The sequence below is a fragment of the Barbatula barbatula genome (assembly GCF_947034865.1).
Source record: "Barbatula barbatula genome assembly, chromosome: 7".
Classification (NCBI taxonomy): Eukaryota; Metazoa; Chordata; class Actinopteri; order Cypriniformes; family Nemacheilidae; genus Barbatula; species Barbatula barbatula.
This window is the reverse complement of record NC_136770.1, coordinates 8,157,091-8,290,237: the sequence shown is the minus strand read 5'-3', so window position 1 is coordinate 8,290,237 and position 133,147 is coordinate 8,157,091. Positions and strand designations below refer to the sequence as shown.

Genomic DNA, 133,147 nt, shown 5'->3' with positions numbered 1-133,147 from the left:
CCATGCCACCGTGTGGTATAATGCAGAAAGGACGATCCAGATGTAGTTCATCCGCACTAGTAGTTCAGTTCTGGATGGTTTGACGACAGGTATCGTCCTGGGATGCCCCTTGTTAAATCTACACCAATATTGAATGGAGTTCTTGTTAGATTCTACAATTGAGTGAAACGTGTCTGACTTGATGCTTTCCCCGTGACCAGCCCAAAGATGTTCGCTCCTTACCAGTCCCACTAAGCTCAACCTTGATTGAAAATCCAGTGTTCTGAAGAAATTCCAAAGCAGTATGGGGCATTCCAGTATTTCCAGTCTTTTCAAGTTAATTCGACCATCAATCTTCAACCATTTCTGTTCCCTCCAAAAAACGTGGTGCGGGGGTTGACCCGCCTCCACCTCCTATCAACGAGTCCCAACAAATATACTGGGTGGAAGCTATTCTGGACTCCAGGAGGCGAGGCGGTCGCTTGGAGTATCTCATAGACTGGGAGGGGAATGGACCGGAAGAATAGTCATGGTTGATCCAAGATGATATTCTAGATCCTGACCTTCTCAGGCCGCTCCCTGTCCTCGTGGCCATCCATGCTGTCCAGTAAGGCCCGCTGGAGCGGGAGGAGGGGGTACTTTAACATCAGATCTACCTTCGCCGACCACCCACCCCCACCCCGCACCAGAGCCACCTCCTTGTCATATAAACTCATATTCACCGGACTTTTAATCCAAGGACTAAATTTCCCACCAGACACTGCACTCTTCCGACCATAGTGATTGTTCCCACACCTGACTATAGTTACCTGACCCTTTATATGTTTGTACCTTCCAATTGTTCAATGTCCAGTCTAGTTCACCGGATGACACTCAAAGACATCCGGTGATTCTCACGTGACCCTGAGACCCCGGCCTGGCTACATGCCCAAGGTTCCCACTACTCCCTTCCGGGACCAGGTGGTGACCTTGCAGGCGTCAGAGGCTCTTAGCAGGTCTTCGTTTGTTTCGGAGGTCAGCAGAAGGGCAGAGCTGTCTTCAAACAGAGACTGGCGCACTGGATCGTGGACGCCGTCACGGCGGCATACCGATCTCCGGACTGCCCGTGCCCGCTGGCAGGTGTTGCCTCCTCGTGGGCACTGGCTCGGGGCGCCTCTCTGGCAGACGCTACGCCCAACACCTTCGCAAGGTTCTACAACCTCCTCGTGGAACCGGTGTCAGCTCAAGTCTTACAGGGCAACACCAGGTGAGACCGGCTGCCGGCAGGGCGTACGCCTTTGAAGGGCGCCATCCCCTCGTTAGGTGGGTCAGGGCAGGATCTTCTTTCCCCTCGGGCGAAGAATAGGCATTCCATCCATCACTAAGCACTCAAGGCAGTGGGCTGGACGGAGTAGCCTGCCACCTTTGGCAGGCCCAAGCTGAGTTAGCCACGTGTAGCTCTAACCGACCTCAGTGCTCCAGACGTAGTAACCCCCCAGCAGGGTGGTTCCGTCTGAGATTTCGTCATGACTTGGTTCCCCTCCTGGAACCCATGACCTCCCCCAGGTGGACATCCACCTTGCGGCATCCCGCACATACCTCCCATGAGTTCTCCCCTATTTGGTGAGACCATGTTGGTGTCTCCACTTTATTCCCCCCTATGGTGGGAAATGGTCTCCGGAGCGCACCTCCCCCTTGAGGGAATAGCACTTACCCAGTGGTCCTACGGTACCGGATGGCTCTCGCCAATGGAGCCGTCTGAGATGGCCGAGGGCAGGGGCTACCCATCTTTGCTAAAGCTCTGGGACCCCCTGTCTACCTACTGGAAGGTTACAATTTCGCGATAGCTCTTACGTCTGACTCGCCTAGGCTGGTCAGCGTCGCTTCGCTGGAGATTGTGACGCGGCTAGTGCCGTGGCGTTTTCAATAGGAACCCCATCTGTCGGCTTCGACACAACGTCGAGAGACCGACAGAAAGGGAACGTCTCGGTTACGTATGTAACCTCTGTTCCCTGATGGAGGGAACGAGACGTTGTGTCCTTCATGCCACTACAATAGCCGTCCGCTGCAGCAGTCACGAGATGCTCTCAGGCTCCTCTGCACAAAAGGTGAATGAATGAGCACGCCGGCTCCCCTTATATACCCGGATATCCGGGGGCGGAGCCCGGCATGAAAATTTCATTCGCCAATTTCATTGGCCTTTTCAAAACAGTCAGAGATGATAGGTTCTCAAGGGCGAACCCCATCTGTCGGCTTCGACACAACGTCTCGTTCCCTCCATCAGGGAACAGAGGTTACATACGTAACCGAGACGTTTTGCCTCACAGAGCCTCATGACGTTGATTGCAATGGTGTGGGGAGCTGTGGGTGTTTTGCTGACAAATATGCACACGCCATAGAATGGGTTAAGAGGGATGACGTGCAATATTCAAATGTGTTGTACGCCCATCGTGAGAGTCATGCTTGTCTGTCAGCAACAAGGGGACTTGAAGTGTTTTCACACACAGGAAGATTAATGATGAGTATTGACATACCAGAAATTTTGGGAAGGTGCCCGTATAATGTTGGGTTGATTAGAAACTGTGAGCCTGTTGTGATAACGCCCAAGGGTAATTTTCGTCCATGCAAACAGCAATACCCCCTCAAATCAGAAGCCTCAAATCAGAAGCCCTTAACGGTATAAGGCCAATATTTAACGAGTTTCTCAAAATAAAGGCATAGTTGTGCCATGCCCAAATTCACCGGTGCACGCCTTTGTTTCCAGTTAAAAAGATTAGAGATAAGAACAGAAAGTAAATGTCTCCAAAGTCCAGCTGGCAAAACGATTTGTTCATTTTTTTGGTCACGAAATTACTGACCGCGGCAGACAGCTGTCCGCAAAGCGTGTCTGCGATTTCAGACATCGCACGTCCAAAAGCAAAGAAGCAATTTATATCATTTTAGGGACTATTTCTCTGCTCAGACAGCAGAGCTCATTGCACTCACACGCGCATGCGAATAAGCAAAGGGTAAAAAATGTAGACATTCACACAGATAGTAGATATGCATTTGGTGTAACTCATAATTTTGGCACACTGTGGAAACACAGAAACTTTGTAAAAGCTGATGGGTAAAAAATATTCTTAATCACACACAGGTTGTCGATATGCGATTCTTCTCCCATCAGCCATTGTTGTGTGTGACTATGCCACACACACTTTGTATCAGAAACAATTTCTACAGGAAGCCAACGAGCTGACCTTGCAGCAAAGCAAGCAACATCAGAGCCACAGACAGATTTTCTCCAGAAATCACTAACAAAACTCTTTCTCTCGCAGAAATGCAAACATTTTGCAGAACCAGCTGAGCGTGCACTCTGGAAGAAGTGCTCATGTAAATACACATACAATGTTAGGGGGGGCCCAAATGGCCTCACCTGTTTGCCAAGACTTTTTTTCCCTGCTTTTGCGATTTTGACGTATGGCCTAGACGGATGTTACAGGCAATGTGATTTTGTGTTTTTGCTCTCAAAATATTTGTGCAGGTCAAAAGAGCAGTAGCAAACGGAGCTGACCATCATTACACAGCTTCCAGCCAGGAGACTTCGTGGTAGTCAAAGATTTCAGGAGGAAGTCGTGGGAAAGACATGCCTCCCACTGCAAAAAGGGGTATCCAAGGAGTGGCAACTCCAACCGTATGGCTCTTCGCAATGGCATCCACATCGAGGTACGTGTACCTCAGGTGATGTTGTGGATAAGGCAAAAATATTTGAAAATGTGGGCCATTATGTCCCCTGGGACGGCCAAATAAAGAGGCAAAAGAAACACAGTTTGCCTGTGTAGAGCGAAAGGGGGGCCACTCATAGGAACATCAGAATGCAAAAACATGGTGAAAACCAATGATAACAAACCAAATTGTTCATTTAATAATTGGAATTTCACCTGCCCGTTCTCAGAGGATGAGGTAGGCCTAAGTGGCGTAGTAGGGGTCTGTGGGGAAAAAGCATTCCACAGACTGCCCGTGAAATGGACAGGCTGCTGATTATCCAGCACTCCTGTCCGTAGGAACAGCTGCCTACGCACCTAGAAAGATTTGAGAAAAAAGAGATTTGCTCGACATAAACAGCATGCCCAGTACCTATGAAGGGGCATGGCTGATGGACCCCTGGACGTCCCCACTGGGCATTGTCCTGTGGAATATTTTTGGAGGTCTTGGTGGAGCCATAAGCATGACAAAATTGAACGGATTGGCTTGGCAGGTGTTGGCATTGGCAAACTCGACTGAAAAAGCTTTGGTTCTATTGAGCGAGGAAATGGCACAGATGAGGGAAGTAGTATTACAGAGTAGATTAGTTTTAGATATGCTTACGCCAGAGAAAAGCGGTGGGTGTGTAAAATGCTCAGGGTCAGTTGTTGTTTCTACATTCCGGATTATGCTGATAATGTAACAGACATTTTAAAGCACATGAAGAATGCCATCAGGAAGCTGACTAAACAGCCTGTTGAAGTGGTGGAATTGCTAAGGTTGGGGAGTGGGGCTCAAGCAGGTGGTATTACCCATTCTAGTGGGATTGTTGTTGCTTATGATTATGTTACCATGTTTAATTTACCAAAGTTGGCCCGCTGCAACCTTTATTTTGGCCCGCAATGCCATATATGGTAAGAGAGGTAAAAAAAATGGCAATCATGCAGATTTTAATATCTGATTTGACATAATATTTTAACATTTTACATGACATGTTTTCAGTGACAATGATGTACAATGATGTAAAATTAAAGGATTAATTATTTATGATTAAGCAAATTTGACTCTTATTTGAGCATGCCTACTGTGATTCGCAGAAACGGCGCGATTTGCGACAAGGAACGCTAACATTAATAATGGAGAGAGGGTGGCAGTGGCACACAGACAAGAGACATTTTAAAACAAATTGGCAAATTGATTTTCTTTTTACTGAGGTTAATTCAAAGGCAGTGTGTCTAGTTTGCAAACAGTCAGTCGCTGTGTTGAAAGAGTACAATATTCGTCGTCATTATGAAACAAAACATTCTTCGGCTTTCTCAAAGTACAGCGGGGAGGCACGAAAGCAAGAGGCTAATAAGCTGCTTGCTAAACTTCGATCGGAGCTTCGATACACTGCTACGTCCTTCTTCGGCTTAAGAAAATGCCAGCAGACTTTTAGTCTGATGAATTTGAACAGGTGTAAACTGAGAATGTTGTGGAACTGAAGGAGAACCCAATTGCAGGCAGCGAAACGGGGATGAAGGGGTTAACAAATAGACTTTAATAAATACAGAAAACAAAAACCCACGGGGGGGTAAAAAGACAGTACACAAAACTAACACGATAAACTGATAAACTGAAAACTAAACACTCAATTATAAAACACTAAGACTAAACAAACACTCACAAAGACTAGAATAAACTCAAGTACTATACACGACAATGCTTCTAGGAAAGCCAACAAGGCTACTAGTACGGGGTAACAAATGCAACGAACCAGCACAAGACAATGAACACGAGGATGTTTTAAAGGGAGACAGACAAAGGATAATTAACAAGGGTCAGGTGCGGGTACTGAAACACTCAGGGAAGGTTAACGAGGAAACGAGATGGCGGGAAACACTGACGAGACACGAGAAAGCACATGGCATGTCAGAATCAAAACAAAGCCATGTCTTTCTCACACAAAACCTAAGGCTATGCCATGACTCCGCTGCAAGACCAAGAATAAACATGACATGATAGCGGAATCATGACAGAGAAGCTCACTAACTGACTCTCACCTACATAATGTACTGACTTTGTCAGTAAGTCAGCTGCAGCCCAATATAGAAAAACTTTTGAAAAATAAGGACCAGCTTCATGTATCTCATTAGAGGAGACTGGCTGCACTGCTATTGTAGTGAAGCGCTGGTAAGCGTGCAGCTCTATTTTATGTGGAATTGGACGGACAACAATTTATACGCACGCTCAATTCAGTTTATTATTTCCGACTACGCCACTTGGGGAATTTCGCCCCAAGAATTTAACACAACCTCTAAACTAAAGGCAGACACAGTTCCTAATCACAGTTGGAGTCAGAGACATAGGTAATGGGAAAATATATATATATTTTATTAATAATTAAGCAAGCATTTATAATATAAAAAGCGTTGACCAGCAATCACTCTCTTCAATTTGCTGAATACCAATGTTGGCTGCAGCAGAAACCCGGGAGTACCCAAGGGGGTCAAGAATTCACCTTTAGGGGAATTACTCTATCCAGTGCACACACACGCTAGCACCGCACACACACTCAACCACTCAGGTCAGAAAAGGCCACGACAAACAAGATGCTACCACCTAATTGGTCACTCGTCTGCCCCCGGGTGCCCAGGCCCTGCCAGCAAACAAAAGAAAAGAAACATTAAAGAGCAGTTTTATGCAAATCAAAAATAATAATATAAGGAATTATGGTACAGTTCTGGGAAGGAACCAACTCCTTGGTCCCGACCTCGCCGTCTCAACCCAAAACCAGAAATGACACAAATCACATAGATCCAACCATAATAAATAAACATAAATTCAACAATACGATAAGTAAATTCAAAATAAAAATACAAATTCGAAAATACTCGTCATGGGAATTAAAGAAGGAAATTAATTTAAAGAAATAAACAAGGAAATTAAATAAACAAGGAAATTGAAGAAATAAACAAGGAAAAGTAAACAGGGAAAACTCAAGGCATATCACTGAACGGAGTCACCGCTCGCTGGGAACAGCTCACTTGAACGGTTCGAACAGTTTACTCGGAGCGGTTAATTCCAAGTGATGCACTCCAAACACAGACAAAACAGAACAGAACAGCAGCTGATGAGGCACAGCACAACCAGGGCTTTACTATGACGCACAGCGCAGATAATCCTCGTTCAAAACGTTGGTACTGTTGTTAACGCATACAACAAAGCATGCTGCCCCGGGATTACTACCCCCGAACTATGCGGTGGGTGGAGTCAAATGTCTCAGACAAAGCTCATTGGCAGGAAGCGCAGATAGATCTTTCACTACTGTCTCAATTCTTTCTGATTCTTCCTGATCTTCTACTCCAACCCCAGGTTGGCCATTCGGCAGGACCTCTTTCCGGCCACAAGCCTTCAATAACAAGCGATGGACACGTCGGACCTTACTCAGGTCCTCCACTGGTGCAATAGCATACACCACACCTCCCACCTCAGGAGGACGAACCACTTGGAACAACACCGGGCTCCACAAGTCTGCAATCTTATGCCGGCCCTTAAACGAGTGATCTCGTAAGTAAACGAGGTAGCCTTCCGACAAAGGTAGGTCACGAACATGTAAATCATGTCGTTCCTTTCGACGATCCGCAGCTGCACTCAGGCGTTCCCTTGCCCCCTGAAAGGCAACCTGTAACCACTTTTGGTGTTCTGCACCCCAACTCTGCACACTACCTGCTATTGGCTCTGACACATTACCCAGCAGCAATCCAAATCCACCGGCAATCTAGGTTCTTGACCGAACATTAAGTAAAAAGGAGACTCTCCTGTCCCCTAATGAGGGGTGGTGTTATAACAGAAGAGTACCTGCGATAAACACGAGGCCCAATCCCTCTTCCTATTGCCAGGCAGGGTTCGCAACAGGGTATACAAGGTGCGATTGAAATGCTCACATTGGCCATTTCCGGCCGGATGGTACGGTGTCGTACGGGACTTCTTAACGTGATAAAGCTCACAGAGCTGCCGAATCAGGGAGGATTCAAAATTTCGACCTTGGTCGGAATGGATCCGGCCCGGGACCCCAAACTTAAAGAACCACTCCTCAACCAGAACCTGCGCCACAGTCTCGGCTCGCTGGTCACGGGTAGGAATCGCCATAGAGAACTTACTAAATACATCGGTCATGACCAAAATGTTCTCATGGCCTGATTGAGAAGGTTCCAGTACCGTGAAATCAATGGCCAGGACCTTGTTAGGTCTGGAAGCCAACAAATGGCCCATGTAGCCCCGTGCCATTGGTTGGCTCCCCTTGGCAAGCTGGCACCGTTCGCACTCCCTACACCAGTGAGTAGTGCCATGCTGGCCAAGGAGCTCCTGGTAGCACCGGCTAAGTATATTCATCCCCAACACTCCGGGGATGCCTACACCCAGCCAACCAGGAGGATCCCTAACCACCAGGACACCACACTTCGTAACCAACCTGCCACACATTTCCACATCCAACTCCAAATAACCGTTAGCCGCTCGAAGCTGCCACCACTGGCAGTCCTGCAACCGGTCTCGCCCCCAAGGCTCAGAATGTTGATGAAAACAACTTTCTACAATATTCGACACCATTGACCCGGTGTCGACTAAACAGGGTATTAACACTCCTCCTATAGAGACGGTCAAATGTGGACATGAAGCGACCTGGCGTGAGCTAGTTTTCCGACGGTCGAGAAGGGCGCGATTGCCCATGTGTAATAGTAGAGGGACCGGCTACCGGCTGGGGAGGACGTGGGGGAGCCCGGCCCCCATCGCACTCCCGAGCATAATGACCCGGACGCTGACACCGTCTACATATAACTGGACCCGGCCGCGGAGATCGATTATATACATATGGGGCTTGAATACTAGCAATGGTCTGTGTGAGATGATTTAATTGTTGTTTTGCTGTCGGAACATTTCTCTCAGTTCGCTCATCTCAGACTGTTGGGGAGGGTTTTGCCTATCAGCAGAGGTGGCCCCACGTACCCCATACTGAAGACCGTAGGCTACAGGGACGGACTGGCTACGCGCCCGTACACCCCCGGGCATCCCATCGCATTCCCACCTAATTGCTTCTCCACGAACTTCTAATAGCGAAACAGTTGGCTGGCGACAAACCAATTGTTTAAGCTCATGCCGCAGAGTATTATCGGAAACATGCTCCACAAATTGATCCCGCAATACAACCTCAGAATTCGCAACAGCATTGGGTGCTTGGTTCTTAACCCTCTCTAAAAGAGCCATAAGCGCAAGGGAGAATTCTAACAGTGTCTCACCTTCCTGTTGCTTCCTTGAAAAGAAAGCCTCTTGCAACGCAATGTACGACTTTGAACACCCATAAAGCTCTTGACATGCTTTAATTATTTTATTAGGATATCCGCGCTCTGCCTCAGGACGATACCGAATCTCCTCTCGTGCCTCTCCCTCCAGGTGGTCAAATACAAAGAAAGCTTGTTCAGCAGTCCCCATATACCTCATGCAGGCCCGTGCCTCTTCGACCCATTCGTCGACACTTATACCAGATTTACAGCTAAATTTTGGACACTGACGCTTGCGAGGCACAAAAACTAATCGTTCCGGTGCACTAGCACCAGAAGATTGGGGCACTACAGGTGGAGCAGTAGAAGCACCGGGCAAGACTTCACCATCCCCAGAAACACCAGCCACAGGCGCCTATAGATGTTGCATCCTGGCATTATCAGCCCTTAGCTGAGCAACCAACTCCCGCAATTCCTGTAATTCTTCCTCCATTTCAAATGACATTAAGTAACCTTACCACCTATGAGAAGGAGCCACCTTTCCTTACACCAAGCTGCTGTTCTGTTTCAAAAAAAGAAATTCAAAACCATGAAGACAAAAACAAAACAAAAAAACACACCAAAAACCTATTGTCTCTGACCCAATCCAATGCGATAAGAACCCTGCCGACTACGCCAAGATGTATCGAAGCGCCGGTAAGCGGGCAGCTCTATTTTATGTGGAATTGGACGGACAACAATTTATACGCACGCTCAATTCAGTTTATTATGCTACCACCTAATTGGTCACTCGTCTGCCCCCGGGTGCCCAGGCCCTGCCAGCAAACAAAAGAAAAGAAACATTAAAGAGCAGTTTTATGCAAATCAAAAATAATAATATAAGGAATTATTGTACAGTTCTGGGAAGGAACCAACTCCTTGGTCCCGACCTCGCCGTCTCAACCCAAAACCAGAAATGACACAAATCACATAGATCCAACCATAATAAATAAACATAAATTCAACAATACGATAAGTAAATTCAAAATAAAACAAAAATTCGAAAATACTCGTCATGGGAATTAAAGAAGGAAATGAATTAAAGAAATAAACAAGGAAATTAAAGAAATAAGGAAATGAATTAAAGAAATAAACAAGGAAAAGTAAACAGGGAAAACTCAAGGCATATCACTGAACGGAGTCACCGCTCACTTGAACGGTTCGCGTTAGAACAGTTTACTCGGAGCGGTTAATTCCAAGTGATGCACTCCAAACACAGACAAAACAGAACAGAACAGCAGCTGATGAGGCACAGCACAACCAGGGCTTTACTATGACGCACAGCGCAGATAATCCTCGTTCAAAACGTTGGTACTGGCGTTAACGCATACAACAAAGCATGCTGCCCCGGGATTACTACCCCCGAACTATGCGGTGGGTGGAGTCAAATGTCTCCGACAAAGCTCATTGGCAGGAAGCGCAGATAGATCTTTCACTACTGTCTCAAATGTCCACATTCACCTCTAGAAAGCGCACAGACCAGCAGCCAGCACCGCTGGTAGATAAATCGCTTCAGCAAACTTTTACCGTAACACCTCCCGGCGCACTCCAGCAAAAAGCAGCAGGGCGCGTGTATGACGTCATGGCCCCGGATAATGACGCACACTAAGGAAGTGGTAGCCCATGCTCTTATACGCACCGGACGCCAGGCCATTGGCCGAACACTAAACGATGACAAGTACAAGTAGGAGGGGTAATAACCCTTCCTGCTACAATCATAAGGAATTGGTTTCATGTGCACTCAATTGCACCGTTTCTCAATATGAATTGTTATTTGTATATGTGACTGTTTCTGTGTTTTAATTGTACACAACTTTGTACATGGCACTGTTTCTATGTTCTGAATGTACTTTATATAGTTTACAATGTAAGTTATTGAATATTGAATTGTAATTGTAATTTCATTGAATTGTAAATTTCTAGTTTCATTGAACTATAAACCTTGGAATATAAACGGCATTCGTTATACAAATCACAGAGTAATGTATTTACTTTCTCAAATGCTAAATATGTCATAAATAAATGGGATAAAACTTTAATTTAAATATTATACAGTTTGGTATAATTTCTCAGATATTTCGGCCCACAGCCCTCAGTCAAATCATTTTTTTTGCCCTTCATAGGAAAAAGTTTGGGCACCTCTGGTTTAGATAGAAGAATGAAACCTTTAGGAGAAAGGGCATTGCTCATCTTACATGGTCAGAGTATAAAGATTTTGGTTATCATATATGATAAAAGGGGGGAATGTAACGGAAATGTTCTAATCTTGCTTCATGATATGTCTATGTTCTATGTTTTCGGAATGTTATCCTGTTGTTCTCAATACGCGTCATGCCTTTGCCCTCGAGCAGGGGCCAAGATGTTCTGTTTGGAATAACGGACATCACTTCTCGTAAACCAGTTCGGGATTCTTGCTGGGGGGCAAAGTAAGGGGGTGTCACGTTTTAATCATATCCTCCTGCACTCTGTGTGCAGGAGGAAAGAGCGCCTTCTCTCTGCACCATTCTCATTGCTTGTGATGCAGACTGAATGTCAATAAAATACCTTGCAAGGTACTTCCATTTTTCTCTGTGTATTGCGTTTGTCAAAAGTTGACTCACCTGGATTAAGGAATAAGAAAATTCAACAACATTGCCAAAGGGGTTGGGACAAGTCTTAGTGGGTATCGGGGTGGCGCTCGGTAGTGCAAGGGGACATCCTGAGGGGAACTGCCGATTGCATAGTGGGTCTGACAAGACGGGGGACCAGCTGAGTCACCGGCTGGAAAGCCGGCTGAGTCACCGGCTGGAAGACCGGCTGGCCAGGACAGGACTCCTGCGGCTGGGCAGGACTGGCGAGAACTGGCGAGGTCTGATGAGGACCCCCAGGACTCTCGCCTCCCCTGCTTGCCACGGATGCCGCCAGGCGGAACAGGAGCCGAAGGCACCAAGTCACCCAGGGCGGCGACTGCCAGGACGCAATCCTCCGGGATGATAGCCAAAGGGACGGGAGCCCCGCCTGGGACCACGGCATTATCCCGGTTGATCACGGACCTGACCATGTCGTCATGGAAGACAGAATCATGACAGGTTCTGTCCTAATTCAGGACAACAAACTATTTCATTAGAAAACGTGCATATCTATTTTTTAATTTTTTTTATGTTTTAACTCACACATTTTCATTGGAATTTCCATCCAATCCTTTTCCAAATCACCATTTAGTTAGTTAGCTTGCAGTATTAGTATTAAATTCCCAGTGGTGGAAATTAGGAAAGGTATTATCTGATTGACCTTGTTTTGAATTTTGAACTACTGTACATTTTAAAATGTTATAATATTCTATTGGGTATTGGTTATTTTTTGTTGTTGCTACTAAAAATGGTCAATTATACTATTCCATATTTGTTGAGAATAAAGAAAAAAGGAATTCTAAAATTCTAAAAACTTGTAGAGCAGGAAAAGAGCCCACTCTACAGCTTTTGTACGCACCAGCAGCATTTTATGATAACAATTGCTGTTTTTCTATTGTTTGTCTCTAAGTAACTTAGGTATAAAGGTAGTGCTGTGTTTTACTTGTGCTTTATTTTACCAGAAATGACACCAACATGCCAAGTCTAATAGCTGTATTTAACAGTGTTCTGTCTGCTTATCCACACCTACCAAGACATCATGAAAATGCTCAGTTTATCCCAATTGTGGCACTGCATGTCCTTTTTATATGTTCTTTACCCGTCTTAGTGTCATATAGATCTGGTAATTGATTTGTGTTATCTCGTTACTAGCTCATGGCTAATCTAAGGTCTTATCTCCACTTTCATTTGCTGATGGAAAGTTAGTGTGCACATCTCCTGTCATGAATGGATTAGCACTGCTGAACTTGCAGAACTGAAGAAGGTTACACAGCCAGTTGGGCCTGAAGCTGTATGGTTGTATGCATTGTGTGTACTATGAGATGTCACTCATTTTTATTTGTACATGATTTTAAATGATACATTTTTTTTGCTCATGAGATATTGAGAAAGCAAGTCAGACAAATCGTCAGATGTGAAACTGCATGCATGTATGAGTATGGGTACATTTATTTTATTTTGATATCCGATATTAATTTATTTAGATTAACTTTAATTGGCCATCGGTGAGTAGTTCATGTGTACTGACTCACATTTTTACAATGACTATACACCTCTATTAGGGTGAGACCATACTTATGTTCTTGTCTGATACCACAAGTTTGACAAAACTCTGCCCCCAAGTGTAACAATAAAATGGAATCCTTTTATAGTGGTGTGAGCATGAGAACTGTGTATGGAACATATGGTACTGTGTGTGTGTGTGTGTGTGTGTGTGTGTGTGTGTGTGTGTGTGTGTGTGTGTGTGTGTGTGTGTGTGTGTGTGTGTGTGTGTGTGTGCGTGCGTGCGTGCGTGTGTGCAAATATGCTTCATGTCTCTCTCCTGGCTTTATGGAAAGTTAATATCAGATTAGCCATCTGCCCAAGACATCAGTCTAATCAGGACAGGTCACAAGAAGGAGCTTTCACATCAGGCTGTAATCACTGCCCGCACAATGACTGCTATTTGTCAGCTCTGATAATCTATACTGCTAACCATGAAATAAAAAGCACAACATTTTGGATTACGTTCACTATAACATGCTTCTGTTTTACCAAGAACATGATCCAAAGCATAGACGTATAGCCTCTGGCTCAATTTTACAGTAATGCTTTATATTACAGCACCATGCAAAACATGACTTTCTTACTTAGATATTTGTTCTGGAAAACAAGACAAAAACACTAAGATGATGAGCAAAATTACCTAAGAAAATAAGTGTAGTTTTAAGTGTAATATGTTTTTAGACCCAAAATATGAAATGCTTAAAACAAGCAAAACAAATCTGCAAATGAGGTTCAACAAGGTCAACATTGATTTTACACATTAAAACTAATCAAAGCTAATAACTCATAATTCAAAGGTATTACTAGTGACCAGAAATAAGACCAGTATGAAACATGTGGCCTTTCCTACACACTAAGATGGTGTTTTGAGTGTGTTGAGCTTTTTGAAAACGCACTCAAACGTGGATACATTTGAAAATGCTGTTTTCATGTTGCAGTGTGGATGTGGAAAACAGAGCGTGATCTTGGTGGAGAAGAACCCAAGTACAGGCAGCGATAAAGGGGTTAACAAAAAGTATTTAATAATACACAAAACAGAGACCCACGATGGGGAGACGCGAAAACCAACAAGAATTCAAAATAAACACTTCCCACAAGGGGGCTAAAAAAACTAAATGCAAACAACGACACAACGTCTTAAGAGGCAGGGTGAGGAAAGGGTAGAGGCAAGGCAAGACTACACGCATGGCACAATGAACAGAGTGCGAAGCATAACTACAAGGTACATAGTACAACAAACGAGCACAAGACAAACACAGGTGGAAAGCTAGACTAGGAACTAGTGGTGCGGGTCAAAGACGAGACTGGAGAGAACGCATTTTATGTCCTGATCAACAATAATAAGTTTCTCTCCACACAAAACGTGTGGCTCGGTCATGATTCTGCCACTAGACTAGAACATCAAGACAAGAGAGGGCATAACCATGACAGCAATCACTGCAATCTAACTTTTTTTGTTGCTCTCAATGAGACTTTTGCACCTGTTAACAAGTAGTTTGGCCCTGAGCAAACTGTTACAGCTGTCTCAGGTTTGATGGGTGCCTTCTTCAGACTGTAGGTTTATCTCTTTCCATAGATGTTCGTTAGGATTCAGATCAGGACTCATAGAAGGCCACATCAGAATAATCCAATGTTTTGTTCTTATAAATTCTTGGGTGATTTTAGCTGTGTGTTTTGGGTCACTATCCTGTTGGAGGACCCATGACCTGCAACTGAGACAGAGCTTTCTGACACTGGGCAGTACCTTGCCTTGATAGTCTTGAGATTTAATTGTGCCCTACACAGATTCGAGGCACCCTGTGCCAGATGCAGCAAAGCAGCCCCAAAACATAACTGAGCCTCCTCCATGTCTCACTGTAGGCATGGTGTTCACTTCTTTGAAAGCTTGATTTTTTGTATTTCAGCCTTTTTATGTTTTTCTTTCAAAGGTAGAGTCCTCCTGGGTCTTATTCCAGGGAGCCCACTTTTGCTCAAAGCGACATATGGTGCGATCAGAAACTGACATACCTTCACCTTGGAGTTTCAGCTTGTATCTGTTTGGTAGTTATCCTTGGTTCTTTTTCTACTATTCGCACTATCCTTCTGTTCAATCTGGGGTTGAGTTTCCTCTTGCGGCCACACCCAGGAAGGTTGGCTACAATTCCATGGACCTTAAACTTCTTAATAATATTTGCAACTGTTGTCACAGGAACATCAAGCTGCTTGGATATGGTCTTGTAGCCTTTACCATGGTTATTTTTTTAAAGTCTATCCTTTGCTTTCTCTGGTCCATGTTCAGTGGGGGGCACACAATGAATGATTAGAATAATCACAATGAGGGATTAGAATACACTAAAGAAAGACAAAAATTGTATGAGTATTTGGGGTGCTGTCAAGGGAGAGGGCACTAAGGTCGGTATTCTTTCACGAACCCAGTGCACTCCTCCTTGTCTGGGGAGAGGGCTTTGATATCCGTGTTTGCCTGAGCCCAATGGGATTTATTTTGATGTTGGTGACATTTGGGTGATGCAGTGTGGATAACGCAGACAAAAGAATGTCGAGTAATGCGTTCAAAATTATTGTTTGTTAAAGAGCAGATGTGACTCTCCCGTTTCTTCTGACATTATTTCTGTTTTACAGGGAGCAGTAAACTGGCTGCGGGATCTCTGAAATCGGGACCTGCAACAGATTCTTGGGGGCACGTTCAGGATCGGCTTCACATGACACAGGGAGGCTGATCCTGTCATCTCAGAACCGTCGGGACCAGGTGGCGTTTGTCTCTTGATTTTAACCCTTATTTAATGCCCCTGTGATTTCTGTCTTGTGCTGATTCATTGCGATTCCTTGGTTCCATGTTCTTCCATGTGGTTTTGTGCCAGAGTCTAGTTAGTTGTTTCTTTTGTCTGGTGTTATCTGTAGTTGAGTCTTGAGACATGTAGATAGTTTATGTTCCTGTTTACTCGTCATGTTTTACCTCTGTCCTCAATGTTTCATCCCCATGTGTTTTTGTTTTGCCTTAATAAAGTTGTGTGTTAACCCCTTACACGCTGTCTGCATCTTGCTCCATCCTCGTGTGCAAATCGTGACAGGACATACTGATACATTTGACTGCTTCTGTAATTTAGGTGTAACGACTGCGTGAGTTGTTTTGAGTGAGACGTGAGTGGGAACAACTTAGCACACTGAATACATAGTAGAGGTCTTCACGGGTCCACTTAGATAACGAAAACCCGAGGTCCGGCCCGAGACCCGAGCGGGTTCGGGTCTAAAAGATTCACGGGAGCTTCGGACACGGGTCGGGTATATTATTAGTGTCTTCGGGTCTCGGGTAATATAAAGTAAAAAATTTTTGCTTAATTGACCCGAGGAAGACCCGAACTATCCTGTACAATAACAGCACGTCGCTTGTGTGTGTGCGTGTAGTTACCAACTCTCCTTCAACCCTCAGCCGATCGGTTGAAAGCCACGCAAATCTTCCGAAAGTCGCGGTGATCCGAAATCACCTTAGAATTGAAATCCCGAAGTTTCCAACGCTGCAGGGGTTTGCACTCGATGTAGTTACCATCGTATTCAGGAAAAACATACTTCCACCAGGCGACCAGAAGTAGATATTAAAAGACGCGCACATTTCAGTACTACGCGGTTTGGAACACATTGTTGAGACAGAATGTTCGCGCGAGTTGTTGCCATGTCGTCACGTATTTAGATTTGATTCAGCTAAAACTGGCACAACCCATTTAGCCTCAGTTTGCGCAATTTGCCAGAGCAAAACAAGAGGATCAACGTGTTTATTGCCATATCAATTTCATTAATAAACGTTGGTTTACATTCAGGTCTAGTCCGGTTTAAAAAATATATACGATGGGTCGGACTCGGGTCTAACGTTATCGGGTCTGTCTCGGGTCGGGGCTTTAAAAAAAAAATGTTATCGGGTCTGTCTCGGGTTCGGGTAAAAAGTGATTCGGGTCATTTCGGGTAGGGTAAAGATCTTTGGACCCGAGAAGACCTCTAATACATAGTAGAGACAGGTTGTAGTTAACCGGTTGTAGTTACTCTTGGAAGCGCCGTTTATGTTTACTAGTCTCCAGTAAACCTATTGTAACAAAAATCCATAAAAGGGAAGGAAGAAGACGGGAACCGGCGAACATAAAATAGACTTTTAATTAATAAAATAAAACGTAAATAGGCAGCCCTCTCACCGGCGACTGCCAGCGACACAGACCCCCCTCGGGGTGGGGGGTCACCCAGCCTCGGTGGACTGTCCCTTGGAGGTATGCACCGCCTACACAACAGAACGGGGACGGGAGCACTCAGCGCGACCGGTATGAGAGATGGGAGAGAGGAAAAAAGAAAAATTCTAGTCCGGGTCCCCGACATGCTGCCGCTCCGTCCTCAACCAGCCGGGGTACTCACCTTCGCGTTGCCTTGCAGTGGCCCTGAGCGCTAGCTCCTCTAGTAGGGAGACAGTAGCGGCCCCCTGTCCCCTGGTCCTCCCCCTTGGGCAGACGGACGCAGGCTCCGGCCTCTGGCAGGCGTTGGCCACTTCCGGCTCTTCCGCCCCCTGCTCCTCCCCTTCGGGCGGACAGACTCAGGCTCCGGCCTCTGGCAGGCAGCGGCCACTCTCGGCTCTTCCGCTCCTCCCCTGTTGAGCCGACGAGACAGGCGGAGAGCTCTCCTCTGCTCCAGAACCGCCTCTCGTCCGCGCTGCCCGAACTCTCCGGCACTGCAAGGCCACTCGGCGGCAAGGACTCCCTGACAGCATGTCTCTCCTTCCTCCCTCCACGTCTCTCCTTCCTCCTTCCATCACATCACGGCTCTGGTCCCGCCTACCTCACTACACCTATGTTTTGCTCACTGCTCAAACGCAGAGAAAGTGCGACCGTGCTGGAAAGCCACAGCTCATGCTCCAGCAGGGCAGTGGCGTAACGGAGTGGACAGAGGATAGGCTAAAGATATTTTCCAAACATAGCGAGATTGTCCTGCTTCCACGACTAGCAGAGGCAGCCTCACGCTGGTGTCGGCTCCTGGAACTAAGGCCGAGGGAAAGGAAGAGAGGAGATAGGGAATGAAAGGTGGCTGGGCCTGCACGACTAGCAGAGGTAGCCTCACGCTAGTGTTGGCTCCTGGAGCAATGGCGTAAGGAAAGGAATGAAGGAGAGGAAATGAAAGGCGGAGGCAGCCTCGCGCTAGCGTTTGGAAGTGGGGCTGCAGGTCAGCGACCAGGGAAGGATTGATAGAGGGATAGGCAGAAGATTGTGTGAATGTGGTTGCTGCTGGGAAGCATGTGCCCATGCTTGGACGGATAGGTGTGGGACTTGGATGAGCCATGAGAAGGTTGGAGGGTGTCGTCAGCATGTTGTGGGGTGAGGACAAGGCTATAAGAAGTCTGCAATTTCGGTTTGAGGACCGGTGCCTCTTCCTAGCGGTGGCTAGAGTAATAGTTTTCTTGGGCCGTGGGAGCGATACGCTGCGGACCCCCTTGGTCTTGTCGCCGCCTTTCGATGGCAGAGTGGATTTGGGAGAAGGTGTCTACTGCAAAAACTTTGAGTAAAAGGAGGTAAGGCGATTTATAGAGCTTGGTCTTAATTTGATAGGACAGGTGACGTAATAGATAATAGTAACGTCATGATGGGCACCTGCATAATTATTTGCATGTGCTCCTTCTGAACTTTGTTAATAAAACATAATAAATTTTCACTTTAACAGAAAATTTTGATTACTGTATGACTCACTAAAATTATTCTTGTGGTTCCTGTTTTGGTTTTACATTAACTTACTTTGACGTGAGCCCTGAATTAGTTCCAGATTTTCATGCTGTCGAAAAAGCTTTTGAAATGGTTTCCAATTATGTGTTGTCTGATCCACATTTCTGTTTGTTTATTCAAAAGCACAGCTTTTCATAATTTTTTTTTCAGATTTATAGCTGAAAAGGCTAAATGGATTTATTTTTGACCCTGTAGTGACATGCATTAACATTACAAAAACATCTGCACTCCTGCCTTGTGTGTCAGCTCCTGCCTTTGATGTCATTGTTCTCCAGCCTCAGTGTGTCAGCAACAGCCAGACACGTTACATTTTAGCAAAAACATTTAAATAGTGGCCAATCAATTTAAAATAACACCCATTACAACGAGATGGAAGTGACATCTGAAGCTGTTGTGTCAACAGGATGTCAACTTAATCACATATGAATGGTCAAATGTGAGAGAGCCAATAAAGATATTGTGCAGTTTCTTTATCTTGTTTTACATCCTATTTATTGTTTAGTGCAATGCTATGCAAGTTCTTTAGTAAGATCATTGTTAATTTCACCACAAATTATGTTTGATTCCATCAGTCTGAGATTACAAGAGATAATATTAAAGAGGTGTGTAAAAAGTGTGTATACACACTGTCGTCACTAAAAGTTGTCTAAATGGGTGTTTGCAGAATAATAGAAGATTTATAAATATATTTATTTATTATTTCTTGGGGCAGACCCAACCTGTTGAAAGACATCCTTCTATGTCACGCAGCCTTAATTCTAAAATTCACTTTGGCTTAGTTCAGGGAGTAGACGGAATGGCTTAACAAACCATCGACTGGCCATCACGTTACAGAAAACACATAACTCATAGAGAATATCATTTATTTTAATAAATGTTATTTTAATTTATTTTAACATTTATTTTAATAAATATTTAACAACCAAACGCATAATGTGGATAAACTCTTGATATGGCTCAGTTTCATAGATCTCTCTCAAATAAAGCACTTTAGCTGAAATTTCTACTGGTTGCTGTGTACACGCCACCAGGGCATCACAGATTTTTTTATAACAATTGTGACTTTATATCTAAATTCGTATAGACCCCACATGTACAAGTAATGATTGTTGGTGATTTTAACATCCATGTAAAAATTATAAATATTCTTTGGGACTGGCTTTCAAAGGTATTATATACAGTACACTTTTGGAGTTAGACAACATGTGTCAGGACCTTGTAATATAGGCTGCACTTTAGATCTAATAGTTTCATATGGTTTCAAAAGTGGATGATATTAAAAGCTTGCAGCAGAGCGAAGACATCATTAAATAGTGTCTTGTATCCTACACTTACTTTGGCTGCTGAGTCAACTCCTTGTTATAAATAACTTCTGAAAGATTGAAAGATTGCTTCCAGACAATCTCCCTTGCTGGTGATCTGGATGACCAAGAGGACCAGGAGACAAATGTAGATAAGTGTTAACACAGAGTTATTGTTATGCTATTATCTTTAAACTGCGGGACAACTATGAAGTATTACTACATCCCTAATACCTCATGTTTGTTTAGTAGCTCTTGATCCTGTTACTAAAATGTATTTAAAAAATAACATCCCAGTTCCCTTAGCCGAACCCTTACCTGAATGATTGGAAAAATCTAAAGAATAGAAATCTGAAGGGTCTGGAGTGATTCTGTATAATAGTTTCTGATATCAATCAAATGTTCAAATGTTCTCCGAACTCAGGTGAAGACTGCGAAGAGCTACTATCTTGGCAAAAATGTATGATAAATTATGAGCAAATGTAGAGAAAAACATTTAGTTCATGAGATTCGCCCCATTTTAAATTCTTATTGTCTAATGAAAGTTTAGATTTTTTAATGAAAAGGCTTAATGATGCAAATTTATTTTCACTGCCTTTATATACATTATATACTTTATATTTATATAGAGCCGAACCAAAAATTATTTAGACACCATATATCATTTTTTATATTTTTGTACTAGTGGGACAGCAAAGTAAAGTAAGCTGTGAAATATTATACCCAAAGATTCCTCATACAGTGGACTACCAGTAAAAATGATAAAGAATTATTCAGACACTTTTACCTGTCAATTGTTTTGCTTAAGTGTTTTTTTTAACTGCTAATGCAAACTTTTTACACCATTGAACTGAACAAAATTAAGCATTGCTTTGTATTATCTGGTATTAATTGGTATATCTAACTGTGTACTTAAACTTAACAGCTGAGGTCAGAGCCTGTGGCTGTGTGGACAGTGCTCATGTAGCACATCGGATTCTGACTTGTGTTCCTTTCCCAATCATCCTGCTCTCTCTCCTCCCCATTGCTTCCACTCTGTCTCAACTGTCCTATCCCAAAATGGAAAAGCCTCACAAAAAAGGTTAACAGCTGAGTGTATATACATTTTCACAACAGTGCCATCCATTACTCTGAATGACAGTATCACTGTATCAATAATTTCAACATCTGATTTATATTTAAGGTAAATGATGGAATAGCACTGGTAAAGGGGTTATATGACACGGCTAAAACAAATATTATCTTTGTTTTAGATGTAATGCTATGTGTTTACACGATTTCATGTTCAAAAACACTGTATTTTCCACATTCCGTGCATGTTTGTATCTCCTCTTTGTCCCGCCTCTCTGAAACACACAGATTTTTTATAAAGCTTATCGCTCTGAAAAGCGAGATGTGATTGGCCAGTTAGCCAGTGCATTAGTCGAATACTGCTAGAGTGTGATGGAACTGTAACGCCTCTTGCCATATTTGGAAAGCAATTATACTGACAGGTACACCCACCTTACGCATATATTTGGGCAGTCTTAGTCAAATAATAAAGACTGACGTAGATTTGTGGGGGTGTGTGGTTACACGAGGCATTTCAGGAACGTCTTGGTTAGCATTCACTTTTAGACAGAATGCATCTTTTGTTCCAACACTTTATTTTTTGAAATGTCTAATACATGCATGGCAACTTATAACACACCAAAGTCACAGAAAAACACGTATTCGCGCCATATGACCTCTTTAAATTTGAGTTTTAATACATTTTTATATTATTATTCTAGAAACACAAACGAAGAGAGGATTGCTAGGCACCGCCAAAAAGTAAATGAAGACCCAGTACAGTAGCTATTTCTGGATTTAAACTTTCATTTGGCACCATACAGTAAAACAAATAGTATGGAAAATGTCATTTAAATACACACATACATTTCACATATTACATTCAAAATTGCAATATACAACCCATGTGCTTCGTTAGCAGTAATGTAAATGATTTTTTTAATGCTATACAACATAAGACTTTCCATTTTTTGTAGCTGAAGTTGTCAAAGGACTCCTTTTCCATATTTAATGTATCAGCTTTGATTAAACATAACTGCATTTGTGTATTAAAAGAAAATACGAAGCCCCCATTAAATTTATATTTATTAAATACAAATGTCACTTTATGATCAGTTAACCAAAATGACCACTGCTGCTTCTTGTAAACACAAGAGAAATTCAACTGAAATGGTCTAAAGAGTGAAAGAAGCAATCCTTTTTTAAATAGATTATTTATTTACTTATAAAATGTACAAATAAACAATGTCTTGTTTCAAGACTGTGGAGGCATAGGTGGTAGGTTTCTACAGGTAAAGGAAAATGGAGACCAGACCTTAACATCTCAGAGATTACCCAACATAAATTTGGGGGATTAATTGTTTTTCAACAAAAACTCGGAAGAAACCATAATCTACATATAATTGCTAGGTTGTGTATGACAAACCAAACTGCCTTTGAGATTATAAATTAGTTAAATTATTAAATTACTCACGTTGGCACTTACAGACATACCAGCCAATACTTTGTGCTGTCATACGGCTTTGTTCATAAGAGAATACAGTAAAAAAAGGGTTCAGTTGATGCTATTTTAATGCTTACACATTTAAAGCAGCCACAACACAATAGACACACAATCTAGCTTGAATTAGAACTATTTACAGAAAAGGCCCTACCTTATCTTTCCCGTTTCCGATCTCAAAAATGAAATAAAAATGAAAAGGAGTTCAAAAATGAAATAAAAAAAACTACAAAAATTTGAATATATTGTACCATACATAATTATTGGTGGTAAAAGTAATATATCAGTTAAACTGTCTCGTAAGATATACAAAAAGTTGACAATTATGAATTTAGTTCAAGTTGTGGGGTGAGACACCTTTATGTTCCAAAGTTCCTCAATGCCTCATCTTTTTCGGACAATTTTTTTTACAATTCTGAACATTTTAGGGCCTACATAGGTGGACAAACACGTAGCAAAACACCACAAGCTATGTAAACAAAAAGCTGCTTCAACACAACCATTGATTCACTTCTTAGTCTTTTGGGGGCCCCTCCCCTACTACACAAAAAAGTGAATCCATTAACAGCCACTGTTACGGCGTATAAATGCATGTCCCTGCACAGGATAATACAGATCAATGAAGCTGAGTTGCCCTACAGTGATCTCAGACGGACCCTGTACTTTAAAGCCAGATTTCTGGTAAAAAGGCACAAGGAAGTCCTCACACATGAGCATTGCACGGCGGATATATGGTAGACAGAGTAGATACTGTAAGTAACGCCACATCAGGATGGATCCCTTGCCCTGCTGCCGAAAGGTCCGATGGACTGCCAGCACATGGATGTGGACAGTAGTCCCATGAGGCTTATGCAGAGTCAATGCATCCTATGACGAAAGACAACTTACATGAGTCATGTCATTTACACATACACCAATGACAAATGCAAAAGTAACTTAAGTTCTACATAAAAAAAGATGATGATAATAAGCATTACACAGAATGCATAATTCTGGAGTGTCCAAACTTTTTGTACAGGGGGCCAGATTCGGTGTAACGGACATATGTATACTGTATATTTAGGCCTACTGTATGTATATATATTTTATAAAAAAATGTAACTGCGGTAAGCTTTACAATTGAATATAATGTCTGTGAATATATTTTGAAATGTAATTTATTCCTGGGATCAAAGCTTGTTATTTTTACTCCAATCAAATAACAATATGGAATATTTACAGTGGTAAGACGGTCCTGGTCCCAGCGTGACCCAATGATAAAAGCGACCAGCCTTCCCTGTTCAAACCAGCCCAAAGAAAGCTCAGGACAGAGGGTTAGGAAGTGTCGGACCTCATCCAGATGAAGAGGACATTCCCCAGACACAGATATAAAAGCTAAATAAAAAATCGTCAAAAATTGAGTTATTCACATATTCTTATTCTGTGCCAACTGCTTTACATTATGTGACGTTTTTTACGTAAAGTTGTTTTGGGGACTTTTTAAGTCTAACTTGGTTCTATAAGGTTAATCTGCACTTTAAATGCACACAAGAGGACCAATCAGGATCAGCTTTCTTTCATTCATAGAACTTACATGTTATTATATTAAGCTTCAAAAGTCAACCAGTCAACAATTTAAATGATAACATTTACATTTTACATTTAGTCATTTAGCAGACGCTTTTATCCAAAGCGACTTACAAAGAATTCATAGTTATCTCGAGAGAATGACATTTTATGTGGAATAAAGTCCATGTTCCTACCTAAAATTAACATCAGCACTTCTCACATATTTTTTACAGAACGTTTCCCTCCTAAAATTTGTTATAAATATCATAGAAAGCATTACATTTAATTTATTATTAAACAAATTATAAGTAAACTGTTTATTGACAAACTGTGTTTCTTGGAAAGTATTGCTTCAATTAATGTTTTGGAAGATCGAACCTTATAATTCTATGCAGAAGTTTTTTTAAATAAAAATGTTCTAAAGATCCCTATTTACAAATTGAAGACGGGTTTTGATATTATACAGTATCTTTATATTTAGAGTCTCTTTGTTATGTTTTGAAGAGACTCTCAAAACTGCCAAGAATGAAGACAGAATGTATTTGATAATTGTGACTTACCTTCTCTCTCTATCTCGAACACACTGATGGCGTCCTCCGTGTTGAGGGAACGAAACTCGCTGGCAGGAAGAGTGTGCCGGCGCTGGCGACCGGGGGAGATGGGAACCATGTGACTGTGGAGGGGCTTTAGGAAAGGCAGTGCGCTCTGTACTGCCATGTCTTTGCTCCGTTGTTATTTGTGTTGTTTTATATGTATAATATTCAGATGTCCTACAGGTCGTCAGACTTTAGGGACTGTGTGAAAACTGAACACTGAGAGACGTGCCCTGAGAATTTATACCCACCCCTCCACCTTCTTAAAACCCATTAGGCGCATAAGCTTTAAACCAGCCCCATTAACAATGAGTCATATACATTTACCGAAACCCTAGAGTGTGAGGGGCATATCGATTGTTAATGTGACCAGGAACCTTTATTATAGAAGTTAACGTAAAATTAAAAAAGATCTAAATGACATGCATCATTTTCTGGCTTTGGTATAAGCACTTTTCCGTGAAATCTCCAAACTGGAGAATTCAAATGATTTACGTACCAGCACTCTGTAACGCCATCTGACCAGATTATATCTGCAAACATAAATTTGGGGCCTAAAAAGAATATTAAAATGTTTTAGTTCAAATGTCACGACCTGTTTGGCCATTTTAAAACTATACCCAAACTAAGTAATAAAACATTCGGCGTTATACTGACACCATGCGGCTGATTTCCAGTCTGTTCCTGCTGGGGTGGAGCAGCAGCTGAATTGTCATAGACAAGCATGACCAGGCTATTAAATAAACCGGCCAATACAAATAGATATTAGATGAGGAAATCAATTAAGCAAGTAATAAACAAAATTACAATCGTGTATGGTATGGCAGAGTGGTCTTTATGTGATCCGATAATATTTGCCTTAAAAGCACTTGCATTTTGTTTAGTTCTGTAAAATGAATGTAGATCTTCGAAACACTGATGTAATATGAGGACAGTGGTAACAGGTGGCCCCGTCCTCCGAGCGGCGCTCTACGTACAGACGTAAACACGTGCTGCTTCTGCTCACAGGTTCCGTTCATTTCTCTATCCCTGTCTCCTCCCGCATCACTCAGCAGCAGCAGAGATGGCGGACCCCCCCACAGCAACGCACTCTTCGGCCGTAAGCCCAAGCTCAGAGCCGCCGTCCCGGGCACTGTCTCCCACGGCAGGCGGAACGCAACGACTCTTGTTTACGCATGACCTGGTCTCCGGTAAACACCGCGGAGCGATGCGCTTTGGGCTCGTACGGATGATTTACGGCGAAGAGGAGTTTGAGGATTCTGACTCGGAGACTGGCGGTGATGGCGGAAAGAGAGGAGGTGGTGTTGGTGGTGGAGGCACTAACGTTAACGGTAACTCGGACAACGAGAGCGGGGCACCGGGCACACGTTCATGGCCTCTCAGTAGAGGATTCGTTCGAGTTCAGTGGTATCCCGAGGGGACGAAGCAGGATGTTCGGGAAACGAAGGTAACGAAAAATGTAGCCGCTAATCGTGCTTTGGGATTTATTGTTCTATTTAGCCAGACCTATAGTATGATCGGACATTTCGATTCCATGCTTTCTAACGCCAAATTTAGTCATTTAAACGAGGCCGAGATACTTTGATGACGTTTCTACCTTACCAAGGCTTCTTTTTTATCCTCGGAGCATAAATCAGACAAATTGATAATGGTTATCATCGCCAAGATACAGTGCTTGTTATGCCTGCGTTTCAATATCTTTTTGCCATATCTTTTTGCATCACAAATTAGATTTGTCCACAGGGTGTATTTACTTTTAAAAAACGTATACATAGATAAACCAATATCTTCGATTAAGCATTCAATGAAGTAGTCAAAATCTGATAAGCTGTGAGATCTCAAGCGCGTTACAAGGAGATCATCTCAAACATATAATTTATTTAATGGCGGACAGCATATACAGTACAATCACTTGTCAATATTCTTTTTGTAACTCGGCGAATGGTAAACAATGTCTCTGCACAATAGCCCTGGATATAGAGGCCTTCTGACTGATGCTTCTGGAGGTTTTTTATTTTGTAGGATGGTTTGCTGATGTGCTCCTTTGTGTCAAAGCATAATGGACTAGCTCTCACCAGAACTCACCCTTTTAGGTCTCAGCTGTAGTTTTATAAAATGTGAAATGAAACAGAAGTAAGTGTTATCCCTATCAAAAACATACCATCGTCACTACCAACAACCACCACCCCACCCTTCAATGCTTTGGGAAGGCCTCCCATGAGAAATAAATCAAATCTGAATTTTAAAACAAAAAATTCAATAGCTTGATGTATAATTATCATACTGCAGAACTATGCCTTGTTTTTAATCCACACAAAGAAAATATAGAGCGTAAACTGGACATTTACTGCTTTAGATGTATCATGACCTTATTTGTTGCAGCATGACTGGGCTGTGTGGATGCTTTATGATGCCTTTAGATAAGTTTTCGTAGTCTTAAGGATGGTATTTTTAGTCATTACGTTTGAGCGTTAATCTTAACATTATAATGATGTATTTTAGTATGTCTTGGAGTCTTTCAATTTCTACTCTCGTCGTACATAACCACTCTTTATTCACCTGTCTTTACTTTTAGCAATGTCAGAGACAGTATGGAGGGTAGTTAAATGTATACCTTTTATTTTGACTGTTGATTAAAGCCACTGCATGTGGTGTGCTGGCAATAAAGGCACAGGTCAGTTGTCAATACTTAAAAGGACAAAATCATCGTAAGCCTAAGACTTCTAAGTTAGCAAATCCTTTTTTTAGGCAAAGCTGTCTTCCTAACTTTGCAACCATTTTAAAACCGTACTGAAGTGTCCTGGGGTCAGACTGTCCATGCTCTGTGGACACAACGCCTGATACACAGATCAGTGTCTTGCTTTTTTAGAGGACTCCTGTTCCCCATCTCATATGTTCAACAGGATTCAACATCCTTAACCGCACAATGTTTGAATAAACAGTTTTCATGTCTGGCATCTCTTATAACAGACTGATATACTGTAATGTACAAATGTCTTTTTAAAGCTAAATACATCTGTATTCTATTTCATTACTTTTGTCCTTCTAGTTGTATTAGAATACACATAAAGCATATGCTGATATATATTGTGGCTTGAATACATATTTGGATAAACACAAATAATAGTAAATTGATGTAGTTGTAAAGGCAATCTCACCTCAATTTTTACAACATATTTTAGGTCTTGGCTTCTGTCATGATGATGTCATGAATGATGATGTCTTTGTGACATAATGCAAATAAGTCTCCTATCATTTAAAGACTAAGGGACACCAAAGACCGTAATAATTGAATATTCAAGTTTTCTATTTTGCGGAGTACTCTATAGTTTAGCTGCAGAGAGATTATGCCGGGTTTTCTGGGGTCTTTAATTAACTATACTGTAGCCTGAAACCTAGACTGTCACCCACATTTATTCCTTTAATCCTTTCAGAGTGCAGTGAACACACAAGTTTTTAACTCTGGTTGTCAGTGTCAATCTGTTGGTTTGTGGAAATAAATGGTATCAGATGATGTTAGTATGTGTCTAGGTTAAATTAATGCTTTGCAGTTACGTCTTCATGTAATGAAAATGGTAAATCTGTGGTAGATTGTGGTGTAGATAGCATCAACATGGAGGAACACCATGCAGATGATGATCCGATGTATGTTTTAAATGCCTTTGTCATGCTTCGTTCAGGCAAGATTAATCTCAGTGCTGCTGCATATAATCATAAAATAACACAATGTGTTCTCCTTTTTTTAAATGATCAGGATTAGCTGTGTAATATAAATGAAAACCCTTTTTAATGTCTTGGAACTAAGTCATAATGTTGACATCATCGCCAGTGATGCATGTCCTGTACCAATGAGGTCAGGCAGTTTATTTCGGCCCTTAAAGCCCTCCATTTAGATGTTAGAAGCATTATTGAATATTGAATTATACATTTAATTTTGAATAGCATAGGTTTTTTATGGCTAACATGAATTGCACATCATATATAATGTATATTTGTAATCCATAATGTTAAAATACATTGACGGATTGTCTTGGAAGGTTTTGCATCATAATACAGTCTTGTTCCGTGGATGTTTCTATTTTTGGAACGGTCCCAGTGTCTGTAGATTGAATCAGTGTTGGTGCATATGTAATGTGATGTACGACATCTGCTAATCACAGTGAGATAAAACCTTTTATGTATGACTAGGATTAGGTAAGGTGTTTTAAAACATAGATAACAGGGGTGGGCCTGTTTTTAAGGCGTGGCTCCTGTTGTGCTGCAGTGTGATGCTGCAGTCTCTTCTTTCCTCGTACACACTCATACAAGCGTTTTGTTCATTAGTGTGTAAAGTTATAAGAAACATGAAGTGAGCAAGTTCTTATTGATCTTTGTAATCAAGCCTTATTTTGGGCTCAGGCAGGGAAGGTTACTGATGAACAAAATACATGCATCTTCCAATCAATTACCAAAGTTTAACTTTTTTGTATTAACAATGGCTGATTATGTGATGCTAATTGTCTGGATTTTGCCAAAAAAAGATGTTGACAATAAGTATTAGTGGTGCCGATTCTGGGTTGTATCGTAGGCTAACCTTGATTAACTGCTAGTAGCCAAAGTTTTACTATCAAATGACCGAACACATACAGAAGACTCTTGGCAGTTGTCTAGTGTTGCGTTATTAATCTTGAGTTTGACTCTCTAATGTTGACTGGCAGAGTAAAATCGTATATAGAATGCTATTTTAATCTACTCACATTATAGTATTGTGTTTTAACATTGTGGGAAAATTCAGTAGGTGAAATCAAAGCAATATACCAAGTAAATAAGATATGGAAAATAGTGGGGAAATTTATAACAATTTATGGTTTGTTTCACATAAATATAACTACCTTTTCTCTCAATGTTTTGTATTTATGTTTATTTTAAAGTTATTCAACAGTAAGCTATTGAAAGACCGACGCACACACCTGGGAGGAAGACGTGCGATATTCCACCAGAATAGTGTTTATTTTGTCAGCTATTTTCTATTTAAGTCTTAGTTTTAGTCCCACAACGAATATAATTTTTTTTCTTATTTTGTCATCCATGTCCAGTTTTGTTTAGTTTGTTTGTGGTCTCTCACCGTTTAAAACTCTTATAAGATTTAAGAAATATTTTGGTGTGGCCCTAGCATTTGTCAATACAAACTTAGTCACATTTTCGTCATGCTGTATAATGTTTAAAATGGTAAAAATAGTTATTTTGCAAAAAATTATAATCACAGTGATTGTTGTTGTTTTTATTTCATGATAAGTATCCCTTTGACTAATAAGCATGTGCATGTTCAACTTAATCTTGCTTCATCCAATATGCATTTCCACAGAGGTTTGATAAGTGCATAGGCCTTTTCATAGACATCCAATTTCTCCCTTAAGTTCTCCCGCAAATTACTAGCGTCTTCCTGATGGCTGCAAAATATTGACAATGCCTCGGAAACAACGCGACTGACCGTAAGGAGAACACTCGGAACGTAGTTGCGAATGGACTGGTACCCACTGGAACCCCAATCTGAAACAGACAATGTAGTCAAGATCAATGCGGAAAACAGACTTTATTATTTTATTTCTTTTTCTTTCAACAAAGCTTTTCAACAAAAATTATAATTTTTCGTCAACAATATTGCCTGCTGATTTATTCTTAGTTGTTGTTTATTGGCCTTACTTTTTTTCTTGTCATCGTCTCGCATTCGTCCTGGGAAAATATTTTTTAGGGTTCGAGCCCGTAGGGCTAGAAACCTATTGTATTTGTAGGTTTTATTAGGGTTTCGAGCACGAAGTGCTGAAAACCTATTGTTTTTGTAAGGATTTTTATTCTTCTTCTTCTTATTATTATTATTCCGCCATAAAACGCGTCGCCCAGCCCAAACCGTAAGTCGTAGAAACTCGACACTTTGTCAATTGGTTGTATCTGTGCAGGCTACTCAGATACAGTGAACCAGCCAAATCGCCCCATAGGTGGCGCTATAGCGATGGCCAATGCGTTTGGGCTCAATACTTGTAAACCGGATGTCGCACAACAAAGTGTTTGGTGTCATTGGAATCCTTGGCTCCAAACTTAAAAAATAGCTATCTCCGATTTCATTTCCGGTATGCAAATTTTTCCGCTAATTTGCATTTTATGAAAAAAAAAAAAAATGAACTAGTCCCTGGATTTTTGCCCGATCGGAACCAAACCAACGCTGATGAATTCTGTGGAGTGTGAATATAAATAATCATAAAAGAAAGTTGAAATTTCGATTCAGGGTCGCTAGGGGGCATCAAAACGTCTGAACCGGAAGTAGCCTATTTCACTCAAATGACCATAACTCGTGAACCGTTTGAGCTATCTTCACGGGGCTTAGACCGTATATGTAGACCCTTAGTCCGGGGTCACAATAAAAAAGACTCGGTGTTTGGCCACTAGGTGGCGCTATAATAGCAAAGAACTCGAAAAGGGCTATAACTATGCAACCGTTTGCCCGATCGACTTATTATTTGGTATGGTGTGTCTTTGTGTCATGCTCCGTGACTGTATAAAAGGACTTTGGCGTTTCTCAAAAAACATGGCCGCCTTCGGCCAATGAATTTTGAGCACTCATTAGACAGGGTTAACGGAGGCCGATCGAAACGACACTCGCTGGGCTTGTTCGACTCATGGTCCTGAAGGTCTGTAAGAAATATGAACTCATTCGGCCACCGGGGGGCGAAGTAACGGTTTTAGAGTGCATAAACAATTGTATGTCACGTGACATTTGACATATACTCAAACTATTTACATCATGTGATAGGTCTTCTCATTCTGAACAACTTTGCCTCTGGACACGCTTCTGTCGATCAAACGGTTCGTGAGTTATCGCTGACGATGTCAAAAATCTACTTTCGCGAACTAGTCCTTGGTTTTTCAACCGATCGGAACCAAACCAATGCAGATGACTTCTGTGGAGTGTGAATGTAAATAATCATTGAAAAAAAGTTGAAATTTATATTCATACACGGTAGGGGGGGGCAAAAACTTAACTGGGCGGAGCCTATCACATTAAAATGGCCATAAATCCAGAACGGATTAACACATCATCATGGGGCTTGGAACAAATGTGTAGACTATCACTCTGCGGTCACCTTCAAAAGAAGGTGGCGTTTGGACACTAGGTGGCGCTAAAACAGTAAAAATGGCAAAATTGACGCGTATTTCATTACTTAAACAATTGTGTATCACGTGACATTTGACAAACACACAAACTATTGATATCATATGATAGCTCTTCTCATTCTGAACAAATTTGCCTCTTGATCTATTGATGTCAATCAAACGGTTCAGGAGTTATTGCTGATGATGTTAAAATCGTACTTTTGCAAACTAGTTCTTTGATTTTCAAGCAATTTCAAAATTTCCACCATAGTACAATTCTCTGGACTCTCTAGGTCAATAATGATTAAAAACATGTTGAGTTTTTTTTGTTGTGTGACCATTACAGGGTCCTTTTTATATTAACGTGAATAATGTACGTTAAAGGTTGCTACTCCTTAATAAATAATCCAACTGACTTGCAATTAAGTAGTATTATACATATTATGACTCAAAACAAGCATGCTCATCAGAAGAGGCATGCCTTCATAAAAGTCCAAAAGGCGAAATATTCATTCAAATGGGCTTTTCATACATGTCTTTGTAAGCATGCGTAGTCTGCATAGACCGTTACTGATCACCTAAGTCAATATTCTGGGTCTAAAGGCCTATCATTCATTGAGGATGTGTGTTAGGGCAATTTCTGAAATGGATTTGACTAATTTATCCTGATAACGTGAGTCTCGCTACTGAATTGTCAGAATTACTTGATATGAGAAAATGTAATCTATGTCCTATATGTGCATGTGTGTGTGAGCATGCCTGGGTCTGTATGAGCCAATGCTGACCCTTTGACTCATTTTGCTGGGTGTGGGGTTGTATTGTCGATTGTGGACATGTTAGTTTGCCATCCCTGAGACTGGTCGACGTTTACTTACCTAAACTTCTCGAAACCCGATAATTGCTGCTTGCAGCTATATTATTCTTCCTATTATTCTTCCCTAAAACTGATCGTGCAGCCAAAACCGTAAGGCCGACAAGGCTGAGACTCGGTCAGATGGTAGTAGTCTTGCTCGCTACTCAGATACACGGAGCCAGCCATATCGGTCCATAGGGGGCGCTACAGCGATGAAAAGTGCGTTTTCGCTCGTTACTCCTAAACCGTGTGATATAAATCAATTGAATGTGCGTCATAGTAATCTCTGGCTCAAAACTTAAAAAACGTATATCTCCGATTTCATTTCCGGTATGCTAATTTTTTCGCTAATTTGCATATTATGCAAAAAAGAAAAAAATGAACTAGTCGCTGGATTTTTGACCTATCGGTACCAAACCAACGCTGATGAATTCTGTGGAGTCTGACTGTAAATAATTATCGAAAAAAAGTTGAAATTTCGATTTGCGGTGGCCGGGGGGCGCCAAAACGTCGGAACCAGAAGGAGCAAATTTTAATAAAATGGTTATAACTCGTGAACCGTTTGAGATATCTTCACGGGGGTTGGACCATATGTTTATACTCTCAGTCCGAGGTCACAGTATAAAAAAGTCGGCGTTTGGCCTCTAGGTGGCGCTATAATATACATTTTCTCGAAAAGGGCAATAACTACCCAACAGTTTGCCCGATCGACTAATTTCTTGGTATGGTGTGTCTTTGTGTCATGTACCATGATTCTAGAAAAGGACATTGGCGTATCTAAAAAAACATGGCCGCCATCGGCCAATGAAGTTTGAGCACTCCTTAGACCGACTTAACGGAGGCCGATCGAAACGACACTCGCTGGGCTTGTTCGACTCATGGTCAAGAAGGTCTGTAAGAAATATGAAGTCATTCGGCCACTGGGGGCGAAATAACGTTTTTGGAGTCCTTTAACAATTGTGTATCACGTGACATTTGACATATACTCAAACTATTTACATTATTTGATAGGACTCCTCATTCTGAACAACTTTGCCTCTTGAACCAGTTCTGTCGATCAAACGGTTCGTGAGTTATCGCTGATGATGTCAAAAACCTACTTTCGCGACCTCGTCCTAGGTTTTTCGACCAATCGGATCCAAACCGATGCAGATGACTTCTATGGAGTGTGAATGTCAATAATTATCGAAAAAAAGTTGAAATTTCCTTTCAAGGTCGCTTAGGGGCACCAAAATAAAAATATGGGCGGGGCCTATTACATTAAAATGGCCATAACTCAATAACTATTAGAGATATCATCATGGGGCTTGAAACATTTGTGAAGACCATCATTCAGAGGTCACATACGTAAGGGCGCGGCGTTTGGACACTAGATGGCGCTATAACAGTAAAAATGGCTAAATTGACTTGTTTTTGGTTGCAAAAACAATTTTGTATCACGTGACATTTGACATATACTCAAACTATTTACATCATATGATAGCTCTCCTCATTCTGAACAACTTTGCCTCTGGAACCACTTCTGTCAAACAAACGGTTCGTGAGTTATCTCCGATGATGTCAAAAACCTACTTTCGCGAACTAGTCCTTGGTTTTTCGACCGATCGGAACCAAACCAATGCAGATGACTTCTGTGGAGTGTGAATGTCAATAACTATCGAAAAAAAGTTGAAATTTCCTTTCAAGGTCGATAAGGGACGCACGCCAAAAGTTCTTAATATGCGGAGCCTTTTACATTAAAATGGCCATAACTCAAGAACTAGCTCCAAGGTCACCTACTAAAGGCAGCGCCTTTTGGCCGCTAGTTCTCTTCGTTCTGAACAATCTTGACGCTTTAGACTGCTCGAACCCGGGAATCGCTGCTTGCAGCTATATTTATTCTTCTTCTTCTTATTATTATTTTTCCGCGCTAAAACGCATCGCCCAGCCCAAACCGTAAGTCGTAGAAACTCGAGACTTTGTCAATTGGTTGTATATGTGCAGGTTACTCAGATAGAGTGACCCAGCCAAATCGGCCCATAGGGGGCGCTATAGCGATGGCCAATGCGTTTGGGCTCATTGCTCGTAAACCGGATGTCGCACAACAAAGTTTTTGGTGTCATTGGAATCCTTGGCTCCAAACTTAAAAAATGGCTATCTCCGATTTCATTTCCGGTATGCAAATTTTTCCGCTAATTTGCATTTTATAAAAAAAAAAAAAAATGAACTAGTCCCTGGATTTTTGCCCAATCTGAACCAAACCAACGCTGATGAATTCTGTGGAGTGTGAATGTAAATATTCATTGAAAAAAAGTTGAAATTTCGATTCATGGTCGCTAGGGGGCATCAAAACGTCCGAACCGGAAGTAGAAAATGTAACTAAAATGGCCATAACTCGTGAAATGTTTGAGCTATCTTCACGAGGCTTGGACCCTATGTGTAGACTCTCAGTCCAGGGTCACAGTAAGAAGGAGTTGGCGTTTGGCCACTAGGTGGCGCTATAATATACATGAACTCTAAAAGGGCTATAACTACCCAACCGTTTGCCCGATCGACTTATTATTTGGTATGGTGTGTCTTTGTATCATGCACCATCACTGTATAAAAGGACTTTGGGGTTTCTCAAAAAACATGGCCGCCATCGGCCAATGAAGTTTGAGCACTCATTAGACAGGGTTAACGTAGGCCGATCGAAACGACACTCGCTGGGCTTGTTCGACTCATGGTCCTGAAGGTCTGTAAGAAATATGAACTCATTCGGCCACTGGGGGCGAAATAACGTTTTTGGAGTTCATAAACAATTGTGTATCACGTGACATTTGACATATACTCAAACTATGGTTATCATATGATAGCTCTTCTCATTCTGAATAACTTTGCCTCTGGACACGCTTCTGTCGATCAAACGGATCATGAGTTATCGCTGATAATGTCAAAAACCTACTTTCGCGAACTAGTCCTTGGTTTTTCAACCGATAGGAACCAAACCAATGCAGATGACTTCTGTGGAGTATGAATGTAAATAATCATTGAAAAAAAGTTGAAATTTCGATTCATACACGGTAGGGGGGGCCAAAAACTGAACTGGGCGGAGCCTATCACATTAAAATGGCCATAAATATAGAACGGATTAACACATCATCATGGGGCTTGGGACATATGTGTAGACCATCACTCTGAGGTCACCTACAAAAGAAAGTGGTGTTTGGACACTAGGTGGCGCTAAACCAGTTAAAATGGCAAAATTTAGACGCTTTTCAATTCTTAAACAATTGTGTATCACGTTACATTTGACTTATACCCAAAATATTTACATCAAATCATAGTTCTCTTCATTCTGAACAACTTTGCCTCTTGAAGCATTGCTGTCAATAAAACGGTCCATTAGATATCGATGATAACGTTAAATACCTACTATTGCTAACTACTTCGCGGTTTTACGCCCTATTGGAACCAAACAAACGCAGAGTGCTTCTGTGGCGTGTGAACATCAAAAGTACTTGAAAAAAAGTTGAAATTTAAATTCATACACGGTAAGGGGGCCCAAAAACTGAACTGGGCGAAGCCTATAACACTTAAACAAACGTTGTTAGAGAAGGGTTTGAGATAGCTTCACGGGGCTTTAAACATATGTGTAGACCATCGCTCTGAGCTCACGGTAAAAATAACACGGTGATTGGACACTAGGTGGCGCTTTAACGGGAACAATGGCACTAAATACTGTAATTATGCAACTGTTATACATCTACAGGTTCTGATACGCTTTGAAAATAAACCTCTCGGCCCAGGAACTTCAGAATTCTTGAGTTTGAAAGCACCTTCGCTTCAATTTAAAAGCCAACAACAATGAAAATCGGATACTCATTAACGAATTGTCCAAATGATTTGACAGTCAGGAAAATAACATTATTGTAGTATATGTGCATGTTTCTGTAAGCATGCATAGTTTCTATGAGTTCATACCTGTCATTTTTCTGTGTCTGTGTGTGTTGGACTTTGAACCTTCATGCGTTTGTTGTGGTGTGACCCCTAAACTGTTCATGAATGCACGACTGCTTTTGACTGCCTTAAAACTCGAAACCCGATAAATGCTGCTTGCAGCTTTAATTAGGGTTTCGAGCACGAAGTGCTGAAAACCTATTGTTTTTGTAAGGATTTTTATTCTTATTATTATTTTTCCGCGCTAAAACGCATCGCCCAGCCCAAACCGTAAGTCGTAGAAACTCGAGACTTTGTCAGTTGGTTGTATCTGTGCAGGTTACTCAGATACAGTGACCCAGCCAAATCGGCCCATAGGTGGCGCTACAGCGAGGAAAAGCGCTTTTTTGCTCCTAACTCCTAAACCGTTTGTCGCACACCCAAGTGTTTTATATCATTGTAATCATTGTCTCAAAACTTAAAACCCTAATGGCTCCGATTTCATTTCCGGTATGCAAATTTTTTCGCTAATTTGCATTTTATAAAAAAAAAAAAAAATGAACTAGTCCCTGGATTTTTGCCCGAACGGAACCAAACCAACGCTGATGAATTCTGTGGAGTGTGAATATAAATAATCATAAAAGAAAGTTGAAAATTCGATTCAGGGTCGCTAGGGGGCATCAAAACATCCGAACCGAAAGTTGCCTATTTCGCTAAAATGGCTATACCTAGAGAACGGTTTGAGCTATCTTCACGGGGCTTAGACCATATGTGAGGACCCTCAGTCCGGGGTCACAATAAAAAAGACTCGGTGTTTGGCCACTAGGTGGCGCTATAATAGCAAATATCTCAAAATCGGCAATAACTACCCAACCGTTGGCCCGATTGACTTATTATTTGGTATGGTGTGTCTTTGTGTCATGCACCGTGACTGTATAAAAGGACTTTGGGGTTTCTCAAAAAACATGGCCGCCATCGGCCAATGAAATTTGAGCACTCATTACACAGGGTTAACGGAGGCCGATCAAAACAACACTCGCTGGGCTTGTTCGACTCGTGGCCCTGAAGGTCTGTAAGAAATATGAACTCATTCGGCCACTAGGGGGCGAAGTAACGCTTTTGGAGTGCATAAACAATTGTGTATCACGTGACATTTGACACATACTCAAACTATTTACATCATATGATAGCTCTTCTCATTCTGAACAACTTTGCCTCTGGAAATGCTTCTGTCGATCAAACGGTTCGTGAGTTATTGCTGATGATGTCAAAAACCTACTTTCGCGAACTAGTCCTTGGTTTTTCAACTGATCGGAACCAAACCAATGCAGATGACTTCTGTGGAGTGTGAATGTAAATAATCATTGAAAAAATTGGGAAATTTGTATTCATACACGGTAGGGGGAGCCAAAAACTGAACTGGGCGGAGCCTATCGCATTAAAATGGCCATAAATCCAGAACGGATTAAAACATCATCATGGGGCTTGGAACATATGTGTAGACCATCACTCCGAGGTCACCTATAAAAGAAGGTGGCGTTTGGACACTAGGTGGCGCTAGACCAGTAGAAATTGCTAAATTGACGCGTATTTCATTACTTAAACAATTGTGTATCACGTGACATTTGACAAACACACAAACTATTGATATCATATGATAGCTCTTCTCATTCTGAACAAATTTGCCTCTTGATCCATTGATGTCAATCAAACGGTTCAGGAGTTATTGCTGATGATGTTAAAAACGTACTTTTGCAAACTAGTTCTTTGATTTCCAAGCAATTTCAAAATTTCCACCATAGTACAATTCTCTGGACTCTCTAGGTCAATAATGATTAAAAACATGTTGAGTTTTTTTTGTTGTGTGACCATTACAGGGTCCTTTATTATATTAACGTGAAAAATGTACGTTAAAGGTTGCTACTCCTTAATAAATAATCCAACTGACTTGCAATGAAGTAGTATTATACATATTATGACTCAAAACAAGCATGCTCATCAGAAGAGGCATGCCTTCATAAAAGTCCAAAAGGTGAAATATTCATTCAAATGGACTTTTCATACATGTCTTTGTAAGCATATGTAGTCTGCATAGACCGTTACTGATCACCTAAGTCAAAATTCTGGATCTAAAGGCCTATCATTCATTGAGGATGTGTGTTAGGGCCATTTCTGAAATGGATTTGACTAATTTATCCTGATAATGTGAGTCTCGCTACTGAATTGTCCGAATGACTTGATATGAGAAATGTAATCTATGTCCATGTGTGTTTGAGCATGCCTGGGTGTGTATGAGCCAATGCTGACCGTCTGACACATTATTCTGGGTGTGGGGTTATATTGTCGATTGTTGACATGTTAGTTTGCCGTCCTTGAGGCTGGTCGACATTTACTTGCCTAAACTTCTCGTTAGGGTTTCGAGCCCGAAGGGCTGAAAACCTATTGTTTTTGTAAGGATTTTTATTCTTTATTATTATTCCGCCATAAAACGCGTAGCCCAGCCCAAACCGTAAGTCGTAGAAACTCGAGACTTTGTCGGATGGTAGTAGTCTTGCACGCTACTCAGATACTCGGAGCCAGCCAAATCAGCCCATAGGTGGCGCTATAGCGATAGCCAATGCGTTTGAGCTCAATGCTCATAAACCGGATGTCGCACAACAAAATGTTTGGTGTCATTGGAATCCTTGGCTCCAAACTTAAAAAATGGCTATCTCCGATTTCATTTCCGGTATGCAAATTTTTCCGCTAATTTGCATTTTATGAAAAAAAAAAAAAATGAACTAGTCCCTGGATTTTTGCCCGATCGGAACCAAACCGACGCTGATGAATTCTGTGGAGTGTGAATATGAATATTCATTGAAAAAAAGTTGAAATTTCGATTCAGGGTCGCTGGGGGGCATCAAAACGTTCGAACCGGAAGTAGCCTATTTCACTAAAATGACCATAACTCGTGAACCGTTTGAGCTATCTTCACGGGGCTTGGACCGTATGTGTAGACCCTCAGTCCGGGGTCACAATAAAAAAGACGCGGTGTTTGGCCACTAGGTGGCGCTATAATAGCAAAGAACTCGAAAAGGGCTATAACTACGCAACCGTTTGCCCGATCGACTTATTATTTGGTATGGTGTGTCTTTGTGTCATGCACCGTGACTGTATAAAAGGACTTTGGCGTTTCTCAAAAAACATGGCCGCCATCGCCCAATGAATTTTGAGCCCTCATTAGACAGGGTTAACGGGGGCCGATCGAAACGACACTCGCTGGGCTTGCTCGACTCGTGGTCCTGAAGGTCTGTAAGAAATATGAATTGATTCGGCCACTGGGGGCGAAATAACGTTTTTGGAGTGCATAAACAATTGTGTATCACGTGACATTTGACATATACTCAAACTATTTACATCATATGATAGCTCTTCTCATTCTGAACAACTTTGCCTCTTGACACGCTTCTGTCGATCAAACGGTTCGTGAGTTATCGCTGACGATGTCAAAAACCTACTTTCGCGAACTAGTCCCTGGTTTTTCAACCGATCGGGACCAAACCAATGCAGATGACTTCTGTGGAGTGTGAATGTAAATAATCATTGAAAAAAAGTTGAAATTTGTATTCATACACGGTAGGGGGGGGCAAAAACTGAACTGGGCGGAGCCTATCACATTAAAATGGCCATAAATCCAGAACGGATTAACACATCATCATGGGGCTTGGAACATATGTGTAGACCATCACTCCGAGGTCACCTACAAAAGAAGGTGCCGTTTTGACACTAGGTGGCGCTAGACCAGTAGAAATGGTTAAATTGACGCGTATTTCATTACTTAAACAATTGTGTATCATGTGACATTTGACATATACCCAAACTATTTACATCATATGATATCTCTTCTCATTCTGAACAACTTTGCCTCTAGAACCATTTATGTCGATCAAACGGTTCGTGAGTTATCGCTGATAATGTCAAAAACCTACTTTCACAAACTAGTCCCTGGTTTTTCAACCGATTGTAACCAAACCAATGCAGATGACTTCTGTGGAGTGTGAATGTATATAATCATTGAAAAGAAATTAAAATTTGTATTCGTACACTGTAGGGGGGGCCAAAACTGAACTGGGCGGAGCCTAAGACACTTAAACATACGTTGTTAGAGAAGGGTTTGAGATAGCTTCACGGGGCTTAAAACATATGTGTAAACCTTCGCTCTGAGCTCACATCAAAAGAAATCGCGGTGATTGGACACTAGGGGGCGCTATAACGGGAACAATGGCACTAAATACTGTAATTATGCAACGGTTATACATCTACAGGTTCTGATACGCTTTGAAAATAAACGTCTCGGCCCAGGAACTTCAGACTTCTTGAGTTAGAAAGCACCTTCGCCTCAATTTAAAAGCCAACAACAATGAAAATCGGATACTCATTAACGTATTGTCCAAATTATTTGACATGCTTGTAATAGAGGTGCATGTTTGTGTAAGCATGCATAGTTTCTATGAGTTGATACCTGTGATTTTTCTGTGCGTGTGTGTGTGTGTGTTGGACTTTGATCCTTCACGCGTGTGTTGAGGTGTGACCCCCTAACCTGTTCATGAATGCATGACTGCTTTTGACTGCCTTAAACCTCGAAACCCGCTTAAAGGCTGCTTGCAGCTTTAATTCTTCTTCTTATTCTTCTTCTTTGTTATTATTCTTCCCTAAAACTAATTGGGCAGCCTAAACCGTAAGGCCGACAGAGCTGAGACTTGGTCAGATGGTAGTAGTCCTTGTCGCTACTCAGATACATGGACCCAGTAAAATCGGCCCATAGGTGGCGCTACAGCGATGAAAAGCGCGTTTGCACTCTTTACTCCTAAACCGTTTGTCGCACACCCAAGTGTTTTATATCATTGTAATCATTGGCCCAAAACTTAAAAAATGTATATCTCCGATTTCATTTCCGGTATGCAAATTAGTCCGCTAATTTGCATTTTATGCAAAAAAATTAAAATGAACTAGTCCCTGGATTTTTGCCCGATCGGAACCAAACCAACGCTGATGAATTCTGTGGAGTGTGAATGTGAATAATTATCAAAAAAACGTTGAAATTTCGATTCACCATTGCTAGGGGGCGCCAAAACGTCTGAACCGGAAGTGCCATGGTTGACTAAAATGGCCATAACTTGTGAACCGTTTGAGCAATCTTCATGGGGCTTGTACCCTATGTGTAGACTCTCAGTCCGGGGTCACGGTAAAAAGGAGTTGGCGCTTGGCCACTAGGTGGCGCTATAATATACATGAACTCGAAAAGGGCTATAACTACCCAACCGTTTGCCCGATCGACTTATTATTTGGTATGGTGTGTCTTTGTGTCATGCACGATGATTGTATAAAAGGACAGTGGCGTATCTAATGAAACATGGCGGTCATCGGCCAATGAAGTTTGAGCACTCATTAGACCGGGTTAACGGAGGCCGATCGAAACGACACTCGCTGGGCTTGTTCGACTCGCGGTCCAGAAGGTCTGTGAGAAATATGAACTCATTCGGCCACCGGGGGGCGAAGTAACACTTTTGGAGTGCATAAACAATTGTATATCACGTGACATTTGACACATACTCAAACTATTGTTATCATATGATAGCTCTTCTCATTCTGAACAACTTTGCCTCTGGACACGCTTCTGTCGATCAAACGGTTCGTGAGTTATCGTTGACGATGTCAAAAACCTACTTTCGCGAACTAGTCCTAGGTTTTTCGACCGATCGGATCCAAACCAATGCAGATAAAATCTCTGGAGTGTGAATGTAAATAATTATCAAAAAAAAGTTTAAATTTCCTTTCACAGTTGCTTAGGGGCGTAAACATTTTAAATAGGCGGAGCCAATTACATTAAAATGCCTATAACTCGAGCACTATTAGAGATATCATCATGGGGCTTGGAACATATGTGTAGACCATCACTCCGCGATGACTTACAAAATACCGCTGCGTTTGGACACTAGGTGGCGCTATAACAGTAAAAATGGCAAAATTGACCCATCTTTGGTTGCCTTAACAATTGTGTATCACGTGACATTCGACATTTACACAAACTATCGATATCTTATGAAAGCTCTCATAATTCCAAACAAATTTGGCTTTTGAACCATTGATGTTGATCAAACAGTTTGTGAGTTATCTGTGATGATGTTAAGAAGCTGCTTTTGCGAACTTGTCCTAGGTTTTTCAAGCGATTTCAAAATTTCCACCACAGTACAATTCTCTGGACTCTCTAGATCAATAACTATCAAAAACATGTTAAACTTTTTCATTTCTGTGACCCTTACAGGGTCCTTTATTATTTTCAAGTGAACGGTGTACCTGAAAGCTCGCTACTCCTTAACAAATAATCCAATTGACTTGCCATTAAGTACAATCATACATCTTATTACACTAAACACGTGTGCAAAATATGATGGTGATCGGACAAGAGATACGTTTCCTGTCTCACAGGAACAAGGTGTTAGACATATAAAGCACTACACATTAAACGTTGCTCCATATTCAAACATCTATAAATATAGAACATGTCTGGCTGCTTGTAAGATGCTGTTTTGCTAAACTTAACACACACCTTTATTATGTACACCAGTTTAATTGCATGTAAACCCAAATTGTTACTCAGCCAGTCACATTGCAGCAACTCAATGCATTTATCTCGATGCAAGATCATTTCTTAAATGGATGTGACCAAATGAACCTGAAAAGATGATTCCCCTCAAGTGTACTATATGTGCATATGTGTGTAATCATGCGTAGTGTCTATGCACCGTTGCTGACTGTATCTATAATTTTTCAGGCGTTGGGAGTATCGTCCACTTGGGTGTTTTACTATGAGAGTCCTTGGCCTACTTGATGTAGGCAAAGATGCTTTAGATGCCTTAAAAGTGCTCGAACCCGCTAAATGCTGCTTGTTATTAGGGTTCGAGCCCGTAGGGCTAGAAACCTATTGTATTTGTGGGTTTTATTCTTCTTCTTATTCTTCTTCTTTGTTATTATTCTTCCCTAAAACTAATTGGGCAGCCTAAACCGTAAGGCCGACAGAGCTGAGACTTGGTCAGATGGTAGTAGTCCTTGTCGCTACTCAGATACATGGACCCAGCCAAATCGGCCCATAGGTGGCGCTACAGCCATGAAAAGCGCGTTTGCACTCTTTACTCCTAAACCGTTTGTCGCACACCCAAGTGTTTTATATCATTGTAATCATTGGCTCAAAACTTAAAAAACGTATATCTCCGATTTCATTTCCGGTATGCAAATTTTTCTGCTAATTTGCATTTTATGCAAAAAAAATAAAATGAACTAGTCCCTGGATTTTTGCCCGATCGGAACCAAACCAACGCTGATGAATTCTGTGGAGAGTGAATGTGAATAATTATCAAAAAAACGTTGAAATTTCGATTCACCATTGCTAGGGGGCGCCAAAACGTCTGAACCGGAAGTGCCATGGTTGACTAAAATGGCCATAACTTATGAACCGTTTGAGCAATCTTCATGGGGCTTGTACCCTATGTGTAGACTATCAGTCCGGGGTCACAGTAAAAAGGAGTTGGCGCTTGGCCACTAGGTGGCGCTATAATATACATGAACTCGAAAAGGGCTATAACTACCCAACCGTTTGCCCGATCGACTTATTATTTGGTATGGTGTGTCTTTGTGTCATGCACGGTGATTGTATAAAAGGACAGTGGCGTATCAAATGAAACATGGCGGTCATCGGCCAATGAAGTTTGAGCACTCATTAGACCGGGTTAACGGAGGCCGATCGAAACGACACTCGCTGGGCTTGTTCGACTCATGGTCCAGAAGGTCTGTAAGAAATATGAACTCATTCGGCCACCGGGGGGCGAAGTAACGTTTTTGGAGTGCATAAACAATTGTGTATCACGTGACATTTGACATATACTCAAACTATTTACATCATATGATAGCTCTTCTCATTCTGAACAACTTTGCCTCTGGACACGCTTCTGTCGATCAAACGGTTCGTGAGTTATCGCTGATTATGTCAAAAACCTACTTTCGCGAACTTGTCCTAGGTTTTTCGACCGATCGAATCCAAACCAATGCAAATGACTTCTCTGGAGTGTGAAGGTAAATAATTATCAAAAAAAAGTTGAAATTTCCTTTCACGGTTGCTAAGGGGCGTAAACATTTTAAATAGGCGGAGCCAATTACATTAAAATGCCCATAACTCGAGCACTATTAGAAATATCATCATGGGGCTTGGAACATATGTGTAGACCATCACTCCGAGATGACCTACAAAATACCGCGGCGTTTGGACACTAGGTGGCGCTATAACAGTAAAAATGGCAAAATTGACACATCTTTGGTTGCCTTAACAATTGTGTATCACGTGACATTCGACATTTACACAAACTATCGATGTCTTATGAAAGCTCTCATAATTCCAAACAAATTTGGCTGTTGATCAAACAGTTTGTGAGTTATCTGTGATGATGTTAAGAAGCTGCTTTTGCGAACTTGTCCTTGGTTTTTCAAGCGATATCAAAATTTCCACCACAGTACAATTCTCTGGACTGTCTAGATCAATAACTATCAAAAACATGTTCAACTTTTTCATTTGCATGACCACTACAGGGTCCTTTATTATATTCAAGTCAACGGTGTACCTGAAAGCTCGCTACTCCTTAACAAATAATCCGATTGACTTGCCATTAAGTACAATCATACATCTTATTACACTAAACACACGTGCAAAATATGATGGTGATCAGACAAGAGATACGTTTCCTGTCTCACAGGCACAAGGTGTTAGACATATAAAGCACTACACATTAAACGTTGCTCCATATTCAAACATCTATAAATATAGAACATGTCTGGCTGGTTGTAAGATGCTGTTTTGCTTAACATAACACACACCTTTATTATGTACACCAGTTTAATTGCATGTAAACCCAAATTGTTACTCAGCCAGTCACATTGCAGCAACTCAATGCATTTATCTCAATGCAAGATCATTTCTTAAATGGATGTGACCAAATTAACCTGAAAAGATGATTCCCCTCAAGTGTACTATATGTGCATATGTGTGTAATCATGTGTAGTGTCTATGCACCGTTGCTGACTGTATCTATAATTTTTCAGGCGTTGGGAGTATCGTCCACTTGGGTGTTTTACTATGAGAGTCCTCGGCCTACTTGATGAAGGCAAAGATGCTTTAGATGCCTTAAAAGTGCTCGAACCCGCTAAATGCTGCTTGCAGCTTTAATTGTTTTTATTTTCATTAACGAAATGAACCCTACACCAGACTGTTTGTATCACTCTGCCACAAAGCTAACTGCTGTCCTCACAACTGTGTCACTCTAAAGATGCTAGACAGCAAGCTAACACACACACAAAAAATGAATCATTCCCTAACGGAATGTTTACTTCTATGATCCCTTCTCAGATTTTCTTTTCATAAAACTTTAATACAATAAACAAGATATGAAGTTACAAATTGCACAGAAATATGTTTGGTATACATATAAACGCCAGCACTACAACCTGCAGATTGGTGTTCATGTGATAGAACTTTCTTGCATTTTATCGTTCACAGCATAATATTGATTCTTGTATGTGAAGTTAACACATAATAAGAATGCTTACAGATGTGTTCACATGTGCCATGTTTGGTTCGATTAAAACGAACTCTGGTGCGATTGCTCTGTAAATGCGGATTATTGTGTGAATGCTTGACTCGAACTCGACCTACTCTGGACTCGGTCTTGACTCGGACTCGAACGAGCTGGTCTCGAGTGCAACAGATTCGCACTTAGAGAGTCAGAGCGCTATTATTGAACTGAGTTTTCTTTCATGTCTTCTTACTCTGAAACCGATAAATATACACAAAATTACTTAAAATTTCCCAGATTATCAAGGGTCCATGTAAAAGTAATTTGTTTCTTAAACCTTTATGAAGGTTAAGAGCTGGGAAACAAAACTGACGCGTCACAGTATATTATATCCGTATATCTGTATAAATTGCTCCTAAAGGGGCAGCAGCATAATAAAGATCTCGCATGGGCCCAAAATACTCACTCGTATTAAAGGAATTGTGTTCTCCTTTTATGAGTTGTTAATATAAAGAAAAAAGTAGCATGCAATAATTTAGTTGTTTAAAGATGTGCTTTAAATACGGTACATTTTTACACTCTGTTGAAAGAGAGTTTATGTATATAAGCAATAAGTTCAATATCATTATAACTTTTCTAGATAGAACAATAATGCCCTGGCAGTGGCAGATAGCTTTGCTTTTATATTTAATTTGATTCCTTTTAGAGGAGATTTGCAAGAAATATTTTACGTTAAAATTGTTAATGCTACTATGTAAAGGAAATAGTGTTGTAAAAAGTAGGGATGCACCGATATCGGTATCGGGCCCGATACCAAGCTCATGTACTCGTACTCTTAAAAATTCCCCGATACCAAAGACCGATACCTCACGTGACGTAATTGACAGAACATTCCAGTTCACACAGAGACACCTGCCGTAGCGGACACAATGTCATAGAGTGTCCACACCTAAATTGCGCTATTCGTTTGTAGTTGGACGCTTGAACATTTTGAGTTTACTCGCTTCATTCGCGCGTGGAATTCGCACCATGGGAGGGGCTTCTGGCAGGCAGCTCCAGTCTTGTTGCGAAATTGCGGACATGGATTTTGTTGAACAGGTAGCTGCGCATTATGTGCTATGGAAGGCTGAAGATAGACGTAGACTCGTTCGGCGTGTCTGGGTCCGTCAGATCCTTCAGAGGCGCAGTCCTTCATTGTTGTTTCAGATTTCTGCCTCCGCTCGCTATGTCATAATCACGTCACTACTACAGCAGGCTCCTTTTTGGTTAACGCGGAGAAAATTTCCGCCAAAGTTCAGATTTTTCTACTCGCGCCTCATTCGCGTGAATCGCACCATAAGTAGGTCTATCGCGTCTTTACATTGACTTAACATGTAAATCACTCTCTCTTAACGCTTCGTTCGCGCCTAGCAGTGTGGAAATATTTCAAAATCAATGATGACGACCCACGCATGACAATCTGCATGCTTATGTCCTCGGTTTTGCCCTTTGGAGGTTTTTGGACACTGTGGATTTTGGCTTTGAACATTTTTGATAAGCACGTAAGATTGATTTATTTTTTCATAATATGAGTTGAAGTTGTTAAAAAAAAGATTCTGATATGTTCATTAGTCTTATTGTGTTGTTCTTAGAAAATTGCCACAAACAAAAAAAATCTAGCATCGGTATCGGCGAGTACCAGGGGAAAAAGTATCGGTATCGTACTCGATCCTTAAAAAGTGTTATCGGTGCATCCCTAGTAAAAAGGTGTCCAATGACGTTTCGATTTAACACACATGCTGTTAGGTTCTGTAACTCTAGGTCACTGTTAAAATGCCAGTTTGAACGCCACGTGAACCAGTACTACATTTATTTTATAATTTCTTTGGTCAGGATCAAAAGAAGCGAATTACAAATATCAACGCACCTTTACAGGCATATCTTTCTTCGAGGCAAAGATTGTATGTCTGCTGATCTCAAACGGATGCTGCAAGTTGACTGTTGAGATCTAAATAAACACAGTGCATGTATGGAATAACAAACAATAGCAAATATTGTGACTTTATTGTTCACTGCGTTGTCATCCTTGTTGAATAAAGCCTCTCCCTCCGAAATACGTAATGGACTCAGATTGGTTAGCTAGCCCAGTGTGTTGTGAGTGGTTAATCGCCTAGTGCGTGACTGCGCGTTGTCCAGAAAAGTCGCATCCCTTACCATAACGGGTAGTGGCATGTGCTACAGTATATTCTAAAGCTATACACAGTATCAGCAATAAACGGTAACAATGGCATCAGTGTTGTCTCTCTGTGTTGCAACAACGCATATCCAGCAGTTACTCAACTTTTCTGAAATAAAGGGAATCACCTTGTTTAATTTAATTCTAAGGTGTGGTAAAGTTAAATCTTTGTATAGAACATTTAATTACACCAATTTAATTAGTTAAACCAGATAGATTTTACTAGACTTAATATAATGTAGATTTCGTCGACTAAAACTAAATGATGGGGATGACTAAAATATGACTAAAACTAAATAAACATGTTCTGTCAAAATTGACACTAATTAGCAATTTAGCATGAAAGTAGAATTAAGACCAGTGACAAACCTGCAGAACAGAAGGTTCAGTTAAGTCATAAATATACAAATTCTTTAACAAGTTGTATGTGCAACAAAAAATTGACTGGCATTGGAAATTTTATTTGAATTTCAGTTCAAAAAAATTCTCCTGCAGTACACACCGATCGGTCTGAGCACCGCTGCTTGATGTTTGACAAACCAAATATATTGATAATTTTGGGACCCGGTAAACAGGGCAGCATGTAATCATGTGGTCCCCGTATATTTATTTTCTTACGGCAACAGCCGAAGCTAAAGGAGGAATTTTAGCAGACCCTGCCCATTTTGCATTCAAATCATTACGGTGGGCAATCAAACTGTGCCTGAGAAACAAAGAAAAATAAGCAAAATATTTTTCTAAACTAACCTAATAAATATAATAATTATATGGAAATATAATTTACCATTAAAACGAATCTAAACTATTTTAATAATTTTACTATTTATTCAGTCTTAACAATTTTAAAATATTTTTATCAGGTTGTCTGAATAACATTGTTTATTGATTTTGTACAGAATAATAGCACATAAAAGTAGTACACTGTACTTGTTTACTTATCTCCTGTCTCTTTTTCCACCCAAAACCCTTTCTAGCTGAAACTTGAAGATCGATCTATTGTGCCTAGAGACTTCGTCCGGCATTTGAATTTGAATGTAAGTTGTATTATCACTCACGACTAGCATTTAAAAGGCTGTTTATTAAACAATTTGGCTATATTGCTATACATTTAACTAATCATGTTGCAATGGATTTTAGAAGTTATCAAAATGTTGGACACATTGTAAGTTTGAGCACTGGTTTTTAAAGCTGTTATCTGTGTGTTGTCTGCATCTTGCAGAATAAACAGTGTGGTATTGTGACCAACATAACCACTGAATGTGCAGTGAAGCTTGTAGGGACCAACTGCGTCCTTTATCCTGTCAACAGCAGAGATCTGCAGCATGTCTGGGTGAGTTTGTTCTCTTCTGTCAATTTTACAGGTATGTTTTATTCTAAATGGGAGAAAGCGCTAATTACGAATGTAACTGTGGTTCTGTGAATTCCGGATGACCGCCAGAGGCAGTGTAGCACTAGTGGATTATCACAGCACCAGCCAGATAGGTAGAGAAAATATACCAACAAAGTCATCAGGTGACGCATCAGGACTCCAGACTGGGACTAAATGTTTTTTACAAGAACTTGCTAATGTCCGACCTGCCAAAATGGATTGTTTTCTAGTTGTTATATCACATGTGAAAAGATGAGTAGATCACAAACCCACCAGTGTAGGCCTATGTGTGTGAGAAGGGGAGAGTCCGGAGCTGCGCGCCTTGCACGGTTGGGTGGCTGATGTTTGCGTCCGTCAGTCACAGCTCCGCTTATCATTGACAAGTTGACAGACACAACGTGAGCGCATTACTACGATTCGCTTTTGCTGTGAAGCGTTTTTGAGCCTGAGGACGAGTACTTTATATTTGAGATGTTTAAAAAGAAACTAACCGCGGAGGAGTTCAGAATATGCCATTTATCTGTTGAATATCTGAGACCAGGGCCATTATCCACAGGGCAATATGGGCACAGGCCCATGGGGAACATTTCATAACATTCATAACAATGATTTCGCTATAGTCATTCTGCCGTGTGCCTCTCTGGCCCGCACACACGCAAGTGCGTACACAAAACAGTGTTTCTAATGTAGGTAAGTCTGTCTCTTGATTAAGTAACTTTTACGAGCCCTTTAGCAGCTTTTGTTCAGGAGAAGCACAAAACGACAAATCTAGCAACTTTCCAATAAACCTTTGCTTGCATTACGTTGGAAAATGTCACCAGTTATGTCCCGCGAGCGTAAGGTCTAGTTTTAAAAACTGTGGGAGGAGAACTTAAGGGGGAAAAGATGATTTGGGTCGCAAGACCACCCCCTGTCCCATCAGGCAGCCAATGTTAAAAAATCTCACTGACAGATAGTGCATGTAATTAATCAACTCGTTTCACAGTAGCAACCGCCAAACAAAAAGGCAGTCTTTACATGAACAAAGGAAGGGGATTACAAGATGTAAATCCCGAACGGGAAAATTTGTATGCCTTAAACGACACACACCTTTCAGAAAACTGCACACCAGACTATGAGATCAGAGAGAAGCAACCTCAACCGGAACATGATATGCAGAAATCATCGCTTCATACACCTTCCATGTGGAAGCTGCTTTTCCGTCATCCAATAAATGCTGAAGGAAGTTTAAAACTCTTGAAACACCCCAAGTCATGGGCATAACATTACGCACTCTGCACCATGATGAGAATAGTCTTGGAGGAGCTCCAGCACTGGAAATAGCTGCCGGGTCACAATGCTGCAACAAGGGGTTTAAAGGAAGGGGCCAAACCCACAACTGCAGGCGAGACAGGTCCGGATGCCAAAGTCTGCTCTCTAACTGTGCGTAGTTTCTTCTCTGGGGAAGCTGCCAGGGGCTGCCGGACCGCGTCAATAATAGAGGCGACTTGCAGCCAGATCTCCTGAACTACATCTGGGTGAAGCCTCTATAGTTGTGTAGGATGACGGGTAGTCTCTGACCGCTTCACTCGCTTCTCTAACAGCTCTGGAACAATGGGTCCAAAGAGATACCCCTGAACAAAAGGAAGGTCTCTGAGTTTTTTTACAGTCCTTTGATAGCTGTGCCTGCACACGCCATACCTGTCTGAAGGCTGCCAAAAGCGTTGCTGTAAGGGCACCCAGTTCACAAGTCACGTGCCCCATGGCCAGGAGAGCCGTCTGCAGAAACTGAGAAACGGAGGAATCTACATTCCCTGACTCCAACATACTGGTAGAGGCAAGAAGCAACTGACAGATTGTGTTCTCTGTCCGAGTTATGTAAGCAGTGGACTCGTAAGCCTTTTTAGTAGAGAATCTGTGTGACCACACTGTGAACTAGGGCATCGAACATTACCTTGTATGGCCTCATCAGTGGACACCACTAAGGCTGCGACAGGGTCCATCCAGGTGCAAGCAATTTAAGAGTGTCGTTTAGGTACACCCGAACCCATAAGTGCATTAGAAGACTCTGCCACAAAATCGTTGCATAGTGGCATGGTAAAGGAATTCTCAGCCTGAAAAACCCATTAGGCTGCTTTAAGGAGTACAGCTAAGGTATCATCAGAGGCGGACTGAGTATGCTCTATCGATCGAACTGATCCCCCACTTGAAACCTCAGCTGCTAATATCTCAGTAAAGACATCTTGGGGGAGGTAGAACAATAACGTCTACAGGTTTCCCATGATGATGAAACGGAATCCGAAATGCTTGTAGATCTAATTCAACATCTAATTCAGCATGACGCGAGAGATACAGTGATTCAGAATAATCATTGCTAATTTTCTGACTTGGACCGGTGCCGGCCCCATCATCCTAAACACGCTGCCATTTCCGAAGATAGCACCACAACAGTCTTTGAAAGTGAGGCGTCCTTCTTAAACGGAGGGGCGCTCGTTGCCGCGGACGTGCTACTCTTCTTTATCCACCGGACAGCAGGATCCATCTGCCCGACATGCACTGGTGAGTTGGGGTCCAACTTGGCAAGACGGAGCCGTTCGTCCGACATAGGTAAGATGCTGCAGTGCACACATGGATCCGTCAGCACATCCTTCAGATGAGACATGATCTCTCGAAGATAACACCCTCGGATTGCACCATAAGGTCAAAAAATTATGAACAGATCAAATAGAATGAATTATATGAAAATGTTATATGACTGCTGGTTGGACCGAAAATGCTCAAAAAACAAACAAGGGAAAGTATCACTGGATAATGTGGGTAATCAATGTTAGTGGAGCTTACAAATAAGCACGGACAATACTAGCCACCAGGAAGCACCGAGAGGCACAGAGTGTAACCAGTGCTAGAAACAAACATTTAGCATAAAAACTCACCAGACGAAGAAAATATTCAAAATCATGAGCGCTGCAGTAGTGTGCCGACACCGCTTATCAGGACGAGGCTTCGCTGCTCTGATAAGCTGCAGTTGCCAGCACGAATATCGATCTATCACAACGACCTATCTCTAAAAGGCAAGGAAGCGAAAGAGACAGAATGCTGACCGTCACAGGCTTATTACACCTGAGCGTATGTCACCATGTGACTTTGTTGGTATATTTTCTGGACCTGGCTGGTGCTGTGATACTCCACTAGTGTTACACTGCCTCTGGCTGTCAGTAGGAATGAAACGACTAATTGTTCTGCATCAGAATTTTAACATTCATTACTTTAATTAATTGGAATATTCTTTAATTGATTTCTTAAAGCTATTTAGTCCTTATTTGGTAAATATGTAGGCTAGTAACCTGAGGGTTACTAAGTATGGTTTGAACCAAGTAGGTCTAAATTCATTTGTTAGCATTACCTATTTAATATCATTAAAATAAATGGCAGTGTATTGACAAAGGCAAAAAAAATGAACCACTATAATTTACCTTTGGTAATTGTTGTAAACAATTCCTTAATTAATTACTTTTTATTTGTCATTCAGAATCGTAAGAGAATAGTGATCTCTATTTGAAACAAAATATTTGATCTCAATTTATCCAGAATCGAGCAGCTCTAGCGTGGGATCTGAATAAATTACTCTGTATTTAACAAATCAAGCTGCAAAAGTGACTGTTCTTTACTTGCCGCTATAGAGTGTATGGATGTGTCATCACTTTACCGAGTGAACACCACGTGAGCATGCAGTCCCCCATGGGTGGCAAAACAATCAGCAAAATTACTGCTTACAATATTAGGAAATGCAATTCTGCACAACATTTTAGTGTCCAGGAACATCTGATTCCTTTATAACTTGTAGGGAAGCTGTTAGGATTGCCGTCAAGTCCAGCTGCTTGTAATTACAGCAAATATTTGCGTGTTTTAGTCCCGTTTTCTTTGTTTATTCTCCTCAGCCATTTTGCTGCGTGTTTTACCACTTATATTAACGTGTCCTGGTGCTCAAGTGTTCCAGTGTGGACGGTGCTGACAGCGTACACAACAAGCTGCTGCTTCTTTGGCTCTTGTCTTGGTTACACAAGCGACACACACACACGACAATGACACACAACTATAAAGGAAAACCAGCTTTATTCCTACTTTGTAGGGCCGATTCAGAAGTAGAAATGAACCTTTATGAAGTTCTGTTGTGTCAACTTCTTGGAAACGTGATCATGTGTATCATGCCGAACTTGCCATTTTCTGTAATTTATAAATTTGTTATTGTTAGTGCGGGGCGGTATGACGGAAAATGCAGTTGCCGTTGAATGAAATGTCAACTGTAAGAGATTTTTCTATTCCGTGTATTCCGCGGAATGTAACTAAGTAGGTGTGGTTAACTCTGCGCTCTTAAAGTTGGGCATTATGATGTAAAACAAGTGAATTAATCCACCCAGAAAAAATCTAATATACTTTTGACCTTCTTTCAAACTGTAGTTCTGTGCAATCCTACGCTCATTCTCGTTTATTTCCGAAGTCAGATCGCTTTGTACAGCTATTAATACAAAGTTACAAATTCAGACCCAGACTCAACGTAATCTTATGACCAAACTTACATTGTGGCGACCTAAATTCGTGGTCTCGATATTACCTTGTGACGCAAACGCAATCTACTGGTCGTGGTCACATCATGTAATGGATTAAACTGTTTTGTGTTTTTAACCAGTTAGTAATTTAAATATTTTATGTAATATTATATGGGCGGACATGCAGTACAACCTGCCTATAACCATTTTAGAAACTTTAAATAACATATGAATGACTCAGAGTTGCAATACTTTTCATTTCTAAAGAGAAAACCAACATATTTACAGCAACATATCTAATACAAACATGTTTAACTGCACTAATCTGCTGTTGGTGGACAAATTTGGGCGCTTTGTAATCCCATTTTAATACATTTAAATTCTTTAGTTTTATGCATTTATTTATTTAGTAATTTGTCTACCTAAATTACTTAATTGTATTTTAATGTAAAATAAGCAGTTTCTATGTTTTTTACCCCAAATTTCGCACAAAAAATAATTCTCATTAAAAGCTTAATTCCATGAATTAAAACACAGTATAAAAAACTTAACATAAATGACGCTTCTGTTTTTTGTAATATCTGATGGAGTTAAGGTAGTAATTACATGAATTATCAATGTAAATATATATATTTATAATATATAAATATTTCCTAATATTCAGTTAAAAAGATTTTCATAAAAATCTTCATTCCACTAATTAAAACACAATTAAAACATTCCACAAAATATGTTCCACTTTTTTTGTGACATTTGATGTAATCAAAATAGCAATTACATGTCATTTCAATGGCTGTACTCTATATCTATAAACCAATGTTGTAACAAACTTAACGTCTTAAGTTCTAGATTTTCATAAATTAAAATTGTTAAATTAAAACAAATTGTTGGGTACGAGTGTGCAAAGATGCCATAATATGCTTACAGTCTAACCGTGTAATAAGGAAAATGCAAAGTAGGAGAAAGTTATCGTATTTGCAGCAACCAACATCACATATCAGTAAACCTATTTTCCATTGTGCTTCTACAAAATTACGTGAAAACTTAACTTTAGCTATGTTTTATGTGGAGCCATCATCAAATCTTGTAGTGGGACTTTGAAAAGTGTGTGTGTATATGTGTGTGTTCTGCGCAGTAGCTGATTGGCTTTTTTGTATTGCTAATTTATTGTCTAATTTCTTTGTTTATGTATGTGTGAATAGCTGTTTTTATTTGACAAAATAAAAATAATAATAAAAAAAGCACTCTGTTATAGGCTCTTTCTGAACTATGTTTGTGTGAATGTTGGTCACATTCAGGATGTTGTGTAGGCTCATCTATTCATTTATACCTGTATGTATGTATGTATGATCTGCATTGTGTAGAAAGAACTTATGATTGTCGAATGCAGTCCAACTTTTTAGGATATGCTTAGGTGGCAATCTTAGGAAAACTAGTACTGCGTAGCAGTACGCTATGGGAAAACAATTTTTTCTCATATGACTGAAGCTTTTAATAACGCAGTGAATGACAATTGGTGAGTGAAAAGTAAAACTTTGAGCCAATGGCAGCGAAGCTGCATGGACCTATGGCGATGGCGCCCGCCAAAAGAGCGGGGCTTATGGCTATATATCAGAGCCGGCCTTTTCCCTGCTGCCATCCGGCGTTGTTTCAAATGCCGCGCCATACCTGTCACATGTGCAGGGGTTCCTGCAATGTGCTGACAGCCACGGTGAGTGTGTGTCGTCCCAGGGGTTTCCCATGCCGAAGACGCACCCAAAGAGATTGAATGCTCTCATTGCAAGAGCTTTAGTCTCTCATCTCTCCGCTTGCGGATTGCTTTCTTTTCAGAGAGCTCCTCGTGCCCTTCTGCTTTTCTTGCTACTGGTTGTGAGAAAAAAAGCAGCAAGGTAGAGGATCTAAGTGCTCAGATAAGAGCGGGCTTGCCGGTTCACTTCTCCCAGCCTGACCAACGTCCCTTGGCCGCCGCCAGTTAAATGGTCCCGTTTAGTAGATGCAAGTTCAGGGAAAACGACAACATGTCGTTAGTGGCTTCAGACAGGGGAGTTTTCGGGCTCATCATTTGATCCTGCCCCTCTGCTGTCTAAAGAGCACAGTGAGGCCAAGCCAGGTGTAGACGGCGAGCTCTTTCAGGTACTCACCAAGTCTGTGTCACCAGAGTGCAAATTCACACGTCATTCTGGGCATGGAGTTGAAGATTTTACTGGACAAAGGAGCCATAGAACCGGTTCCACCAGACCAAACCGAGTCAGGCTCCTACAGTCGCTACTTCCTTTTACCCAAAAAGGATGGAGGTCTCTTCCCCATCCTAGATCTCAGACATCTGAATCGGGCCATTATGAAACAGCTTTTCAGAATGATTACACTGAAATAGATCCTCTCGCAAATATGACCAGAGGACTGGTTCTTCTCCCTGGATCTGAAGGACGCGTACTTCCACATCCAGATTCTTGAGATTCGCCTACAAAGGGGTTGCATATCGATACTTGGTCCTTCCATTCGCACTTTCTCTGGCTCCCCGCACTTTCACAAAGTGCATGGACGCGGCTCTTTCCCCTCTCAGGCAGACGTGAATCCGCATTCTGAACTACCTCGACAACTGGCTTGTTCTTGCACAGTCAGAGGACGGGCTAAGGTCCCACAAGTTCCTCCTCCTCAGCAATCTGGAATGCCTGGGGCTCAAGATCAACCATGCCAAGAGCGCTCTGTCCCCTAACCAACATATCTCTATACTGGGGACGGTTTTCGATTCGACCCGTATGACTGCAAAATCGTGCCGGATCTTGCTCTGGTTATTCTGCAGCTCGCGGATTCTTTCAAACCACCCGCTTCGCATCCCCTCAAGGTATTTCAAAAAATGCTGGCTGTTCTTCGGGCACCACATGCAGGTGGAAGGTGGTCACGACAGACGCCTCCAACACAGGTTGAGGGGGCTCTGTGTGACGGCAAACCGACCTTCCGCCACTGGTCAAATAAAAGCCTGCACATCAACTGCCTGGAGATGCAGGCGGTATGGCTGGCCCTTCGCTACCTACTGCCAGTCTTAAGGGACTGCCACGTCTTAGTCCGATCGGACAGCATGACGGTGGAATCCTAAATAAATACCAGGGAGCCCTCTCCTCAAGATGCCTTTTTTTCCTGGTACTTCGCCCCTTGGAATCGGCCGAGTGCAATCTGTGCTTACTGAGGGCATGGGATCTGCCCACGGTCTTGTGAGCTCTGAAGAGTTCTTCCTTCGAGCCTCTGCAATCTGTGGACCTCTGCTCCTTAACGCTTAAAACTGCTCTGCTTCTAGCATCAGTTAAACGTGTGGGCGATCTACAACTGCTCTAGTGAAGTATTGATAGGGAACGCACTCTGTTACTAAAGTTACCTCGGTTCCCTGAGATACGGGAATGAGTACTGTGTTCCTGGCTTATAAGCTGCCTATGGTCGTCGCTTCAGTCGAGGTAACCTGAGGACCCCACGGCGATGTGTCAGTTTATATAGCCATAAGCCCCACCCTTTTTGGCAGGTCATCGCCATAGGTCCGCGCAGCTTCGCTGCCGTTGGCTCAGTTTTACTTTGCACTCACCAATGGCTGTCACGGTGTTAATAAAAGCTTCAGTCATCGAATAAATTTGTTTTCCCCATAGCGTTCTGCTACGCAGTACTCGTTCCTGTATCTCAGGTAACCGTGGTTATGTTAGTAACCGAGTACGTTTTGTACCGATCAGATTAAGAGAAAAAAGTTATTTAAGAAAACAAAATCATTATGCCCACATTTTACCAAAGATCACTTAAGGGTTGAGAACGTTCAAATAAACAACTAAAGTGTTTGTTCAGATACTTTACTTTATATAACAGTTTAAAACTGTATGAATCACGACAAATACGAAATTATAACCGAAGCTTAAAGCACTTCAAATATAAGATATTGTTACTTGATTGATTGTTGGCGACGTCATGATTTGGACATTTAATGGTAATGAAATTATGTACCTAGGACGTGCCAGCTACGTTGCCAACTGGTAAGTCATGAAATGACCAATACCGGCACGTCATGTGTTAGCTGGGTTACTTATAATGGCTTACAAGCCAAAACCTTGCTCAGCTGCATCATCATTTTGTCCATGATATAGGCACTTGGGTTACTGAATCTGCAATTGATGTACTGTTAATCATTTTGCTTATAAGCATCTGGTGAAATGATGTGTAAAAATGGGTGACTAATATTTGCTCTATCTTCCGTACCCATCTTCAGACATTTATGTATGGTGACTACATCGTTTATGACTTCTGGCTGGGAAAGGTGTATGATCTCGGCATCCAAATCATTGTTCAGCTCTCCAATGGAGCACGGTAATATGACAACTTTATTCTCATTGTTTTAGTATTAGTCATAGTTGGGTTGCACAATTTGGAGATAATCTACTTCTAAGCAACCGCCGTTTTTAAGGAAAAATAAAGGTTTCAAAAATAACAGGCAGCTTATAACTGGTGTGTTTTATGTCAAAGATTAAAATGTTGAAATATTTAGACTTTTTGTTAGCCACAGATCTTATTTCAGGCTATTTACCAAAAACCCATTAAAAAACCCATACTCTTTGGGGCGATGGCACCAACACCTTGTCTCCCGCCTTAAAAAGTTGTTCCGCTGCCTTATAATACTGAGTTATCATTAGGGAACCTGGGCTTCCCTAATGTTCATCTGAGCCACGTGACAAGCTGTTGCTAAGTGGTCTCTAAAGGTTGCTATATATTGCATACAGGCTCCTGGTCAGACCCTTTTGCAAGCCTCCCCTTTATGAATTTCAGTCCGAACACCAATTAAAACGGGGTAAACCCTGTCGCCTCGCAGCACAAACGGAAGAAGGGAAGGGCTACATCCCAATTGCCTGGAAACTGAACTGAGTAGGTCTTGATAACAGTCTTGAGGGTCTGATGATAACGCTCAATAGCTCCCTGAGACTGAGGACGGTATGCTGAAGATGTAACCTGCTCTATCCCGAGTTCACACATGACCTCCTGAAATACAGCAGAAACAAAGTTTGAGCCACGGTCAGCCTGTAGTTTCCTCGGTATGCCAAACGGACCAAAGAAACTAATCGGTGCATCCAGCACAACCTTAGTTTTAATATTCCTAAGGGAACAGCCTCAGGAAACCTTGTGGCAACAAGGCCGCTTCAAATCTTCTCTCTTTCTCTCAGCGAATTTCTGCTGTACTCTCATCATTTAATCCAAACTGTATGGCTAAGGCAGGAATAAGCTTTATTTTTTTCATATTTTTACATACATAAATCACCTGGCTTCAAAGCAGAAGTCTCACCCCAAAGTCACCACGCAAACAGGGATACCAGAAACGCTAGCCTAGCCATTCTTACCAGATAAATAATCAGTCTAGGGATCCTAGTCTAGAAGCTAGCGAAACAGACAACACGTGTGTGTAAATTAGGTGAACTTGATCCTATACAAGTTGTACGTGTAGTGAGTTATGTCCACTGGGAGGCCACCAGAGAAACGTGCTTAGTTGGCTCCTGTAATTGATCGACTTTCGGGGCGAGCGCAGTCCTTGCTATCTTCGGAGTGGGTAGTCTCTCCCATTTCCTCCTTTTTAGTCAAAGTTGTATTGAGATGGTACATGGCACAATGCAAATTCCAAAGGAAAACAAAACATAATATGTGGGGGAAAAAAGTACTTCCTTCATTGGGAGAATTATATCCAGGTGCAAGTCAGTGGAGTCAGTAACACACGCCCCAGCCATGCCTGCCACCCAGCTGGTTCTCTTACGTCGTCCCACATCAGTATGTATTTTCCCTAACCCCCCGATCTCGTAACATGTCATCCAAATGTTGCAATATGATTAATACATATGTTTACATATACAAGCAGATCAACCAGAAGCACAATTGCAAGCGGGACTTTAAAAGACATTTCATAGAACTTTCATAATTATAATTAAATAAATAAAAGATTCATTATAGTACGAGGTAGTGCTGTCACAATATCTGATTTTCACTACACTGTTATCATGGGCGACAAAATTGATTGTAACAATATAATTTCCAACGATCCAATTCACTTTTTAGGCAGAAAAGTACTTCCAACAAACTTTCTTCAAAACAAACTTTCATTAGTACTGTGTTCGTAATTAGTGTATATTTAACTTCTTGCTCTGTGTGAGTTTAAATGTTTTTCTTTTGTACTTCTCATTTAATATGATGTTTTTCCTCTAGATGTTCCATGAGTGAGGAGGATGGTGCCAAACTCTACGATATTTACCCTCATGTCAGTGATGTGGTATGTAAATAGAATATTTGTGTTCATGTCTATCTCTATATATTTCTCATATAACTCGTATGAAGCATATGTTCCAGTTTGTTGAATGTGATCTGTGATTTGAATTGTTCTTTTGCCTATTTCTCCAGGGTTTATTCTTTGATGATGCATATGGGTTCTACCCAGGCCAAGTTTTGATTGGACCCTCAAAGGTTTTTACAAATGTGCAATGGCTATATGGTGTAAAACCAGTTCTCAGTAAAAAAAGCAAGTTCAGGGTTGTTGTGGAGGAGGTAAGACAAGTTTAGTCAAAATGTCTGTTATATAAAATATTGGAAAATAATACCTCTTCAGTAAGCTATAGCTCTTTATTTGTGTATAATTGCAGGTTCAGGTGGTGGAGCTAAAGGTGACATGGATTACAAAAAGTTACTCTCCAAAAGGGCCGGACGGTGTCTTCCCACCACCCTCAACCATCACACAGGAGAACCTTTGCAGGTATCTTTTGATCCAGCATTTTCTTTGCCAATATCAGACCTGTTCCAATACCAAATATAAGATCAGTGCATCCCTATGTGTACTTTCTTTAAAAGAGGGGGTCATGACGTTAGGAATATAAAACAGGCTGAAAAAATGTTCATAATTAGACCTCAAGTAGGGCCCTTTGATTTCCGCAATGCAGAAAACACAGACGGAATAGCGGAATCCAGACATAAAAACGGAATTTACTATATAACACGGATTGTTACATAATTTGACAAATTTTGGATTAAATCATTTTCAAAACCCATTGTTACCCATTTACAAATACCTGTTCTTTGCCATGGTTTCATTCAACAGGGAATATGCATTTCTGTCATTTTATGCGGTGCCGTATAGCCTATGTGTGATGACGTTACGTTAGTATGGCGCAGGATTACGCCATATTTATAAACATTTATTCAAAGATGAGATGTTCATGTCGTAGAGACCATCCGAGACTGTCAAGTCTTCCAAAAAACTGAAAAAGTTTTCTCCTAAAGTACTGCAAGCAGAAAAAATGAAAGCATCCTTCGTCAAACCCACTTTGTCTTTGAGCAACACACACATGGAAGCCGTACTGAACAAGATCAGTCAGAAGAAAATGTGTCTTGTGGTTGATGAAACGACTGACATTCGAGATCGCTGCGTTTTTAACATTGTTATAGGCAAGTCAGTAATAATTGTGGATCATAATAAGTATAATAACAAAAGTAATCATCTAAAATTAATATTTTGTTCTAATTTCCCGTCTGGTATTTAAAATTCAATACATAGAGGCAGATTGTTGCTGTTGCGAGGAAAAAAATAGAAAACGTAATACTAGGTATAACCATTAGATGTAGTATAGACCCATATAAACAGCAACTTGTGACTAAACTGTCCTGTGTAGGAGAAATTAAAAGGGAAAAAATAAAACTGATTTCATAGGGCCCTACTCAAGGAACAGAGTTGAATAAAAATTCCTTCTGTTCCTCTGGATGCACTCATATGTTATAAGACAATTTTTCTGTCATTATTCTCTAATAATCAGGGTGAAGAGACTTGGCTTCTTTGATCATACTCAGAGGCAGCTGGGAGAAAGATCCCTGTATGTGTTTCCCACCAAGAGTGAGACAACGCGAATAACTTGCGAGGGTCCTGAGGGGGCACCTGCTCATCCCGAGGACCCTGTTGTTCGAAAGGTATAGTATAACTGCCTTGTGTTTTTAAAAGCAGTTTCTTGGCTTTTATTGGTATTGCAAAGTATAGTTGGACAAGGCTGTTGAAAGTCAAATTTAATTATTTGACTAAATTAAATGTTTTGCAGTTAAAAAGAATGTTTAGAAAGGAATCTGGGAAAAGGGTGACAGAAAATTCAGACACAGAGACTAACAACTCACATTCAACAGAGAAGGTGGAAAGCATGGAAGGTATTGATGTTCTTTTCATTTTCAGTCCTACAAACTGAAGTAAATAATATGTATGTATAATTTGGTGCTGAATGCAAAGTTTGAATATGTGATGGATTTTTTTGTGGCTGTCTTTAAATCTAATTTTCCTTTCGTTTTAGCTGTAAAACACTAATGTTATGGTTGTTCAAGTCATTCATTTGATTTCTGACAAGGGCAAAGAGAGCACTTTGACGCATGCATATTAGGTTTTTTGCATATTTAGATTTTGCGTCATTTTTTGCAACTGTTTCAGATCATTCTTAAGTGGTTTAAAAACCTTTACATGAGCCTGATTATATAACGTAAAAAAGGATGGCAAAACAAAGGGATGCTTCGATAACTGTGTTAAATATTTTTTACTGGTTAACCTGAACAAAATGTCCGCATCCAGTGTATACACGGTGTAATTACTCACAGTAAAAATAACATTTATATTGAGATAATGTTTTTTGTCAGGTGAGGAGACATCAATGCACGAAAAGGACTGTCCTGATGATGTTCCATGTGACCCCAACAACGGTCCTGTTTCATGTCCAGAAGCTGTGGATGAGGAAGAGAAGCCACCATCAGATGCTTCTCAGAAACCGTGTGCCCATCTGGGGGAGCAGGAGTCAGATGAGGAGCTTGGGGACGACACCGATGACACCAGCTCAGTCACTTCCTCTGCCAGCTCCACGGCATCACTGCAATGTGGCCCATCCCGAAAGAAGAGCATCCCTTTGTCCATCCGTAACTTGAAGAAAAAGCACAAAAAGAAGAGGACAAAGTTTTCGCGAGAGTTTAAACCGGGAGACAGGTAGAACACGACTTCCAAAACAATTGCAAATGTACTAAACATATTTCAGTGTAACGTGCAAGTCATGTTAAAACTTAATTTCATCCAATATTCCCAATACTTACTAAATTATTATGAAGTAATAATTGTTTTGTTAGATAATTGTTTTGTTGTCTGTTACTGGAGTTAGTTTCTATTTAAACACGTATATGCATTTTTGAACAGTGTTGCATGTCTAATTAAACGAATTAAAAGCATCAGACATTGTGTTTATTCTGAAACTTGATAGCGTCTTGTTAGAGTATGTAACAATATGCTATGGAATGAGTTATCATTTAGTATAGCACTTGAATGAATGGTGTGGCTGTGTTTAATTCTGTGTTTTGTGTAGGGTGGCAGTTGAGGTTGTTTCCACCGTGACCACGGCAGAGGTGTTGTGGAAGGATGGTCGTTTAGAGTCGGGTATCCGCTCCAATGATCTAATCCCTATCCAACACCTGGACAACCACGAGTTCTGTCCTGGAGACTACATTGTAGACAAACGACGTATGTACTTTTTAGCATAAAACCAATTTTACAGTTTTCTTTTCAGAATGCTTCTTTGATGTTATTTGTGCTCTGATATGCATATTTTGTTTCGCAATAGAACTTGTACTGGGAGGGCTTTGTCCTGGAAAGGGTTAAAGATCCAATTGCTAAGTCTATTGTAGATATAACTAGTGGTTTATTTTTGCTTGATTTGTTCCTTGATGTACACTATTTTATTGTGCTTCCTGCAGCTCAGACTGTTCAGGATTCAGGCGTCTATGGAGTGATTCAGTCAGGCGATCATAAGGCCAGAACCTGCGTGGTAAAGTGGGTTAAACTTAATTCTGCGGGTGATGATGTTGAGGTACTTTATTTTATTTTCTATTCCAGTGTGTTTTAGTGATTAACACACGGTTACTGAATTATATAATAAGTTAATGTTTTGTATGCAGGTTAATGGAGTGGAAGAGGATGTTAGTGTTTACGACATTTCTGATCATCCTGACTTCCATTTCCGCACAACAGATATTGTTATAAGGATCGGAAACTCGAGTACAGAGGACTGTGAAAATGAGGTACGTAAAATAATTTTGAGTTTTTTTTTTTACACTTGCACGTTTAAAATGTTACCTCTGAACTTTGACTGCTCTTTGAATTTGACTGGCTGATTTGACAATCACGATTATTTTGTTTAAAAGAGGGATTGCGATTCTTTTACGATTCTGAATGACGACTAAAAGTAATGCATAATTTAAGTAGAGGTCCTGACAATAATAGTTTTTTTTTGGAATGCAATATTTAAGACTTTGCTTCAAAATTATTACACATTTCATGGTTAACATGGTTCAGTGATTACAGCAAGACATTTTTTTTACAACAAAAACCATAGGTAAACCATAGGAAGTTTTCCTTCAATGCATTAATACTTTTTAGGAAGTAAAACCTTTGTATTTGAAGTAACTTGTAGATTGAATATTTCTACAGTAAAACAAATTCAAAAGGTGACACTTGCAAATAAAGGTCTTTATCAATTTGCCTGAGATTTGCAGACTGCTTGAAGGGGTCTTAAAAGAAAGACACATGATAACATATCAACACAGTATTTTCACCTGTAAACAGATCAAAATAACCAGAAAACATGAATGTTGGGCAATTTGATGAAAAGCTCTTACAGCACTTTTCTAATTTGGGCAGACTGAGAGCTTTTAAATGTGTATCTCATGCCTGCGAGTTTGCATCTCTCTGCTTTAATCCCATTCACATTACTTCTGTGATCTTTTGACACAGAAATAATGTTATTGTGTGGTTGTTATTTCATACCTAATGATGAAAATGCAATACTCTGCTTCTGCGGCAGCATCAACACAGATTGGAGCATTAAGTATTCGAATCGCGATCTTTTAATGATTAATCGTGCAGCTCTACGTCAAAGAAACCTTTCAGTATTTGCTCTTGTTTTAGCATGGGCTATGTCGCATTAACCTTTTGACTGCAGGCTCTCTGCACTTTAACATTTCTTTGCTTTCCAAGATGCCATTTAGAAATTTTCTAAATTAAAAGCAACCATCTAGATTACAAGTATAAATTCTATGCAACTGTTGCAAGAACAAGCTGCAAATACAAATTCCATTCTTTAGGTTTACGGTTGTGACAGAACCATACAACCGCATAACTTCTTAAAGACAATGCTGGTGTAGCTTAGTATAGTTGTATAGTTTCAACTTCATTTGTGCAGTTCCCATTCAATACGGTTCACTTCTTCACATTGTGTTGCAAACGCTATAGGAAAACTCTTGTTTTATCCAATACTAAAGCCTATTGGTTAATATCTGTGAAAATGTCATCAATTGGACGAGTGGTTTCTGCAGCCGGGGCACTGTCAACAGCCACCCCGCCAGAGACCCGCTCCCTTCTTCCCAGAGGTCCACAAGTAGGTCACCAGAGCCTGGCGCGCTCCCCACTTGACTCTCGTCCACAGCTCTGTCACCCACAAGCTTTCCACGGTTGACGCTGCTGACGATTGCAGCTATGCGAAGGTCCCACCTCTGGAGGAATCCGTGGCTGCCAGCGGTTGGAAGGCGAGACCTAGCCACCCATCTGGACCACCCCCAAAGATCCCTTGCTCCCCAGTCTTCTGTTTACGTCAGGCAGCTGGACATGGTGCAAATGCTGAAGGTTATGGTCCCGCCCACACACTATGCTCTCCCAAACCCAATCTCGCTGTGATAGCGAAACCTTATTTTTTCTTTGATCAAATTGAGCAATTTTCCTCCTCGCTATGTTGCAACTGGAGACGACTCCCTGCTACCATGCAGCATGCCGTCTCCAGGAATACTGCCCTCATCAGCATAAGGAAGCGTTCCGTCAGCCCATGTCAGCCCGTGTCCTGCTACTCTGCAAACACTTGCCGTCAAACTACACGACTGGTGTTCCGTTCCTGTCATTTTGGATTGGATCATACACTGCATAAAATGTATTTTTGTCTTGTTTTCCAGTACAAATGTCAAAAAATTCTTGAATCAAGATGCATTGTCTTAATGAGCAATATGACCTAAGAAAATAAGTCTTTATTGTGTTTAAAACAAGCAAGAAAATCTGCCAATGGGGTAAGAAAAATAATCTTGAGTTTAGTGTCTCAGAAAAAGGTAAACTTTAATTCAAGATAATTTTTCTTACCCCATTGGCAGATTTTTTTGCTTGTTCGCTTCAGATCTCTTGCAGGCCTACACAGGAACAATCTAGCATCCCTGGCCTCAGCTTTGGAAGCTACATGCATGGCCCCTCAACAGGAGTCTCTTCCCCTCCCGAGAGGTGTTTAAACCAAAATAATCAAGGCCAGAGCCTCTCCCACAAGGCGCCTATACTCTTTACTATCTTCACTGGCTGGTACAAAACGAGGAGCATAGACCTGTTGAGCTGTGAGAGAGTTCACATTCTCTCTTTTCTCCAAGCGTTGCTGGGCGGTGGCCGTGCCCCCTCCACCCTCAAGGTCTACATGGCGGCTATACAGTAGCGGCGAATGACACCCCCATAACCGGTCATTCAATAGGGAAACACAATCTAATCGTCAAGTTTCTTGGAGGAGCGAGGAGATGAAATCCTCCCCGGCCACATTCAGTCCCGTTCTGGGACCTCTCCGTGGTCCTGAGAGCTCCGATCTAGATGGACCGTGGATGCCATCATGGCAGCTTACGAATTCTTTAGCTTCTCATGTCCATTGGGACTAAAAGAGGTATGGCTTCCTCCTGGGCATGGTCTACTGGGTATCTATTTTGGACATTTGTGCGACAGCCGGCTGGTCCTCGCTGTCCACCTTCACTAGATTTTACAGTTTGGACGTGCCTACCCAGCAAACGCTGCATGTGCTCATCTTATTCGGTTATGCTACTGTGTTTTAGTGCTTCATATATGGTGAGCTCCAGTGAGCCTGAGCTGCCGCTGCCGGACTTTAATGGGCCTGTACAATTGCGTTAAGTCCATTGTAGAACGGTGTGATGGGATATGATTCCCATATCGTTTGCAATGCATTGTGAAGTGAACAATATCTAAAGGGAATGATAAGGTTACTCATGTAACCTCGGTTCCCTGAGAAAATGGGAACGAACATTGCATAGCGGGCAATGCTACAGCGTCATGCAGCAAGTTTTTTACATTGCACAATGGCGTCCGGCCTGGATTTATATCGGCGAGTGGCACCACCCAAAATGGCGGTGCCATTGGTCTTTGATTTTAACAGACGTTAGTTAACCAATAGGCTTCAGGAATTGATAAAAAAGTTATTTTCTAATAGCGTATGATTTGACTAAGACCGCTCAAATGTATACGCAAGTAAGGTGGCCGTACCTTTCAGTACAATTACCATATTTGGAACATCCGGTTCCAAAGCAAGATGCGCTACATTTCTGTCACACGCTTGCAGTATTCGACCAATCACTACGCACTGGTTAAGGGGCCAATCATAGCACACCTCGCTTTTCAGAGCGATGAGCTCTGTAAAAAATGTTTCAGAGAGAGGCGGGGCAGTGGAGATACAATCATGCACGGTATTTGCAAAATACAGCGTTTTTGAACCTTAAATAATGTATATACGTTGCATTAAATCTAAAACAAACGATAACATTAGTTTTAGCTGTATAATATGACCCCTTTAATCAAAGAACCAAAGAAAAGAGAAATTTAATGAGTTTTGTAGCTGAAATGAGATTCTTCTGCATTAATTTAGAATTTAGCATTAAAGACTGTAAAGTGTTTGAGAACTACTCTGTATATTTCTTACCTGTTAGCCATAATACTGTAGCTCTAAATTATACTGTTGAACGGCTATAGTTAATGTAAAAAGAAAATCTATTTAAAAGAGACATCAGTTAAATGATGCTGTTAAAGAAATCTGTTGTTTCTACAATAATTTGGAGATTAAATGTGAAATCGTGATAATCAGAGAAAAAATTTATCGATTGGCTGCACAATGTTGTTCATATTTGTCTTTAAATCTCAATGTACACCTATAACCTGTGCTGTCTCATCTGTAGAGGTCTGTTGGCCAAGTGTGCAGAGTGGATCTGAGTAGTAAAGTTGAGGTTGTGTGGGCGGATGAGTCCAAGACGATTGTACTTCCACAGGTATTCTTCCATCTATCCAGACAATGAATAAACATTGATGTATGACACATTTCTGTTGATGTTCCACATTTATTCCCCGTTTAGTGGAAATCTTATGTGTAGGAAACTCTATATTTGCCCAAATACTTGCATATTTTATTAGATTAACAGTATTTTAAAGTAACTGGATAGGCTATTTAGGACTGTATTGGCTATGCCTCGAAGATAAATGCTACACTAAGACTATCTTTTCGGCTCCTACAACACATAAACATTAGCCTCTATTTGTTGAGCACAGAATGGGCAGTAAGTAACAAACAAACAGTTCCTTCTTTATTTACCCTTGCATTGCATACATGCAGATATGGTCCAAAATGTATGCAACACTTCATTCACATTGGAAACCGGGTGGCGTGATGCAGTTTTTCTTGGGTTAAATATTTGCATAACACACTTTAACAGACAGGAAGGACATACGCGGTTTCTCCTGTAAAGGAATGACTTGTACAGCTATTTTGAGCGTTTCATTTTTGTTTCCCAGCAGTTAATGTCATTTTGTTTCCTTTTTGTTGCGATTTGGTTACTTAATTAGTTTGACAATATTGTTTACATCTGTATTTCTCTCTCTCTTAATCTTAGCACTTGTATAATGTGGAGTCAGAAATTGAAGAAACGTATTATGACTCGGCAGAAGGAAGCAGTAGTGGTGCTTCATCGGAAGAGTGGGAGGATGAAAGTGACAGCTGGGAGACCGATAATGGACCCGTGGAGGAGGAACCAGGAGTAGGGGACAATGCTGTTGTCTCCTCCCCCACCAAAGGTCTTCCCGCTGATGGAAAAACGAATGGTGTGAATACCTCCAGCACGGAATCACCAGGAGCTATATTCACATCGGAACTTCCTGGTGGTACAGATTTTCTTCCTCAGTTAAATTGCATAGTTTAACAATATTTAACATTTTTATATAGGAAACTTTGTAGTGTGAGCACCACAGCAGTCCAGGTAGTCTCACAGGTCTGTGATGTGCGCTTGCCTTAAGGCTGAAGCATCATCAAGGACACTTAATTGTGTAATATTATCGCTTTGTGACTTTTTCTACCCGGTCTGTTACTTCTGTTTACACTGGCTACTTTTACGTATGCTTCGAAATATAAGCTAGCTCTGTCCTATAATATAATGCGCAAGTACTTGTGCTCACTATTGCACATTATGTAAATGACTTTGTTCTTTATAACATTTTTACAGTTATTTCATTGCTGTTTTAACTGGTATTTATTCTCTACATTTTGTTTTATCCAAAGATATATAATGACAAAGGCTTTCAATTCATTCTAATTACATGAAATATTTTACCAATACAGATAGTGATACAGGACTGTTGGCATGTATGAATTCAAGCATTTCATACAATGGACTTGAGGGGTCATGGCATTAGTTTTTGTTCCCTGAGGTGTAATTCTAATAATACTATTTTAGCCCAAGAGAAACACTAAACTTTTTCCTGTCGCTTTATAATTCTATCTATTAATATTATGCAATAATTGTCATGCAATAATCAGTACTCAAATTCGGCAATCAGTATTTCTATCAGTCACGGGAACACTCTGCGAGGATCTTCCGATCCTAATAATTCATTGACTTGTTAACTAAATTAATCCATGTGCATTAAAGGGGTACTCCGCCTAAAAATAAAAATCCTGTCATTTACTCACCCTCAAGTTGGTTCAAACCATGCGTTTCAAACCATGCGTTTCTTTGCTCTGATTTGGAAAAAAGTTGAACAGAAATTGACATATTTTGAAGAATTTAGGGTCTAGGTCAATGATGTCCCAGAATTGTCAGTTCCTAACATTTTTCAAAATATCTATCTTTGTTCAACCGAACAAAGACATTTATACAGGTTTCAAACAAGGAGTAACTGATGACCAGTGTTAGGCAATTTGATATAGTTACTAGTTACTTCTGTCAAATAGTAACTTTATTAGAGTTAGTAACTGAGTTACATCATTATAAAAGTAACCAATTACTGGGAATGTAACTTGTTACCTTTTAAAAAATGTTAAAATATATAGAATAATCAAATAACTTGGATGCCGCCAGTAATAAATATGTTAAAATGAATGTAGTGGAAACTAAATAAAATTTATGATTTATTAAAATAATTTATTCTATGTTGGTGTGGGACAATGTGAAAAATCACCTATTAAATTCAATATTATTTCTAAATATTAGCATTGCTATACTGGAACAATAAAACACAGTAGACCGTTTAGAACTATTAATATTTATCGTACAGACCACAACTGGTTAACAAGTCTAAAACTAAATTATGCTCCTTAAGACGTGTACCAAAAATGTAATGATAATAAAAATATACATAATTAAAATGAGAAAACTGTCACACATATGACACACATCTTCTGCTAGACATACTGTACTGAACTACTTATTTTCTTACAAAAGTATGCAGTTTAAGTGCTCTCAATATTATAGCTGTATTGTTAGACTGTGCATACTTTAGATTGCATTTTAGGAGACGGTATACTTAATTACTCGCAGAAAGTTATTATTTCGATGGCGGAGTGTGAGGATGGTTTTACTTTCGTTTTAGAAACTTTAGTGTTTGTTACCCGCATTAGCATTTCATCTCATCCATCCATCTCCGCATGCTCACCTCATTCAATCCATTTAAACCTCTGTGCCTTTGCTTCACATTGCTGTGACATTATATGGCAGAAAGTAAACAAACGCCTGAAAGAAATGAAACCGGTTGAAGCGTTACACGTTTTTCTAATGCACAGTTTATGGATGTATAAATTTTCAGCACGTTTCAGTGTGGAAAGGGCGAAGCGCATTTAAAAAATGAATACTCCGTTTTCAAAGGGAAACGTATGGACAAGGTCTCAACTAGTCATTTTGCGGCAGCATGTGATGATGTGAGGTGCTTCATAAGATAATGACTTGCCACCAACATGGAGCCTCTTTCATCCTGTTGCACGTTACATACACAATCTTGGCAATCACCAGGGAAAGTAGTTCTTATATTTCCAGTTTGCGAAAGCTAACATTTGAACTTGTTACTCTTGCCATCGCTCTCTGACTCCTAGGCATTGGTGTAACGTGTACTTAGCTTGTGTTTGAAAACCCACCCTACTCTACCTTTGGTTGGCAAATTATGGAAATTTACTCCAACTAAGCCAATCGTCGTTTGTCTCCCACCCACCTCACCAACACACATACCTGAGAAAAAAAAACTGCAGGTCCTTGGCTGAGACAGTCTTCTCTGAAAACCGCTTCAGTGAGCTCAATTGACCATTTGCAAAGCCCGCCCCCTTTTGCTACGTCCCACATCAGCGAAAGCACTCCCACTGCACTAAAGAATATTTATCGTGAAATAATCTTTTCTGGGAAAAAATGTGTACTTTCAGCCAAAAGCAAAGAAAGTCTGCAAAATGCATTTATATATTCAGGATGTAAAAGTGACTCGGAATAAAGTAAACATAATAAAGACCAAATCTCTAGCCCAATGTGCTGTTCTTGCTGTAACAACATTACATCTGGATAGCGCGATTAGTTTTTGACACGTTAAAGCAACGGGTGAAACTGTGATTATGACCATAAAGAAAACTCTGGACATGTCTTGTATGAATCTGTTTTAAGAAGTCTTTATTGTTGTACATTATGACAACCAAGATATCACAGTGACATGACTTTTATCTGGGTTCATGTCGGTACAGTGTGACAACAATCGCGAAGGACTTTTTAAAACCACCAAATGCGCAGCCGGTTAAACTCTGTTTGATTATGGAAAAAAAATGCTGATACAGCGCATAATATCAGCGTTATGATTGGTCCGGTCTGTCAATTATAGTAACAGTAATGGCATTGTAACAGGGAAACGGTAATTCGTTTGATTACTCGTTACTGAAAAACGAATGCCGTTAGTAACAGTTTATTTATAACGCCATTATTCCCATCACTTTTCATTTTTGGGTGGAGTATCCCTTTAAATAAAGTTAATCATGAAGCAGTTGGTTTAGAAGTTCACTAACCATGTGCTGTTTTCACCTACGGCTAACTATCTTCCCTGTCTCAGGTGGAGGATCTGCATCTGAGGAGAAACCTGTTAAAGAGACACCACCGCGGGGTTTCCGTGAGCTCAAAGAAGCCCTAAAGATCTTGGAGAGCCTTAAGAACATGACAGTTGAGCAGCTTTGGACCGGATCACCAACCTCTCCCACTGCCGAACCTTCAGCAGCAACAGCTGCCACAAGCCCCGCTGATGCTAAACCCACAAAGGAGAAACGCTTCTTGGATGACATAAAGAAACTTCAGGAAAACCTGAAAAAGACACTGGACAACGTGGCGATTGTGGAAGAAGAGAAGATGGAGGCTGCTATAAAGGAGGAGAGGTCATCTGCGTCAGTGCATCCTGAACCTCAAACGCCTGTACGTTCTGAGTGGCCCAGTGACACGCCCGTTTTGTGTCAGCAGAGTGGAGGCAAACCAGGTGTGACCTTCACCAGCGCTAAAGGAGAAGTCTTTTCTGTGTTAGAATGGTCACCAGGTAAAAACACAAATACACAAGCATTTAATAACTTCATATAAATCCTAGTTTAGTCTTTGTTCTATTTGTTTGTAACAGTAGTATGTATCTTCATTTAGACATTTTTAAACAAATCCTCTGTGTAAACTCAACTTACTATATAGAAACAGTCAGGAGAGTTTGGAACAGGTGTATTTTTAGAGCACCTTTAGAGGAAAGAGAGTGACTTAAAATAAACACACTACCTACTGAATCTCAGTGTTGAGATTGTTATATTCTTCAGTGTTGATGTGGTCTGAAATGTTCCCTCTTACTCTTTCTAGATACTCACTCGTTTAAAAAAATGGAATTCCAGCCAGCGGAGGCAAAGAAGTTCTTTAGCACTGTAAGAAAGGAAATGGCCCTGCTGGCCACTTCTCTGCCCGATGGCATTATGGTGAAGACTTTTGAGGACAGAATGGTAAAAACACCATAAACGTCATAAACTCTATTAATAAATAGAACAGTGCAAAGAATTTTCTTGAATACGAGTACGTTTTGTGATAGTAAAATAACATCCTTAAATACATTCACCTGAAAATATATCTTGAATAGGAGTATGGTTTGTCTTATGGCACTAGCTGATAAATCAAATAAAGAAAAATACATTTATGAACATATGCAACTAAAAAAATACAAATCAGGATGGATTATCTAAAGAGATAGCATTTTTGCTGATCGTGTGGATTTATTTTGTTATATACATAAAAAGTTATAAAAAATCATATCCCAAACTATTTTTGAAGCTGCCTACACCGGAAGGATCTCTTTTGTAGATGTCAATGTATTTCTATTTATAATTTTTGTATAATATTCAACAATATTTATTCTGCATTTAACCCTTTTATTGTTTATGGGAACAATTGTGAATATTGACTATATTATAAGAATAATGAATGTGTGCAGAGGCGTTATAGCTCAGTCTCTTGTGTTACAAAGGCAGTGCATGACCCATTTGTGTCTACATTCTAAAATAAAACAAATCTTGTTTTTCTTCCCAGGATCTTTTCTCGGCTCTAATTAAGGGCCCTAATCGCACTCCTTACGAGGACGGACTATTCCTGTTTGATATCCAGCTTCCAAATATCTATCCTGCTGTTCCCCCTCTCTTCCGTTACCTCTCTCATTGCAGCGGCCGACTTAACCCCAACCTCTATGATAACGGGAAAGTCTGTGTTAGTCTGCTCGGCACCTGGATTGGAAAGGTGAGCTCAACCACCTGAACAAATTCTGAACATGCAGTGTTTATGACTAATACTGTGTTAATCATTTCTGTCGCCTTGGAGAAGGACTGTACTTTTGCCTTTGTAAGTTTTCTTTAAGGGATCATATAAAAATAATTTTGCCAGGCCAGTGTGACCGTTATAGAGGTTTTTTATTAATTCTGTGCTGTGAATATTTGTTGATGTGGATATTTGTTTTTTTGTGATTGTTCCTCTCGCAGGGCACTGAAAGATGGACCAGCAAATCCAGTCTTTTGCAAGTGCTTATCTCCATACAAGGTTAGTTCTAATTATTATCTAATATTTTTGCTGTGCCCTTATTGAGATAACTATATAAATATAATATATTATTAAGATGGTATAATTTATTTATTGTTTAATTAAACAACTAGCTTTGACTTTTATTAAACTTCTAAGGCTGTTCGTTTAACAATTTATTTAATTTCGAAATGTTCTATTGGTTGTATTTTGTTCTAATGTTTGTTTGGTGGTAAGAAAAACTAAACAGGAATTGCTTCTGGACCAGTCTGAATAGTGAAGTTATTTTAAAATAAATAAATACATACATAGTTGTCTAGTAATTTACTCATCTGTGTTAGGTCAAAATAAAAACGTGATTACATTGATAGACATTGATAGTAGAAATAAAGACAAGACCTAAAATTAACTGAAAAACTGAAACCAAGAGAGTACTGTATGTAAACTAAATTAACCATCATTTGAAACCAGAATCCAATTCAAAATTCTAAACAATAATAACTTTGCATGGCAGCACTAATAATATTTTTTCCAGGTCTGATCCTGGTCAACGAGCCGTACTACAATGAGGCCGGGTTTGACAGTGACCGAGGCCTTCAGGAGGGTTATGAGAACAGTCGCTGCTACAATGAGATGGCACTCATTAAGATGGTGCAGTCAATGACTCAGCTTCTCCAGCATCCCGCAGATGTGTTTGAGCAGGAGATCCGGGAGCACTTTACCTGCAATGGCTGGCGGCTGGTCCATCGGCTGGAGTCTTGGCTGGAGTTGCATGGGGTCTCAAATGACCGCGTGTCACAATGTTGCGGTGGCAGCCTCCGTGCGGAGCCTCTGGAAGAGATCCCCTCAGCTTTGGCCCACAGCAGCCCAGAGAAGCAGGAAGTGCGGAGCGAAGACGATCTCGAAGACTCTGGTCTCAGTCCCTCTACAGTGGGGCTCAGTGGAGCATCTGGTAAAGATAGGCAGCAAGAGCTGAGCCAGAACTCAGAGTGTGATAGTTCAGACGTGGGAGGCATGAGATCTGAAACGGCAGAAGGTTCTGAAGGGCTGTTCGCATGTCAACAAAGCGGAAAACCGTGTCAGGAGTCTCAGCCAGCTGTCAGACCAAAGAAACGAAGAAAGAGCTATCGCAGCTTCCTTCCAGAGCGTAGCGGCTATCCCGACATCGGATTTCCGCTCTTTCCACTTTCCAAAGGTTTCGTGAAGAGTATGCGTGTAGTCCTCCAGCAGTATCAAGCGACTCTGACAGCTGTTGGCATTCCGGAACCCCACGAAAACAAATAACTGCCCTCTCGTTAAGCCCCCAGGAGCTGCGCTTTATCCCCATTAACCCTTGGCCAGCTACTAAGATTTCGTCAGACTGACAGTGTTTACTAGCAGCCTGTGTTATTGCTTTGTAGCACATTTCTAGTTTGCTTTTTTGCCTTTCATTTGTCTTCGGACAGAAGCATACATATTTGTTTGTATTGTAACACATTGAAATTTCAAATCTTGTTTCCCTGATGACAACCCTGCCGACACAGCACTCTCTCAGGGACGTATGGTCAAAACGGACAGACATTATAGATGCTATGGCATGACTGAAGCATTTTGGTATGTTGACGTCAAGATATGTGGGAATAAACTGCTAGAGGGAACTGATTCATTGTTTCATGGGATACTTGGGATACTTGGTTGTAGGTGCTGTCCGCCCTGCTGTGGGAGGGACAGAGCCTGTTTTTGATTATTTTTGCAGTTGAAGTTATTTCACTTGCAGAAATAAAGGAGTCTGCATGGTTTTGTCTAAGATTCCATACTATTTAAATTCAGATGTGATTGTAGATCACATGTTGGTTCATCAGACAACCATAATTTCCAGCATGACTTGCTTTCTGTTCTATAGTTCCAGATGTGCAGTACTGCTTGATGCATTTCATTGCTTTTTCATTTATGATCAATGTTATTATTTCTTTTCAAGGTTGGTTTCTGACAAATGATTTGCAACTTCAGAAGACAAAATTGGCCAGTCATTTGTACTGTATACTATAGGCCCTTAACATTTCTGTTGGTATTTTGCACCTAAATAAAACTAAATTTGAATGTCATGTTTACAGTTCAAAATGATGACAACTCTTGACACTGGAAACTAACATCTGGTTTATTTCTAACTCCTCTTACTATACATGAAACAAGAGAAGGAATTCCAAAACGTGCTTTTTTACACCTGTGAAAATACAGTTTCCCATTTACTATGAGTCCGGTTTACATATTTAAAAATACAAAACTAAATTCAGACCTTTTGAGCTATGCTAGCATGCAAGCTTCTATTTAAAATATGTCTTGGTCTGTTTGCTGTCCAACATTGTTGCCTTAAGATTGGTTTCAGGCTTCGCTTTTGTACCCCATGTACAAAAGACAGACTGATGAGAGATTTGCATGTGGTCTCAAGGCCTCTCAAAGGGAGACGAGGTGTACCCCCTTTCTGGCAAAAACATTTGTCAGAACGTTATAAGGTGTGTTGTTCTTATCCAGGATGTCATAATCTTGAATTAATGGATTGTTTGTAATTTACATCAATCTTCATTTTTGTGTGTGATTTAGAAGTTTCACAGTAAGTGTGGTGCTGTTTTTCCTAAGACCACTAGGGTGCAAGATAGATCGGAGTGACAAGCACCAGGCTTCAGAACGAATAATTCAAACCTCACATTTTTTATTTACATCAGCATCCGGCCAGCTGTAATTAAACACAGCCTGTAGTGATGAAAAAGTACACACAGATTTTTCATATAAAGCTCTATGGCTGTCTAACGTGTAACCGATCTTATTAATATTCAGTTTCATTATAGTTATTTCAGATTTATCACCAAGTAAAAGTAACATTTACATATACAATTCAAACTGTAAGCTTTTCTTCTTCCTGAACAAGCTCCTTTATACCAGTTCTCTATATTCTGGTTTCTGTGCATTTGTTTATTGAAGCTAGGTCTCATCAGATTCACAAAACCTGATTTAACTATGCTATAAGGGACATTAGTTGAAGCATGTAACATTTCTTAAAGTCTTAATGGCTCTGTGAGACTTGACTGTACAATGTAAACATTTCCGCAGTTGCCTGTATTGGTAAAATAAGAAATTATGTATAGCCTGAATCCTCTGTACAGAAGTAACGGCTACATATTATAAGGTTTTTACACCAAGCAAGTTCTAACTTAAGTTCTAAGGGTTGTAATTTTTTTGCATCCTTTGTATTTTGGAATAATTTATTTTTGTTGCACTAATTGTAAAAGTTCAAGCATTAAACTCTTTGCAAGCATAACACTGGCAAAATATTGTGAGTTATCCTAATTTGTTTCTAAAATGTTAAGTTTACATTTCTTTGGACTTTGGAACATCATCATTGAACATCATTTGGATCTCCATTACACTGTTGAACGTGCTGACTTCTCATGCTTAACATGGTTTTCTTATTCCCTTATTCGACAATTCTCTGGAAAAGCATGCCCACGAGTCAACCAGCGAGAGTGAGAGGAAGCGCACACCCATCAATATGCTTCTTTCAGGTTCCGGCAGTTCAGCTGTGTTTGTTTGGAAATAATGCTGGATTTTCACATCGTTTGAATCTGATAGATGGAGCGGTCACAGTGCTAAAAGAGGCCGCACGCGGTTAGTGAAACTGAGTCAAGTGTCTGTGTTTTGTTGCCAATCTGCGTGTACATAAAACACCAGTGTAAAGTTGAATCAACAGTTATGCAGGGATAAAAATTTAAAAGTGAAGTGTCTAATCAGGATTTATTACAATTTTAACATTCACATCGAGAAATGATTTGATTGTTATTTGACCATTTATTTGTCCATAATGTCTCATGAATCGTTTCAGTGTCATAAAATGTAATAATGCAGTAAATCATCAGTTCTGGAAATATTTGCCGTTTTAGTGTAGATGTATCTGCATTTAAAATTTTCATTGGAAAAAGTTGGCCATCTGGTTACTGAGAATACCAATATCAGCATACCGTACTGTGAGTTGGACATACTGTATTACTTTACATTTTTAATAACATTATTTGGACAGAGTAAGCAAATTGGGGCACAGGGCATGTGTGTCAACAAGAAAAAGCTGTCACCGGCCAGGTTGGACCCCCTTCTGCCTTCAGATATTGACATGATAGCATCATGCAGCATCCATGATGCGAATTTCCCATTCTACCACATCCCAATCTGGTGACTGTGGGGGACATTGGAGTACAGTGAACTTGTTGTCATGTTAAAGAAACCTGTTCGAGATCATTTCAGCTTTGTGACAAGGTGCTTTACACTGCTGGAAGGAGCCATCAGAAGATGAAGAGACTGGTCATAAAGGGATGGACATGGTGAGCAACAATTTTCAAGTAGGCCGTGGCATTTAAACAATGCTCAATTGGTACCAAGGGGCCTAAAGTTTGCCAAGAAAATACCCCCCACACCTCTACTCTACTAGTCTGAAGTTGCCATTGATACAAGGCAGGATGGATCCATGCTTTCATTTTGTTTATGCCAAAGTCTGAAAAGCTGCTGAAATTGAGACTCATCAAACCCATTTTGGTGAGGCAGTGCAAATTGTAGCTACAGTTTCCTGCTCTTAGTTGACAGGAGTGGCACTCAGTGGGGTCTTCAGCTGCTGTAGCCCAACTGCTTCACGGTTCGAAAAGTTGTGTATTCCGATTGATTGTAAGTGGTTATTTGTGTTGCCTTTCGATCATCTCACACCAGTCTGTCCATTTTCCCAGAGTTTATGCAGTGCATCTATGTACAGAGATTGCACAGAGCTAAAGGCTTGTCTTATATTTTATGAAAAAAATGTGAAGAACTTTTGGAGCACGGACCATTGTCTATTAGGTTAGTCAACAATTTTAGACAAAGATGATTGAACATTCAAATATAGACATTTACAAACTTTTGTCACACAAGTTTGCACTATTTTCTAGTCATAATTTCTAAGAAATACTGGCCTTGTAGTAGGTTCGATGATTCCATGGACATGTGAAATACAATGGATTCTGGTGAGCCAAGAAGCTCTTAAGAAGAGTCTTTAATAGGATCATCTTTTTGAAATTATATTAAGTCACAAAATCAACACATGATGGAATTGCCACCCTCACTTCTCTCTGATAACCCCAACACCACCACACATATACATGCTGAGCCATCTGTTCAGGAACCTGTCTCTGCACTTCCACCAACCAGCCTAACCTCCCTACAGCATAAACTCAGCACCAGATGCCATATTTTGGCAGAAACCAGTGCACCTGTTCGAAGCAAATGAGTTGAAATCAAAACAATGTTACTGTCCTAGGCGTGTCTAGGAAATGTCTTCTTTTATCGATGAAACCCAAACAGGTTTTATGAAGAATAGAAAAGCCATAGCTTAAATATAAATGGCGTAATTGATTATACTGGATGAGATGAGATATATCTTTTTCCTTTTTGTACTAGATGTATAATGGCCCAAGTATTTAATTTTGCATTCGTACCAAACTGTATGTTTCATGTTACTAGAAAATAAAAAGAAAAATTATAGATCCAATTTATTACAAATATATTTATGCTAAATGACTGAATTTGTCCAGACATTGCAATAAATATTATGTATTTGAAGGAAAATAAACTTTCCCCTGCACCTTATATTCACTTCACAAAACCGTCACATGAGGGCAGCAAAATATATCTAGAAATAAATAAGGCAGCGCTCCCAAACGTGAAGGTTGTTTTAGTTTCCAGCTGCGCATGGATTGTTAAAACTACTTCCGTTATCAGATAGATTGATATACTAAGTGTGCAGGTTTTTAACAATGGCAATCAAATGTACGTCATAGTGATGAAGCGTAAGGTAAGTATTTGTATTCAGTTGTCATTGACAACAGGGCAGTTTCGCTGCTGAGGCTTTTGAAATAGCATTGTGTTTTAATGAACTGTTTGCTATTACGTTACTGTCCTTTCAGACAGATGAGAAGAAGGCACTCTTTAGTTTAAACGGGGATAGTAATTCTACGGTGATTTTTCTTTGTTTTGTTTTGTGGTCATTGAGAGTTAAGACGCTAATGGCAAGCAGCATGGCAATGACAGATTCACACTCTCTGTATCAGCATTATTGCCACGCAGCCTGTGATAATATATTTATATCCGAGGTGTATATTTGTCTTTTTTTATGATTGGTCTTTTAGAGCAGAATTGTTTTGATAGCTTTTAAATTTGTACTCAACCTCAAGGCGCGAATGCTAGTTATGCTAGCAGATCCGTGCATCCCAAATAAACATGAAAAAGATATTCGATTATACGGTAATCTTTAAAATAGGGGAAAAAGTTTTAAGATAACGTTGCAATTCTTATAATTAGTAAATGCTTTTGTTAACATAAATTATATGTGATCGATATCATTTTTCATCTTTTATTAATCTGTGTTAACATTAATGCCAACACAATCGTTCATGCTAATTCACTTTGCATTGACCTAGTGTTTATCGTTACATTTACATTCAACCGCATTAAAAGTGAACTATTTTTCAAAATGTCATGTTATCTTGCTATAATGCATTACCTAATGTCAAAAAAATACCGTACTAGCTCTACCATAGACCAAACAAGGCAGCTTGTCTCATTTTGATCTGAGGCCTGTTAAAAAACAAATTTACCAGATATACCAGGCTTTAGTTGGTCTGACTTGACAAGTGATTCTGTTCCACAAGGCTAATTCAATATAGTTCTTAATCCAAACATTAAAGGAAATCATTTAATCAAATGCTACAATGGAACATTCACGTGTGATTCCAAATTTGTAAACTTGTGCTACATGAAGAAGTACGTTATATCCAGGGCCGGATTGGGACAAATTTTCAGCCCTGGAGTTTCATGCCTTAGACCGGCCCACTTTAGTTTACGACTGACTATATTAAAATAATGATAATTAAAACCTAAGTCTGCAATAGCGCACTGTTCTCTACAGCCTTGAATTCATTGTCATTCAGTGAAAATACAGTAGCCTAAGTTTTGCTTCACAGTGAAGATTTATTAGAACAGGGCAGTATCAGAATCTATTTTCTTTAAGAATTAGTGTTCATAAATATCCAAACATTGAAATAAGGAAAAAAATTACATTACATTAGTTAAATAATAAAACTATTAGACTGTTATCTGACTTTTCTTTCACAATGATTTCTAATGATTGTTTCATCTCTTTTTCCTCTGCATAAGTGTAGCTCGAAGGAAACATGGACAATCCTAAAACATTAAATAACGCGGGCTTCGAACCGACGTCGGTCCGAATGGGGGACGGGCGCTCTAACAATGAGCTAGCTTGCAACTATTGAGAAAGTTTTTGCACGGCCACTAGTTTCTTGCAGTGCTCCTATTCCTAAATACCTTAACGTTAGCTTACCGGCCGTCTCGTCGTCTTCATTTGCTTTGAGAAAAAATGTGGTCTTCTTAGAACATTTGGCCGCGTCAGTTTCCAGAGCTTTCTTGCTTTTTATTCTGGACTTTTCAGCGCCGCCTTTGCGCTTTCTGTCATCCATTTTTATTTCTGACGTTTTTTTATTTTGACCAACTTGCAGTTGCGCTGTCGGGGGCGGGGCCAGGGAGTCAAAAGATAATCACGTCATCATTAACCTGCAGGCTGCGCTCTGAGTTGGGCTGCGAAAAAATATGAAATAAAAAAGAGTGGGGCTGCGATAAAATAATAAATAAAAAGATTAGGGCTGCTGTGAGTGAAGGCAGCCTAGGGAAAGCCACATTTCAACCGTGCCATGACAATACCGGCCCTCGCGGCCAAAAAAACTGACCGGCCCACCGGGAATTCTCCCGGTGCTCCCGATTAGCCAATCCGGGGCTGGTTATATCTAAACTTCTGCAAAAGTATGCTTAAAGGTATAGAAGGTTTTAACGGCAACAACATAAACAAACGTTATATGGCCCAAATTGAACTCCCGGTATTTTGGGGGGCTGGGACGGCTCCATAAATCACTTTCAAACGATCTCTAAATCCAGCGTTATACCTACCGTTAACATAACATGCATCACCAAAATGCAGTAAAGAAACACCTGAACCTCTCTCTCTCTCTCTCTCTCTCTCTCTCTCTCTCTCTCTCTCTCTCTCTCTCTCTGTCTCTCACTGTCTCTCACTGTCTCTCACTGTCTCTCACTGTCTCTCACTGTCTCTCACTGTCTCTCACGGTTTTATATGTTTGAAAAAAACTTTCCGAAACCTGTAGGAATCGAAAATACTGCGTTTTTTTACAAGTTGATCATGTATGAGAAGACTCTTTAAAAAAATCTGGCCTAAATATGAATAATTATAGCCGTGGAAAAGCAAATTGCTAAGAAATGATCTAAATACACGTGATTTTATTGGAACCTTTCCAGTCTGGCTTTCGCCCACGGCACAGCACAGAAACAGCACTTGTTCGTGTAATGACTGATATTCTACTATTGATGGATTCTGGGTTTACTGCCATCTTAATTTACATTTACATTTACATTTATTCATTTGGCAGACGCTTTTATCCAAAGCGACTTACAAGTAGTTTTATACAGTGGCACATTACTGCAGAGCAATCAGGGGTAAGGTGTCTTGCTCAAGGGCACTTCAGTCATGACCTGCTGGCACTGAGATTAGAACCGGCAACCTTCTGATCACAAGCCCAACGCTCTAACCATTAGGCCACAGCTGACCCCCCCACAGCTGAATTTTCTTAGACTTAAGTTCAGCATTTGATACTGTCTGTCATCACATTCTCATTTCTCATTAACTTGGCATCAAGGGCACCGTTCTTTATTGGTTCAAATCATATCTCAACGACAGAATATACTTAATTGCCATCAAAGGCTATAGGTCTGCTACTGTTTCACTCACTTAAGGTGTTTCACAGGAATCTGTTCTCGGTGCATTACTTTTCATTATCTATAAGCCACTAGGTGACATAATTCGTAAATATGATCTACATTTTCATCTCTATGCTGATATCCAGATATATTTAACCACTGCCTCTGAAAAAACAACTTTGCCTGCTACACTTAAGGATTGCTTTGCTGAAATCAAACACTTTTCCTTAATGAACCTGAAATAATGCTGATTGGATCCGCTGCATCACATACAAAAGAGGATTTATATTTTGACATTGATGGGGCTCTTCCTAAACCTTCAACCTCTGTTCGAAATCTAGGTGTCCTGATTGACACATCTCTTTCACTCAGCTCTCATATTGCTGCACTTTTATCATCTGCGCAATATTGTACATCATGGCTAGATTATTGCAATACTCTGTTTATCGGTCTGCAAGGAGGCACTGGATGCCTGTTTCCGCACGCATTCAGTTTAAGAGTCTCAGGTTGACATTTAAGGCTTTGAACAGTCTTGCACCTGCTATATAAAATAACTAATTCACCCATGTGTGCCAACTCTGTCTATTAGATTATCTGATATGGGGCTCCTTAGCATTCCCAATATTTGGAATTTCCACTGCAGGTGAAGGGTCAGGGTTCTAATTAAGGGGGGCTAGGGAGGTCCCGGACCCTCATAAGCCTTAAGGGACCTCTCAAAAGGCCTAAAATAATGAACTTGGGGTCCACTGGTTTTTCATTCAAACTAGACCACTAAAAACGTGAAATTATTTTTTGTCAAATAATCATGGCAAAACAAAACACGTTTGTCCGTTATTTGTACAAAATGTCATAAGATGCTAATTAAAATGTCATTTTAAATCTCATGACGAAAAATCGATGTCGCATCAAGATATTGAAAGCGTTTATCTTAAAACTTAACAGTTAGGCTACTATCATTTTGACATGCAGGTCTTTCTTTATGTACGATGTTGTCTCACATTGTCAAATAGATGCGACGCGGTACTGAAGGGATATCTAAAGGGACAAAGCCTACTGGTGGAAAAGTATAGGAAAAGGGAGCAAAATTATCTCCAACATTTCGTTTCTTTGCAAAATATTTGCTTTTCCCCAAGAATGTTTTTGTTCCCTCTGAAAACTTTAACATTTCCCAGAGAATATTTTGTGCTCCCTTCTGCAAACATGAGTTCCGACTTTGACGAGAAGTCTACACTTTTGCCCAAAAGAGTGACATTTGTTTTTCGTATTCTGCATTGGTTCATATGAATACTTGATCTAAATTATCAGAAGATGAATCCCGTTAAAACGCTCATACGCTTCTGCATACGGCAACTGGCTGGTTTGGCAGAACTGGACAGCTAGCCACTATTGACACAAAGTCAATAGTGGCTATAGTAGTTGTCTCCCAATTTTAGTTTTTTTTATTAATATTCCAAAAAAGGGAACAGAGACGCATTACAATAATATGAAGGACAGGAAAATCTAAATTAGTAAGAAATGTTACATTTATAATAAATAAATAAAAATATGTTATTCTTATTGCTATTAATATGATTTTACAATGAGTGAAATCTCATCAAGACAGACATCAAACCAGTCAAAATCTTTAATGAGGTAATGCCCCCAGGTTATGGAAATGTTTTACCCATATCGCACTGTGACTCTTCTTCTCTATCCATCTTTAAAACACACTTGAAAAATACTTGTTTAAAATGTATTATCAATAATCTTTCATCTTGTCCTGTATGTTTGTTTGAAAATGTATTTTTGCTTGAAAGTGCTCTTAACATTTGTCCGGGGCATGTGCTGTTGTTTGCGCACTGTCTGCACTGTCTCCAAAATTGGGCTGCAAACAGGCGGGATCTGTGGATGACTGCAGACTATCCTGAAGACGAAAATTACATGATGCGTGGACGTGTGGTGTATACTTTGGGTGGGGGAATCGCAATCCTAGTTGCAGCTTTATAATTAATGACAGTTATTAACTGCACTAATGTGTGCCCTTTTTTCAGATATTTACCATCATAGAGAAGTGCTGGCGTATCTGCTCATCAGTAGTGCAATAACATGTCATCCACTGAGGCTGTCGGGGAGTTCCAAGCTAAAGAGCACAACTTCAAAAGCAAGCTGAGGAATCGATTGGCAAAAGCTCTGTCAGAAGATTTGCACTGGTAATTATGTACTTGCACATGAAACATTTGTAATTCTGACCTTGAGGCTGGAGTTGTCATTGTGTCAACTGTATACAATATGATGCATCCTTATGCAGGGTACACACAAGTTTTTATCAAGTTGGCAATTGTATTGTCAGTTCAAACAGTTTATACATTTATTTTAGTCTAGGACAAGTCATAATCCCTGTCTTTGAAACATAATCCTTAATGTTGGAATTTGCAGCTTTTATTAGTGCAGTGTTGACAAGTTGTAGGGTTATCTAGACCAGTCGGGTTCTCAAACTTTTTCATTTTAAGGCCTCTTTGTTCAGAGAGCATCACTTTGCGGCCCCCGAATAAAAACATTGAATACGTTTTTGGTTTGTTAAAATTCTGTTATGCAATGCTGTGAAGTACCCTGATAATGCACTTTTCCTTCCAAAAATATGATATCGCAGTTTCGCATACGTAGCGGAAGGGAGGCGGCGCAATCCGATGCTGCTCGAGCAACACAAAATTAATTGCATGTACCAATTGATTTTTTTTCACATCAATTGTGCTGTGCGATTAATCCTAATTTGCGCTCATCTGGGTAACCGATAGGCCTAATTCGTGTTAGTATAAAACCGTGTAGTATTCCATTTGGGACGATACTACCCTTCTAAAATTCATACACCACATTGTCGAGTGCATAACATATAGATTAAGTGCATCGTATATAGTATGTTATTTGGGACACAATTTATGACTATTGGTTAAAGTAGTTTAGCTGCACCTGATGTGATCGGCTTATGCAAGCTTGACTTGAAATTTGAACTTTTTAATAATTTTTTTTTGTGAGTTTCTTAATTTTTTAAAGAGACATTTATTAATGTACTCTAATGTATTTTGGTATTTCAAAGAAAATGAGGCTAAGGATCTCAATAAAGAAGTTGATTGTAATTGCAGTAATAAAACACGATTGAAAGCAAAAAAGTATCAGCGTTGACACTTTATAATGTTCCGCCAAACAAGCTTTCCTACTTGTAATGTAAATGAAGTGAAAGAAATGTAAATTGAGGTTAACAAGAGAAGTGATGAATTTCTTTTCACAATTTCTAAATTATGCACATTCTCTCTAGTTTTGTCTAGTTAAAGTGTTGTTTCCCTTCATTTTTCCACTGAAAGAGCTTCTTTTTGAGTCTGATGTTGTTTTATTCATATTTTGATGAAGCTTGTATTATATTTTGCTGTAATAGGTTGCTGCAAGAGGAGCAGGAGACTGATGTCACTCTGTGTTTGGGCTCTGCTGTTCGGCTGAAGGCCCACAGGGCGGTGCTTCTGGCCCGAGCTCCACACCTCCTGCAGGGAGCTGAGTCATCTACACCTGTCATCCACCTGCAGAACATTGAGCCTTCTGCCCTAAAGGAAATTTTGCAGTATATATCCTGCTTTTTACTTTCTATCTCTTCTCTGATATTTTTTCTATTTGAGTTCTCACTGGCTGTCATTATTGTCTTTCTAAAGGCTTGCTTCATATTTGTTTATTGCAAACAGTATTGTGTGATATAAGAGTGTTAAAAAAATTCAAATTATAACCTGCGTTTATATTAAAATGGCCAATCAGTTTATTTCAGGTTGTTGGTATGGTCTCCGAGAACTGCATTTCACTGTACTGTATGTTTGGTTAGTAAGGAGTAACACATAACTGCTGCCATTTTACAGGAAAGCGTATACAGATGGAAAGTGCCTTGGGAATGAGAAATGCAGCATCTTAACTTCACACAATGGCCACTCGTCAGTGGAACATTGCACTGCTATAGACAGTCGTGAAGTCGACTCTCAGTGCAGTTTAGAACCAGGTAAGGACAGACAATGTTTATGACATATCCATTAGAAACAACTAAACTTTACATTTATTGAAATAAAAAACAAGATGGGGAAAAACAGTGCTACTGTGTGTTTATAAATAGTGTGACCACCATTCCAGACATTTTTCTTATGGAAGGAGCATTCTGCCTTATTTCTGTCTGTTGGCCAGATTTAGAGCATTTAGAACCAGCTTCTGCGCTTGGGACTGACCTTTTGGCTCTGTATAAGAGCGGTGACGTGTCTGACATCAATATCCAGGTGGCAGATAGAGTTTTTTCTACACACAGGTAAAATCATGTTTTAGATTTCTGAAGTTAGTCATCAATATTTTTCTTTAAAAGAGCTTCTTTTGTTAGCAGCTTATTAAGTTAAACATAAGCATGAAACTTCAGTCTTTTATTAAACCCCCACAGAAGCTATTGCACGAGGGGGAACAATGCACTGATGCAACTATAGCTGTAAAGGCTCACAGGCGTCCTGACACTGGAATAAGCCATTAGCTCATTATCATTTAAAGAAACATGGGCCCAATTGGGTCGCTGTGAACAGAGCTGTTTGTGATTAGGTTAATAAGGATGTTGTTTTACATGACCACTGAGGAAATATGTTAGACATTTCATGAAGACCACAATAAAATTGATTTACAACCATGATCTTATTTTATGCAATATTCTTCACTGACTTTCATTGGTCAAATTAGTTCTGCAGATGCAGCAACCGTCCTGTGCTCTTTACTTAGGTGTCACAACATTGTTTTAGAAGGACAACACATGAAAAGCATTTTACCCATTATTTGATTGAAAATGCGACATTAGAAAATAGTAATAAGATACCATTTACATTTATGCATTTGGCAGACATTTTTATCCAAAGCGACTTACATTGCATTGTATTATACAGTTGTTTCTGACTATGTGCAATCCCCTGGGATCGAATCCATGACCTTGCCATTGCTGGCATCATGCTCTAACCACTGAGCCACAGGAAAACGGGATATTTTTGCTCTGCCCATTCATTTTTTTTTCACTTTTTGACACCAAAGTCAACCAGTTCCGTGCCATTCAGAAAAATTAGTCTCTGCCAATGAACGTACTACTTATTTTGTTGTACCTACTACCCACCATTGTAACTGCCAAGGCCTATGTGTTAGACAGACAATTTAGAGCCAGAGTCAGTTCTAGAGACCTTAAGCATTGTTTTTCAAGTATTATTAGACATTGCAAGCTCATACACAGGCAGGAACACATGCCTGTCCAACATAACTCATGCCAATCGCTCTTCAAGCCCATACTTTCTTTTAGTGCTCAACAGCCAGCCCAGATTCACTCTGCTTTTAGAACAAGTCTGATTTACATTTTTGTTGTGGGTTAATTTTTCTTTTTTAAAGCATCCAAAATGTATCCTTATTCATGCAGTCACACTACAAGTATGAATTAACGCACTTATGTGCAGTTTTCAGTCCTCCAGTGTTTTTTAAGCACCTTTGTTTATTGCTGTAGATGTTAGAGCAGTTGCCATGACCTGTTACTATAGCAACAGGCTCTTCCTCACCATCAGCTATGAGCAGCGCCTCTGTGGGTTTTGGTTGTACAAATAGAGAAAGACGTCTGCAGTCCTGATCAGTATGTCAGGCTTGAGGTTACTGCTGCAAATCAGTCAGTCACACTGTAGGATACACACACTATCACAGTACAATTAATCTCTCATTTACTGTTTACTTTCATCGGCCCCCCAGAGATGAGGCACGTCTCCTTCCCGCAATCACATACATGCACACAATATATTAAATGAAATGCTACAAGATGTAATTCCATGTGCAACCAGGTGCATGCAGAGCTGTCCAACACTCATAAGCTGAATCCGGAATGTTCAAGGGTTTTTATCGAAGCATTTTTTTTAGCCCTAGCCGTCACTGCCTGCTGCAGTTTTTTCTAAGAGAAATCAAGATCCGACATATTTTCAAAGACAGTCTATTTATAATGAATGTTTAATGGAGATTAAGATAGACTATTGGGAGGGAGACGATGCAGTACTTAAGAGCAGAATTGTGAGCACAACTTTATAAGGAATTACAAATAAATGGTTTAAATTGGACTGAATAAATGATAATCTGACCCTCGCTGATGTAAATTACACTATTTAAATTTATTCGACATGCAAGATAAATAATTTGGTTGTCCTTTTGCAGTAACCTTTTTCTTTTATTTTGTCATAAGAACCCTAGTGTACTTTAGGATTGATCAGTGTACTTCAGAATTATTTTGCTGCACTAGACATGTTGGAAAATGTACAGTAGTTTGTCTTCACTTTTTGTAAAACATGTTATACACAGACGGTTATTTCCCCAGGGCCTGCTTTACAAACATAAAGCCCATGAGCCTGGGTGATGTGATATGGTATGTTTGTGCGTGATTGGGAAAGTTGACATTGTGTGTGTGTTTCTTCCTTCAGGGCCATTCTGTGTGCACGCTCACAGTATTTCCGAGCGATGTTGTGTGGTAGTTGGATGGAGAGCTTGCGTCAGTGTATCACTCTGCAGGGGTAGGTTATATGTTGTAAGACAACAACCAAAAGTGGAAAGTTCACTGCAACTCACACCAGGCAATTCAAACTATGATGAGTCCATAGACCCCATAAAAATGATTAAACAATAAGGATGTGTGAAACTGTCTAAACCCAACTTGTTGTTTTATAGGAAGTACAATTATGGAAAAACGGCTTTGTGATCTTATAAGGCATTTAACTGTCTAAATGTGATGTGAATGAGAATGTGTGAATATGTTTTTTTTCATGCATTGGTCAGCCTGGGCCCAGAAGAGATGGAGATTTTGCTCTACTTCATGTATGGTGCGATTCTAGATTTTCCTCCAGGAACCAATGTCAGGTAACACAGAACACCTTCCGTAGTCACTTTTTGTTTCACAATGTGATAAACTTTTCACTTGACATATATTAAGCAGATGTGTGTGTTTCCTTACTACTCAGTCAGGTTGTTTTAGCAGCGGATATGCTGGGCCTAGAGGGACTTAAAGATGTTGCTGAGATGGTCCTGACGCGGGACTACTGTAAATTTTTTCCTAAGGTAAAGTTCTCGAAGATATTCAGTCTGTGTGTGCATTTTATTTTTCACATGAACATTCACTATGAAATTTTTCTCTTATTCATAGCCAGAAATTTGAAGTTATTTTGAAGCTTTGAATCTTAGTTTTTTTATTTTATATTGTTTGTATATAAACCATTGTTTACCATTTCAAGTTTAGAAATTACATTATTTACATAATACATTTGTAATTTTTGGTAAATATTTACTTTTTATTTCATTTTGAGAAATTAAAACAACATTACAAGTTCATTTTGAAAAATCTTAAAACAGTAGTTCACCCAAATGTGAAAATTCTCCCATATGCCATCCCAGACTAAATTACTTCCTTTCTTGAGTCGAATAGGGAAAAATATTTTATATTAAAGGAATATTTAGTTAATAATTCAAAATCATTAAGAAATATGCTGGCCTCAGCGAAAATGTTCTGGTTTGCTGAGTGTGATCAGCTATGAGGGGCCACCATGTGGATACATAAAACATAACTAGTTAGGGAAACAGATTAAATTAGCGTCTTTTTGGATAAACCAGTGGGAAAATGTCGTCAGGTCTTGCTTTCCTGGTGTAGGAAACCATTTGTCGTCAGAAAATGATTTATCTGGATTTGCAAGACTAAATCGCGTCATCAACGCAAGCTTGTGGGTTCGATCCCAGGGGATTGCAGATACTTATGTATAAATGTATAGGATAATGCAATGTAAGTCGCTTTGGATAAAAGCGTCTGCATAAATGTATCTTACAGCCCTAATAACCATGTCCCTGTCCTTACGTGCGAAATGATAGTGAAACCGTTGAACTGCATTTGTACAAAATTGTCACCTTTTGAGGGTTATTTCAATGCTGTATGGGAAGAGTATAATTTATTTCTGCTTTAGATGACTTATGGATATAGGCCCGGTTTCACAGACCCTGCTTAGCTTAAGCCAGAACTATGCCTTAGTTGAATTAAGTTATTTATGTCACTTTTATAAAAATGCCTTTACTGGTGTGCATCTTGAGACAAAACAATGGAACTGATATACAGTATTTTAAGATATTACTGGGCAAGTTATATTCAGTTAAGACAGGTCACGCATTCATTTTAGTCTGGGACTAGTCTTTAGCCTTGTCTGTGAAACCAGGCCATAAAGTTTGTTTTAAACAGGTTATTTTAATTTGAGCTTTTTCTGTGTAAAATAAGATGTGAATATTGAAAACCTTGGTTTAAATTTTTGCAGCCTGTTGATAAAATTCAGAAGTCTATACTGGAGTGCCTTGCCATTACACATTCTATAGGCCTGCACAATCTCCACCAATCCTGTGTGAGGTGAGGAATTGTGTTCTCTACTTCAATAACAATTTACATTTTAAACCAAAAGAAAATATTGTTGAAATTGAATCTTGAATTGCAGAAATAAATTGTTACTGCTGGTATTGTAAGTATTTAATTTGGGCCCCATGGGCAGTATTCAGTACAGTATAGGCAATACTATATAAGACCATTGTTGTTTTCCCCTTATCACAAAGCTTATCCTTATTCTGGTTGTCCTTCCCTAACTCCCCTGAACATTGATTGCTAAAACTTGTATGTTAATGCTAACTGTAAAAGCAGCCAAAGTTTCATCACCACTGCCTGATTTGCTGATGTCTTTTTTTCAAATAATCTTTTCACCCGTGCCAGCTAAGAGAACGTTTTAATGTAGGTGGATGTTTTTCCAGAAAAAGAAAGTGAGAGAGCGTGTCTGTTTTCTCTGTTTTACTTCTGCCTCTATTACGTGTAGGAGGTTGACGAGTCACGCATCAGGATGAGCTCAACGCGATGATTTCATAAGCTGCTGTTCTGGCTTTGTCCCATTCCACTGCCAGTTGCTCCCATAGCCCTTGTTTTGATAACTGTGGCAAACGAACTTCAGAGTCCTTTAAGATCATCTGATCATTTTTTTGCTTCATCTTTATATCAAGTACTTAAGTGATGTACTTTAGCAATCCAAGTAGTCTATCTGAGACATTCATGTTGATTAGAGTAGAGATTGGTGTATTTTGCCCATAAACTATAAATGCAATTTATTGATGAGTGCAGCGATGAGAGAAGGAGTACGCTAAGATGTGTATGGTGTTCATGATGAAGACTATTGCTGAAACAAATCACTGAATTTGCATGACCACAAACAAATTCAACAAGTGGAACACAGGAACTCTCTTGAATGAAGGCAGTTCCAAATACCGTACATTCCCCAGTTACAAAAGAATCATGCTTTCCACAAAAGTAGTATTTCCTTCAAAATAAAGTAAATAAAGAATTCCACCCGAAAAATTATTTTTGAATTGTACACATAGGGAAAAGACATGAAAGATTTAATTTGTGGGGTTTTTTGTCCAAGATGGGCCGCTGAACATTTTGTGAGGTGCTGGTCAGAGAGGAATTTTGCCCTCCTCCCCCCAGAGCTACAGAGAGATTGCTTCAACACTGTAACTCAAAACATGGTACGTAACACTAACATAATCATTGGTGTATGTATGCTTATACGTCATCTACATTTGAGGTCAAACGTTTACATCCCCCTTATTCTAAATACTTATACTGTATGATGTTACCTGAACAATAAATGACATTTGTTATGTTTTGTCATAGTTGTTTAAGGGTTTCTTGTTTGTCCCGAGTCATTAAACGGTCCACTGATCTTTAGAAAAATCCTCCAGAATCAGCATTTCTGGATATTTGACTCATGTCCAGCAGTAACTGTATGATGTTGAGGTTCATCTTTTTACATTGAGGACAATCAAGAGACTCAAACACAACTATTACAATAGATAGAAACATTGTTCATGAAGGCAACACGATCCATTTAAAGTAAGGTGTGTGTGAACAAAGAAATGTATACAGGTTTGGAAAAACCTATTTTTTGACAGTAATTTCATTTTGGAGTCTCTTTAAGGGCTCCAAGTAAATATATCTTTTTTATTTTAATTTATTAACCCTTACATAAACATGATTTTGCTAATCCCCAATACTGTTAATTTAGGGCAGCTGTGGCACAAACCTTATAGTAAAGGTTAAGCACTGTATATATACAAATTATACATTATATTATAAGCAGTGTGTCATACCTGCACATGACTCATTCTTTTCTAGCAATGCCCTAAACACACACACACACAGCCAGACCTTCAGCAGCTGCAGAGAGCCATGTGTGCCTGTACTCTATGACACAGGGTTTCCCCCTCTTGATATGTTTAATGTTAAACACTGCTGAAATCTCTTTAACAATGTGGCCAATGTTTGTCAAAGGAAGATTGACGATAGAGAGTGTGTGTTCATACGTTGTTGTATTTCATTGCGTGTGTGATTTTTGTGTTTCAGTCTGTACTGAGTGTAGTATCAGTGCTGTGTGGGAGCGAGCAGCTGATTGGTAGCCTGCCAGAAGTGAAATGGGCAAAGCAGGTGTTAGGTCTGGTCAACGAACTGCAAAAAGAGTGCCTGCACATGATTGTCACACACCTGCCCCGGGTCACACACACCGCTGCCTTCCACAATCTCAGACGGGTACAACCTTTCACAGGCTATCATGGACATGTTTAGAAATAAACTATCATGTCAGCTAAGACAGTCAGATGTGGTTTGTTACAGAGAGAAGAGTTTACACGTGACCCCACTTTACTCAGGAAGGTGTGTCTAGCCGTGCGGGAGGGCATTACTGTGGAGAACTGCTGTGACCTCTTTACTGCTGTTGATCGGCTATGTGGTGACCCAGACATTTTTGCTGATGACAAAGCCAGTCTGGAAGAAGAAGAGGTAAACATAGAATGCCAACACTTTTATCATTTAGTATGCAAGAAATGTGGTGAATTTGATCTCTGTAGATTCTCTGGTAATTTAGGGGTCTTCATCCTTTGGAGATCAAACAGCCCAGTTTTGCACTTACATTTGCATGGTGTGTTGAATTTCAAGCTCAGTTTACAGTGAAACATACTTTATATAGTACTATATTCATGTATATTTACCAGACAGATTTTAACAGAAGTGAGGGTTTCTTTGCACAAGTTGAAAGGCAGTGTTAGTATCTGTACATTTTTCGAGGAAATTGGTTGTTTTTAGTTTTCAAAAGCAACCAATTTTCTTTTGATGTATCTGTGCTATGTGTTCTCTTTTGCTTAATGCGCGTTCCTATGACGACTGTAAGGTGGTGCTGTAGTTGATAGATGATGCTAGTGTTCAAATTTGAGGTAGTTGAGAGAAGAGAGCTGCTCGAGCAAGAGGCGTGAGTGTAACAGAGGAAAGCTGTGCAGTATGTCGGATGGTCGAGTGACAGATGCCCTGGCATTCTGAAGAAAGAGAAACAAATTTGACAGATTAAATCCAGAAAAAACACCTGAAGAAACCTACCTGCAAAACTATATTACTGAAAGTATTTGGCATTGTGAAAACTGTGCCAAAATTGACTCCAAAATTGAATTAATTTATTACCAGCATGCCGTCCTGAGTGTATATGACTTTTCTCAACAGACATTTCATAGTCCTGTGCCTTCCCTAGAACATATACATTTCTAGACGACTTTTAACCTGAGGCACATACCAATCTTTTTACATATTATTTATTTGGAAATATTGATTCTTTGGATTTTGTTTGGATTCTTTTGAATATTTAGAAAGCCAAGAACTTGTTTTATCAAAGTAACACAAAACAGTCAGTACAAGAATGCGTATTTTTTTCAGATTTTCAATTATAACAATATATAAGTGTTTTTGAAGAGATTAGAATGTAATAAATTTATCATATTGAATTTAAGATTTTATTACGTTTTGAGAAAATGAACATTACTTAACATTATTAATGACATTCGTATGCTATTTGTACATTTTCCGGGGGTTACATTAGGTGATGCACAGTAATATACATACGCTGTCAAAAATATTATTATTATTATAAATATTGGTTAACTCAATGAATTTCTCAAAACAGGTTTTGCTCCATATTTGTTAGTGTCATATTTTTGGCATGGCAGGAAAGTTGTATCAGCCTTCAAACACTTTCTTTTTGTTTTATTATGGTCAATGCAGAGTACATTTGCTTTAAAAAATGTCATCAAGTAGGCTTAAATAGTTCTAACATTATTCATTTAACTGCAATAGTGTTTTAGTTGTTTTAATACTTGCTGTGTATATTTCCATGCTTTTATTTCAAGCTGCATCCGTCAGTTTGTGCCTACGGCAAAGCTCTGCCAAGCAAAGCCTCTGTGTGACACACATCATTTCATCCTGGGATTTACACTCTTCTAATAATGTATGTGGCCAGGCCTGGATTACAGAAAACTGACTCAACAAATAGATATAAGAAAGGTCATGTTTTAAAAACATGCTTAGGTTCTTTTTCTCTCTCCTAATAACTGCCTCTTCATCTCTCTTTGTGCATTAATTCACATCCCAGGGGAGTGGCAGGATGGAAGACCAGAGTTGTGGGTGTGGCCATGTTTAATCTGGTTTTATGTCCATTAGAGGAAGGGAAGGGAGAAATAAAATAAAGGTTGGAAAGACTAAGGCACCACAAAAAGCAATTACGAGAGTATTTTAATCAACATTCGGTGCAGAACACAAGCCACAGCTGGTGACATCATTCGTTTAGGATCCTGTCAAGGGTAGAGGGAGCCAATGGTGATCGGTTGCCAAGACAACCAGCCTTTGAAGCAGCTGCTGATTCGCTGCTGTTTTTCCGCTGCTGCTGTACCCACCCTCCCTCCTTCTCTCTTGCTTTCTCTCCTTCTAACTGACTCTCTCTCACTCATTCTCTCTGGTAGCCATTCAGGCATGAGCTGTGTTTGTTACGCACGAGGCTCTGGACCGTTCTGCTTCAATCCTTCTTTGCAGTGCGACACACAAAAGGATGGGACTCTCTGCAACCCAGATATCGAGAAAAATTACTAGCAGGTAAGCAGAAAATGGACTTTGTAATCATATAGAAATAACAAAAGAAATGGGTTATTTACAGCTTTCATCCTTAAACCCCATCACATAAGAAATTAAAAGCTTTCTAAAACAGCTCTATTTAATGCCAGTCAAAATGCGCTTGTGTGTGTACAATAAGGCTCTGCTTGATTAACTCATGTCAATTCATCGACATTTACATATCCTTTTTATAAGACACTGTGAAGCTCTGGTTAGCTTAAGCATTCAAAGCTAGAATTTTCTTTTTCTTAAAGGATTGATTCCAATGATTTTTTGGTGCAGTGGTTCAGATTAAACACAATGAGCTTTATTTTTCTAATTAACATGTGGAAGCATATATGCACATAAATAATGCATTGCATTGCGTGTCAAGATCATGTGTACATTCTGGTTTGTAAATTTACCATGCATACTGCAAAGCTTGACGTATTGTGTGAAAGCATGCAAATGGTTTTTGTGTTACTAAGCATTCTGCATGCGACGGCACACACAAACACTGCATTCCTTCAGCGGAACTGTTGGTTTATTTTGATGGCATGACAGCAGTGCTGTTGCGATCAGAGCATGTTACGGCACTGGCAAGGAATCCTCTTCATTTTTCATATATACAGCATAACTGCGGTAGCATTTCTGCATATATTGTTGCAATTCATGTCCAGTCCATATAAAAATTTAAAGGGCGGAACTAATGCACATGCGCACCCATTGCCAAAAAAAACACATACATATTAGTCAGTTTCACTTACCGCGTGCAGTTTATATCCGGCGTCTTTTAGAGCTGAGATTGCGCAATCTATTAGTTTCAATCAATCTCCAAATCCAGCGTTATCTCCACCGTTTATATAACAGCCATCTCTGAAAGGCTGTGAACAAACAAACCTCAAATCACCTCAACTTCTCTCACTATTGCAAAAGTAAGAAGCTGCAGGCCCACAGAGCAGTCACTCTTGTTGGTAAGCGGGTCTTCCTATCGCTTGTTGGTTGACGCATGGGTGGGCTATTTCTTTCGCCTTGCCGTAGGCATGCTTTTCAATGAGAATTGCCCATTAAGGGACTAAGAAAAGTTGTTGCGTAACTACTTTTCGAAACCTGTACAAACCAATGCAGTTTGACTAACACAATTACATTAACTAGCACATTACCATAGTCCAAATGGCATGACACAAAAGCTTGAACAACCTTTTCCATATATTCAAAAATGATGATGGACTTCAACTTAAATATTGAATTAGCTATTTAAACAAAAGCATTCATTTGTCGGGCAAATTTAAGCTCAGAGTCAAAGATGACACCAAGGTTTTTAAAACAGGACAGTTTCTTCCCAGGAAACTGCACCAGACAGCCATAGACAAAACCCTTATTACCAAATAAAATCATCTCATTCTTGTCTTCATTCATTTGAAGAAATGAATTAGCCAATCAGCACTTAAGCTCTGTCAGATATTCATGCAGAGATTGCAAAGCATATTTATCGCCCCGTTTCAATGGTGCATAAAGTTATGAATCATGCACATTGAAGTGATAACGAATCCCAAATTTTTCAAAAATAATAGGCAACATAGAGACACAATTAAATTGGCCCCAGAATAGATCCCTGAGGAACTCCACAGACAAGAAGAGTAGTCACCTAAACTAACTGAAAAGGTCCTATTCTTCAAATAAGAAGAGAACTGTTTTAGGGCTAAGCCCTGAACACCAACGTGGTTCCTGAGATGAGCAATAACTATATTATGATCAACTTTATTAAATGCTGCAGTAAGATCTAACATAAGTAGAACAACACAGTTTCCAGAGTCAACGCCTCTTAAGATGTCATTGGAGATCCTCAAAAGAGCAGACTCTGTACTGTGGCCGGCTCTAAAACCAGACTGGAATCTATCTAATATTATTAGATTTAAAAATCATGTATCTGCTACAACACAATTTTTCAGCTCCAAATGGGGTGAAAGGACCTCAAACGTGTTTTTTAAAGAGGGGCTGAATAACAGCATGCATGAAACTAGACAGAAAACACCAGATGACTACTTTTACTGATAAAGACTGATTGCAAGTTTACAAGTACTTGTTTACTTGATTGAGGAAACATTTATGTGAGGATGGAGATTATTTAAACTGAAGCAGTAATGTAAAATCATCTTTTCTTTCATCCCCTCAGCTGCTCTTGACAAAGGCGAATGTAAAAGACCTGGGAAGAAACCTGTGCTCAGCAGCTCTCAGGTACAGCACTTTCATCGTGGCTGATTATTTATGACTTATTTCAGTTAAACGGAATGTTACATGGATTTATAAAATATATACATATATATATATATTTTTTTTTATATATATATATATTTATTTATATATATTTATTTACATATATATATATATATATATATATATATATATAAATATTGTGGCAAATAGCTCATTTTGAAATTTAGTTTGTTAAATTTTCACAATTTTGCATGGTTGCAAAGCAGCTTACTAGTGGATACATATAATGTTACAGCTATGGTCAATATAAATCTCAAAAGGGTTCACTTAAATGACTGTTTAAAATGAATGTGTCAATTTAAGGTTTTCTGGAATGTCTGAGATTCCTGTGTGAAATGGATTGCTGATATGATTTACTATGAGCAGAGCCATCATAGTCTTTCTCTGTCTCTGTCTTTCTCCCTCTCTTTCACTCTTGCAACAGAAGTCTGCAAAATGCCTCTCCGGCTCGTCGTCTGTATGTGATAGTCCAACTCCCATTAAGGTATCACAAGGTCCACAGGGTTCCCTGGCAAGACTTGTAGGCGCAGGATCAGGCACCATGAAGTCTGATGCTCTTGGAATCACAGCTCCTGGTGGAAAAACAAAAGCTAGCAACAACATCTCAGTCCAAAGCAGGAATGATAAAGTGAAGCCAGTACACACAGCAGCTAAAACCAAGACTACATCGTCTGTTAAACCAGTTTTGAATGGCACTGGTGGTTTAGGCTCTCAGCGGGAAAATTCTCCTGCTTTAGGTGCCCGTGGTTCACCTATAGGAAAGGGGGTGCTGGACAGGAAGCCAAATCCAGGAGCAAGGCCAAAGTCTTCCCCTGCTGGGACTGATTTTGTGGTAAGCCAGACTAAAGCAGGAAAATCTCAGAACACAACATCAGGTGAAGATCTGCCTCTGGAACCAGCCTTTGACAGCACCAGCAATACCCAGCCTGCCCCAAATAACTCTGGTAGCACTTCACCAGATAACAGCACTGGGACTCCTTGCAACAATGGCCACAGTACAATCACAGGTGTTGTTCAACGTTAACCTAAATTCATCACTGACTCCACACACAACATCAACTTTAACTAAACTCGCTTCTACCACATAGACAAGATCCCTTGTATGCAGCCCGCTTAACTTTAACTTATTGTGAGGCAGTTCTAATTTGAATTGGCAAGCTATTCCAAATTTGATGATTAGGTACAATGAATGCACAGTCACCTCTAGATTTTAGCCTGGTATTTATTCTATAACCATTAAGACTTTTATGAAGGTAAATCAGTAGCAAAACTTGAGAGCATGTAGATTTTAATATGTGAATTTGTTAAGTAATTATTTGCACCTGTAGACTACTATGTACACTCACAGCGAAAGTGAAAACTTGTCAAATAAAAAACTGAAGTAGAATGTTGAGATTTGCACTCGTGGACAAAACTCACAAATCTGTCTTTTGAATTTGAAGTTGCAGAAACATTGTCACAAATGTATAAAATGGACCATGCAACCACAAATAGGCATCTGCAACCTCTCAAACTTGTCACTACAGTTTCAAATCTTCCCGCCTTGACTTTTGCTACTTCTTTCGCGATAAACTCGATGCAAAACTCGCCTCTGAACTTTCAAGTGCACAAGTTAGAGAAATTGCGGCATTTGATGACGTCATGCAGCTGAGCCACTCCGCCCCTAATGGCAGGAACATCACAACGAAATTCGTTTTTTAAATCACTAATACAGTATTTAATTTAAGGTGAAACTATACATCAATAAATACATTTTCCTTTACTAAAAACTTACTGCCACTTTTTTACAAAAAAACCTTTTCTATTTTATTCACTTTTACACTGTTTGTAGTCTTTGTTCTTAGTTTTCCTTTATTAAATATTTTATGGCTTTTGTACCCCATCTGCAAAATTTTATTTCCGGTATATATGACAATAAAGATCTTGAATCTGATAAAGGTGATGTATAAATTGGCAACCTAATTAACAATCTAATTTAGTTGAATCAAGTTTGCTGATGATAATGATAATTTTGTTCAAAATGTACAGTCATCCTGTCATTGTGTAAGGCTCCTATATCTGCATAATTAGAATCAGTTCTTGTATCACACTGAAGGGGTGATAACAACTCACTGGATGCATTATCCTGCGGCAAGTAATTACCACATGAGTAAATAACTGTACTCTAAATATTGATGAAATCATTTTAAGCTCATCTGTAAAAAAAATCCAATCCTTTAATGAGAAAAAAAACTTCCAGTTAAACCTACAACCCCAATACTCTTTATGGTGGCATTGAAGTCAGCCTGGTATTATGTTTAAAAACAAACCATAGTACACAACTGAATATTGATAGTATACAGAGTGATGTCATTAAAATACATTAAGGAATGTTATCTATACAAAATAGTATAATTCAAGGAATAGTTATACATAAGTGTGATGGTTTGGCTTAAGTTAAAAACTGTATTAATTGACCATTCTTTAAACCACTATTTGCTTGATCCTTTCTTTGTGATTTTCTTGCCATTAGGGGGCGGTGTGGCTCAGCCGCATGACGTCATCAAATGCTGCACTTTCTCTCGCCTCTGAGCTTTCAAGTGCACAAGTTAGTTTTGGAACGGGTTCATCGCGAAAGTAGTAGCAAAAGTCAAGGCGGGAAGATTTATAACTGCGGTGACAGGTTTGAGAGGTTGCAGATGCCTATTTGTGGTTGCAATTCAGATCTGAATCTAGGAAAAAGTGTTAATATGTGTTATGCATTTGTATCTGCCAATGTATTCTGTAAATGCCAGTTTACACATTTGTGACAATTTTTCTGCAACTTCAAATTCAGAAGACAGATTTGTGAGTATTGTTCATGAGTGCAAATCTCAACTTTCAACGTCAGTTATTTATTTTACAAGTTTTCACATTGGGGCTGTGAGTGTATAATTTAGTGTACAGGTACAAATACCTACTTTACAAGTTCACCAATTAAAATCTAAATGCTCTAAGTTTTGCTACTGATTTACCTTCATAGACTTTTATCATGACATACAATATTATTGTGGTATTATATTGCAGTCAGAAATATTGATTATCAACAAGAGCAGTATGCTCATATGCAACTGGTGCCATGTTATTAATACAAAGTTTGTTCCACATAAGGCTTAAAACAAAGGCTTTAGTTTTTGTTTCAATCTGAAAAATGTATCTGCTCATTACCAGGTGTTTTCTTGGCACCCTTACATGACTCCTATATGACCGAAAAATGTCTTAGCTCAGCAGAGCAGGTTATAATGGAGAGTTAGCTCATCATTAAGCTACTTAGCGCTGCTTAAGCTGCCTGTACACATTTCCTTGGTCACACTACTTATGGAATGTAGGTGTAGAATGCACAGAGATGCTACAGAACATGCAATGTTTGTGAAAGGTACAATTAATATTACAAACATTCACACATTTACAGTATTAAGAACAAAATTGTGACAGTTTTTACAGTGTTATTGTAGTACTGGGCCATAAAGGGAGATAAATACTAAATGTTTAGACTTGTTTAAAATTCCTTTTTAGAAATACAAACATTAATATGTAACTGTAATGCTTATTTAACCATTATTGTGTTTTTTTCTAGGTCTCAGGTCAAAGCCTCAAGCCAGGGTAACATCGAAATCCACTTTAACCAAACCTGCTCAGAAACCAGACATAGCCAAGACTAACAGGTAAGTGTTTATACAGTATCAACACAGACCTGTGGTCTTTACACTTGGACTAATAATTGTGAATTACTTTGTTTGTCTAAGCTCTAAATTGTTAATTATGCACTATTTTCATGTCCTGCTTTGTGTCAATACAGCCCCACAAATAAAGCAAACAAGGCAAAACCCACCACAACCAACCAAGTAGGACCTGGAATATCTGCAGCTCGCTCGGATCCAAAGAGGAGCACAGTCTCAGGGCTTGCAGAGATCCATGGTAAGAAAAACTGGAGCTTCAGAGTGGATCAGATGGTTATTAGCTGTAGCTTTTAATATACTTATATATTAAATACACCTTTCAGTGGATAGAAACTGCACTTAATCTTTTTGAAGAGTATGAACAACAGTACCATGTTTAGAAATTATGATTTTCGATTGAAATTGAAATTTTGTCTATTGCATTTTCAAGCAGTTTCATCCAGAGCCAGCTCCGCCATTAGTTCCAGGAAGCCAGCCGTCCCCAGAAAGGAGGTAGATAAAGATGTATCCAAACCTTTAACGACTAAGAAGACAACCAAAGCCGTCCCTGAATTAAAGTCCAGCCTCAAAAATTCTACTTTGAAGCAGTCATCACCAGTACTGAATAAGATGGGATCCAAACCAAAAGCTCCAGAAACCCCTGCAACAAAATCATCTCTAAAATCTTCTGTTGCTGTCAAAAACACAACTTCTTCAGCTGCTGCTAAAAAGAAAGATTCAGCATCTAGTCCTAAACTCTCAGAAAATAAAAAGGTTGCTCAGCATCCAACTTCTTCTGAAGGTAAGGCAAGAAAACAGGGCGTGGCAAGTTCAACTTTGAAGCATCAGACACTTGTCAGCCCAGCTGTGTTGGACCAGTCAAAAACAGTGCAGGAAGATACCCCTAAAAATACATCAGCCATATCCACAAAGATTCATGATGTGGATAAAAGCAGTCATCCACCGAGTATACTAAGCAGCACAGAGGTGAAGACTCAGTCAGTGACCCCAGAAATGCAAAACTCTGTAAAAACAAATATGTCAGGCCATTTCAATCATCCCTATCTCTCTGGGCTGCAGCAAAGGCACCATTCCACAAACTCTTCAAAAGAATCAGACCTTCCTCCTGATACACCCTGCAGTCTAGGCAGTGTGGAGACTCCCCTAGAGGAAGTGTCAAATGGGCCTCATACTCAGGTTAGCCCCGAGTCTGAAACTGGCAGTGCTACCACATCTTCTGATGACATAAAGCCACGTTCAGAAGATTATGATGCCGGTGGCTCGCAAGATGACGATTACTATTCCCATGAACGTGGCGGTTCGAAATGCGGGACCATACGCTGCCCTGAATTCCTGGGTCGTAGCAGTAGTGACACAAGCACACCTGAGGAGTTTAAGATGTATGAGAGTGGGACTGCACTACGTGTGGAGGTGCAACTCAGAGGACAGGATGCAGAGACTACAAGTGAGGAGGAGGCAGGACGTCAGAGACCACAATCACGGATAAGAAAGGATGAGGTGCGAGGGGAAGAGAAACTTTACAAAATTGATGCTACGGTAAAAAACATGAAGGATGTGCAGGACCACCAGCTTTTCTCCTCTGAGGAAGAGGAGGAGACTGAAGATGAAAGGTCTGAGATCGAGGTTGTGCCTGGAGAAATGTCTGCCCCACTTTCAGAACCTTTTCCACAATTTCAAGGTATAGTCAACCTGGCGTTTGAAGATGCTGTGGATCAGGAGAATAAGCAACCTGAATACCAATCATCTAACTTCCATCGTTCTGTTTTGCTCTCTGTGGATGAATGTGAGGAGCTTAGATGTGAAGAGGGAGGTGCCCTGACTCAACCTCACCAGTCAGGTGACACACACGGTGATGTCTTTGACAGTGAACCACAGAACCCTCAGAATGACTTCTCATCCCAGCATTTAACAAGCACAGCAAAGAGCCATCAAGAAAACGGAAAAGAGTCCAAATCTGCTGTATTGCTAACAGAAGTCGGGGATTCTCTAAAGGAGGATTGTGAATACAATCAATCAGTTGCCCCTGTGCTAGACAGAAACACCTGTGACCTTCCTGCACAGGAGCGCCCCAGTCATCTAAACCTGTGTCTGGCAGAACAGTATGGCAGTCCGCAGGCCAAGCATTTAGACAGCAAAAAAGCCGACTTGCAGCTAGATTTACCTGAGCTGACTGCGAGCTCCCTTGCGCACTCTCCAGCAGGTAATGTATAATGTTGGAGCCCATCCCCCTAAAACATCCACTCACCGTCTCCCATTCTGACCCATTCAACTCAGAATTTCCAACTATTTTAATGGGCCATATCTTGATTGCTTACTATTTTAGTTAGAAACATGTTCCGTTCTCCTTTTCCCATTCTATTTATTATTTAAATATGTGTATTTTGACCGTTTTATCTGAAACGTAAAAAAAAGATAAACAGACTACTAAACAGCCTTTATTCTGGGACACTTTGCCCAGCTTTACAAACATTTTCTACAGTTAACGTACTTGTGTGTGTTGTAGTATGCTGAGTCAGACCATATGTTACTGTATGTGGCATGGTTGGGTTGCCACAGCACTTAACATAAAGACACCCAAGTATATGAGCTTGACCAGCTGCTATATGCTTTAGCTAGGCTGTCACAGTTGTACTTATGCACTTAATACACCTTCTAAATACTCGGTCATTTTGTTTACATCCTGTCTTTTTTGTTTTAAATTGTCATATGTTCTGAGTTGAAGATTCTTTCTACTAGGCCAGGTCATTTATATCTTTTCCATATATTTATGCAAAAGACAAGTACTGTGTGATTTGGCCATCAAACTCAATATATGCACAAATACACATTCAGCTAAGCTTCCTTTTCGTACAAGACATCAAGGACCAACCTTCCCACAAAGATTATGACAATTTAAATGTAAGATAAGGATATTTGTTATTATTAGTATAAATGTTTAGTGTGGTGCTATTTCTAAAGATTGTGTCTGTTTATTAGTCCTACATGAGAAAAGCTTGCATGCCAGTAGTTTCATTATTAAATTGGTTAATGTTTGAAATCCCCTATATCTGTATTCACGTGTCTTTGTTTTGTTTGTGTGTTTTATTTTCTTCATCTCACTCATAATAGATATCGTGATTTCTAGTTCTGATCTAGTGGGTAACAATTTGATTAGATTTTTTTTCTCTCTGTATTTGAGTAGAATTAGATTTTTTTTAATGTAATGTGTTTCTAGAAAACTTGCATCCTCCTGTGTCTCTTTTTCACATGCTTGCAAATCACTGTTGATGCTTTTCCATGAGTTTACAAGATATCTTTGTTTAGCAGAATACAACAATAAGCAGTCTTTTGCTAGTGTCTTCATCACATGTGTAGAACTTTAAAGAAGCATACTTGCTTGCAAATATGAATGAGAAACCAAAGTAGTTTTGCTAAATTACAGCATTTCTGAACAAAAAAGGCTTTTGAAAGGTTTTCTGAGTGCATCACCCTTATGGCAGCTGTCTATCTTTATAATCTAATTAGCTTTCATGCATAATTTTTGATTTGCACATCTGCTTCGATGTAATGCATGTGTCATTGAATCAAATACATTTCGATTATTGATGGTGAAAAAAATTTTTACAGAAAGAATCCAGTTAGGATTTACTAGCATTTTAAGCATGGTCTTAACTGCTCCATGGCAGTTGCACTAGGGGTGAATCTGTACATCGTGGATTTTTGTAAAAGAATGCCAGACATGAGGATAAATCAGTTGGTCATTGTGCAGTATTGTCAATTATTTTTAGGGGACTTAGATGGTTGTGAGACTAAGGATCAAACCTGCACACATGACCGACAGCCGTCTAAAGCCCTGTCCCCTATTTATGAGATGGATGTGGTTGAAGACCTTGATCAAAGCATGGATGTGGACAGGAACAATGACCCGCTGCGGGAGGACTCCCATCAGGATGGTTACGATGTAGAAACGGACGAGGTTCAAGAGGAAGAAAAGAGCGAAGACAGTGAGTTTGCAGAGAGAGACTGGAGTCTGCTTCGACAGTTGCTGTCTGACCAAGAGTCGCATCTGGGTATCATAAACTCTGTTCCAGAGGATTTAAACCTTGCACAGTACTTGATAAAGCAGACGCTGTCCCTGTCTCAAGATTGCTTGAATGAAAAGGACTACCTATATAACGAGAAGGACACGTTTAAGCGCTGGGCTGAGCTTATTTCTCCATTGGAGGACTCAACCACCAGCATCACTGTGACCAGCTTCTCGCCTGAAGATGCTGCTTCTCCACAGGGTGAGTGGACCATTGTGGAGCTGGAGACACATCACTGACGGCAGGAGCAGAACAGGGTCTCCTGGTCTGAATTGGATGGGGCAGTATACCTTCTTTTGGAGGGGTGGGGGTTTAACCTAAGTGACTGATGTTGTCATTTTGTTTTCATGAAACTGTACTATATACGGTACTAAGACTGGACTACAATAACCTCAGTGCAGTTGCTTTGCATGTCAGAAATTTTCTAAATTCTATTGTATACTTTGATGTGTGTTGCTTGATCAATTGTAGAATACCAAAATGCATTTTCTTGTTGCTCTTTATGTCTCTCAGTGATGAAGCTTCTAAAATATTTTTAACAGAATGTAGAGTAAATGGTTTTGATTTATTCAATGACTGTGTTTAAAACAATAAATGCTGTGTTTATCTACACAATTAAAGCTCTTTTCAGTGTCTCTCTGTCTCAGCCTCTTCATTACATTTGGGAAGAAGCATATCTGCCTGTCTAACTGAGAAGTGCTACAATGTAATTTGGCAGATACTTTTATCCTATATGTAGGAAAGCATATATCAAGGATAGAGAATTATATTCTCCTATTGCAGAATAATTATACATCTGTCTTTTTCATTCATTAGAGAGGTGTAAACTAAATTGCTCTAATATCAAGAAGCCAAACTTTTCCTAGCTTAACCAGAAGCTGAATTTTATTATTGTCTGATACAGCCTAATGTTATTATATGCATGAAGACTGTGACATAGGTCATGTACTGACTAAATTTAGATTATTACTTTATTACTCACTCACTCAGCAAATTCGCTGGTCGGAGTTCACCAAACTTGAACTTTGCTACGCAAATGCTAAATATCTTCGGAAGGCCCGGGCTTGCGTTTCCGGTCTGTCGCAATCACATGCATATGAATGGAAATCAATGGAACGAAAAGTCAAGGGTGACCATAAACTCTTAGTTTTTATTTCAGTAATTGAATCAAAATGGACGATTCTTTTTTGAATATTGTGTCAAATTAAATGATTTATCCATGCAGGGTATTATTTTATCTTTGTGCCCTCATAATTTTTAATCAAAATCTGAAAATGTTCATCCGCTTCAAAGTCTGCCTCTGAATAAAAATGCATTTGCAGTGCAAAAACAAACAACAGCCGTTTTATTTCGTTTTACTTTAAAGTAGCCTACATTATAATACCTACAGAGAATTCTGCTAATAGGAGAAAGTTTTTCATGACTTTTTATCATCTTTTTGACCACTGTTTATACATTCTTATTACAATAATTAATTTATTCGGTAACTATTTAGGTTAGCCTACTAGAGACATGGTGTTTGTTGTGCTGTAAAGCTCACCCAATCTACATAGTTATAAAAGAAGAATATTAAATTAAAAGTAAAAAAAAAATTATTAAAAAATATTATCTATAAAAATTTAAATTTAATACACTGATATGTAACTTTGAGGAGTACAGGAATGTCTGGGTAGAAACTGGTTTTCTGTAGTTTCATTCTCGTATTTTACTGCAGGCGGCAGTGCAGAGCAATCCACCAAACAATAACAGGCAGAAGAATCAGCGGATATCCGGAAGTGTTGCATTGTGGGTTTTATTTCGTAGCTCGTGAAGAGAGTGGGTGAAGTAAAGAATTTGCTGTAGACTCTAAAATAAATACACCCGTGCTTCGGCGGAATGCGCACGCTGGTTGTTTTTAGATGCGAAAGGTTGAGAATGAGCAGACGAAGTTAAATCATGCTTATCAACGCGAACAGGAATAACAGCAGCATCGATGTGTGGTTGTGGAGACTCCGTGTAAACTAATTATCCTAAAGGTATCGACTGCTTAAATCTTTAACTTTTGTTCAACGCGTACACTTTCCAATTTAAGTTATATTGTAAATAAATATAATAGTGTTTTGCTGGTCTGTTCTAAGAAAGCCGCACCATCTGAATCTCCGCACAAAGCAACCGCTGGGGTGTTTCCCGGTATTAAACTATCAAACCTTCTCGTCCGGTTCCAGTACTACTGAAACTGAAGCGTCTCCGCAGCTCATCCCCCATGGCCTCTTCATCGGGCAACGATGATGATCTGACGATCCCTAGGGCGGCGATCAATAAAATGATTAAAGAAACACTTCCCAATGTGCGAGTAGCGAACGATGCCAGAGAGCTGGTGGTGAACTGCTGCACGGAGTTCATCCACCTCATCTCATCGGAGGCCAACGAGATTTGTAATAAATCCGAGAAAAAGACTATATCTCCAGAGCATGTTATAAACGGTGAGTGTGTCGCTGCCTGGAGGCTCTGTGCTTCTGGTCTTTAAAAAGCGTTTGCCAAACGATTTACTATTAAAGTCTCAGTGGCACCGGTGTTGGTGATTTTTTTTTTATTCACCTTACAGCTATTTATTCACTGGCCTGAAAACTTTACAGATAATATGCACAACATTGATTCAGCATTTGTTGTGCACTACTGTCACAATGCAGTGTGAAAATAATTGTCTTTTTTCTTTAGCACTTGAAAGTCTAGGTTTTGGGTCATATATCGCAGAGGTTAAAGATGTTCTGCAGGAGTGTAAAACAGTAGCACTTAAAAGGAGGAAGGCCAGCTCTCGACTAGAGAACCTTGGTATTCCAGAAGAGGAACTTCTCCGTCAGCAGCAGGAATTATTTGCCAAGGTAAAGATTTATTATTCGTGTATGTTAACTGATTGTGAGGTCAAACATAGAAAAATTAATTCGGCCCTTTTTTGTCACAGGCACGGCAGCAGCAGGCTGAATTGGCACAGCAGGAGTGGTTACAGATGCAGCAGGCTGCTCAGCAAGCACAGTTAGCGGCAGCTTCAGCCAGTTCAGCTCAGCAGGCTGGATCTTCCCAGGATGAAGATGAAGAGGACGACATGTGATTCCCGGCAGGCTTTCGTTTAAGCACACCGATTGATTGATATACATTTACACGTATTTGCTCCAACACACATTGTGTCCTCCTGAAACCATAGCTGAGAGGGACCTGCAGTGTTGTCTACTATATAAACAATCCAGCTCATCAGTATCGAAACGATTCTTACTGACTATTAAGGAACAGTCATGGGTGCTATCCTGTGATTCGTTGCTATATATGCCTCTCCTCACATGTTAAGAATTATTAGCTCTTTGGAAATATTTTGTTCTTGGTTTTTTTCCCTTTGTTATTTGTGATAAGTGAAAGTTTCACAATGTGTATGTGATAAGGATGTTATGTAATGAGTCACACCACATCATTTGTCCTTGGTTAACTTCAAAAGCCAGTGTTTTAACTCACTGCCACCTGTTTTAGACATATTTCTCTTCTACTTTTTCTTTGTAAAATAGCTTGAGACATATTTATGGAAGCATTTTTTGGAAATTTATTTTGACAGGAGTTTATCCCTGATTCTCTATTTCTCTTTGTTCTGCTGGGTGAGCTAAGAGAAGATGTGATTTGATTTCTAGAACGTTGCTTTTTTTCCACATTTTATTTGAGTGAGAATAAAGATTATATGTAGATAGGCTTTTACCTGACCTTTTTTCAAAACAGTATTCATAGAAAAACAATTCCAACTATTAGAGGAATAATATCTGACTTATAGTACCAAAGATAGACAAAACTATGAATTTTTAGTCAGTTAGGTGAGCAGAAATCTAGTAATGGTTTTCGCTCTTTTTATGAAAGAAGCGTATCAGTGCAAAACCACGCTGTGGATTTCATCAACTTGTTGATGGCTACGCTCACTTTGTACAATGTTTTGATAGATTTTTTCCAGGTGCAATGTGTAAAAGTTCCATCGTGAATGTGTGGTTTATTCTTGTGTTGACTGGTAAGGTGTGGTTGAAAAGCGAATTCACATGCCTTTGCAAAAGCTGTATTCTCTAAGCAATAAAGTCACCCCCTTTTATAGACATAGTTGATAAGTTATTTGTTTATGAACATGATTTGATGCTGCTGTGGTTATACTAATGCCCAAACACATTTCCAACTAATTTATTTTTCGTTCTTTGCTGGGTTGAAGAACTTCTAGAAGGCGTATGGGAGCAGGGGTTAGATCAATTGAATGCTCCACCATCTGTTGCAATTCGCATCTCCTCATCCCTATAGATTCTCTCAGCTGTGAAGTCTGTATGTGTAAGTAGAGTGGCATAAGGTGATTAAACGTGAAAAGATTTGTTGACATGCATTTTATAATTCAGAATTAAAGGGACAGTTCAGCCAAAAATAAGAAATTCTCTAGTTGTTCCAAACCTGTATACATTTCATTGTTTGTTTAAACACAGAGAAAGATTTTTGGAAGAATGCTAACCAAACAGTTTCCACTGATTATCATTGTGGGAAAAATTACACTGTCAAATGTGCTCCAGAACAGTTCTTTGTTCAACCGAACAATGGTAGTCATTAGGGTCCAAGAACAGTTTGGTAACAATAATTTTACAAACATCTTTCTCTGTGTTCATCAGAAAAAATAACAAAACTGAAAGGTGAGTAAATTATGACAGAATTTGTCTTTTATTGCAACAGGAGTTTGTGGTCTGTACTCTGTACTACTACAATACCCAAATCAAGAATAGGATGTAGTCTTAAATTAGAAAACACAGAACTCAAGACATTCGCCTTAAAAACTTTCCTAAAGTAGCATTGACAGATACATGCACAGGTAATAAAATTAAGAAAGAAACGTGGTACAATTTTCAAAATTCCAACCTGTTTTGCCAGTCCAGTAGGGGGCGCCAATGCGCATGTGAGTGGTTTGCAAAAAAACGAAGAAACGCACAAACGACAACTTCCTTCTCACACGTGCGTTAGTTTGAGGAGGTGGATAGCTTTGGTTAGTTATAGTTTTCTCTATCAAAACTTCTCAGTCTTTGATTTTGCTAAAGAGAGTCTCAAAATGGCTGACATTGTGCAGCAGCGGATAGAAGACAGAATTCCAGCCCTTGAGCAATTAGAAAGGATCGGTTTGTTCACGAATAAAGAAGTCAAGTGAGTATCACTAGTAAGGACACTATATCTACAAAAAAATCGTTTTTCTTTACTCTGACAAGTGCCGCTCAAAATCATTATTTTGTAGATCAATGCTGAAAAGATCTACTGCTTTGGAATACAAGCTGCACCGACCAGTTCAGAGCAAAGACGACTTTATCGCATTCGTGCAGGTTTGTATTAATAAAATATAATTTTTGAATGGTTTGCTGGGTAAAAATGTATATTTTATTTGTGAGTGCTTTTTTCATATATCTTCAGTATGAAATAAACGTACTGGAGCTGATCAAGAAGAGGAGAGCAGTGAGTATAGCTTCCTTGATTTATACAACACATTTAAATGTAGTAAAAGTCTGTTCACTATACAGATGTACTGACTTGTATTATATTACAGACACAGCTTTACTCCGAATCCTATTTTGTCTGTTTATTAACCATTCTTAGGCCCTCAGATTCTTAATGGCAAGATACATCCAAGCTATATTATGAACTGTACTTAAATGATGTGTTTCCAGAGAATCGGTTACCACTTTAAACGAGAAGAAATCGAGTATCCTATCATTCATGGCATAAACAATGTTTTCAGAAGAGCTATGACAAAATGGCAGGTTGGTCAGCATTGCAAAAACTACAACCCATTTTAGGGGCTCTAATGTTATACTAAACTGACATTTTATGAATTGCTTTACTTGAAGGAAGATGTCCAGCTGTGGCTTTCTCAGGTCGCCTTTAACAAGAAATGGGTATTGTGCAGTTATTGATTTAACCAATTCAATCACTTCATTCTTTATATAAAAATGATGTCCGTAGGTTTTAAATGCTTAATACTGTACCTTCAATGTTTCAACCAGGGCACGAAGACTCAGCTTAGCAAAGTTTTGTCATCCATGTTAGCCATCCATCCTGACAAACCAGGTGAACCAGCATTATATTTATGAAGTAGATCGCTGATGTCCTTCTTAAACCTTGTATCTCCATATCACATTTTTATTTTGTGCCATAAGTCATTGTTATTTGTCACCTCTTATGTTTATAAGTAGGTTTTAGCAAATATTTACATTTATTTGTTGAGCAGACGCTTTGATGCAAAGGAACTTGCAGAGAGTTCTGGGAGCAATAAGCGATACATATGTCATACAGGAGCAATAATTCAATAGATGCTAATACAAAGTAACTAGTTTCAACAAAAGCTAGACCACTACCTGTGTGGAGAAAGAGTTGGTGTGTATTTTTATGTCATTTGTCAAGTATTCACAGAAGAGATGGGTTTTAAGTAGTTTTTTAAATGTTGTGAGATGTGGTTGACCGCACTGAGTTAGGAAGAATGTTCAACCAGGATGGAGTTTTGAAGGAGAATGAGCGGGAAAGCGATTAACTTCCCTTTTTAGAAGGCACAACTAAACGCCGCTGGTTCGCCGGGTTCTTGATGGTGTGTAGGAGAGTGTGAAAGTATGACGGGGCAGATCCATTCATAGAGGCGAGCATTAGTGACTTGAATCTGATGTGGGCTTCTACTGGTAGCCAGTGGAGAGAGATGAAAAGGGGTGTCGCACGAGCCCTTAAAGGGCTGTCGGAAGATGAGGCGTGCTGCTGCATTCTGAACCATCTGGAGTGGTTTGATAGCCTTTGCAGGAAGACCATCAAGCATTGCAGTAGTCCAACCTTGAGATCACCAGGGCCTGGACAAGGAGTTGTGCTGCATGCTCTGTGAGGTAGGGTCTAACCTTTCACCGTGTCAAGTCTGGTGTGGATTCATTTCAGTAAATCTCGTATATACTCCTATAGAGTGTTCACACCAAACGCTGTAAATCGCGCTATTCGCGTGTAGTTGGACGCTTGAACATTTTGTAGTTTACTCGCATCATTCGCGCGTGAAATTCGCTTCATTACAGATGTGAATTCGTGTCATGGGATGGGCTTCTACCTCTCGCTCACGGCCCTACTAGAGCAAGCTCATGATTGGTTAATGCGGCATGAATTTTCTAATTTCTCGATTCGCGTCAATCGCATCGCAAGTAGGTCATCGCGATCCGGGCTGCGATGTATGCGGAGAACCCGCATGCAGATGGAGAAGTGCAGAGATCAGAGCGGAGAAAAAAAAAGACTCGTCTCTCTGCACCCTCGTTGTCTGATATGTTCAGTGAAATCCTGCAAGAAAGTGCCACAAATAATAGGAAGTCTATTCTGTTCTTGGGCTTCTATATATGTGACTAAGATTGTAGCCATATTTGTGCTAGATTTGTTTTATTTCATAATTTTTTTTATTTATGCACTGGCCCTATTTAAATACACTAGCTCAAATCTTTCTAAAATGTCAGGCAGATGACAAGCTCAACCGCTAGAAGTCCATCCCCAGATTTGCAGTACATAATGAGTAGGGTCAAGTTAAACATTTAAGTTTGAATTTTATTTTATACTGTGCATTGTTGCAATGTGCTAAATAAATATTTGCATAATTTGTAATTGATTTATTCTTTGAAACTTTAATATTAATTTATGCAATTGCAATGCCTTGATTTTAGTAAAGTTAGTAGAAGGTCATAGCCATAAATGCCATGGTACTAATAATTGGCATAATTTGTTTCGGCCTTGGTTTCCTCTTTTTCGGTTTCGGCCAAGAATTTTCATTTCGGTGCATCCCTACTGCAGATAAGTCTAACAGAATCAGGACCGAGGATTTAGACTCCGCCATGGCTAGCCGCAGTGCTTTTGTGACCGATAACAGTGCAATCTCAGTGGAGTGGTTTGTTTTGAAGCCGGACTGCTAGTCATCCAGTGGTTTATTTTGGGATAGGTAGTAAGATACATTATTGAAAACTGCCCTTTCAAGTGTTTTTTCAATAAATGGGAGGATAGCGTCTGTAACTGTCGTTAGTAGGGGGGTCCAATGTGGGTTTCTTAAGTAGGGGTGACCTGGGCCTGTTTGAATGTGGATGGAAAAGTGCCGGTGAGCAGGGACCCATTTATTTAACCAATAAAATCTATTAAAAAGTGCTTGTCAACACACTATATAATGATTTAAAATATACAGTATTTTTCCTGAAAAACAGCGAATTTGGACATACAAGGTATTAGAAGGACAGCAACAATATTCATTTATCACTTTATAAAAAGATTGTCATCATTGTAATTGTAAAATAATGCCAGATGTTCAGAAATAAATGACTTCATTGTAATTTCAGCTTTGTGGATGATGGCTGCCAAATGTGAAATGGAGGACAGGAACTCGTCAGAAAGTGCCCGACATCTATTCCTTCGCGCTTTGCGCTTTCATCCTGAAAACGAGAAAGTTTATCAGGAGGTTAGAAGATACACTGACTGACTGACAGACATCAGCCTAAAACTATAATGGCTGCGAGATAGATATGACAGTTGCACACGTCATGGTTAAGCTTAAAATACTATTGTGCTATTGTGTGTGTCCACACAGTATTTCCGGATGGAGCTCATGCATGCTGAAAAACTGAGGAAACAGCAGCAGGAGTTGGAACAAGCCAAAATAGATGTGGTAGGCTAGTATCTTCTCTGGCCTAAAAATAATATTTGCAGTTGAAGTAATTGTACTTTTGCGTTTTATAATACCAAAATGCTTTCTATAGGGGGAATATGAGTTTTCTCCAGAGATCATGAGTGGTAAACTGGCTGAAGTGGTGTACAGAAATGCTACACAAAAGATTAAAGGTTGGCAGCATTTCTACTAACCATTTAACACAACTATTGTGGTTTGCTCTGTATCGACAGAGTGCTAAAAGATGTCTGTTGTGTCTTTTTAAGGAGTTAAATTCATCTTGTCCCTGCTAAAGATTGCTGCAATCTTTGACTTCACAAAAGAGTTACAGGACATCATTCATCAAGAGTAAGACATCTAGTCTATGTATACTCTTTACCCTATTTCTGTACTTAACCAAGATCATAGCTAAATGTTATTTTAAGGTGATATTTTCAAGTTCTGTCCATTTAGAGGTTTTTAATGCTGTTTGTGTTCAGTTTGCAGAGTCATTATAAGGATGACTGTCTGATGTGGGATTTTATGGCTACGCGTGAGCTGGATGCTACTGCAGCCCATGACTTCCAGTCAGCGAGAGGAAGTGCTATTGAAACAGAGTGTAGAGAGGAGCGCTGCTGTGTCATTTATGAAGAAGCTCTAAAGAGCCTCAATACAGGTACCATAACTTATTTAGTGTAGATATGTTTCCGTACATTCTAATATCTCTCAGCTCCAGCAATAACAAACTAAATATTTGTTTACTGATGTGTCTTTAGAATCTATGTGGACTTGCTACGTCACATTCTGTCTCGATAGATACAAGAGGAAGACAAATATAATGGTACTAAAGAAAAAGGTGATTTAAAATGCTTGTTTTTTTATCCACAATTTTCTTAACAAAATCACATTTAGTCAGCCTGACTATGGTGATCAATATTTAAAAGCTTAAAACAATTCTTAAATTCACTTTGATCAACTTGCCATAAGAGATGCTATTACACTCAATTGGCATGTGTATTGTGTGGTGGTTTACTTTGTATTCATATTTTTTAGAGAAAAGAGCGACTACTAAGAGTCTTACAGAGTGCTCATGATGCCATGCTTCTCGAAGAGACATTTTACAAGACATGGGTAATAATGTATAGGCGTACAGCTTGTATTTCTATGTACAGCTGGTTTTATCTTTACAAACTGCACGCAATGCTGGATTAAAATGGTGCATTGTAGTAATGTAAGACACTTTTGTCCTCTTAAATAAACAGCTAAAGGTCCTTCTGTTGGAAGGAGAGTCTGTATATGCTGTACAGATTGCCATCACTGCGACCCAGCGCTTTAGTAAGTCAACAGAAGTGTGGTACCTCAGTCTGCAGACATTGGTTGATCTGGAGAGTGCAGAGGCAGGACATTTATTTCAAGAAGCCCTGAAACATGTGAATTCCAAGGTAGCAGTTTTGCACTAGCTAAATCTTCTGAATGCATCAGCTTAATGACAACAAAATATAGATTGTAGTAATAATAGCAGTGGTAGTCATCTTTTTCCTGGAGTAACGTGGTTCTGCACCATTCTTATTTGTAATATATTTAATTGTAATATTTTCATAATATTGTGTGCATGCATGTGTTTGTTGTGGCATCATAAGGGTTCTTCAATATGAATAGTAAAATGTTAAGATGTACTCCATAGGAAAGTCTGCCATTATGGCAATTGCAGGCAGATTGGACCATGACTTCAAAAACACCAGAGGAAACAGAGGCCTTTTTTCAGGTAGGACCCAACAATACACATTTGCCTGCTTAAATGGAGATTAGGTTAGTAGTGATAACTAGCATTATGATTGATTATATGGTCACATAAGACATGAGGGTCATTCCTATTTGGGCCCATTTTTGAGCTATGCAGTAAGAGAGCAGCAGGTTGATCTGAAGTTCCTTCAGATCTGAAGCGTGTGTACAGGCCAAATTATTTTGACATTTACAACAAATGTCATCTGCACTAATAGATGATAGAAAAATTTGTCGAGTTTGTTTCTGATAGCCTATGAATATATTTATTAGCCTAATGCAGCAGATGCTTAATCATAGTGGACTTATAAACGCATCACCTCAGTGACACAGCAGCCAATATGAGAAACATTAAAGTTTATTCCGTTTGTTTCCTGTTTTATTAAAGGGGGAACAACTACAAAAATAGCCTATAATATTAAAAGATCTGAGTGTAGAACCTTGCGCACTGAAACGTAAGGCTTTACCTGCGAGCTTTTGCAACAAAAAGAGGACTAGATAACATAAATGTTTTCGGGAGTAGGGATTTGCTTGCCTGATTAAACATTTATTGATTGATTAACATTCAAAAGCCACCTATTGTTCAATACAAATGAGATTGGTTATAAAATAGATGTTGAAACTGACCCGCTACCCCACGCAGCCCCTGTGCTGGAAAGGGGAGGGAGCAGCAGGTTATTTGAGGTTATTTAAAGAGAAACATGAAAACAGCTCATTTTAGCTGCCACCCAAAAATGGCATTTTGGGTTTGGTATCTGGATTTGTAAGTTGCATAATAGGTCCCCTTTAAATGCTATTTGTCTTATACCTCCAGAAAGGGCTTTTGTCCCAAGTGCCTGCGGTGTCAGCTGCCATAAAGGAAAAATACCTTGAATGGTCATACAAAACTGGTGGCTACAAAAAGGCTAGAAAAGCCTTTACAAGGTATGTCCAGTGTCTCTTTTGTTGATGTCTGTATATGTGTAATTCTAAATTTTCATGCCACTTTAAAAAACAATTGTAATTTAAACAGCTTGCATGAACACCGACCCTTCACTAAAGCATTCTTCATGAAGATGATTCACATTGAGAAGGAGCAGGTAATACTGATTAAAAATATCAACCAGCAGAAATGTGTATAACATTACAAGACATATCAGGTGCATCTCAATTACTTAGAATATTGTGAAAAAAGTCAATAATTTTGTCCCTCATTTCAGAAAGTAAAACCAATATATAATATAGATTCATTACACGTAGTGAAATATTTCAAACATTTATTTCTTGAAATGTTGATGATAATGAAAACCCAAAATTCAGTATCTCAGAAAATTAGAATATCACATAAGATCAATAAAAAAAGTATATTTTAAATAGAAATGTCAGGCTTCTGAAAAGTATGTTTATTTCTATGCACACAATACTCTGTTGGGCCTCCTTTTGCATGAATTACTGCATCAATGCGGCGTGGCATGGAGGCAATCAGTCTGTGGCACTGCTCAGGTGTTATGGAAGCCCAGGTTGCATTGTTGGGTCTGGTGTCTGTCATCTTCCTCCTGACAATACCCCATAGATTCTCTATGGGGTTCAGGTCAGGCGTGTTTGCTGGTCAATCTAGAACTGTAACACCATGGTCAATGAACCAGCTTTTGGTACCTGTGGCACTGTCGGCAGGTGCCAAGTCCAGCTGGAAAATGAAATAAGCATCTCCATAAATCTTGTCAGCAAAAGTAAGCATGAAGTGCTCTACATTTCCTGGTAGATGGCTGCGTTGACTGTGGACTTAAAAAAAACACAGTGGAATTTCCAACAGGTTTTACGTCCTGAAATGAGCGACAAAACATATAGACCTTTTTCTAGATTTCTAAATTAATTGAGATGCACCTGTATTGATGGTTTGTGTTATGTCCTCAGGAGTCTCCTAAAATGAGTAACCTGAGAGATTACTATGAACGAGCTATTCGTGAGTTTGGGTCTTCAGATGAAGGTTATTAGAATTTTGTATATTACTTTTAGCCTTTTAGGAGACAACATGTTGCTTTACCCGTTTAGTAGTACATTTCTCTGATTGCAATTCATTTTATAGATCTCTGGATGATCTACATCAAGGAAGAGTTAAGTGGGCATGGGAACCCAGAGAAGTGTGGAAATCTTCATTGGAGGGCCATTAAAACCTTAGAGGGTGAAAGTGCTGATCGTTTCACAACCCAGTACACACTGCTGCAGACGGGGCACATTTAAACCAAAACAATTTTATTCTAAACATACTGAGAGTTGTTTATGATGAAAGCACATTGTGATTGATGGCTTGACAAATTAATTCAAATGTTTTGACTGTAACGGAGTCTCGCGCATGGTATATTTGTCTGATGTTCTAAAACATGCATACACATTTGTCCACATAAGTTTATGATATTGTTATTGTCTTAAAAATTTAAATAAATCTTATTCTGTACTTAACATTTAACTGTTGTGTGTTACTATGCTTAAATAAAGGGATTAATAATTCAATGTACTTTGACTTGATCACATGATGATTCCCTCTCTTTAGCTACACCACTCGCATAATTTGTCTTGTCACATTAACACCAAATAAATAATCATACAACACTACTATACTCTGCCAAGTTGAAAAAACAAATTCACAAAAAAGACCCAAACCACACAAATCTCTTTCTCACAAACACATCTTACAAATAATGATGGCACAGAGTTACAAGTAATTGCACAACACTCAGGGTAAACCCCAAATTGCAGCAACAACATGCAGCCTCTCACTCCAGGGGCCTGTACCATGAAGCTGGTTTAGGTGGCTTGCCAGCTATGTTTCAGTTTAGTTAATGGCAACCCTGGGTTTTAGGTACCATAAAAGTCGCTCGGCTTTATTCGGTGTTCGTCGCCATGGTGTCTTACGCTGCACGGCTAACCTGCTCCGGGGCAGGCTATGTCTCTCTGGCTATGTCTAACTGACTCACAGTGCATGTTAGAATGGCTAGTTATTTTTTATACTGTTTAATCAAATAAAAATACTAATATAAAAATATATATTACAAATATAAAATCAAATATTGTTTACTATATAGGTAAAATCAGATTTTACAGATTTGCTGGCTTTCCCTTACACTCACACGAAATTCAATTTACTTACTTATATTCCACTTTTATTGTATCACGTGTATTTGCATTGCAGTTTTTACATTCTTGTCTGTGGTGCAGAACATCTAGAAACACTTTCAGTTTCACTGTATTAGGACATTTTTCTTTGTCCTGAACCGTAGTTTTTATTAAGGCTTCAATGAAATGACTGACCCTGGATAATGGCGCAAAGACTAGTCTATTAAAGGTAAAGGCTTATGCATTCTGTTGTAAAAGCAGGCTGTTTTATTAAGTGTTATTCTTATATTTTCTTCCGCTTCTCTGTGTTGCAGAACACACCGCTATTTTATAATTCTGAGCTCCGTTGTCTTTCTGCAAAAAAAGCTTTAACAAATTTGTACAGAAGTTCAGAATATATGAGAATTAACTTTATTTGCACTTAACTCCTCTCATGTGTACTCGGAAGGGAAATGATGAAGCAGATGTAAGGTTAACTTTCTTGCTTCTGCTGACTGAGTGGATGTTTTTTGTCCGCACGAGGGTTAGAATTGCAATATGCGGGAGCTTCAATTAACATTTGTTGTAATATTTCTGTACCCATGCCTTACATAAAAAAAGTTGCCCGCAAGGACACGGACCCCTTGTAGTTCCACCGAGGACCCCGCGGATCCTGTTTGCACTACAGTAAATGTGTGTACTATATAGTGTTTAACTTGCGCATTAACGCAATCAGCAGTGTTTCTGAAACACTTCTCTCTTGCGTAGACAGCAGAAACATATCACTCCATGGCTGAAATTCATTTTTGTGTTCATATTGTGGAAATCGCTTTATCCATTTATAATGCGATTGGTTTAGCCAAGCTGACGTCACTTGTTCATGTGCACGCGCGCGCAAACTAATCTTAGCAGGATCAAAGCTTGAGTTGACAAAGAAACTCCACGAGCTGCTTCATGGTACCAACAAAGCTTGATCACGTTGGTTTGGTTTTGTCAACCCAAATCTAATCCAATTACCCTGAGTTTGTTCAGCTACATTCATGGTACAGGCCCCAGATCGCCCAAATAGAAGTAAACTAAATTGTAATATTAACTAAAAAAAACAATGTATTTGCAACAAAACTTCACAGCACCGCTGCAACTGCACTGTAGCGTTTGTTGATAATAGTAAGAAGCATCAGCATGCAGTGCTCGACGAAGGAAGCTCCGCAGCATGCACTATAGCAGCATAGAGGCAAGCAAGGCAAAACGGCAACGTAGTGACACCAAACAGCATTTAGCTCCAATAAGGGACCATTCAAACTCTTTACGCTTTCATAAACCAGCGAATGCTGCAGCTCACGCCATTCAGAACAATCGCTCAAGCAGCAACATTACATATGAAGCTAATGGAAGGAACAGGCAGCCGGGGCTCAGCCAAACGGGGAAACATACAATGGTTCCTACGAAGACACCCAAGTGGCCCAAAACTCACCCATATAAAGATTATTATCGAGTAGATTTGAAAATAGTTTTGAGGCGAGATCTGGTCTAGTAAGTGGCACAGCATTGTTACGTGATGTTAATAAACATAATATAATAAACATAATAAATCATCACATAAAATCCAGGCCTGGTCCTCTCTCACCCATCCCTGTTATGCCTCCTCTCTCATGCCTCCGGAGCTGAGAGATGCGAGACCGGTGCACTTTTGACATTTATAAAGTGCTGGAAACAAAGGCTCCAAATATTGTGAAGCAGAATGGCTCATTATTTCGTGCTATGTGTTGAAATTAAGTTTCAAGTAAAAACTATTTTGTACCTTTACCCACTTTTTCACACAATTGATACTAAATGCATTTATTTTCCTTCTAATATTTTAATACACTGCATAACAGATTAACCTGTAATGCCAAGTTACGCTAATCATAACATTAAATCATTTCTGCATACATGCATCGACCTGCATGTTAAAGAGATAGTTAGATAATCTCATACCTGTATAAATTACTTTTTCTTTTCATACTATGGTAGTAGATGATGTCCCAGAAATGTAGGCTCCTGCGCAAGTCTCTAATTAAATCAAATTATACTTTACCGATTCGGAGGATGATCCACCTCCATCATCTCCCGCAACAGTGTGGCGTAGCTCCCGCATCAAGAACCGGGACTCCCCGTGGGCTCAATGGCCTCCTGAAAAAAACATCAGCGCTTTAGAGCTGCAAGGCATTCCAGTGAATAAAGAATTGGAGTGGGAAGACATTATTCTACTGGCGTCTGGCGCTCTGGGTAATCCTGCCATTCCAGCCACAGACATTCAGGCGATCTCCTTAACTCCACCAGTTCAACCTAAACAAGCTGGCAGAAAACGCACAACTAAGTCTTCCTCTGCGAAATCCTCTAAACGTCTCAAACCTTCCACGTCAACTTCATCGCCCACCCAGGATCCTGTGAAAGGTAACAACCAGTTCCTGCAATTAGTCCAAGACTGTCAGAGACTGTCAAAAGCCTCGGGAATAGGCCAGGGGCCTTTGAGAGAGCTATCCGGAACTCCGCCAGCAGTTCTGCAATGGCTATTACATCTTCTGCCTTCTCCCCGGTTTTTCCCAACCTACTCAGTTCAACACACCCCTCAGCGTCCTCTTCTGCATCCACAATTTATCAAGAGATAGCTCAACCGATGGTGCAGACTTCAACCTTCGGCACCCAGCTCCGAGCGTCCTCAGTTCAACTTGTCTACAGCGACGGCTGCTCTTCCACCTGCTGTGGCTTCAGTGTCGCAACAAATACGGTCTAGCATTGTAGAAGGTAAGGATGTTAATTAAGCATCCTTACTGATGCAGTTACCAGCGTCTGACGGCAAATGGTGGACTGTGGTGACGTGGTGGTTTTCCTCAGAACTTCTGATTCAAGACTGCTACGTAATCTCTCCTTTCCCGAGTTTGTGCCTTTGGAATTTACAGAGACATCCTCTGCCAAACCTTTCCAGAACGTTGCGAAGCATTAGACAGTTATCTTGCTATGATGGCAGACTTTTATCAAAGATATGGAGGCACCCTTTTCTATGAATATCATAGATCATTCTCCACTAAATCTGCTTCATTTTTCTCAGCGTTTATCTCAAGGCTGGACTGGTCTATCATTGACACAGAATTGCTGGTTCACCATTTTGGCAGTCAGAAGACTTTGACCTACATCATATGCAGCTCTCAAGGCCACTCTGCCATAAAACTCTCGCGACTCAAGGTCCTGTTGCTGTGCACGGGGCTGATTCTTTTCTGCAAAGAACCTCACCCAAAATACGTCTGCCCACGTAGATTCAGACCTGTAAATCCCTGGTTCAAGAAAGAATTCTAGGAGGCCACCCTTCCACTCCAATTTACATCCACATGCTCTCTAACTACTTTTCCTCCCACCCCAATCCACCATTTGTAGATTATGTAATTACTGGGCTTTCCCAAGGGTTTCAGGTCTGCGTCCTATTCCATTTTACGTTGCAAAAAATCTACAGTCAGCTCTAGCAGAACCAGATGGGGTTTCTGCCCTCTTAGGGAAGGAAGTCATTAAAGGATATGTTATCGGGCCCTTCAGTTCTCCTCCTTTTTCTCCTTTTCGAGTCAATTCTCTTGGTGTGGCTACAAGGAAAGCGGTTGATTTTCTACATGTCTAATAATATAACAAGTGTTAATGAATGCATTCCTCTAGAGCCTTTTTCACTGTTTTATGCTTCAGTGGATAATGCTATCCAGCTAATTAAAGTGGCAGGGCAAGGAGCTTGGCTAGCTAAGGCGGTCATACAGATGCACAGATGCAGAAGTAGTCCGCATATATTTAACAATCTATTAGAGGTACTGTGTTGGAGCCTTTCTGTCGCGTAAAACCCCCATCTTAGATACGCGTAAACAAATGTTTTGTGATGTTGGATTTCCTCTATGAGAAGTCCCTAGGCCCAACAATTGCTCTTGAGTTTCTCGGTATCCAGCTGCATACAGTTAAAATGCAAGCTTGTCTTCCCAACTTACGAGAATTCGTTATGAGTTCTTCATCGGTGCGCGCTCTGTTACTAAATGAGAATTGTTCTTATTGCCCGGGCACCTCAATTTCGCCATTAGCATTATTTTTTCCCTTTTGGTTTCGGATCCTTTTTTGAAGGTCAGTGGTTCACCAAGAAGTGGCCAGATCAAATTAGTCTACTTTCTAAAAATTCTGCCTCGTCTGCGCTTTACAAGCTCTATCTCATAGCTGTAGTCTGTGTTCTCTGGGGCTCAGCTTGGTCTCGCAAACACATAATTATGTTTTGCGATAACGAAGCAGCAGTCACCATAATCAATAAAGGCAGATCGCCTTGTCTAGCTATCATGTCAATCATTATCTGGCAATCGATTATTCATGGTTTTGCAATTAAAGCTGAACATATTCCGGGGTACTCTGACGGAATCACTGATGCTCTCTCTTTCTTACTTTCGCTTTCAGACTTTAAGAAGCCTCTGACCAACGGCCAACCCGGATTCAACACCTTGCCCAAAGGTGTTAAATTACTATTTCACGTTCTAATAATAATATCTGCCCTTTCACTTCTATGGTTCGATACCTTGAAGCTCGCCCTGGTCACCATAAACTATCTCCCCTATTCATGCTATCAAACGGCTTTCCCATATCAAAAGAGTGGTTCAGGTTCATGATTTCAACTATATCTGACCAATTTTCACTTTATTCATCTAGGAATATCAGTGAGATACCTCATCTGGTGGGTTAACTTCCCTTTACCTTCTCCTTTGTGGTGGGCTACGCCCTGCCTTTATCTTCAGGCAGGAACATCTAGAATCATTATCCCCAGGATTCCTTCGTTGGACGGGGCCTACTCCAAAGATTTTCTATATATCTTCCATTATACATCTTTTGTAAATAAATGTTATTTATCATTCTATTTCTCCTGAGTCTTTCTGGTAGAACTGTAAATTGCTATACTCTTCCAAATATCTTTCTCTGTGTTATTTGGAACAAGGAAATGTAGGTTTGGGGTGAGTAATGATGACAGATTTTAGGATGAACTATCCCTTTAAGAGAACTGTTGCAACACAAACTAAATAAAAGTATATTTAACAATACAACAAATTTCGAGCATTTGTGACGGACCACATTCTCTTTACAGAAAATGGGCAATTACATGGTTTAATCATTTCAGTGATGTCGCAATGAAAAGGAGCCTATAAAATGAACAGACCCAGAAAAGCAGTCTCTAGATGAGGAACGCCTCATGACATTAACGGAGCATCCATGTGTTTGGGGAGCGTATTAACTTCAACACAGTCGACTGTTGGTCCAATACAACTGAGGTAGGTTCGTTGTATTGTAGACGTCTTTATCCAGCAAACGTAATGTTGTTTGTTTCCTTTTGCATACGTTTGTAGACATACTACCACTCACGGTTACTGTTCAAGTTAGTAATTAAGATATCAATAAAATATTAAATGTAGTACACAAAATGATAGGTACCGTAATTCATTAAAAGTGAATGTACGATATTTCAGATCGGTTAGTGAAGTTTTAAATGTGTATGTGAATGTATCGGCTTGGGCAAGGATATCGCGTGATTATTACATCGTGTTGTTTCACAGTGTTATTTGTATTCGCCTGCATACTTTTCCTTTGATTTAATGTATATTGACTCCACAAGTCCCAATTAATAAAATTAATGGCCAAATTGGATTTTTGTACAAATGTGTTGCATATTAGATTTTCAACACTACTACTGCCATCTGTGGCCAAGCCAAGCACTTTCACAAAACACGTGCACAACCAGGAGGCTCTCTTGCATACCGAATCAAAATACTATAATGTAAACAAGACGCTATTTTTATAACTTTCGAATTCAACAATTTGGAAATGAAAAAAAAAACATTTTTAATATTTCATTTAAGCCATCCGTCTGTAGCGGGAAAAAGCCAACAACGCGAAGCAAAAGAACAAGAAGGCCTGTGTTTTTGTACTATTTTTAAAGTCTCATTTCGTTTTGCAATCGTATTCCAGTACATATTTATAAATTCAATATTTATAAACTGACGTAAAGTTGGTTTGACGTTGGACTATAGTCAGAATTTATAGGGACCATGTCCAAAGTTACATATACACGTCCAATAGCATTTCAAGGGAATGACTTGGTCACACAAAAAACGGTAATTTTCTTAAACAGCTGTGTTAATTGATTTTAAATTTCTTATATTTTACAGTAATGTTTATCTAAATTTAACTATGACAAGGCCTCCTACAAGCATTTGCTTAGGGACCCCAGACATCTAGGATCGGCACTGGACCTGGGCCCGTATTCACAAAACATCTTAAGGCTAAAACTAGCTCCTAACTTGCTGATTTAGGAGAAACAAATTTTAGGAGTCCTACATTTATGTGTTAAGAGTATTTCACAAAGCATTTTGGTGCTCAAACTAGCTCCTAAACCTGTGAAACCTTAGTATTAGTTTGTCACTGAGATCAACTCGCAAGTCTCAACAATCCTAAAATGACTAACACCGGCAGTCTGCCTTGAAACATAAACATTTAAGAAAGATTTCATGACAATGAACTTATTCATTCATTCATTTTCTACCGCTTATCCGGGGCCGGGTCGCGGGGGCAGCAGTCTAAGCAGAGATGCCCAGACATCCCTCACCCTAGACACTTCCTCCAGCTCTTCCGGGGGGACACCGAGGCGTTCCCAGGCCAGCCGGGAGACATAGTCCCACCAGCGTGTCCTAGGTCTTCCCCGGGGTCTCCTCCCGGTCGGACGGGCCCGGAGCACCTTCCGGGGAAGGCGTCCAGTAGGCATCCGTAACAGATGCCCAACCCACCTCAGCTGACCCCTCTCGATGTGGAGGAGCAGCGGCTCTACTCCGAGCTCCTCCCGGGTGACCGAGCTTCTCACCCTATCTCTAAGGGATCGCCCAGCCACCCTGCGGAGGAAGCTCATTTCAGCCGCCTGTATCCGGGATCTTGTCCTTTCGGTCATGACCCAAAGCTCATGACCATAGGTGAGAGTAGGAACGTAGATTGACCGGTAAATTGACAATGAACTTAGTTGGCAGATATTAGTTGTCAGTTGTCATCTCATGATTATGAGATGAGGACAGGCAAAATGTTGACTCTCGAATATGTAGTTTATTTAGTAAACACATAACTCCTTTTTTTTCTATTTCAAAAATTTTGTTTTTATTGTGTTATCATGTGCTTATTGTGTTTTATCGATTTTTCTAGCTGTATTTTAAAAGTTATTGTTACTTAATAAAAAACAACTGCAGTTTGATTGATATTAATTGGAATGCATAATAAAAAAACACGATAAACTCGCTTGTTTAATTGATAATTTAATAACTTCATAACTGATTTTATAATCTTAGTTTCAATGTGGCAATAACTATATTTTTAAATATTTTATTTGAATGACATTTAAATTATGATCTTAAAATAAAAATTATCTCAGTTTGAGAGCTCATTCTATTATATTTCTATGATTAAATGACTGACAGAGACCCATCCTCTATTAGCCAATCACTGTGGTCATAGTCCGTAACACCGTGTCTACAAAAGATGCTGGGAGTAAATTTTGAGGCCACGGAAGTTTGTGTTAAAAGCGTTAGGAGCTAATATTTTTAAAACGATGTGTAGCGGAAGCCACAAAACGAGCAAATGATAAGGAGAACAAGGAGTAGGGGGGAAAAGGCAAAACTTTTAACCATGACACTTTGTGGCGCAAGTGCTGTCGTTTCTGTACAAAGATGCATGTGGATACGAAGTCTGAGCCAGGAGTGGTATGGTTGTGATGTAAATAAATTACAGACATTTATTTCATGGACAATTTCAGGATGTCTCCAAAGTACTCTGACGGCAAGACACTCCTACTCATCCAAATGCTGATCAAATCCAGCACTTCACTGGCCCTCCACTGACTAAACTCACTGCTCTCCGGTATGTTATGATTAAACACGTGACCCGGCAGAAATATGTTGCGGGTTGATGTAGAATGACGTAAAAGTTGCACGAATACTGATATAACCGTTCAGACTGAGGTCGCATTTCAAAACATCAGACCTGTATCTGATTTTGGACCACATATGGAAGTGGTGGCTCAGATCAGATTTCAAAAGATCGGGTTCCTTGTTGTTTGTCCTGTTCACACTGACATGCAGTAACAGATCTGGGTCACATATGAGCAAAATGTTTGTTTTCAGTTTGAATGTAGGCTTCATGTTAAGATAAAACTAATTGTGATACAGTATGGGCACTGGGGGCATATTACAGAAAGCTTCTTATCTTAGGTCTTAACTTAAGATATGATATACGCTAAATTAGGATTTTTCACAAATTCAAATTACAGAAGCACATCTTAACTTGATTTGGGATTCCTATCCTACCTTAAAAAAAATCTTATCTCTGGTTAGGAAATCCTAAATTGCACCATCAAGCCCGGCAATCCAGTTTCAGGTCTGTTACCAAAAGCAACCAACACCGCACAAGCTCCCGATGAGGTAAACAAAATGGAAAAACAAAACTGGCGAGCTTTTATTTTAGTGCTGTGGAAATAGAAACTTTAATACGTTTGGTAGGATATTGCAAAGCCGATACTTTGTCGTCGTGAGTGAGCACAGGTGAAAACTTACCAAAGACTGAGTTGGCTGAAAATGTGTCTGCAGTGTCAGGCATTAACCGTACATCTTAGACTGAAGAAAAGTGCACAACCCTTGAAAGCGAAACAAAAAATAAAGCGGCGTGTGTTTTTCTGTTCATTTTAAATCATTTTGAAGCGAGGACAGTTGTCAGGTTGCCCTAAAGTTAAGACCGTTTATAGGATTATTTGTCAAGTTAAGACGCTTCTGTAATACCCCTTTCCTATCTCTAGTTAAGATAAGATTATGCACTTAAGAAGTGCTATTCTGTAATAGCGTTTGTCTTAAATGAGGTCCTTACTGAAATGGTTACCGAACAGATAGGATAACATTTTCAAGTTACAATCTTTCTTTAATATGCCCTTTTGGTGGTACAAACTACAAATCGGCCACTGTGCAGATAAAAGTGCACAGCAATCTAACCTTATACCTTTGTATAGTGTTTGATGTATCACTATCCATTCCTTATTACTGTATTTGATCATTAAGATATTTCACAAAAAAGGCTTCCATGTGTTCCCTTTATAACACATTTTTTATGTTTTACTGTAATCATAAGGCAAAACTTTGTACTTATAAAACCCAAAATATCTAAAAGCTGAAAAAAAATTGTTTACATTGTCAAAATGCACATTCAAATCTTAAATCATATCTGATCAACTCGGGAATTCAGAGACTACTCTATAGAGGGCTACACTTGATCCTAGTGGCTACACCTTTACACATACCACTACACATGTTTTTGCTTTTTTACAACCATAAGCCTCTAATACAAAATCTTCAAATAATGGATTTTAATAACCTGGTCTCTTTTTTAACCTAAGAAACTCCATTAATTGAAAAAATATTGTTTTCAGTGTGTAAAAATTAGTAATAATTATTGCATAAATATTAATTAGTACCATCAATTCTCTAAAAATGTTTAATAAAAAAGAAAAACATTATTAAACAAAAATGTATAAGATAATTTTAATTCTTAATGTAAATGAACATTTAAGGCTTTCGGTCAGTTTCGACCACGGAGCAAAGTGTGATCCTAAACGAATAGTCCAAGACCTTTAATGAATAAATACTTACTTAATAATACTTAATAATAATACTTAATAATTTGAGTTCAAATAAGTACATTTATATTAATTAATAGTGAGTATTCTTTTCTTTTAGAAATCAAGGCGAAGAAGACGAAATGCATTCACACCAGTGCCATAAGATGAAGTGGAGACACAAGTTAATAAAAAATAAACAATACCCTCGGAGGAATAACAACAATTTCAAATCACAGCATCCTGAAGAGAACGAAAACTGGGAAAAGGAGATAGAGGAGTTGGAACGCACCAATGAATTTAAAGAGCAACCCCCTTATGGTAATTTTATTTTCAGATAAAAAATAATAACATTTATGCATTTATTAATTGTGACCCTGGGCCACAAAACCAGTCATAAGGGTCATTTTTTAAAATTAGATTTATACATCATTTGATCCATACAATGTATTGTTGGCTATTGCTAAAAATATACCTGTGCTATTTATGACTGGTTTTGTGGTGCAAGGTCACAATTAAAGTGATAGTTTTCCCAAAAATTCTTTCATCATTTAGAAACTTTGTTGACTTACTGACTTTCAACACAACCGAAGATATTTTGAAGAATGTTGTTAACTGGCCCCCATTCACTTGCACTGGTTTTGTGTCCATACAATAGAAGTGAATGGGGGCCAGTGCTGTTCGGTTACCAACATTCTTCAAAATATCATCTTTTGTGTTCCACTGAAGAAAGTCATAAAGGTTTGAAATGACAAGAGGGTGAGGAAATAATTTTTTGGGTGAACTTTCACTTTATGTTTAGAACAAACCATTTATATGTTTATATTTGTAGTATTGTTATTACTTCATAGGTGTCTAAAGACGCTTTCTTCTCCGTTTCAGCTGATTCTGGAGATGAACTGAATTTAACTGAGATGATTTCGTGTGATGTCCAGAATAGCGCAAAGTTCAACCACCAGGATCACTACAGCCCAGCAGTTCACCACACACACCCTGTAAAATGGGTCCGCTATATTTATGCCAGAGTGGCTGAACAGTTTGCTGATGCTGAAGAATAAGGCTGTCTACTGTTACATGTTTTGTTTTAACTATAATATCTTATTTCTTCGTTAGAAGATTACACTTTTACTGTTTTTAAGTTTATAAATGTTTTAAGTTTATAAATACTGAGTTCATGAAAATTTTATTTTAAAGAAGTATACCAAGTATAAAAACTCTCATAGTTTACCCATTGTAATTACATCCTAGATGTATAAAACTTCCTTTCTTTGGTTAAACACAAGTGAATCATTTAATGTTAAAATGTTGGCATGTTATTTTCACACAGGGTTCAAGGGTGAAGCTGCAGAAACATACTTATGTATTTCAAATGACTTGAATGGGTTAATAAACGTATTCTAAAGCAAAATCATATGTTTCTGAGAGAACTTGTAATTTTCAGATTTTATTTGGCAAATGGACAGCACATATTCATGGCAATAAATGAAAAACAAGCGCAGTAAGTTCAGATATGGCAGCACGTTGATAATGCTGAATCTCATTCATTGTTGCATGTCTTGTGATTAGATATTGTGTATTTCATCACAAGACATTCTAGAACTAATGAGATATGACATCAACATTCAGCCTCATTTGAACTATTTCTATTAGTATTTTGTTGTTTTTAGTGACCTCTCTGCGTAAAATAAAGTGCACAATAATATTGAACAATTACTTGCTTAGCACCATAATACTTGTAATGCAAATTTACGTTTCAATGTTAGTCAAAGTAAATTTGTGAATTTAGAGTGGTTCCTGTAAATCTCTCAAATAAATTGAACTAATTAATGAGAGGTAATGTTCTTGTGACGTTGTAAGGCACAATACAAATTGTGAAATGGAATCGAAAATGAGTTATTCGTCATAGACTTGTTGGGTGTCGTGTCATAGCTGGAGGAGCAGCCTGGGGTGGAGTCAACATGGGGGAAAAACATTGTTTCCCCTCATTGGAAACGCATGGTGTTTGCCAGTATGGTCTATATAAAATCACTTTTTAGATCCATAGAAAAACTGAGCTTATTTTGTGACATTTTTTGTTACCTGGTTGAGTCTCCAGGCAACAACTGTAATATCAGTATGCAAGGGTAATTCAACAGTCTATATCTTTATATGTTCATTAAAGTTATGATATAAAATACTATGTCTTAACATACGCAGTTTGGACTGTCGCGCAAGACGCTTTCCCACATAGGAGTCCTTTTTAAGGAATGAGCTTAAAAGGGTGCAGCGATAAACTAAGAACACAGAATTTTCTATTATGTTGATTTTTGATATCAGAAAGGTATTGAATAATTTGGTTATATATAGTTTCGGTATTAAGCCATGAAGCTGCTTGCTTGTAATGGATGTCTATGGGAAGGACAAAAGTTTCACGGGGGCTGGATCATTCTGTCACAGAAGCAAGGACAGAGGACCCAGCCGTTGGGTCACACATTGTGATGTCAGCAATGCTATGCACCAGGGGCGATTCTAGGTTTTCAATGTTAGGGGGGGCTCAGTCTCCAATGAGGATATATATAAATAAATAATACTGTACATAGCCACTCTCTTAGCACCACATACTGTTTACATTACTAAAATAAATAATTCAGAAAGAATATGCAGAGACTTAAAGGGGACTATAAAGCGATCTCGAATACTTGTACAGACTTGTATTTACAATATTTTAGGGGGGCTATGCTAGAACTTTAGGGGGGCTTTAGCTCTATATGTTGCACTATATGTTTTAAACAACATGCATACAGCCATGCCCATTACAGCAGATAGGTTCTAGGTTTCAGTAGATCGCTCTTCTTCAAAATGTGAGTCTGTTATCAAAATATCAACAACTATGTTGTAAATTCAAATCTGAGAAATGAAGTGAAAAACAGCAAACAGGAGACAAAGTGAAGTTTATTGTATAATCTTAGATGCGTTTTGATGCTCAGTCTAACTTCATCTAGCAGCAGATTCAACAGGTATTATTATACTAATCATTTGCTGATTTTCCAGATGTTGTGAAGTAGGTATCTGCAGAATTGGGTCTTATGTGGTCGGTGAATTAATCATCCATAACCACACCAAGGTTCCAGGCTGTCTTTGAAGAGGTTGTGCTGAGTCATAGGGGTGGCTGGGATGACGAGTAATTCTGTCTTGGAGAGGTTCAGCTGTAGGTGGTGATCCTTCATCCAGACAGAGTGTCACCCAGGCAGGCAAAGATGCAGGCAGGTACTGTGAAAATAAATAAATATGTAGCCTAATATAAAACTAATAAAATGTGATCCTGGACAACAAAGCCAGTTTTAAGGGTACATTTTTAGAAATTGAGATGTATACATCATCTGAAAGCTGAATAAATAAGGGTAGGATATTTGGCCGAGTTACAATGATTTGAAAATCTGGAATCTG

At 39.7% G+C, this 133,147-nt stretch overlaps 5 protein-coding genes and 1 long non-coding RNA gene across 12 annotated transcripts; 5 read left to right on the top strand and 1 right to left on the bottom strand.

The window, feature by feature from the left end:
- Nucleotides 1-21,805: 21,805 nt before the first annotated feature.
- aanat1 (arylalkylamine N-acetyltransferase 1) lies at nucleotides 21,806-25,873 on the bottom strand. Its single transcript, XM_079461146.1, has 3 exons — nucleotides 24,837-25,873; nucleotides 23,948-24,102; nucleotides 21,806-23,595 (listed from the first exon to the last, which is right to left on the bottom strand). Exons 1-3 carry the CDS (start codon nucleotides 24,991-24,993, stop codon nucleotides 23,290-23,292), a joined length of 618 nt encoding a protein of 205 aa, XP_079317272.1. The 5' UTR covers nucleotides 24,994-25,873; the 3' UTR covers nucleotides 21,806-23,289.
- On the top strand, nucleotides 25,787-77,936 carry ube2o (ubiquitin-conjugating enzyme E2O). The gene is made up of 20 exons (XM_079461145.1): nucleotides 25,787-26,316; nucleotides 49,536-49,595; nucleotides 49,781-49,891; nucleotides 58,700-58,797; nucleotides 60,673-60,736; nucleotides 60,865-61,008; nucleotides 61,104-61,213; nucleotides 62,268-62,418; nucleotides 62,544-62,646; nucleotides 63,124-63,463; nucleotides 63,834-63,988; nucleotides 64,222-64,334; nucleotides 64,423-64,545; nucleotides 68,500-68,589; nucleotides 69,208-69,475; nucleotides 72,665-73,135; nucleotides 73,438-73,574; nucleotides 74,155-74,358; nucleotides 74,598-74,655; nucleotides 75,170-77,936. The coding sequence occupies exons 1-20, from the start codon at nucleotides 25,933-25,935 to the stop codon at nucleotides 75,916-75,918; spliced, it is 3,933 nt and encodes a 1,310-aa protein (XP_079317271.1). The 5' UTR covers nucleotides 25,787-25,932; the 3' UTR covers nucleotides 75,919-77,936.
- Nucleotides 77,937-80,301: 2,365 nt separating this feature from the next.
- On the top strand, nucleotides 80,302-107,161 carry btbd8 (BTB domain containing 8). 4 transcript variants are annotated; one of them, XM_079461310.1, is made up of 20 exons: nucleotides 80,341-80,479; nucleotides 85,341-85,417; nucleotides 85,497-85,655; nucleotides 86,876-87,055; nucleotides 87,342-87,478; nucleotides 87,658-87,775; nucleotides 89,940-90,029; nucleotides 90,292-90,372; nucleotides 90,474-90,570; nucleotides 91,806-91,894; nucleotides 92,949-93,051; nucleotides 93,929-94,111; nucleotides 94,196-94,360; nucleotides 96,361-96,490; nucleotides 98,664-98,725; nucleotides 99,189-99,771; nucleotides 102,360-102,447; nucleotides 102,582-102,700; nucleotides 102,893-104,662; nucleotides 106,230-107,161. In XM_079461310.1, exons 3-20 carry the CDS (start codon nucleotides 85,552-85,554, stop codon nucleotides 106,763-106,765), a joined length of 4,635 nt encoding a protein of 1,544 aa, XP_079317436.1. In that variant the 5' UTR covers nucleotides 80,341-80,479; nucleotides 85,341-85,417; nucleotides 85,497-85,551; the 3' UTR covers nucleotides 106,766-107,161. The 4 variants fall into 4 exon arrangements, with proteins under 4 accessions (XP_079317437.1, XP_079317434.1, XP_079317436.1 ...); XM_079461311.1 differs by lacking the exon at nucleotides 85,341-85,417 and having other exon boundaries at nucleotides 80,302-80,479; nucleotides 102,896-104,662; XM_079461308.1 differs by lacking the exon at nucleotides 85,341-85,417 and having other exon boundaries at nucleotides 80,302-80,479.
- Nucleotides 107,162-108,258: 1,097 nt separating this feature from the next.
- Nucleotides 108,259-110,990, top strand: dr1 (down-regulator of transcription 1). Of its 3 annotated transcripts, none has more exons than XM_079460093.1 (4): nucleotides 108,259-108,541; nucleotides 108,644-108,988; nucleotides 109,224-109,387; nucleotides 109,468-110,990. In XM_079460093.1, the coding sequence occupies exons 2-4, from the start codon at nucleotides 108,769-108,771 to the stop codon at nucleotides 109,612-109,614; spliced, it is 531 nt and encodes a 176-aa protein (XP_079316219.1). In that variant the 5' UTR covers nucleotides 108,259-108,541; nucleotides 108,644-108,768; the 3' UTR covers nucleotides 109,615-110,990. The 3 variants fall into 3 exon arrangements, with proteins under 3 accessions (XP_079316219.1, XP_079316221.1, XP_079316220.1); XM_079460095.1 differs by having other exon boundaries at nucleotides 108,731-108,988; nucleotides 109,468-110,935; XM_079460094.1 differs by having other exon boundaries at nucleotides 108,298-108,541; nucleotides 108,622-108,988; nucleotides 109,468-110,935.
- Nucleotides 110,991-111,412: 422 nt separating this feature from the next.
- utp6 (UTP6 small subunit processome component) lies at nucleotides 111,413-119,496 on the top strand. Of its 2 annotated transcripts, none has more exons than XM_079460091.1 (19): nucleotides 111,413-111,701; nucleotides 111,790-111,874; nucleotides 111,963-112,004; nucleotides 112,217-112,309; nucleotides 112,397-112,444; nucleotides 112,553-112,616; nucleotides 114,884-115,002; nucleotides 115,132-115,209; nucleotides 115,301-115,382; nucleotides 115,476-115,557; nucleotides 115,689-115,864; nucleotides 115,965-116,044; nucleotides 116,242-116,319; nucleotides 116,451-116,630; nucleotides 116,873-116,953; nucleotides 117,785-117,894; nucleotides 117,983-118,049; nucleotides 118,864-118,936; nucleotides 119,036-119,496. In XM_079460091.1, the coding sequence occupies exons 1-19, from the start codon at nucleotides 111,610-111,612 to the stop codon at nucleotides 119,188-119,190; spliced, it is 1,785 nt and encodes a 594-aa protein (XP_079316217.1). In that variant the 5' UTR covers nucleotides 111,413-111,609; the 3' UTR covers nucleotides 119,191-119,496. The 2 variants fall into 2 exon arrangements, with proteins under 2 accessions (XP_079316217.1, XP_079316218.1); XM_079460092.1 differs by having other exon boundaries at nucleotides 111,509-111,701; nucleotides 115,965-116,029; nucleotides 119,036-119,463.
- Nucleotides 119,497-125,245: 5,749 nt separating this feature from the next.
- LOC306896618 lies at nucleotides 125,246-131,284 on the top strand. Its single transcript, XR_013786945.1, has 3 exons — nucleotides 125,246-125,357; nucleotides 129,843-130,042; nucleotides 130,604-131,284. It is a non-coding gene; the product is annotated as an uncharacterized lncRNA (long non-coding RNA).
- The last annotated feature ends 1,863 nt before the right edge of the window (nucleotides 131,285-133,147 follow it).

Bases quoted from the DNA above. Each gene is read 5' to 3' on its own strand.
- dr1 (XM_079460093.1), top strand. From the start codon at position 108,769: ATGGCCTCTTCATCGGGCAACGATGATGATCTGACGATCCCTAGGGCG. The intron at 108,989-109,223 runs GTGAGTGTGTCG...TTTTTTCTTTAG, and splicing joins TCCAGAGCATGTTATAAACG to CACTTGAAAGTCTAGGTTTT. The intron at 109,388-109,467 runs GTAAAGATTTAT...TTTTTGTCACAG, and splicing joins AGCAGGAATTATTTGCCAAG to GCACGGCAGCAGCAGGCTGA.
- ube2o (XM_079461145.1), top strand. From the start codon at position 25,933: ATGGCGGACCCCCCCACAGCAACGCACTCTTCGGCCGTAAGCCCAAGC. The intron at 49,892-58,699 runs GTGAGTTTGTTC...ACCCATCTTCAG, and splicing joins GAGATCTGCAGCATGTCTGG to ACATTTATGTATGGTGACTA. The intron at 68,590-69,207 runs GTATTCTTCCAT...TCTTAATCTTAG, and splicing joins AGACGATTGTACTTCCACAG to CACTTGTATAATGTGGAGTC.
- utp6 (XM_079460091.1), top strand. From the start codon at position 111,610: ATGGCTGACATTGTGCAGCAGCGGATAGAAGACAGAATTCCAGCCCTT. The intron at 112,617-114,883 runs GTGAACCAGCAT...TTGTAATTTCAG, and splicing joins CATCCATCCTGACAAACCAG to CTTTGTGGATGATGGCTGCC. The intron at 116,320-116,450 runs GTAATAATGTAT...TTAAATAAACAG, and splicing joins AGACATTTTACAAGACATGG to CTAAAGGTCCTTCTGTTGGA.
- btbd8 (XM_079461308.1), top strand. From the start codon at position 85,552: ATGTCATCCACTGAGGCTGTCGGGGAGTTCCAAGCTAAAGAGCACAAC. The intron at 87,479-87,657 runs GTAAGGACAGAC...TCTGTTGGCCAG, and splicing joins TCAGTGCAGTTTAGAACCAG to ATTTAGAGCATTTAGAACCA. The intron at 90,030-90,291 runs GTAGGTTATATG...TGCATTGGTCAG, and splicing joins CAGTGTATCACTCTGCAGGG to CCTGGGCCCAGAAGAGATGG.
- aanat1 (XM_079461146.1), bottom strand. From the start codon at position 24,993: ATGGCAGTACAGAGCGCACTGCCTTTCCTAAAGCCCCTCCACAGTCAC. The intron at 24,103-24,836 runs GTAAGTCACAAT...TTTTTTATTTAG, and splicing joins GTTCGAGATAGAGAGAGAAG to CTTTTATATCTGTGTCTGGG. The intron at 23,596-23,947 runs GTAAATATTCCA...CTTTCGTCATAG, and splicing joins ACCAGGACCGTCTTACCACT to GATGCATTGACTCTGCATAA.